Below are 104,389 nucleotides of genomic sequence, written 5' to 3' on the forward strand. Positions count from 1 at the left end.
TCCCTCCCCCCTCTCCCCCTCTCCCCTCTCCCCTCTCCCCCCTCCCCCTCTCCCCCCTCTCTTCCCCCCCTCTCCCCCTCCCTCTTCCCCCCTCTCCCCCTCCCTCTTCCCCCCTCTCCCCCTCCCTCTCTCCCTCTCTTCCCCCCTCTCCCCCCTCTCTTCCCCCTCTCCCCTCCCTCTTCCCCCTCTCCCCCTCCCTCTTCCCCCTCTCTTCCCCCTCTCTTCCCCCCTCTCCCCCTCCCTCTCCCCCCTCCCTCTCCCCCCTCTCTTCCCCCCTCTCCCCCTCCCTCTCCCTCTCTCCCCCCTCTCTTCCCCCCTCTTCCCCTCTCTCCCCCTCTCCCTCCCCCTCTCTCCCCCTCTCCCTCCCCCTCTCTCCCCCTCCCCCTCCCCCTCCCCCTCCCCCTCCCCCTCCCCCTCTCTCCCTCTCCCCCTCCCCCTCTCTCCCTCTCCCCCTCCCCCTCCCCCTCTCTCCCTCTCCCCCTCCCCCTCCCCCTCCCCCTCCCCCCCCTCCCCCTCCCCCTCCCCCTCCCCCCCCCTCCCCCTCCCCCTCCCCCTCCCCCTCCCCCTCCTCCCCCTCCCCCTCCCCCTCCCCCTCCCCCTCCTCCCCCCCCTCCTCCCCCCCTCCCCCTCCCCCCCCTCCCCCTCCCCCCCCTCCCCCTCCCCCCCCTCCCCCTCCCCCCCCTCCCCCTCCCCCCCCTCCCCCTCCCCCCCTCCCCCTCCCCCTCCCCCTCCCCCTCCCCCTCTCTCCCTCTGCTCGTTCACGCCGCCCTCAGGATGGCGCGTTCACGATTGCCGGCCGCCCGCCCGGATCCGGGGTCAGCGCGGCTCCGCGCCACTGGGGACAGCAGCCAGGGAGACTCGAGTAGGGACAGGGCGCCATGCTGCTGCTCGGGTGGGCTGCACCGCGCCTGCAGTTTGGGCAGGCAGCTGGCTGGGTCAGTGCCAGCCTCCGGCACCCTGGGGAGTCCCGAGCCCCGGGGTATGTTCGGACCGGCCTCCGGCGCCCTGGCGAGCCCACGGCCCGGTATGTTCGGACCGGCCTCCGGCCTCCTGGCGAGCCCGCGGCCCGACTGGCATCGGAGGACGATGGAGCTTCACAGCGGGCGTCCCTGTACGTTCATGTGAGTGTTGGGGAGGTGCTGCAGGTGTGATGTTCTCTTGTGAAGTTCGCTGGTGGTTGGCAGATCAACATACAGTGCGTTACTGTTGGTTTATGGAGCAGCGAGACAGGAGTGTACCCACAATATTCCCCCCTCCACCAAAATACAGGTACTCAAATGAAATCAGTCTGATGGTCTTTAGAAACTTTTATGGCAGTAATATCCTACCAAACTTTCCTTGTTAAACTGTATCCCAAAGATCTCAGTTCAGTATTTAGATGTTTCCTTTGCACCACACAGGAACTGCATTTAAACAACATATACTGCGCCTTCCCTTGACAAGTGCCTCCATACAGATGCCCCTTTCATACATATTAATTCTGAACAGCCAGTTATTCAACCTAGTATGTCCAGTACGTAATCGTGTAGGTACACTCCTGTGATGTGTCTCGGAGGCCGACATCGGAGTGTCTTTCTGAAGAGTGAACTTTCGCAAAGTGGCAGTCCTCGATGGTGTACCCGGTAAGGCCGTGAAAATTTGTGTCAAACAACTTGGGGGGCGGAGTTCAAAGATATTTTCAATCTCTCACTGCTGCAGTCGGAAGTTCTCACCTGCTTCAAAAGGGCAACAATTATATCAGTGCCGTTTGATCTTGGTTATACTCAACTGACTCAGCAAAGACCTGGACCCACTGCCAATATCGTCACAATAGGTCTATGGCGGACGCGATCTCATTGACTCTCCACGCAAACTTGGACACCTAGACAGTACAAATATCTATGTGAGGATGCTGTTTATTGACTATAACTCAGCATTTAACACTGTCATTCTGACTGTCCTGGTCTAAAAGCTGGAGAACCTGGGCCTTTGTACCTCCCTCTGCAACTCTATCCTTGATTTCCTACTCCGGCAGGAAGTAGAAAGACCACTATCTGTGCGGATTGGTAATAACAATCAACACTGGTGCACCTCAGGGGTGTGTGCTTAGCCCACTGCTCTACTCTCTACACCCATGACTGTGACTAGGCACAGCTGGAATGCCATCTATAAATTTGCCGATGATACAACCATTGTTGGCAGAATCTCAGATGGTGATGAGAGGGTGTACAGGAGCAAGATGTACCGGCCAGATGAGTGGTGTCACAGCAACAACCTCGCACTCAATATCATTAAGACCAACGAGCTGATTATGGACTTCAGAAAGGCAGTTCAAGGGAACACACACCAATCCTCATAGAGGGATCAGAGGTGGAGAGAGTGAGTAATTTCAAGTTCCTGAGTGTTAATATCTCTGAGGACGTAACCTGATCTCAACATGTTGAAAACAGCTATAAAGACGGCAAGACAGCAGCTATATTTCTTTGGAGTTTGATGAGATTTGATATGTCACCTAATAGAGTATTTTGATTGGCTGCATCACCATCTGTTATGAGCTGGTGGTGGGGTGGGGGGGGTTGCCACTGCACAGGATCGAAGTAAGCTGCAGAGAGTTGTAAAATTAGTAAGCTCAATCATGGATACTAGCCTCCATTGTATCCACCACATCTTCAAGGAGCAGTGCCTAAAAAGGTGGTGGCAATCATTAAGAACCCCAACCACCCAAGACATGACCTTTTCTCACCGTTACCATCAAGTAGGAGGTACAGAAGCCTGAAGGCACATACTCAGCGACTCAGGTCTAGCTTCTTCCCCTCTGCCATCTGATTCCTAAATGGACATTGAACCCTTGGACACTACCTCACTATATTATCGTGTATTGTATTGTACTGCTGCCACTAAGTTAAATTTCACAACATTTGGCAGAGATATTAAACCTGATTTGGATTCAGATTCCCTCCTTTTATACCCATCTCCCAAATGAGTTCCCAACATCTTTTGAATTTTATATAAGTGCCATCCTTTCATTTCCTTATCCCAACTTTGATGCCATGTTGACTGAACGTGCTTTCATTTCCCCCTAATGCAAAGGCACGACTACACTTATATCTTTAATTTTCAGTGATTGCTTGGTAAGAATGTCTGTCACCTTGTTTCCCTCAATCTCAATTTGGGCATGAGCCCATATGAAATGCATACACAGGCCTAAACCCCGTAGCCTCGTCAAATGTTGTCCAATCTCTTGAAGAGTGTCTGGACTATAATTTGGAGCACCTGTTTTAATGGATGTTAAGGGTGAGAATGAATCAGGGCACACTTCTTCAATCTATTCGAAGGCTAAAATGATAGCAACCATCTCAGTTGTGAATACTGATGCTTTGTCCGATAATCTTTTCTAAATAGTCACCTAGTCACCTGAATTTTGGAACATAAACAGAATTACCTCAATGAACTGTCACTGGATCTTGTTGATGTGTAAGAACCCATAATATCTGTTTTGCATAAATTGCTGAACTTCCTGTGCCACCGATAAACAATCACTCCTCAGCTTGATCTTTTCCTGAAGGCCCAAATCAACCACAGGCAAAGGGAAAAACCATGCAGGAGTGATAGAAAGGGGTACACTGGGACACGTTAAACAACCCAGGATTTGTGCCTATTTATTTCCTGTTGTCCATAACTGAAGACCTTATGAATACAGTGCTTCCAACACTCTACTAATGTTGCCAATATTGGATGACCAACTTTATGTCCTCTTATATTAACCCAGTAAAGCATCGCTAACTGTAAACTGCGTAGGTGTAAGGGTACTTCACCCATTTCTACCAGTAATGCTGAAATTGGGGATTATTTACGAGCAGCACAACATGATCTCAATGATTGAACTTGAACTTTATGTAGGAGCTCTAAGACCACTGGTGAGGCTGACCCATAGCCATCACATCGGTGATAAGAAACAGATCTGATCAAAGCAATATACAGTTGTTTAAGTAAATTCTATTCACACCCCAGTTACACCCAACCAACTAAGTACCTTTGCACGAAGGACTTTTTAACACTTCTCTAGAATTTTATTAACATGCACCTTCCATGTTAGCCTTGTCTCCATCCACATATCTAGAACTTTACCACTAACTCTCGTTTAACAGTTTTACCATTCAGCTCGAGATCAACTTTGTGTGTAATGTTCCTTTTAGAAAAACAAATAACTTGAATCTTTACAACAGAAAAGATAAACCCCCACTGACAAGCCCATTCCTTTAATTTCATTAATAGTTGCCTGCATTTTCCTAACTATATAATTTATATTCCTGCTTCTCTTCTGTACTGCATTATGATCAGCATTTAGCGATTTGGAAATGTCTGAGCCAATATTAAAAAGGAGTGGGCTACGTACACTCCCTTGTGGAGTCCCATTCCACATCTAATACTCCTTAGAGAATGTTGTTCCCAGCTTAATTTATATCTTCTTACCGCATAAAAAATCTCGAATCCATTTGAACATTCTACCACGTATACCCTTCTTTTCCACTTTAAGCATCAACCCTTGTGTCTGTAACATCATATGCTTTCTCCACATTAAAGGAAACTGCTTCCACTGATTCTTTATTAACTTGGGCCTTACGAATATCAGATTCCAAACTTAAGACCGAGTCCATGATCATTCTCCTTTACGAAATCCAGATTAGTACACAGCTAATTTTCCACTACTTTCCACAAAGCAAGGAAGCCTTGCTATAACCATTTGTTCCATCATCTTTCATCCATGTGAAATTAGCGAAATACTCCAAAACTGGAAGGATCTGATTGATCTTTACCAGGTTTCAATATAAGGATAATAACCTCTAATTTCTAGGAAGCAAGGAGTTGCCCTTCAATCCATACTGTATTAATAAATTCCAAAACCAGTATAAGTTCCAAATCTGATAACCATGTAAACATATTATAACAAATATATTCTTTCCCAGAAGTGTTGGTACGTGGCCAAGTGGTTAAGGTGTCAGTCTAGTGATCTGAATGTTGTGAGTTCGAGCCTCAGCTGAGGCAGCGTGTTGTGTCCTTGAGCAAGGCACTTAACCACACATTGCTCTGCGATGACACCGGTGCCAAGCTGTATGGGTCCTAGTGCCCTTCCCTTGGACAACATCAGTGGCGTGGAGAGGGGAGACTTGCAGCATGGGCAACTGCCAATCTTCCATACAACCTTGCCCAGGCCTGCGCCCTGGAAACCTTCCAAGGCGCACAAGACTAATAGATGCCTATATTTTCCCAAATGATGTCTGACCAGCACTATTAATAGCCCTTTTAAATTCAGACAATATAAATTCGCCATCCAAGCAGGTCAGGGCCTTGCCTTGCTACTGGTACCACGTAGCCCAGTACTACCCGTCTCGGGTCTGGTTGTCGGGGACTCAACCGGCACACCCCCGGTGCGCTTTGGTTAACCAGGGAGGGTGTGCAGGCACCCAGCAGGGCTAAAAACAAAACCTGTCAAAGGGCGGATGAACTCTTTGTGAGTCAATGGCCACCGACTGTCTGTGTGAGGAGTGGTATGCCACACAGCCTTTTGTTTCGCACCTTGTAAGGCATGAAATGCCTGCCGCCGGCCCCCTAGGCCTGAGTCGACGTAGTAGTAGCAGTATCCAAGCAGGAAATGGAACATTCTTTTTATCTCAGCAATCTAATGATTGTTTGCCAAAACTGTTTCCCTACAAAACCCCATCTCTAATATTTGCCAAAATATGTACACTGACATGTTCTTGATAGTAATTCTGCTTTTTCAGAGTCAGTAACTGCAACCTTCTCCCCACCATACAAAACCGGTAATGCATCAAGTTTTCTAACTCACCCATTTTCTGTATCACACCCCAAACTTCCCCGAACTGGATCTCTTTCCCAATGCTATCACTGTACGTTCGCCAATACATTTCCTTTGCCCTTCTCACTACTTTTCAAAATACAGCTTGAGCTCTTTTATGTTTTATGAAAGATGACTAGGAGTAACACTGCCTGAAAAAGGAAAGGTACGTTGCATTCGGAGTTTCTCCGGTTAGTGGACGATTTCCCTCCATGCCTCTCTGACGTGGTGGGGAACCGCGTACAAGACAAGTTATAGCAGTGGTTTGCCATTGCCTTCTGCTGGCTGAGTTTCCAAAGAGATCACCAGCGCATAACCCAGCACGGATGGAAAGCGTGCAGGGGAGCCGGCTGGATTTGAACTTGGGACCTTTCGTCTCGAAGTGTGACACTGATGTCACTATGCCACCAGCTGGGTCAACTTTCCTAAAATCTTTATTCTGCTCCTTCACCACTCCTTTACATTCATCTGTCCACCAGAGAACAGCCCTCCTTTTATTAACTCCCAACAATCTGGGAATTGATCTGTATCCGTCTCCACCACCATCGCCGGCAGCCCATTCCACGTACTCACCACTCTCTGCGTAAAAAAAAAACTTACCCCTGACATCGCTGTACCTACTCCCAATCACCTTAAAACTGTGTCTTCTCATGTTAGCCATTTTAGCCCTGGGAAAAAGCATCTGACGAGCCACACGATCAATACCTCTCATCATTTTATACACCCCTATCAGGTCACCTCTCATCCTTCGTTGCTCCAAGAAGAAAAGGCCAATATTTGAGGAAGGATATACTGGCTTTGGAGGCAGTGCAGAGGAGGTTCACCAGGTTGATTCCAGAGATGAAAGGGTTAACCTATGAGGAGAGATTGAGTCGCCTGGGACTATACTCTCTGGAATTCAGAAGAATGAGAGGGGATCTTATAGAAACATAAAAAATTTAGAAAGGGATAGATAAAATAGAAGTAGGAAAGTTGTTTCCATTGGTAGGTGAGACTAGAACTAGGGCACATTGCCTCAAGATTCTGGGGAGAAGATTTAGGACGGAGGTGAGGAGAAACTATTCTTCCCAGAGAGTGGTGAATCTGTGGAATTCTGTGCCCAGAGAAGCAGTTGAGATTCACTAAATATATTTAAGATACAGTTAGATAGATTTTTACATACCAGGGGAATTAAGGGTTATGGGGAAAAGGCGGGTAGATGGAGCTGAGTTAACGGACAGATCAGCCATGATCTTATTGAATGGCGGGGCAGGCTTGATGGACCGGATGGCCTACTCCTGCTCCTATTTCTTATGTTCTTATGTGCTACAGTTTAGTGTTATGAACCCACAGGTTTTGTTTACTGTGAACTGTTGCTTTAAGCGTCTGAGTGAGGCGAGATTATGACGTCAGTCACAGGCTGCTGCGAACTTAAACCCATATACAGAAAGCAGCCTTCTGTCGAAAGAGAGAGAGAGAGACTGGGGAAGCCGGTAGCTTCAGCTTGTCACAGCTGGGGCTTGGAGCTCGCTTATGCCCACAAGGGTGGGTTAAACGTCGACACACATTGCGCAACGAATGTGTGACTGTCACTTCGTACAATCCATAGGAGTGGATTTTGGGGTATCTTGTGGGACCACTTTTGTAGCCCTTGCCTGGGTATGTTGTGTGGTAACCACTGGAAGATGTGGTAACCACTGGAAGACGATATTCCTGTGACAGGTCACTTTTGGTGATAATTTGTATATGGATTTGGAACGACACATCAGACAAGACCTACGGCGACTGTTAACTCGTTTTACCAGCGGGGAACCTGTCGAATACTTCGAACTTATCTTTTCTCTATGTTTCACCTTGGATTACAAATATCTCTCTCCCATCATTTATTTCATGGATTACTGAACTTTCCTACTTTACCATCTCAAGACTCTAAACCTAGTTTCCCTAATCTCAATATTACATTTATACACATATCTGCACATAACGCTGTTAACTTTTGTTTATCTTGGTTAAGTTACTATATTATAAGTAGTTACTAATAAAGCTAGTGGTTTTAACATCAAAACCAGGCTCCATGTGTAAAATCTTTTGCTGTTGGTTCGTTTCTAAAACGTTACATTTCGTAACAATAGTAAATGACAATTAACCCAGAGTGAATCAGTTATAAGTGCATTTATTTTACATGAAGCAAGGGAAGACTATCACCACACAAAAGTTGGTGCTAGCTTCGAACAGCAGACAGCATAGGCACTCTAAGACACAAGTGCTCCTCAGTTCAAGGATGGTGCATTCTGTTCATCTGCTTAATGTATTTGGTGTTCTTAGAAACATAGAAAACTGACAGCACAATACAGGCCCTTCAGCCTACAAAGCTGTGCCAAACATGCCCTTACCTTAGAAATTACCAAGGGTTACCCATAGCCCTCTATTTTTCTAAGCTCCATGTACCTGTCCAGGAGTCTCTTAAAAGACCCTATTGTATCTGCCTCCACCACCATCTGACCTATATAGCTGTAACATTACCTCTCGGCTCCTAAACTCAATCCCATGATTGATGAAGGCCAATGCACCATATGTCGTCTTAACCACAGGGTCAACCTACGCAGCAGCTTTGAGCGTCCTATGGCCTCAGATCCCTCTGATCCTCCACACTGCCAAGAGTCTTGCCATTAATACTATATTCTGCTATCATATTTGACCTACCAAAATGAACCACTTCACACCTATCTGGGTTGAATTCCATCTGCCACTTCTCAGTCCAGTTATCAATGTCCCGCTGTAACCTCTGACAGCCCTCCACTTAATCCACAACCCAACCTTAGTGTCATCAGCAGATTTACTAACCCATCCTTCCACTTCCTCATCCAGGTCATTTATAAAAATCATGAAGAGAAATGGTCCTAAAACAGATCCCTGAGGCACACCACTGGTCACTGACCTCCATGCAGAATATGACCCATCTACAGCCACTCTTTGTCTTCTGTGGGCAAGCCAATTCTGGAACCACAAAGCAATGTCCCCTTGGATCCCATGCCTCTTACTTTCTCTATAAGCCTTGCATGGAGTACCTTATCAAATGCCTTGCTGAAATCCATATACACTACATCTACAGCTCTACCTTCATCAATGTGTTTAGTCACATCCTCAAAAAATCCAGTCAGGCCTGTAAGGCATGACCTGCCTTTGACAAAGCCACGCTGACTATTCCTAATCATATTATGCCTCTCCAAATGTTCATAAATCCTGCCTCTCAGGATCTTCTCCATCAGCTTACCAACCACTGAAGTAAGACTCATGGGTAATTTCCTGGGCTATTTCTACTCATCCGCAACCTTCCAATCCTCCGGAACCTCTCTCGTCCCCATTTGATGATGCAAAGATTATCGCCAGAGGCTCAGCAATCTCCTCCCTCACCTCCCACAGTAGCCTGGAGTGCATCTTGTCCGTTCCCGACGACTTATCCAACTTGATGCTTTCCAAAAGCTCCAGCACCTCCTCTTTCTTAATATCTACATGCTCAAGCTTTTCAGTCCACTGTAAGTCATTCCTATAATTACCAAGATCCTTTTCCGTGGTGAATATTGAAGCAAAGTACTCTTTAGGTACCTCTGCTATCTCCTCCAGTTCCATACACACTTCCACTGTCACACTTGATTGGTCCTATTCTCTCATGTCTTATCCTCTTGCTCTTCGCATACTTGTAGAATGCCTTGAGGTTTTCCTTAATCCTGTCTGCCAAGGCTTTCTTGTGGCCCCTTCTGGCCTCTCCTAATTTCATTCTTAAACTCATTCCTGTTAGCCTTATAATCTTCTGGATCTCTATGGTTACCTAGTTTTTTGAACCTTTCATAAGCTTTTCTTTTTTTCTTGACTAGATTTACAACAGCCTTTGTACACCACAGTTCCTGTACCCTACGATCCTTTCTCTGTCTCATTGGAACGTACCTACTCAGAATACCACACAAATATCCCCTGAACATTTGCCACATTTCTGCTGTACATTTCCCTGAGAATATCTGTTCCTAATTTATGCTTCCAAGTTCCTGCCTGATAGCGTCATATTTCCCCTTACTCCAATTAAAAGATGTCTCTGTTACTATTGGGTGGTCTATAAAAAACACCCAGTAGAGTTATTGACCCCTTCCTGTTCCTAACCTCCACCCACAGAGACTCCGTAGACAATCCCTCCATGACTTCCTTTTCTGCAGCCGTGACACTATCTCTGATCAACAGTGCCACACCCCCACCTCTTTTGCCTCCCTCCCTGTCCTTTCTGAAACATCTAAAGCCTGGCACTTGAAGTAACTGTCCCTGCCCCTGAGCCATCCAAGTCTCTGTAATGGCCACAACATTATAGCTCCAAGTACTGATCCATGCTTTAAACTCATCCGCTTTGTTCATAATAATACTCCTTGCATTAAAATAGACACATCTCAAACCATTGGTCTGAGCGCATCCCTTCTCTATCACCTGCATATTCTCCCTCACACACTGTCTCCAAGCTTTCTCTATTTGTGAGCCAACCACCTCTTCCCCAGTCTCTTCAATTCGGTTCCCACCCCCCAACAATTCTAGTTTAAACTCTCCCCAGTAGCCTTAGCAAACCTCCCCAAAAGGATATTGGTCCATTTGGGATTCAAGTGCAACCTGTCCTTTTTGTACAGGTCACATCTGCCCCAAAAGAGGTCCCAATGATCCAGAAATCTGAATCCCTGCCCCCTGCTCCAATCCCTCAGCCACACATTTATCCTCCATCTCACTCTATTCCAATACTCACTGTCACATGGCACAGGCAGTAATCCCAAGATCACTACCTTTGAGGTCCTGCTTCTCAACTTCCTTCCTAACTCCCTGTAGTCTATTTTCAGGGCCTCCTCCCTTTTCCTACCAATGTCATTGGTACCAATATGTACCACGACCTCTGGCTGTTCTTCTTCCCACTTTAGGATATTGTGTACACGATCAGAAACATACTGAACCCTGGCACCCGGGAGGCAAGCTACCATCCGTGTTTCTTTCCTGCATCAACAGAATCGCCTGTCTGAACCCCTAATTGTAGAGTCCCCTATCACTGCTGCCATTCTCTTCCTTTCCCTACCCTTCTGAGCCACAGGGCCAGAGGCATGGCCACTGTTGCTTCCCCCAAGTAGGTCATTCCCCCCCCCCACCAACAGTACTCAAGCAGGAGTACTTATTGTCAAGGGGGACAGTCACAGGGGTACTCTCTGGTTTCTGACTCTTGCCCTTCCCTCTCCTGACTGTTACCCATTTATCTGTCTCCCCAGGCCCTGGTGTGACTACCTGCCTATAGCTCCTCTCTGTCATCAATTCACTTTCCCTGACCAGACGAAGGTCATCAAGTTGCATCTCCAGTTCCCTAACATGGTTCCTAAGGAGCTGCAGCTCGACACACCAGGTGCAGATGTGGCCGTCCAGGAGACTGGTAGTCTCCAGGACTTCCCACATCTGACACCCAGTACAGAAAACCAGCCTCACAGACATACTTCCTGTCTGTATTCTACACAGGCAACCTTCCATGCCGAAGCCCCATTGAACCAAAGCCTTCTTACTCTGTCTCCCTCTCTACTCTGTCACCCGTTCTGTAATGCTGTCTCCTTTTAAACTCTTCTCACTGTTCTAACAGGCTGATGGCCACGCACTCACGCACTCTCACAGATCTCCCTCTCTACTATGTCACCCGTTCTGTAATGCTGTCTCCTTTTAAACTCTTCTCGCTGTTCTAACAGGCTGATGGCCACGCACTCACGCACTCACACAGATCTCCCTCTCTACTCTGTCACCCGTTCTGTAATGCTGTCTCCTTTTAAACTCTTCTCACTGTTCTAACAGGCTGATGGCCACGCACTCACGCAGATCTCCCTCTCTACTCTGTCACCCGTTCTGTAATGCTGTCTCCTTTTAAACTCTTCTCACTGTTCTAACAGGCTGATGGCCACACAGTCACGCACTCACTCACTCACTCACTCACGCACTCACGCAGTCAGTCGTGCCTCAATCAAACCGCTGAAGAAATAACACATCTGCTGGTCTACAGTTTGTCAACGACTCAGGTTGCATTGGCATTTTGTTGCAGACAAAAATGCCATTTTATTACTACAAGTACATTTCCGCACACACCCCATTTTCCTAATGCCTTAACAGTGATAGAGTTTCTCTTGTTCTTGCCACTCTTGAGGCTGTGCGTCCAGCACATCATCCTCAGCCACTTCCACCATCTCCAAAGGGATCCTACCACTAAACATAACTCTGCTCCTCCCTCTCTCCACTTTCCTTCGTGATTCCCTTGTCCATTTGTCCCTTCTCACTAATCTCCTTCCCAGCACTTATCCCTGCAGGTGGCCTAAATGTTCCACCTGCCCATTCGCCTCCTCTCTCGCCTCCACTCAGGGCCCCAAACAGTCCTTCCAGGTGAAGCAACACTTCACCTGTGAATCTGCTGGAGTCATCCATTGAGTCCGGTGCTCCCAATGCGGTCTCCTCTACATTGGTGAGACCTGTCGTTAATTGGGGGCCACTTCAGCAAGGACCTGTGCTCCATCCGCTAAAAGCAGAACTTCCCAGTGGCCAAACATTTTAATTACCATCCCCACTCCCGTTCTGACATGTTGGTCCTTGGCCTCCGTTGTGCTAAGACGAGGCCACTCTCAGGGTGGAGGAGCAACACCTTACATTCTGTCTGGGTAGCCTCCAACCTGATGGCATGAATATTAATTTCTCCCAGTTAATAAAAAAAAATCTCTTCTTCTATTCCCCACTCTGGCCCCTTGCATCTCTTGCCTTTTCTCACCTGCCTATCACCTCCCCCCAGTGCCCCTCCTCCCCTTTCTCCTATGGTCCACTCTCTTCTCTTACCAGATTCCTTCTTCTCCAGCCCTTTATTTTTCTCCAACCCACCAGGCTTCACCTATCACCTTCTAACTATTCTCCTTCCCCTCCCACACCTTTTCTTTCTGGTGTCTTCCCCCTTTTCAATCCTGAAGACTCAGCCCAAAACATCAACTATTCATTCATTTCCATAGATGCTGCCTGACCTGCTGAGTTCATCCAGCATTTTGTGTGTTTCTTTACATTTCTACATTCCCTCCTTTTTATCATTTCATGACAACACTACATTTAACCAAATACAGTAATTGAAATCTATACTTACATGTATATAAAGCAATTTCAAAGTACTCCCCAAAATTCCCTTTTTATCTATTAACTTCCATCTACCCATCCTTTCCTCTCCTTCATCTTGTTATTTCAAACAAAAAGGGAGGAAAAGATGGCGGCGTGACGCAGCGCGCAGCGGCCACTCCGGTGGTGATATCTGTTATCTGTCAAGTAGGGTGCCGTGCACAATCCTGATATGATGGAGACAGACGTGAGAGAACGGAGGAATATCTGGAGAAACTTCTGGAGTGCCTTCTTCGCTGCCGCTGCTACTGTGTGATCCAGAATCTCTGGAGGAGAAGGCCCCAAATCCTCGGCTTTGCCTATTGCCTGTTGCCGGGGCCGGGGTCGAAACGCTCGGCAGAGATGGCGCTCGGTGTCGGAGGGCTGGTCAGAGGCTCGAAGTTTTCGGACGGACTCAGAGTCGGCTGTGGTCGGGTGCTTCCAATGCATCAGCAGTTGTCGGCGCCTGGAGGTTTATGGCAGGGAGAGTTTCTCCCTTTTTTCGCCTGCTATCAGGGACTATCGGGAGTCGATCGGAACTTTGAGACTTTTTTTTTACCGTGCCCATGGTCTGCTCTTTATCAAATTATGGCATTGCTTTGCACTACTGTAACTGTATGTTATAATTATGTGGTCTTGTCAGTTTTAGTCTTTGGTTTGTCCTGTTTTTTTTTGTGATATCACTTTGGAGGAACACTGTATCATTTCTTAATGCATGCATTTCTAAATGACAACAAATGAGGACCGAGTGTCCTCATAATCTAAATCATAAAAGAATAACAGCCTTTATTATAATACCATCAGTTATGTCATAATACAGAATAGTTGCCCAGCATCGTCCCAGCACCCCGAATGGCCACCAGCCACCTCCTGAGTGTAAGAGTTGTGATATTGATCTCCCACCTTCTTAAACTCTTTTGTAGCTTCTGGGATGTGATTTGCCAAATTAGTTATATTTTCTGATTCGCCAGGTATGTAAGTACAGCATTCTTGTCCTATCAGGGCTGAGTGCCCTCCTTTTCTGATAGGATAAAATCCAAAGCCATTCTGTTCAGTAATGCTACTGTACGAACAGTCACCAGTTCTGCCAACAACTTGGTTAATGTTTGTTGGGTCTGATCAAAGGCATATGCAGTTTCATTTGCCATTTTCTTCAAAGCTGATGCCATATTAATTAGTTGCTGGGACAGTCTCACAGTGCGATATATGGAAAAGGCAATCATCCGGTATCTCTCAGCCTCTGTTCTGGATTTCTGGTGCTGCTGGTCCAGAGGGCGGTGAGGTAGTGACATCAAGTGTCGCTTCTGAGGCACTACATAGGCAAGATAACAGCAGCCTTTCCAGGACTACAGCTCTCTCCGCTTCCCTTCATACTCAGGGGCATACCCGGACACATACCTAGTAAGTGCTGTTCAGTGGACAGGGATTTGTCAGTTCCAAACATGTACCCTTAACTGCTCCCTGGATAGGGGCCCTTGTCCTTCATGTTACCCGATCAGCACCCTCGGCCACTGTGCCAGACAGCTTCATGTGGGGAATCTGGTCCTCTTACTTCTTGTGGCTGCACAATCACACTTAAAGGGGGAACCTACCATCCGTTTATGCACTTGGAATGACAGTCGGTGTCTGTCCCGTAACTATACAGAGTTTTCAGTTTGACTCACTCATCCGCTAGTTATTCCTGAATGTATACACCAAAACCCATTCGTTTTGAGTTAATGGAAACAGTCCAGAGCAGGATTCCTCCTTCACACTGGAATGGAATATGGGTAGAAATCCAACATGCCGAAACATTCAATCGTTGGTTGTATTCATAACTGAGTGAAAGGAAAGAGTTATGAGCAGGGGCATCCATTCCAACATCACCAGTATGAGCAGGATGATCGGTGTGGAGTTAAGGGATCTCATAGAAATATAGAAAACCTACAGCACAATACAGGCCCTTTGGTCCACAAAGTTGTGCCTCTCTTCTTGTAGGCTTACCTACATATTGTGTCAAGAAACCTTCCTGAACACACCTAACAAACTCCACCCCATCGAAACCCCTTGCTCTAGGGATGTTTACAAGTCATGTTTACATTGGCTTGGAAGTCTTTTGACAGTGCAAGGCGTGTATCCATGATGGTCTTTCTCTTACCTTGATAGCTGTATTAGTCACTAACAGTACCAGGAATGGTCCTTCAAACCGAGTTTGCAAACAATGTGTGGACAACGATGTTACCTCCAGGCTCGATGTCGTGACACTTAGTGTTGCCGTTCAGTTATTGTGCTTCCTTCACCTGTTGATGATGCTTGGTGATACTTTTGTCAAGAATACACAAGAGGCCAATGTGATTTCATCCGAATTATGTATGTCCATTTGCTTAACTTCTCGTGGTGCATCAAACAGCAGGCACAATGTCCGCCCCATTATGATTTTGTGTGGAGGGAGAGGGCAGTACAATCCAGTGGTCCTACTGGCTGTGGCCTTAATGGTCATAAGGACGAAAGATAATACTTGTTTCTATCTCAATCCAATTTCCTCACACATTTTATTAAGCTTGTTTTTAATTGTTCCATTCATCCTTTATACTAAGCCTGCTGACTGACAATGGTAGCTACAATGGAAATAGAAACATAGAAAACCTACAGAACAATACAGGCCTTTTGGTCCACAAAACTGTGCTGAACATGTCTTTATCTTAGAAATTACCTGGGGTTACCCATAGCCCTCTATTTTTCTAAGCTCCATGTGTCTATCCAGGAGTTTCTTAAAAGACCCTATCGTATCCGCCTCCACCACTGTCGCCGGCAGCCCATTCCACGCACTCACCACTCTCTGTGTAAAAAAGCTTACCCCTGACATCTCCTCTGTACCTACTTCCAAGCACCTTAAAACTGTGCCCTCTCGTGCTAGCCATTTCAGCCCTGGGAAAAAGCCACTAACTATCCACACGATCAATGCCTCTCATCATCTTGTACACCTCTATCAGGCCACCTCTCATCCTCTGTCACTCCGAGGAGAAAAGGCTGAGTTCACTCAGCCTATTCTCATAAGGCATGCTCCCCAATCCAGGCAACATCCTTGTAAATCTCCCTTGCACCCTTTCTACGGTTTCCACATCCTTCCTGTAGTGAGGCGACCAGAACTGAGCATAGTACTTAAAGTGAGGTCTGACCAGGGTCCTATATAGCTGCAACATTACCTCTCGGCTCCTAAACTCAATCCCACGATTGATGAAGGCCAATACACCGTATGCCGTCTTAACCACAGAGTCAACCTGCGCAGCAGCTTTGAGCGTCCTATGGACTCGGACCCCAGATCCCTCTGATCCTCCACACTGCCAGTCTCTATATCTGCTGTCATATATGACCTATCAAAATGAACCACTTCACATTTATCTGGGTTGAACTCCGTCTGCCACTTCTCAGCCCAGTTTTGCATCCTATCAATGTCCTGCTATAACCTCTGACAGCCCTCCACACTATCCACAACATCCCCAACCTTTCTGTCATCAGCAGATTTACTAACCCATCCCTCCACTTCCTCATCCAGGTCAATTATAAAAATCACGAAGAGTAGGGGTCCCAGAACAGATCCCTGAGGCACACCACTGGTCACCAACCTCCATGCAGAATATGACCCGTCTACAACCATTCTTTGCCTTCTGTGGGCAAGCCAGTTCTGGACCACAGAGCAATGTCCCCTTGGATCCCATGCTTCCTTACTTTCTCAATAAGCCTTTCATGGTGTACCTTATCAAATGCCTTGCTGAAATCCATATACCCTACATCTACTGTTCTACCTTCATCAATGTTTTTAGTCACATCCTCAAAAAATTCAATCAGGCTCGAAAGGCATAACCTGCCTTTCAGAAAGCCATGACTGTTCCTAATGATATTATACCTTTCCAAATGTTCATTACTCCTGCCTCTCAGGATCTTCTCCATCAACTTAACAACCACTGAAGTAAGACTCACTGGTGTATAATTTCCTGGGCTACCTCTACTCCCTTTCTTGAATAAGGGAACAACATCTGCAACCCTCCAATCCTCCGGAACCTCTCCTGTCCCTATTAATGATGCAAAGATCATCGCCAGAGGCTCAGCAATCTCCTCCCTCACCTCCCACAGTAGCCTGCGGTACATTTCATCTGGTCTCGGTGACTTATCCAACTTTATGCTTTTCAAAAGCTTCAACATATCCTCTCTCTTAATATCTACATGCTCAAGCTTTTCAGTCCGTTGTAAGTCATCCCTACAATTGCCAAGATCCTTTTGTGTAGTAAATACTGTATTCATTAAGTACCTCAAAATATGGGTCAATCTGTAAAGCATTACATAATAAGCTTTACAGTGGGACTATTGTTGCTGGATAGTTTCCAAGTGATCCCAAACCTTGGGATAATTTCCCAAAATAAACAGTTAGCCACTGTAACTGCATAATTCTTTCTACAAGGAAATGCTTCAACCCATTGTGAAAAAAATCAATAATGACCAATGCATACGAAGTTAGTTTTATAAAATCCATCTGTAAATGCATGAGCGGTTCATCAGAGAGTGGTGTGTATGAAATCCTTCCACCTTCACTAGTTTCCCTGGATTTCGTGAAATACATGACATGCACTGCTTGTGATGAATCACGGGATCACCATGTTTGATTTATATGGTCTCTCAATGCCCTCCAGGAACAGAGGCTACGCTGCCCTGTAGGGCAGTGGAGCATTTGGGTTGATGGTCACTTCATGTGGCTCAGCTATAAGCATCTTACCTGTTTTATTTGGTTGGCGGGCCCAATGTTGTCATGAGGCTTTGGAGAGTAAAGATTCCACATCAGCACTGAGCAACAACCCTCCTACAACTTCCTGTTCAAAGATTGCGATAAAAGAAAGCCCTTACCTCCTTCCAGTTGCCACAGGCTCCACCTAGCTGTTTCCATGACCTTCTGACAAGTCCATCTCAGACGTGTGGAGGGTGTTTAAAGATCAATTACACAGAGTAGAGGAAAGATTTGTTCCTGTTAGAAGGAAGGATGGGGATAGAAAGATAAGAGAACCTTGGATGTCCAGAGAGGTGATGAATATAGTCCAGAAGAAAAAGAAAAAGTACGTACAGCTTCGGAAGTTAGCATCAAACAAAGCCATGAGGAGTTTAAGGAAGTCAGAAAAGAAATAAAGAAAGGAATTAGGAAAGCCAGAAGAGAAACTAAAGGAGGGAATTAGGAAAGCCAGAAGGGGCCATGAAAAGTCCTTGGCAAATAGAATTAAGGTGAATCTTATGATTATGAAGACACGTAGTCCTCTTTTATTGTCATTTAGTAATGCTTGCATTAAAAAATGATACATTATTTCCTCTGGTGTGATATCACAAAACACAGGACAGACCAAAACTGAAAAAACTGACAAAACCACATAATTATACATATAGTTACAAACAGTGCAACAATACCATAACTTGATGAAGTCCGTGAGCACAGTAAAGTTCAAAGTCCCTCAAATGTCCCACATCTCACACAGACGGGAGAAGGAAGAAAAGCTCTCCCTGCCATGCCGACCACAATCCGTCTCTGAGTCATCCGAAAACTTCGAGCCTCTGATCAGCTCTCCAACACTGAGTACTGAGCGCCATCTCTGTCCGAACGATTCGACCTCCTTCGCGGTCGCCAAAAGCAGGCAAGGCCAGGGATTTTGAGGCCTACCCTCCGAAAGATTCCCGACCACACAGTAACGACAGCAACAAACGGGCGTTTCAGAAATTTCTCCAGATGTTCCTCTGTGCTTTCACGTCCATTCTCCCATCAAATCAGAATTGTCCACAGCCCCTATTTAACAGATACGATATCATTTAGGGCATCTTAGGGCATTCTATACATACATCAAGAGCAAGAGAATAACTAGGGAGAGGATAACTCAAGGATAAAGCAGGAGCATTTGCTTGGATGCAGAGAATGTGAGTCAGGTACTTAATACTTTTCTTCAGTATTTACCAAGGAAAAGTATATGGGAGACCAGGAGGTCAGTGCTGAGTGTCGGGGTGTTTAGAGATCACGGAGAAGGAAGTGTTGGGCCTCCTAATGAATATTGACGTAGGTAAGTTCCCAGGCCTGATGGGATTTATCCCAGGTTATTGAAGGAGGCAAGAGACGAGATTACTGGGGCCCTGTCCAGTAGTTTTTGTCTTCTCTCTAGGCACAGGCAAGGTCCCAGAGGATGAGGCACTGAGTTCAAAAGTCGAGGTTATGTTGCAATTTTATAAAACTGTTTAGGCCACATCTGGAGTAGAAACAGAAAACCTACAGCAGAATACAGGCCCTTCGGCCCACAATGCTGTGCTGAACATGTATTACTTTAGAAATTTACCTAGGGTTACCCATAGCCCTCTATTTTTCTAAGCTCCATGTACCTATCCAGGAGTCTCTTAAAAGACCCTGTCGTATCTGCCTCCACCACCATCGCCGGCAGCCCATTCCATACACTCACCACTCTCTGCTTAAAAAAAAACAACTTGCCCCTGACATCCCCTCTGTACCTACTTCCAGGCACCTTAAAACTATGCCCTCTCATGTTACCCATTTCAGCCCTGAGAAGAAGCCTCTGACTATCCACACGATTAATATCTCTCATTATCCTATACACATCTTATGTTCTATGTTTTGTCCTGGCATTCCTCGCAGACCCTTGATCATTGGTCCAAGGTCCTTTGCCGCCTTACTTCTAGAAACTGCTGGAGTTAGGTAGGGTTCCCTGTTTTTCCGACCTTGTATCGTCCCCTGAACCTTTTGGGGGCGTTGTGCTGCCGCTGTAATATCAGAATCGCCCACGTATGTTTCAAAGGTGTTAGAACAATTTCCTTATCGATATAGAGGTCCAATTTTTGATGCATAACTTGGTCATTTCCAGCACAGTGAAGATAACAGTACCACTTACCGAGCTGTACGTCTAAACAGAATCTAGAGCAATCACCTCGGCACTCTTTGGAGCCTTTTCTGGGGAAGGGGTGGCCTGTACAAGAGGGAGGGCACCAGTATCATGACTGGTGGTTTGCTGATGCTACTCAGGAGAGTTTAAATTAGTTTTGCAGGGGGGCTGGGAACTAGAGCTCCAGGTCTGTAAGGGAAAGATCAGGCCAGAAGGTAGATATCATGGAAAGTATTGAAAGGCAAAATCGAATTAACAGGTATGATGGGTAGGTACTAGCATGGGTAGCAGTGGCTGATTGGCAGGAAGTAAAGAGTGGGAATAAAGGGAGCCTGTTCTGGTTAGCTGCTGGTGACTAGTGGTGTTCCACAAGGGCCTGTGTTGGGACCGCTTCTTTTTACATTATATGTCTATGACTTGGATGACTCTGTTGCAAAGTTTTGGGACGATATGAAGGTAGGTGGAGGGGCAGGTAGTTTTGAGGAAGTAGGGAGGCTACAGGACTTAGTCAGCTTAGGAGAACAGGCAGAGAAGTGGCAGATGGAATACAGTGTTGGGATGTGTATGGTCATGCGCTTCGGTAGAAGAAATAAAAGCATGGACTATTTTCTAAATGGAGAGAAAATTCAAAAATCTGAGGTGCAAAGGTTCTTGAGCCCTACTATACAGGACTCCCTGAAGGTTAATTTGCAGGTTGAGTCTGTGGTGAGGAAGGTAAATGTGATGTCACCATGCATTTTAAGAGGACTAGAATATAAAATCAAGGATGTAATTTTGAGGCCTTATAAAGCACTGGTGAGGACTCACTTGGAGTATTGTGAATAGTTTGGGGCCCCTTTCTGAGAAGGATGTGCTGACACTGGAGAGGGTTCAAGGGCGATTTCACAAAATTGACTCGGATTGAATGACTTGTCAAATGAAGAGCATTTGATGGCTTTGGGCCTGTATTCACTAGTATTTAGAAAAATGAATTAAAACCTATCAAATGGTGAAAGGCCTTGATAGATTGGATGTGGAGAGGATGTTTCCTATGGTGGGAGAGTCTAAGACTAGAGGTCATAGCCTCAGAATAAAGGGGCATCCTTTTAGAATGGAGATGAGGTAGAATTTCTTTTGGTGAATTTGTGGAATTTGTTGCCATAGGCAGCTGCAGAGGTTGATAGATTGATAAACCCACCTGCAACCTACCAGCCTTCTCCCTCTCACCCTCCCCCCCACCTCCTTTGTACAGCCTCTGCCCCTTCCCTCTTCAGTCCTGACAAAGGGTTCCGGCCCGAAACGTCGACCGACCTTTTCCACGGATGCTGCCCGGCCTGCTGAGTTCCTCCAGCGTGTTGTGAGTGTTCCTATATCTTATGGCCCTATGGTCTTCTACTATTAAAATAGTATAGTCCACAATGGCTCTCTGGCTCACATTTTACACAGTAGATCTCTTGCACATCGTATATACATCCTGCAAAAGTAGAAAGGTATGGTATAAATCTTATGCTAACCTCCACTGTCTGATTTTGGGACATTAATAGGCTGACCCCCTATTCCGATTACATAAATGTTATCTTTACCAGTCCTTGGAGTCTGGTTGTCCTCTTTCACAATAGAATAGTTGGCCCCCGTGTCCATTTAGCCCATCTCGACAATTCTTGCACCGATCCCGTCCTATGATTATTAGACATATACCATGCTGGTGTCCCCATATTTGGGACAGGGAAGGGCTCTCCTTGTCCCATTATTACAAATTTCTATTCTCTCTTCCTCACAAAACTTACTGTATTTTCTCTTTCTTTGTCCATTACAGTGTCCTGTAGGGATTAAATTTATGAGCTCAATTTCCACAAATTTCATTCTTACTGGTGTGTTGCTAATGCCAGATTTTAGGTGTCCCTGCAACTCTTACCGTTCTAATTTAATCATTGATACCCAAGTGTTTCTGGTTGCCATGCTGAAAGCATTGGAATCAGGGAGCGAGAGATCCACTCAATGGACAGTAGCACAGATTGCAGTGTATAGAATGGGAGCAGAGCTGAACCCAGTATTTGCTGTTCACCTGGCGAGGCCACGCAGCAGAAAGCAAACTTACTGTGTGGTGATTACTCCTCCACCAGAGTCTCCCCGGGAACAGGTGGTTACCAGAGTCCCCCTTGGTCTGCTTCCGCACCTAAACATGGGACCTCAGTGGAACTCCAAGTTCTGTCGAGCACCTTTTCACTATATCGCATTAACTGAGGGTCGCTCAGTCATAAATGCATTTATTTTACTTGCAGTAAGGGAAGAGTAGCACAGCAGAGGAGCCAGTAATATAGGTTTCCCCCGCCATCCGAAGGTAGAGCGTTCCTATGAAACGGTTCGTAGGCCGAAATGTCGTAAAGCGAAGAAGCAATTACCATTTATTTATATGGGAAAAATTTGTGAGCGTTCGCAGACCCAAAAATAACCTACCAAATCATGCCAAATAACAGTAACATATAGTAAAAGCGGGAATGATATGAATACATAGCCTATATAAAGTAGAAATACTTTTCCACAATCATTGCCGCACTGTCCTCCATAGCAAAAATCTCACGCGAGCGCTATCGGCAGAAACACGGTGCAAGCTCTCTCTAGTAACCTTTAAGCTATGAAGCTGCCAAATCATACCAAATAACACGTAAAAATACACAGCCGATATAAAGTAGAAATAATGTATGTACAGTGTAGTATCACTTACCGGAATCGGGAAGACATCGAGCACACTGATGATGGTCTGTTAGACTGAGTCGTCAGAGGTTAGATTGGTGCAGTCGCCCCCACCCTCCGGGCAGCGACCCAAAGTATGCAGTGGTACAGCAGTAGCTGGAACACACTCAGCACATCTTTAAGGAAAAAGCCGAAACAAGCTAATTAATTAGGTGCCGCCCGGCACGTAAATGTCGGCCCAGATCAGAGGCGACGCAATCGGCAACCGTCTCTGATCTGGGCCGACATTTACGTGCCGGGTGGCACCTAACTAATTAGCTTGTTTATTTCAGCTTTTTTCTTAAAGATGTGCTGGGTGCGTTCCGGCCACCGCTGCATTCTTCGCCGATCGGTATCTGTCCGCGGCCTGGGGGTTGGAGTGGTGGGACACTGGGTGTCATCTCATCGTCGATCAGGGCAGGCAGGTCACCTTCTTCTATGTCTGCCTGCCTCGATGTCGAAGGTCGTGGTTCGTCGTCTGCTGTGGCTGATGTGGAAGGCTTGAAAAACGACAGTATGCTTGACTGCTTAGCCTCGCGCATATTTCTATCATACAGTTCTTTGTAAGCACTCAAACCATCCTGCAAATATGCCCTAAACCGACGTATCCTTTCAAAATTAAAGTTGTACTTTATCATTGCAGCGAAAATCTCACGCATTTGCTTCATGTTCAGTTCCTGGACGACTTCACTTTCGGTCCGTTCGCTACTGCATTCGGTTTCGATTGTTATCCTTTCCTCTTCCAATTGCATCAGCTCTTCATCTATCAGTTCTTGGTCATGGGATGCCAAAACCTCTTCAACATCATCTTCGTCAACTTCCACAAGCCAAACTCACTCTGTCCTTACTTCGTTCACCACGATCGAAATGCTTAATTATGTCTAGTTTTATGCTAAGTATAACACCTTTACGAGCTCTTTTAGGCTTTTCCGATACCTTAGAACTCATTTTGCTAACAGCTGCTCACAGGCATGTGTTTAAGCAATGCCGGCTAGAATGCAGTTCTGAATCTGGGGGAAAGTGGCTGCTCGGGGCGCGCGCTGCCTTTTATCGAGCTACTTTTTTTTGCGTGCTGATTTTTTATCGTGTGCTGCTTTTTTCATGCATTGCCTTTTCTCGTAACAGTGAAAACACCTGTTAGCGAAAACGGTACTAATGTAGGTCTTTCGTAACAGTGAGGTTTCATAAAGCGAGCGTTTGAAAAGCGGGGAACACCTGTAGCTTCAAAAAATCAGAAAGTTACTCCTTTATCCATAAGTGTGCCTCAGTTCAAGCACAGGGTACATTATGCTTGTCTGCTTAATCAGTATATTTGGCATTCTTCCATTTGCACATCTGCTGCTCTGCAATTTGTCAGGGATTCACCATTATGTTGCAGAGAACTCTGGTACAATACTGGTTCCATTTTCTACAGACAAAAATGCCATCTTCTTACTACAAGTAAAGTGCATCTTCACAGATTCCTTGGCTATTGGGTTGAGTACAGAGCACAAGGTATTATTACTCAACTCAACATCCTCCAAAACCAATAATCAGGAAATCTACATTCACTTAAATCATCAAATACATCCCATTTGTCTTTTTAAAATTCCATCTGCGGATATGAGAACCTTTCCTCTGTTGCCCATTGTACAGATAATGGGGAAATGATTGTTCCTCACCGTAGTATCATTAAACACTTCCCAGTTACACACACTTGCTATATCCAGTGGCCCAGTCAAATCGGGAACGAGAAAGGAGGCAACTCACAGGTTTGTGAGTAAGATTTAAAAAGGAATGTTCACAGGTTTTCGGTGTTCTTCCGGCAACCCAGTCAAGTCGGGAACAAGAAAGGAGACAATTAACTAATCCATGAGTGAGATTTAGAAAGAAATATTCATGGGCTTTTACTGTCTTCCGGCAGCCCAATCAAATTGCAATTTATTAGCAAGGGTAAATAAACAAGGCAGGGACAAGTGGTTTGGTCAATGTGTGAGTAGATAAGTGTTGGGAGTGAGGTGGCTTTGGCAAGAACAGGCTTAGATGAGGTAAGTATCTAGTAATTTTCTTCTTCATTCTTCCTCTGTCAGTACTCAGTAGGGTGGTCCCGGGGTCTCTGTTGTGTTCTTTATGAGATGTGGCAAACTTGGGAGACCTCCAGCCTTCTGGAAAACCACATCTGCACCAGGTGCACCAAGCTGTAGCTGAGCGACCTTCGGAGGTGGTGATCGATAAGGATTGCAGGGAGATGGTCACGCCTAAGCTGCAGGGGGCAGGTATCTGGGTAAGGAATGCCCATGGTGCCGTTACTCTATATAATAAGTATACCGCTTTGGATACTGTTGAGGAGGCAACCTACCATGGTGAAACCGCAGCGACTGGGTCTTTGGCGCTACGTCTAGAGCTGAGGGTCAGAAAGGAAGGGGGAGAAGAGGATGGCAGTAGTGATAGGGCATTCCATGGTGAGAGCAGTAGAACTGAGATTCTGTGAGTGCGATAGAGACAATCAGATGGTACGTTGCCTCCCGGGTGCTGGTGTCAGGGACCTCTTAGATGGGGTTCATGGCATTCTAAAGGCGGAGGGTGAGCAGCCAGAAGTCTTGGTACACATTGACACCAGTGACATGGGTAGAAAAGGGATGAGGTCCTGAAGGGAGAATTTGGGGAGCTAGGTAGAAAGCTGAAAAGCAGGACTTTCACGGTAGTAATGGAAGCTTGCTGCCTGTGCACCTGCCAGTGAGGGTCAGAATAGGATGATTTCGCAGATGAATGCATGGCTGAGGAACTGGTGCAGGGGGCAGGATTTCAGATGTCTGGATCATCTCTTCTGGGGAAGGTATAACTTGTACAAAAGGAACAGGTTACACCTGACTCCAAGGAGGACAAATATCCTTGTGGGCAGGTTTGCTAGAGCCGTGGGTGAGGGTTTAAGCTAATTTGACAGGGGTTGGGAACCAGAGTGATAGGGCTGAGGATAGGGTGGTTGGTATACAAGAACAGGCAGTGTGTAGTGAGACTGTCGGGAAGGACAGGCAGATGATAGGGCAAAGTTGTAGTCAATGGAATGAGTTGCATTTTAACAGGGGTACAAAATGGAAAAGGACGAATAAGGGACTGAAAGTGCTAAATTTGAATGCACGCAGTATAGAAAATAAGTAGGCAGAGATTGGCAGGAGTGACATGGTGGCTATCACTGACCTTGTAACAAAGGACAGGTAGGTAGGTAGAGGGGTTGGGGGTGGCTCTGTTGTTTAAAAAAAATCAAATCCTTGGAAAGAGATGATTTAGGATCAGATGTAGAATTGGTGTGAGTAGAGTTAAAGAACTGCAAAGGTAAAAAGGCCCTGATGGGAGTTGTATATAGGCTTCTGAACAGTAGCCAGGATGTGGGCTACAATTTATAACGGGAGATAGAAAATGCATGTCAAAACGGCAATGTTCAATAGTCATGGAGGATTTCAATATGCAAGTAGATTGGGAAAATCAGGCTGGTGTTGTTTTTGGATCCCAAGAGGGAGAATTTGTAGAATGCCTTTGAGATGGCTTTTTAGTGGGCCGGCTGGTGGCACAACGACATCAGTGCCGGACTATGGAACGGAGGTTCCGGGGTTCGAACCCAACCGGGTCCGCTCCCAAGTACATTTTCCATCCGCGCCGGGTTGAGTGTCGAGATCGCAACTCGACCTCGTAAAATAAAGGGAAAAATACTGCAAAATGTCTGTGTGAGGAGTGGCGCACTACACAGTCTCTCTCTCTCTCTCGCTCCGCGCCTTTTAAAGGCATGAAAAAGACATCGTCCCAGCAACATCATACACGCACAAACGCATGCACGCAGATGCACATGCATGCACGCACACGCCAAAAAAAAATGCTTTTCAGAGCATTTTGTGGTTGAGGCCACTAGGGGATCAGCTATTCTGGATTGGATGTTGTGTAATGAACCAAATTGATTAGGGAGCTTAAAGTAAAGGAACCCTTAGGAGACAGTGATCTTAATATGATTGAAATCACTCTGCAATTTGAGAGGGAGAAGCTAAAGTCTGATGTATCAGTATTACAGCGGAGTAAAGAGAATTACGGAGGCGTGAAAGAGGAGCTGGCCAAAGTTAATTGGAAGGGGACATTAGCAGGGATGACAGCAGAGCAGCAATAGCTGGAGTTTCTGGGAGCATTTCGAAAATCACGGGATAGATACATCCCAAAGAAGAACTATTCTCAAAGGAGGATGAGGCAACCCAACGTAAAAGTAAAAGAGAGGGCATATAATAAAGCAAGAATTAGAGGGAAATTAGAGGACTGGAAAGCTCTATAATGCTGAGGCTCTATAAGCTGCTGGTGATGCCTCACTTGGAGTATTGTGAGCAGTTTTGAGTCCCTCATTAGAGAAAAGATGTGCTGACATTGGAGAGAGTTCAAAGGAGGCTCATGAAAATGATTCTGTGATTGAAAGGCTTATCATATGAGGAGCATTTGGTGTCTCGAGTCCTCTACCCACTGGAATTTAGAAGAATGAGGGAAGACCTCATTGAAACCTCTCAAATATTAAATGTTTCCTATAGAGGGGGGAGTCTAGGACCATAGGGCATATACTCGGAACAGGTTGATAGATTCTTGATAAGTCAGGGTTGAAAGGTTAAGGGGAGAAGGCAGGAGAGTGGGTTTGAGAAGGAAATAGGATCAGCTAAGGACAAATGGCAGAACAGGCTCGATAAGCTGAATAGCTTATGGTCTTGTGTTCTAAGGTCTATAACAGAAACAGTGTTGTTAGATAGATTAATCTTGTACTCCTACCATCATTAAGTACACCAAACACTTTTCTTCCAAGTCTTCCACCACCATCCCATTCACATTTGTGTCACTACAACCCCATATAGTATTATGAGTGAGCGTTAAATTCCTACACCATATAACCTCATTTCTCTTATTTCCACCGACACTTCCCAATATATCAGGTGTTCACCTTTTGCAAGGGTTATAAAAATTTATTATCTATACTCTACTATTCTTTCCCCAAATTTCAACCACAATTGACTCATAGACAACCCCAATCTTTAAAACTGTTACGTGCTATCCCATTTTTGCCAAAGGCAGACCCATTTTCCAATCACTTTTATATTAACGTAACCATGTATCTAAAAACTTAGACAAGATTTCTGTACACATGTAAGTTTATTTGGTAAATCTTTAATAAATATCTTAAGCCTTTAACCATTAGCTAACAGGCTTCTCACATGCCATTGTAGGATTAGAGAAACCACTAACAGCCCTCCTTTGAAGTCTAAATATTATTTTATCTCTGGAAGTTTTTCTGCACCTGTTAATATTTTAATATTTTCTGTCCTACTTTCCTTCTTCCCACAGCTTTTAGCCCAAAACTTTCTCACATTGCTTACTATCTTCACAAAATACTAAGAGTGTCTTAAAGGTTTTGCACCCATAATACCTCCTCATGCTTTTTTTCAAATACTTAGTTAGTCTAATTGGATTGAAATCAGAAACAGGTCCACATTCAAGACTCAACAAAATCTTGCTTCCTTCCTTCTTTTATTTAAATCCTGTCTACTGCCTTCATCACTGGACAATAAGTCCTCAGTCAGCTGCTTATTTTCCCGTTTCCCAGAAATCTGCCATTCACCTTCCTCCATGTTACTGTCACCAAATACCACATTCTGTTCACAACCTCCATCTTTCCGTTGCTTCCTGCCTGAGAGAGAACTGCTGACAGCAGACTCAGTCCGTTGCTCCAACCACAATCAACAGCTCCTCCTCTCTTTGGTCAGGAGCCTGTGGCCACTTCCTGGTTAATTGGGACATGCAACTCCTGTTAAGGGTATGATTAACAGGAGAATGGGGGATGTTTGTGTGGTTAGGGTTTGTGATGTGTGGGTTGGGTTTAGGGTTTGTGAAGGGAGGTTGGGGAAAAGGATTTGTGGTGTGTGAGATTGAGGGCGGGGTTTTATATTGGGTTTTGGGATGGTGTTTGTGATGTGCATGGATGGGGTATAGTGGGGTGTTGGCAGTGAGGTTTGTGATGTGTGGGGTTCAAAATTATCTCCCCAATAATCTCTAACTTGTATCTCCATCTAACATAAATAGGCTGGACTCTTGAACCTGCTCTGTTTACACGGATGATATTAGCAGTATAAATTTATCATTTGCAATGTAGAAGAATTTAAATGCTCCTTAGTATACCTATCTAGGATGGAGAGAGACCTTGATTTTTCCCACTCCTTATGTTAAAGTACTTCCTGCCATCACCTCTGAAGGGTGCGCCTCATCCTTACACACAAAGGAATCAAACTCCCATCTCACTACACCCCTATACACAGTCTCCTGTCTTCACTCTAATGCAGGCCACTGAGTGTAGAGGTAGTATTAGTATTGTTAACCTTGGCTCTGACTTGTTCGCCAGACCTCAGGACCTCACGGAAATGTGACCCAATGTTTCTGAAGGAAGCTTGTCCTTTTATCAACTGAAACAATAGTGACTGCTCAGTTGGTGACCTTGATAAAGTGTGACCAGGACAACAGAGACCCAAGTGGAAGAATGTGTTTTAAAACGTAATTCACATTTCTGCTTTCCAGTGGCCATTCTGCAAGAGGAGGTGTACATATTGTAACTTCAATAAGTACATCTCTCTCAGCGTTGATCACACTGCCATGAGGAATGCTCTTGTACAGGAGACGGAAAGCCTACTGCGTGACAGCCAAGTGAAAGAGTAAGTTGAATACAAGACCTGATACCAGGCGGAATAGACTCGGAACAAAAGGAAGGGGAAGCTGGAAGTCTGGGAAAATGTACACGAGAGGGTATTACCGTGGTTCAATGAATGTTAGTAAGTTGATAAATTGCACAATATGGTAATCATGCCTCCATAGTACTGCCATCAATATAAACCTCTATATGGGCATCCTCGGCCACTTTCCCTCAGGACAAACAGTCCCTGGCTGTCCAGTCTCTCCTGACAGTTCAAGCCCTCTAGTCCCAACAACAGCCGTGTGAATACAGAGATACAGAAATAAACCCTTTGGCCTCTCAAGTCTGTGCTGACCATAAACCACCTATTTACACTAATCCTACTCTTCCTTGAATATTCTCAGTAGCTGACACAATGAAATCCAATGATTGATTAACTTCATTTTTTTAGATACTGACCTTTTGTTTTATAGTTCTCTGCTGATGGATAAATGATCATCTACTGTGTCAAGCCTTTTAAGGATTTTTTTGGTGTTAATGCGACTATCTTGCATTCATCTAGACAGTATAGATTCAGTCTACTTAATCTCTCTTCATGCAACACTATATTCTGTATTTTGATTTCTTTCTCAATGCAATTATACAATAATCTGTCTGGATGACACACAGAACCAAAGCTTTTCTCTACCTGTATCATAAATGACAGTAATAAATGAATTAAAACCCCAAGAATAAATCTGTTGAACTTTTTTGGTATACCAAAGGCAGGAGACCCAACCAGTTCCCCTCCACCACCACTCTCCTCCGTTTGGCAGAATTGGTCCTCACTCTCAATAATTTCTCTTTCAGCTCCTCCCACTTCCTTCAAATCAAAGGTGTAGCCATGAGCACTAGCATGGGTCTCAGCTATGCCTGCCTTTTTGTCAGCTACAATGGAACAGTCTTTGTTCCAAGCCTACACTGGTATCGCTCCCCAACTTTATCTACGCTACATTGACGACTGTATTGATGCTGCGTCCTGCACCCATGCTGAGCTCATCGATTTCATCAACTTTACTTCCAACTTCCACCCTGCCCTAAAATTTATCTGGTCCATTCAACACCTCCCCCCCCCCCCCCCCATTTCTCGACTCACTGTCTCTATCGCTGGAGACAGTTTATCTACTGTATCTTTTATAAACCCACTGACTCTCACAGCTACCTGGACTATACCATTTCCCACTCTGTCACTTGTAAAAATGCCATCCTCTTCTCTCAGTTCCACCATCTCCACCACATCGTCCAAGGATATACGGTGTATCAGAAAGATAGGTTAGTAGGCGGGGGGGGGGATGGTGTGGCCCTGTGTATAAGAAATAATGTTAACTCATTAGAAAAGGATGACATAAGATCGGAAGGTGTAGAGTCTCTATGGGTTGAGTTAAGAAATGACAAGGGCAAAAGGACCCTAATGGCAGTTGTATACAGTCCTCCAAACAGCAGCCAGGATGTGGATTACAAATTACAGCAGGAGATAGAAAAGGCGTGTCAGAAGGGAAATGTCATGATAATCGTTTGGGATTTTAACATGAGGGAAATCCAGGCCCATACTGTCCTCAACAGAGAGAATTTGTAGAATGGGCTTTTTAGAACAGCTTGTTGTTGAGCCCACTAGGCTGTGCTGGATTGGGTGTTGTGCAGTGATCTGGAGGTGATACAAAAGCTTAAGGTTAAGGAACCCTTGGGGAACAGTGATCACAGTATGATTGAGTTCACATTGAAATTTGAGAAGGAGAAACTAAATTCCAAGTCGGTATTTCAGTGGAATAAAGGAAATTACAATGGCATGAGACGGGAACTGGCCAAGGTTGACTGGAAAGGAACACTAGCGGGAAGGACAGCAGAGCAGCAATGGCTGGAGTTTCTGCAAAAATTGAGGGAAGACAGATGTATTCCAAATAAGAAATTTTTGAGTGGAAGAAGGACACTACAGTGGCTGACAAGTGAAGTCAGAGCCAAAGTAAAAGCAAAAGAGAGTGCATACAAGGAAGCCAAAGCTAGTGGGAAGATAGAGGCAAACACAAGAAAATCTGCAGATGCTGGAACTTCAAGCAACACACACAAAATGCTGGTGGAACGCAGCAGGCCAAGTAGCATCTATAGGAAGAAGTACAGTCAACGTTTTGGATCGAGACCCTTCATCAGGACTAACGGAAAAAACGGATAGAGTATTGGGAAGCTTTTAAAAACTTGCAGAAGGAAACTGAGAAGGTCATTAGGAAGAAAAAGATGAATTATGAAAGGAAGCTGGTGACTAATATCAAAGAAAATACTGAAAGCTTTTTTAAGTATATTAAAAGGTAAAAGAGAGTTGAGGGTAGATATAGGATCAATACAAAATGACGCTGGAGATATTGTAATGAGAGAAGCAGAGACGGCAGAGTTTTGAATGTGTGTTTTGCATCAGTCTTCACAGTGGAAGACATCTGCAGTATACCGGACATTCAAGCGTGTCGGGGAAGTGAAGAATGTGCAGTTAAAATTACCACTGAGAAGGTACTCAGGAAGTTTAATAGTCTGAGAGTGGATAAATCTCCTGGGCTTGATGGAATGCACCCTTGGGTTCTGAAGGGAGTAGCTGGAGAGATCAGAGGCATTAAAAATGATCTTTAAAGAATCGATAGATTCTGACATTGTACCGGATGACTGGAAAATTGCAAATGTTACTCCGCTATTTAAGAAGGGTGGGAGGCAGCAGAAAGGAAACTATAGACCTGTTAGCCTGACATCAGTGGTTGGGAAGTTGTTGGAATCGACTGTTAGGGATGAGATTATGGAGTACCTGGAGGCATGTGACAAGATAGGCCAAAGCCAGCATGGTTTGCTGAAAGGAAAATCCTGTCTGACTAATCTACTGCAGTTTTTTGAGGAAATTACAAGCAGGGTAGACAAAGGAGATGCAGCAGATGTGGTGTACTTGAATTTTCAGAAGGCCTTTGACAAGGTGCCGCACATAAGGCTGCTTAGCAAGGTAAGAGCCCATGGAATTACAGGGAAGTTACTAGCATGGGTGGGGCATTGGCTGATCGGCAGAAAGCACAGAGAGTAGGAATAAAGGGAATCTATTCTGGCTGGCTGCCGGTTACCAGTGGAGTTCCACAGAAGTCAGTGTTGGGACCACTGCTTTTTACAATGTATGTCAATGATTTGGACTATGGGATTAACGGATTTGTGGCTAAATTTGCCGATGATACAAAGGTAGATGGAGGAGTGGATAGTGTTGAGGAAACAGCCTACAGAGGGACTTAAACATGAGAAAACCTGCAGTTGCTGGAAATTCAAGCAGCACACACAAGATGCTGGTGGAACGCAGCAGGCCAGGCAGCATCTATAGGAAGAAGTACAGTCAACGTTTCAGGCCGAAACCCTTTGTCAGGACTAGAGTTCAGACTGAAGAGATGCAAAGGGACTTGGGAGTCCTTGTATAGGAAACCCTAAAGGTTAAACTTCAGGTTGAGTCAGTAGTGCAGAAGGCGAATGAAATGTTAGCATTCATTTCTAGAGGTATAGAATATAAGAGCAGGGATGTGATATTGAGGCTTTATAAGGCACTCGTGAGTATTGTGTGCAGTTTTGGGCTCCTTATTTTAGAAAGGATATACTGACATTGGAGAGGGTTCAGAGAAGGTTCACAGGGGTTATTCCAGGAATGAAACGGTTACTGTGTGAGGAGCATCTGGCAGCTCTTGGGCATGGCAAAGTTATTTCCCATGGTAGGGGAGTCTCGGACAAGAGAGCATGTCCTCAGGATTGAAAGACATCCATTTAGAACAGAGATGTGAGAAATTACTTTAGTCAGAGAGTGGTAAATCTGTGGAATTTGTTGCCACGAGCGGCTGTGGAGGCCAAGCCATTGGGTGCATTTAAGGCAGAGATAGATAGGTTCTTGATTAGCCAGGGCATCAAATGGTATGGAGAGAAAACAAGGAAGTGGGGATGACTGGAAGAATTGGATCAGCCCATGATTGAATGGCAGAGCAGACTCAATGGGCTGAATGGCCTGCTTCTGCTCCTATATCTTATGGTCTTATGTGTTCTCAGGATGAAGCTTTATATTCCAGAACTGAGGAGATGTTCTCCTCCCTCAAAGAAAGGGGCTTCCCTTCCTCCACCATCAACACTGCCCTCAACCGCATCTCCTTCATTTCCTGCACGTCTGCCCTCACCCCATCCTCCCGCCACCCTACCCAGAATAGGGTCCCTCTTGTCCACATCTACCACCCCACTAGCTTCTGCATTCAACACATAATTTTTTGCAACTTCTGTCATCTCCAACAGGAACTCAACATCCCCCCCCCCCAACTTTCTGCTTTTTTACAGTATTGCTCCCTACCCGACTCCCTTGTCCATTTGTCCCTCCCCACTGATCTCCCTCCTGGTACTTATCCTTGCCAGCAGAACAAATGCCATACCTGACCCTACTACGTCTCCTTCCTCACTACCATTCAGGGCCCCAAACAATCCTCCCAGGTGAGGCGACACTTCATCTGTGAGTCTGTTGTGGTCATCTATTGTATCTGTCCTCCTGACTTGGCCTCCTGCATATTGGTGAGACCCAATGTAGATTGGGAGACCACTTCATTGAACACCTATGCTGCTTCTCCCAGTGGCCACGCATTTCAATTCTACTTCCCTTTCCCATTCCGACATGTCAGTCCATGTCCTCCTCTGCTGTTACATTGAGACCACACTCAGTTTGGAGGAGCAATACCTTGTATTCCATCTGGGTATCTCCAACTTGATGACATGAATATGAATTTCTCGAACTTCTGGTAATTGCCCTCCCTTCCCCTTTCCATTTCCCTTTCTCACCTTATCTCCTTACCCGCCCATCACCTCCAACTGGTACTCCACCCTTTCCCTTACTTCCATGGCCTTCTGTATTCTCCTATCAGATTCCACCTTCTCCATCTCTTTATCTCTTTCACTATTGACTTCCCAGCTCTTTATTTCACCCCTCCCCTCTCCCCCTCTCCCGGTTTCACCTATCACCTACCACCTTGTACTTCTTCCTCCCCTCCCCCACCTTCTTGCCCTGACCTCATCTTTTTCCAGTTTCGATGAAGAGTCTCGGCCCCAAATGTCGACAGTTTGCTTTTCTTCATAGATGCTACTTGGCCTGCTGAGTTCTCCAGCATTTTGTGTTGTGTCGCTTGAATTTCCGGTGTCTGCAGATTTTCTCACACTTGTGCTATGTTTCTGCATTTATAGCATCAGCACTACCTTTTACACCGGGTTCTTTATGTGCCATCAACATTTCCATCGAGACAACCAACCTTTAAAGTGTTGTTTTAAAAGCTTCGTGACCAGCTTCTTAGCTACCTCCTCTGACTTGTTTTTTAACATTGGTCCAATGACACGCACACTTCCTCCAGTTACAATGGAAACCCATTGATTGAGGTCGTCTTTAACATGTGGATCCTTACCATGCTTTCGTTTTTGGAATGTTCCCTGTTCTTCACAATAATGCCTATTCTTCTTGTATTCTTATTTTACTGATGTATCAAGTGTGCAGTTGGAGATTTTGGTGTTCCAGTTGTCCCTGCCAGCTGGCAATGAGTGGTATTAAGCAAATGGCTTTTAATTTGGGCCAATAGGGTAATTTTTTTTTGGCTAATGTCAAATTATTTTTGTGACATCTTGGCAAGGGTCTGAATTTTTTTCAAGTCAAAATTAAAAAATGATCAAAACTCGCTGCTTTTGAATTGGCATCCATTGGCCAAAATGGATAACATAACACAAGCAAATGCAGCTGACACTATTTAAAAACTGTTAGCTCTAAGCACAGTGTAGCATCTAATGGCCATACATGTGCACATGACTGACCCTAGTTAGAAACTGTTTACAGCAATCCTCTGTCCCAATTAAGTAGCATAGTGTCCCAAATAAACAAAGGGAATCCCAGCTACTCTCTCGATTAGTTTTAGTTCTTTAAGAGCGGCTGCCCTAATTAACTGATGGTGCAATTAACCAGAATCCTTTGTATATTCTTCCATAGAAAATGAGATCAGACTTATTCAGAGAATCCAAATGTGGTCTCACAGAGTTTCTGTATGATTACAGTGTCTTTCCTTCATGTGTCCCATTTCGTCATAGGCCCTATGTTTTTGAAAAGCGTTGGCAAGTAATATCATCTGTTACCTTGCTTTATATCCTTGGTCTCCTTGTTTTCTTCACAGTTACACAGCTAATAGACCCACAGGACCAGAGACCTGATAATGATTGACCTCAGAAGTAGCCTATGTGGCGGTTGCAAGCCATCCCTATAACTGCATGGGTTTCATCCCGCGTCACAAATTGTCCACTGTAGAACCTCCCTAGTGTGTCACTGAGTGCTCGAATCCAGGGAGGAGTTGAAGAAAATGTGATGAGAGTGAAAAAAGCTGTATTCTTTTAAGTGGGTGGTTGTTGGTCAGCGCAGACTCAGCAGGCTGAAGGGCCTCTCTCTGTGCCATATTTCTCTATGACTCTATCTCAATTTAAGGATTCTTAAACTCCCAGTAAGGTCTGCTTCCTTGCTCTTTAACCTACTCCAATCCTATAACTGCCTGTGTTATGTGTCTCTAATTCTGCAAACTGAGCATTTGTGAAGCTCCTCAGTCTATCATAGAGAGCCGACTTTACAGCTGCCCTGGCCTTGAGCATCTTGACCTCTCTTGTGCTTCTTTTCAAACAATGCTACAAAGGAACTAGTTCAGTGATCATGCTGATTCTTGATATCTTTTTATGTACCTTAATAGAAAGGCACTAGTTTTAATTAGCAAGTTTCATGTCATTGGGACTGGTTTAAGAATGTGTGTGGAGGGGGTGGGCTTGCAGTACTGGCAGTCCCAGGAGGGAATATGTGTTGATCAGTGATATGGTAGTGTTTGTAGCCATGTGGCATTGGGGTGTATAGGGAACCTGACTGGAAAATCTGGCCAACATCTAGGGATTCAGCTGGCAGCACTGTCACACTCACTATGGTTTGCTTTCAGGATCACTTCGGTGTTCTTTGGTGGTGGAACGCCAAGCCTAGCCAAGCCATCCACCATTGCCAGCATCTTAGAAACTGTTGCCAAGGTGACACATACCTGTCACAACATGGAAGTCAGCTTGGAGGCCAATCCTACATCAGTCTCATTGTCCAAGCTTGCTGAGTTTAAGGAGGCTGGAGTGAATAGGATCTCCCTTGGGATCCAGGTAAGGTGTGTGGCTGAATATCGACAGGGAGAATATGGACCTCAGATTTCCATTTTTCTTTTTCCTAAAGTTGCTAAGTTTTGAATCAAGGTTGTCTGGACCCTACAAGTAGTTTAATAGGGCAAGAAGCTAAGAACCATTCCCTGCCACTCTCCTGCTGCTTTCAGGTCATACCATGTTTTATTCATAATCATGTATCAAGAAAAGTGCTCATTAGTTTGGGCTGAGTGGTTAGAGGTAGCAGAGCACATAGAAGGCTGGGAATTTCAGGAAGTCACCTCCATAATAAATGGGTGACTAATCGGTCTGAATGGGGAGTATTGCTGCGAAGCTGAGGGTGACAGCAATTCAGGAAAGGGTGGTTTACACCACAGCCATGGGCTGGTGGGGTGAAGTAGAGAATCATTATATAAGGCCACTAGAAATAGTAGAAATTACAGAGGTTACAAGGAATCTTGTAGATAAGTGCCCAAATGTACCTCAGCTAGTGCCTTGCCTGCCTTGAGCCAAGGGGCTGAATATTTTACGTAGAGAATGGGAATAGTCATATGTCCTGATCTGTGACAGGAAGGGAAGGGTTTCAGAAGTTACAGAGGGAATTAAAGAGCTAAAATTAAAAGTATGCTCCAGTGCCCGCACATAATGATTATCAGAGCATTGAGATAAGATGTGTTAAGAGTAGTGGAGAATGGAAGGCTCCATTCAGAATAGACCAAGCACTGTAGCAGGGCAGTCAACACCGAAAGGTTAACTTGTGAAGCAGGATGTGAAGTTACTTGAAGAGAGGAGTACCAACCAGACCAGAGAACAAGAACGCAACAGGGATCAGGAGAGGACAGAAATAGGCGAGGTGTCAGACAGCAGGAAAATCCAAGGCAGTCTTTGATATGAAAATGAATAAATGCATGAATGCATGCCAGTGAGGTTATGGAGGAGCAGCACGTGGGACAATATAATGGCAATAACAGATATTTGGCATGAATTGAACTATAGGAAGTTTTCAAAGAGGAAATAGTTTAGGCAGACAGTGGACACATTCCATTGAAAGGGAAGAGATCCAAATTTGGAGCTCCCTGGATGAGTAAAATTGCAGAAATTAAAGTGAAACAAATAATTCCTGTGACACTTGTAAGAGATGAAAATTACAGTGAATTTATTAGTAAAAAATAAGAGGGGCTAAAAGAAGGTAGAAAAAATAAATGAATGACGAACATAAGAAAGTTTGCACCAAGGTAATCAAGCTAATCAATCCCTTCTGCCTGTATATGATCCATATCCCTCCATTCTCTGCATATTCATCTGCCTGTCTGGAGCCTGTAATGCCACCACCACTACTACCACTCCTAACAGTGCATTACAGGCACCCTCCATGCTTAAGCACAAAAGAGTACCAGAGAATGAAGGTGCATTTGGGATCAGGACAGGAGAGAAAAGGGTGAGGCTCTCTTCTAATAACTCCATAAACAAACATATGAAAATAGATGAACCCCTAAGAGCAAAAGAGCCAATCAGGACCGAGGCAAGTGAACGGGGGGGGGGGGGTGCTATATAAACGTGAGCACTCCCAGAGAGAAATTGCACACTGAGGATGTCACCCCAACTGGTGATGAAACATCTGCAAGCTAATACCGCAACATCAAACGGCTCAACCCAAACCACCATACTGTCTAAAAACTTGCCTTGCATATCTTCTTTAAAGTTTCCCCCTCTCATCTTAAATGTATACCTTCTAGTATTAGACATTTTGACCTTTGAGAAAAGGTACTGGCTGTCAACTTTTATCTATGCCTGTCATAATTTTATAAACTTCTTTCTGGTCTCCTGTCAGCCTCCATCACTCCAGAGAAAACAACCCTAATTTGTCTATCCTTACCTTATAGCACATACCTTCTGTCCGGACAGCAACCTGGTAAACCTCTTTTGCATCCTCTACAAAGCTTCCTATAAGGGGGTGACTAGAATTGAATACAGTACTTCTAGACACAGCCTAACCAGAGTTTTATAAACTTGCAACAAAACTTTCTGACTTACTAAATTAAACTCCATCTCCCATTGTGCACCCATATCTGAAACTAATCTGCATCTCATATACTGTATCCTTTGATAATCTTATATGCTATCCATAATTCCACCAATCTTTGTGTCATCTGCAAACTTACTAACCCACCCAGCCACATTTTCACTCATTTAAATATATCACACACAGCAGAAGAGCTAGTACAGATCCTTGGGGAATACCATCAGTCATGGACTTCCAGCAGAATAAGACCCATCAAACAATTCTTTCTGCATCCAAAACGACCATATCGTGATGGATCCCATGCATCTTAATCCTCTTGATGAGCCTACAAAACTCATTCAGACAACATACATAAATAACAACATAAATTAATTTGTCCTCATTTGAAGCATTGGAATTAATTCTGGGCATAGTACTATAGAAAATATATCAGTGGATTTTATACAAAAACTGCTTATATCTTTTTAACTGCTTTTCGAAGTACAGTAGGTTATTTCTGGCAGTAGGTTCTAACTTTATTGGGGTAGTGCATTCAAAATAGATCAATAAATGTTTGAATAAGTCAGGAATCAATGGACATGGGTAGTGCAGTAAGAGGTGTTGATAACATGTTATATGTTAGAGAAAACTTAAAGAGCCAGAGGGCCTACTGCTCCTATTTCTTATGCTGCAACTATCCTGTCCACCAGTTCTCTGTCTTATTCTGTATTCTTGGCCAATTAATCACAGGCTTTACGTAACGATGACTTGAAAATCCTGGGACGAGATCACACAGTCCGGGAAGCCATTTGGAGTCTGGAAGAAGCCAGGAATCTTTACCTTGGTCGCACATCTGTTGACATAATCTTTGGACGCCCAGGACAGAGCTTGGAGTTGTGGGAGAAAGAACTGGAGGAGATTCTAACTCTCTGTGACCTTCATGTGTCTCTTTATCAGTTGACATTGGAAAGAGGGACGGCCCTTTACAAACAGGTCCAAGAGAAGGTTCTGAGAATGCCTGAACAACAATTGGTGGCAGAGATGTACAATGTAGCAAGGAATATTCTGGAAAAGGCAGGATTCCATCAATACGAAGTGTCAAATTTTGCTAAAAATGTAAGAGAATTTGGATGTTAGCATGTTTGGAGTGGAGTGGAGTGTTCAACACTTGTGACTGTGTCCAGTCAGTGAACTGACAGGATGTAACTCCCAGCTGTGGGCTGTAAGAATCTGTCTGTGCAGATGGACCAAGTCACAGTGTACGTTGTCTGACTTTGTGTTAATGTCAGTTGGAGAGATTCCAAATGGAATGCATGGAGCGTTTAATTTCTCCTTCCCTCCATTGATGCTGCCTGACCTGCTGAGGTCTTCCAGCACTTTCTGTGTGTTGCACTGGAACTGGAGGCTTTATTGTAATGCCTCCACAATGCTCGCACCCATTTGTGTGTTTGATGTTACTGTGGCTCAGCATGTTGATGGCTAACTGTAAATGCTGCTTCATTTCCCTTGTCTTATTTATCAGTGGCTTTGACCTGTACAACTGCAGGCCTTGTCCTGCCAACCCATCATCTTCATTCTGAATTGCAGCTCCTCTTGTCTAGCTCAACCTTTGTTCATAGATCAGAGGGGCTCGGACCACACTGGAGCTGCTTTGACACACTGGTCCCTGCATGGAAGGATTTATAGACCAATGTATGTACACAGTAACTGATATCATGAAAACCAAGGCAGTGAGTGTGTCGATGGCTGAAATGTGTGCGCAGGCTTTGATGATTTAAGGAAAGTTGAAGATTAATTTGGTAATTAACTTGGCTAAGAGATGGCTTTATTGAGTAATTTTTTACTGGGCTGCACAAGAGGAGAGATTGAACACTCAGTGATGGAAGTTAGGGAAGGAAGCTGTAGGCTACTCTCTCAAATTACTGTGTATCCACATGCAGGAGATCGTTTAAATGTAAGATAGAGGAGGTATTGAAAAGGCTGAAGGGAGTAATTAGCTGATTAGCTCAAAGTACTGTAGGAGTGAGGCTACCAAACCAAAATCATGGCACCTTTAACCTGTGCTATACACTGCATTAGCTTATCTCACCTTGAGCAATGTTGGAATGCTGAGATGTTTTCATTAGCCTCAGTATGAGAAAAGATGTTATTGGAGAACAACTTGTTCCCCTGGAACTTTCCTACCAGAGGCTGGAGGGGAGGGGAGGGGAGTAGGTTAAAAACAGGAGCTCATCATTCAGCTCCTCCAGCACGCTGGCTGTCCCAATGTTCATGGTTAGAAGTTGTAAATTTAAGATGACGAAGGAAATGGGGAAAAAGGAGAGTTTATATTAATGCAGTAAGTTGTAACCTAAAATTAATTGAAAGGATGATTGAAGCAGATTGAATAGCACCTGTCAGAAAGCTAGGGCATGATTTAATAACTGGAATGTGAGACTAGGAGCCAGAAAAGATAGAAAAGCTGTGAAATTAAGAATGCACTATTTATATTGCAATGTCATTTAGCTATCTTTGTATTTTATCGAGATGAAAATCTATCAACACTTTGAAGTGGATCAGCGTCTCTCTTTAGTAGCCTGGTCTATTCCATTTCCTGGTACTTGATGAGCTTCTCCAGTGTGGTCTGCTTATTTTGCAGGGAGCTGTGTGCCTCCATAACCTGGGATATTGGAGAGGAATGCAGTACCTCGGGGTAGGCCCAGGTGAGTTCTCACTATTTCAACGTTATGTTCCCAGTCCTTTACACCACCGGCACTTGCAATGAATAGAGGTCTGCAGGTCTGCCTCACTACATCTGGACTGATACAAGAAAAAAACTTAGCCTGAGCTCTCACTAGAAAGGAGTAGAAAGTACAGGGAAGTCAAGGAGGCAATTTAGAAAAGGAAGGAAGAGAGGAAGGTGGCAGTGGGGTCCTCGTTATACAGGGCACTCACATATAATCCTAACAGAGACAGATCTGAAAATTACTCTGCTATTGAGAAAGCCAATTTTAATGGAAATTCTCCCCTGAAGAAATTTTAGAAGCATGGCATCATCAGAAAGTCTTGTACAGAAACTTGGTACGGGCTGTGGTACCTACTAGGATATACCATCATATCAGAACATGTCTATTTCAGCTGTACCAAAACAGGTATCAACAATTGAAGGACTTGTTGATACTTAATCAGTGCCTCTTCTTTCCATCAGTCAGGCTGCAAAACAATATCAAAATCAAACTTCGATGCAAGAAAATCACTGTCAAATATCTCAAGAATCTCACAAAGGTAGCAGTTCTCAGTCCGTACTTGGTAGTCAACCTGACAACTTTCAACCTACAGGAACCACAGAGTGGTTCAGACAGATCTATGATGAAACCTTGCAAAATGATGGTCAGGTTCCACCTTAACACCACCTCTCAGTAAAGGAAGGTGTTAGTGATGAAATTCACCACCAACTCTTGCTCATCATCATAGCACTTGGCTCTCTGAGGCAATGTTTGGTTGAAGATCATGGCTATATACCCATTATTTACCAATCCTTTAAATTTCAGAAACATGGACTACATACCCAAGACACCTCTAGGCACTGAGAATACCTCCAATTATACTGCTCAAAATTCTTTAAATCCCCTGGCGTGATCAGTGAGACAACATCAGCAATCTCCCCCAGATCGTTGAGCCTCTAGTTATTTAGTCAGCTAATAAGAATATAAGAAATCAGATTAGATCACCTAGCTCTTCAAACATATGCCACCATTCACCAAGATCATGCCTGATCTTCTCTGTCATTGACTTTCCCAGAATCATCTGTATGTTTTTAGATTCTCCCAAAGTTCAGATTTTGAATGAACCAAAGAATTGACCCCCGCCCCTCCCCAGATTGGGCATTCTTGAGGTTTACTACCCTCAAAATGTAGAAATTCTTCTTACCTCAGTCCGAAATAGCCTATGTCTTAATCCTTAACTGAACTCTCCTCCTACCTCACACACTCACTCCCAGTCCTAGACTTCTCAGCCAAGGAACCTATTAAGCCTTTTAAGAATTTAGTATATTTCAAGAACTTCTCTCATTCTAAACTCTAGAAACTACAGACCCCCTTCCATTCAATCTCTTGTCAAACCCACCACTTCTGGAACTAGCCCAATAAATCTTTGTTCCTCTCCCTCTATGGTAAATACATTCTTTCTTAATTTGAGTTCATGCATTGAGAGCACAAAAGCCGAGCATAAATGGCAGAAGGAACAGACCTTAAAATCTACAGACATTGATTGGACCCAAATCATTCTCGACGTCGAGGAACATTGTAAGTGGAGAGGTTCTCAATGAGACATGTTTTTGTTGGGTTAGTGTATAGTGAGACGTGTACTGTATGAATGATTAGTGTTGGTGAAATGTAATGTATATAGTAAGAGGGAGCAATGTATATTAGTCTGGGCAATGTTGGGCAACACCTGTGTGGGAGGGAGGACAGTGACAGGTGAGACCTGTGTAGATAGGAGACAGTGATAGATGAGACCGGGGTGTAGACAGGAGGACAGTGGTAGGTGAGGTAAGTGTTGTTTTTGTTTTTGTTTCTAGGTGCCCATGGCCGGTTTGTACCAAGGGGTGACGGTAAAACACACAGAGAGGCAAGGATACAGACTCTGGAGCCAGATCACTGGCTCAGGGAGGTGAGACAGTTTGGTCATGGAACCAGGAAGAGGGTACCGCAAAGTGAGTTGGACATGTACGTAAATCAGTTTGATTTTGCTTTTGATGATTATATACTAGAAATAATGTTAATTAGTTATTGACAACATTGTCTTGGAGATGGGGTTCACAGCAAATAGTGAGTTTGGCTCTGTACTGGCTCATTGTAGAATCCCATTTCCCCACAATTTTCTCATAGCCCAACAAACTATTTCCCCCTTCCTAACTGCAAAGCCTGAGTGATTCTGTTTCCACCACAAACGGTTCGACGACAGGTGCTCTTCATAAAACAGAAATGCATCGCCTCTGATCTGGGCCGACAATTATGTGTCGGGCGGCACCTAATTAATTAGCATGTTTATTTTGGCTTTTTTCTTAGAGATGTGCTGTGTGTCTCCCAGCTACTGCTGCATTCTCCGTGAATTGGTATCTGTCCACGGCCTGGGGGTTGGGGTGGTGGGACACTGGGGTGTCATCTCGTCGTCTGTTTCCATTAGAGCAGGCAGCTCATCTTATATCACTGCCCGCCTCGATGTCGAAGGTTGAGGTTCGTCGTCTGCTGTGGCCGATGTGGAAGGTTTGCTTGACTGCTGAGCCTCGCGCATTTTTCTATCATACAATTCTTTGTAAGGCCTCAAACCATCCTGCAAATATCCCCTAAACCAACGTATCCTTTCAAAATTAAAGTCGTACTTTATCATTACTCATTCGGTTTCAATTGTTATCCTTTCCTCTTCTGATTGCATCATCTCTTCGTCTATCAGTTCTTGGTCATGGGATGCCAAAACCTCTTCAACACCATCTTCGTCAGCTTCCACAAGCCAAACTCACTTAGTCCTTACTTCGTTCACTATGATCAAAATGCTTAATTATGTCTAGTTTTACGCTAAGTGTAACACCCTTACGAGCTCTTTCAGGCTTTTCCGACACCATAGAACTCATCTTGCAAACGACTGCTCACAGGCACGTGTTTAAGCAATGTCGGCGAGAATGCAGTTCCAAATCCGGGGGAGAGCGGCTGCTCGGGGCACGCTGCCTGTTATCGTGCGCTGATTTTTTTCGTGCACTGCTTTTTTCGTAACAGTGAAAACGCCTTCTGTTAGTGAAAGCAGGTTACTAATGTAGGTCTTTCGTAACAGTGAGGTTTCGTAAAGCGAACGTTCGAAAAGCGGAGGACACCTGTAGTCCAAGTCCGTGAGTCCATGAATGTTGCAGCAGTCTGCGGTCAAATACAGTACAGCTGTCTTCTGCCGAGTGAGCGCTGGGGGATGGCACCCTGGCTCCATCATGGACACCGCACCATACCACTCGCAGCACTCTGGTTAAGCACCCTCCCCCCAGGACCCTCCACTGCTTGAGGACTAGTCCTCACTGTGACCAAGGCCATGAGGCTCCCGTGTTCACCAATAAACTAATAACTTGGACTTTAACAATGCCCAACTGGGTCTTGTGATCAAAAGAAAAGTGACCAAGACGATCGCTCGCTGTTAGATGGCACACCCCCTTTGCATACCAACCCCTCTCTGTCGCAGGCAGCATCATAATCCACACCAAATCTAGCTCCTTCAGTCTCTCTGCCAACAAGCAACTTGCTTATGGGGTAGATCTGCAATAACTTAAATTCTTAATGTTCAGTAGGGACTTGCGATTGTAAAAAATACATTTAAGATGATAATAACATCCTCGGTTGACCCCATAGAGGCTGTTGCATCCAAGCAAGCTGCCATTGTACTAGAATCTTACTCTGAGGGCAAAGACTGCAGTCTTCTCTTTTAAACCTCATAACTGAAATCTGTCATCACCAAAGCCATTCTAGTGAATCCCTTCCACTCTTTGGGGATATTTACATCCTCCTAAAATGTAGAACATAGAGGAGTACCCCACTGGAACAGGCCATTTGGCCCACAGTGTTGTGCTGAAAAAGCTAAAAAAAAATCAAAAACACCCATACACTAATCCCTCCTACCTACACCATGTCCATGTCCCTCCAAAAACCTCTAAACCTCTACCAGCATACCAGGCAGCACATTGCAGGCACCCATCACTCTCGGAGTAAAAAAACTTATCATAGAACATAGTACAGCACAGTACAGGCCCTTCGGCCCACAATGTTGTGCCGACCCTCAAACCCTGCCTCCCATATAAGCCCCCACCTTAGATTCCTCCATATACCTGTCTAGTAGTCCCTTAAACTTCACTAGTGTATCTGCCTCCACCACTGACTCAGGCACCAACCACTCTCTGAGTAAAAAACCTTCCTCTAATATCCCCCTTGAACTTCCCACCCCTTACCTTAAAGCCATGTCCTCTTGTATTGAGCAGTGGTGCCCTGGGGAAGAGGCGCTGGCTATCCACTCTATCTATTTCTCTTATTGTCTTGTACACCTTTATCATGTCTCCTCTTATCCTCCTTCTCTCCAAAGAGTAAAGCCCTAGCTCCCTTAATCTCTGATCATAATCCATACTTTCTAAACCAGGCAACATCCTGGTAAATCTCCTCTGTACCCTTTCCAATGCTTCCACATCCTTCCTATAGTGAGGTGACCAGATATGGACACAGTACTCCAAGAGTGGCCTAACCAGAGTTTTATAGAGCTGCATCATTACATCACGACTCTTAAACTCTATCCCTCGACTTATGAAAGCTAACACCCCATAAACTTTCTTAACTACCCTATCCACCTGTGAGGCAACTTTCAGGGATCTGTGCACATGTACCCCGAGATCCCCTGCTCCTCCACACTACCAAGTATCCTGCTATTTACTTTGTACTCTGCCTTGGAGTTTGTCCTTCCAAAGTGTACCACCTCACACTTCTCTGGGTTGAACTCCATCTGCCACTTCTCAGCCCACTTCTGCATCCTGTCAATGTCTCTCTGCAATCATTGACAATCCTCTACACAATCTACAACACCACCAACCTTTGTGTCGTATGCAAACTTGCCAACCCACCCTTCTACCCCCACATCCAGGTCGTTAATAAAAATCACGAAAAGTAGAGGTCCCAGAACATAGAAAAACATAGAAAACATAGAAAATAGGTGCAGGAGTAGGCCATTCGGCCCTTCGAGCCTGCACCGCCATTTATTATGATCATGGCTGATCATCCAACTCAGAACCCTGCACCAGCCTTCCCTCCATACCCTCTGATCCCCCTAGCCACAAGGGCCATATCTAACTCTCTCTTAAATATAGCCAATGAACTGGCCTCAACTGTGGCAGAGAATTCCACAGATTCACCACTCTCTGTGTGAAGAAGTTTTTCCTAATCTCAGTCCTAAAAGGCTTCGCCTTTATCCTCAAACCGTGACCCCTCGTTCTGGACTTACCCAACATCGGGAACAATCTTCCTGCATCTAGCCTGTCCAATCCCTTTAGGATTTTATACGTTTCAATCAGATCCCCCCTCAATCTTCTAAATTCCAACGAGTACAAGCCTAGTTCATCCAGTCTTTCTTCATATGAAAGTCCTGCCATCCCAGGAATCAATCTGGTGAACCTTCTTTGTACTCCCTCTATGGCAAGGATGTCTTTCCTCAGATTAGGGGACCAAAACTGCACACAATACTCCAGGTGTGGTCTCACCAAGGCCTTGTACAACCGCAATAGTACCTCCCTGCTCCTGTACTCAAATCCTCTTGCTATAAATGCCAGCATACCATTCGCCTTTTTCACCGCCTGCTGTACCTGCATGCCCACTTTCAATGACTGGTGTATAATGACACCCAGGTCTCATTGCACCTCCCCTTTTCCTAATCGGCCACCATTCAGATAATAATCTGTTTTTCTACTTTTGCCACCAAAGTGGATAACTTCACATTTATCCACATTAAATTGCATCTGCCATGAATTTGCCCACTCACCCAACCTATCCAAGTCACCCTGCATCCTCTTAGCATCCTCCTCACAGCTAACACTGCCGCCCAGCTTCGTGTCATCCGCAAACTTGGAGATGCTGCATTTAATTCCCTCATCCAAGTCATTAATATATATTGTAAACAACTGGGGTCCCAGCACTGAGCCTTGCGGTACCCCACTAGTCACTGCCTGCCATTCTGAAAAGGTCCCGTTTATTCCCACTCTTTGCTTCCTGTCTGCCAACCAATTCTCTATCCACATCAATACCATACCCCCAATACCGTGTGCTTTAAGTTTGCCCACTAATCTCCTGTGTGGGACCTTATCAAAAGCCTTTTGAAAATCCAAATATACCACATCCACTGGTTCTCCCCTATCCACTCTACTAGTTACATCCTCAAAAAATTCTATGAGATTCGTCAGACATGATTTTCCTTTCACAAATCCATGCTGACTTTGTCCGATGATTTCACCACTTTCCAAATGTGCTGTTATCACATCTTTGATAACTGACTCCAGCATTTTCCACACCACCGACGTTAGGCTAACCGGTCTATAATTCCCCGGTTTCTCTCTCCCTCCTTTTTTAAAAAGTGGAGTTACATTAGCCACCCTCCAATCCTCAGGAACCAGTCCAGAATCTAACGAGTTTTGAAAAATTATCACTAATGCATCCACTATTTCTTGGGCTACTTCCTTAAGCACTCTGGGATGCAGACCATCTGGCCCTGGGGATTTATCTGCCTTTAATCCCTTCAATTTACCTAACACCACTTCCCTACTAACATGTATTTCGCTCAGTTCCTCCATCTCACTGGACCCTCTGTCCCCTACTATTTCCAGAAGATTATTTATGTCCTCCTTAGTGAAGACAGAACCAAAGTAATTATTCAATTGGTCTGCCATGTCCTTGCTCCCCATAATCAATTCACCTGTTTCTGTCTGTAGGGGATCTACATTTGTCTTTACCAGTCTTTTCCTTTTTACATATCTATAAAAACTTTTACAGATCCTTGTGGGACACCACTAGTCACAATCCTCCAATCTGAATGTACTCCCTCCACCACGACCCTCTGCCTTCTGCAGGCAAGCCAATTCTGAATCCACCTGGCCAAACTTCTCTGGATCCCATGCCTCCTAACTTTCTGAATAAGCCTACCGTGTGGAACCTTGTCAAATGCCTTACTAAAATCTATGTAGATCACATCTACTACACTACCCTCATCTATATACCTGGTCACCTGCTCAAAGAACTCTATCAGGCTTGTTAGACACGATCTGCCCTTCACAAAGCCATGCTGACTGTCCCTGATCAGACCATGATTCTCTAAATGCCCAGAGATCCTATCTCTAAGAATCTTTTCCAACAGCTTTCCCACCTCAGACGTAAGGCTCACTGGTCTATAATTACCCGGACTATCCCTACTACCTTTTTTGAACAAGGGAACAACATTCGCCTCCCTCCAATCCTCCGGTACCATTCCCGTGGACAACGAGGACATAAAGATCCTAGCCAGAGGCTCAGCAATCTCTTCTCTCGCCTCGTGGAGCAGCCTGGGGAATTATCCTTCACATCCCCCTTGTACCTTGCACCTACCCCCCTCACCTGGTATTAGACATTTCAACCATGAGAAACAGATACTCTCTGTCTAGTCTGTCTGTGCCTCTCATAATCTTGTAAACCTCTATCAGATCTCCCCTCTGCCTCCAACACTCCAGAAGAAATACCCAAGTTTATCCAGCCTCTGATGGTAGCACATGCCCTCTAAACCAGGCAGCATCGTGGCAAATCTCTTCTGCGCCCTCTCCAAAGCTTCAATATCCTTCCTATAGTGAGGCGACCAGAATTGTACGCAGTGCTCCAGATGTGGCCTAACCAGAGTTTCAACACAACCTCCTGACTTTTGAACTCAGTGCCTCAACTAATAAAAGCAAGTACTTTGTATTCCATAAGCCGCCTTAACCGCCAAACCAACCTGTCTAGCCACTTTGAAGGAGCTATGAGCTTGGATCCCAAGATCTCTCTGTTCAGCAACACTATGAAGGGCCTTGCCCTTAACAATGTACTGTCTCCTTGCATTTGCCCTACTGAGGTGCAACACCTCACATTTATCTGGGTTAAACTCCATCTGCCATTTCTCAGCCCATATCTGCAACCGATCTATATCGTGCTGTATTCTTTGCCAGTCTTCTACACTACCCAGAACTCCACAAATCTTGGTACCATCCACAACTTACTAACCCACCCATACACGTTTTCATCCAGATCATTTATATACATCACACACAGCAGAGGTCCCAGCACAGATCCCTGTTTAACTCCGCTAACTACAGACCTCCAGCTCAAATAAGTTCCTTCAACCACTATCCTCGGCCTTCTTTGCGCAAGCCAGTTCTGAATCCAAACAGCCTATTGCACTCTGGAAACAACAGGAATTCTGCAGATGCTGGAAATTCAAGCAACACACATCAAAGTTGCTGGTGAACGCAGCAGGCTTCCTACAGATGCTGCTTGGCCTGCTGAGTTCACCAGCAACCTTGATGTGAATTGCACTCTGGATCCCATGCATCTTAATCTTCTGGTTTAGCCAGAATTGGACACAATACTTTACTTGTTTGAAATGTGTGGCTTTGGTTATGCATCCTAGCATCCTCTCTTTATGTGAGTGATTTAAGTGCATACACAGCCTGGCTTCTGCCACTGAATATCCTTTAAAACTGTTCTATTTAGTATGTGTTGTGTAATTTTGTTCTTTCAGTCCTTGTATCCCTTGGTACTTTGTATTGGATTCTGTAATATCGTTGCAATGTTACACTAAGCTGCAATGTTTGTCGCTCTTCCAAGATTTGTATCATTGGGAAATTTTGTCCTGCTCATCCTGCTCATACCATGAAAAAGAATGAAAAAACAGTTTTCCCACCTCTGCTCTCTGACAAAAAAAAACTCAGTTTTAGAAGGCATTAGGATAAGCTTCCACAATTTAATACAGCAGTATTAAGTGAATAATCCTTCGATTTTTTTCAATTACTGGAATTATCCTACATCTTTGTTGGATTTATTTCCTGCTTTGATGCAACTACCAAGCCACTCCTTGTAATAGACATTTAAATCTCCAATTCAAAGTCTTTTTGTCTTTGTTATTATTTTTTTCAACTACTGCTCAATTCTAGTACTGATTATTTGGGTAGTAATCAGGAAGAAGTTGCCTTGCCTGTATTAGACCTGATCAGACTTCATGGAGCATGGGGTTAATGTTGACAACTCCCAGGGATAATGCTTTCTGCCAGTATTCCACTGAATGGTCTCTTCTAATGAATAAAACATCACAACGTTTCTAGGCATTGTGGTGGAAGAGTATGGAAAGTTGGCTGCATATCCCTGGAAGCATTTCCTGGAATTTCCTCATTTGGCCACATTTGAAAATATTTTCCTGTTACATAATGAACAAAACCAGCTTTTACTTGGCCTGAGAGTGTTTGATGTGGCGGATCAAAAAAAGTTTCACTCTGTAAATAACCTGTGCCCTACTTTCCTTTGGACTGCTAAGATGGTGGCATGTTCAATTGCAGTGGGTTCTATGGGGCCAACCGAAGGTGTTATTGTCCTTTTTAAACATTTTTTACAATCACAAGATCCTGCTGGACATTAACAATGTAAAGTACTGCAGGTCTACCCCTCAGTGAGTTACTCATTGGCAGAGAAATGGAAGAAGCTGGACTTGGTGTGGATCGTACTGCTGCCTGCATCAGAGAGACATCAGACGAGTCAGTATGCAAAGGCGGTGTGCAGTTTAGCAGCGAGTGATCTTCTTAATCACTGTTCTTGGGATCACAGCACCCTGTTGGACACTGTTAATGTGGAATGCTGCAAGTCGGATTCACTGATTTATTGGTGATTGTCAGGAGAGCTCCACTTTCTCAGACACAGTGTGGTGCGGCATCCAAGCTGGAGTCCGTGCTTCCTCCTAGTGTTCACTCGGCAGAAGACAAGCTATATTGTGTTAAGCTAGAAGACTGCAGACTGCTGCAACATTCATGGGCCCCAGGGTCTTGGACTATAGTTTTTTGTGTGACTGTATTTTAGTGTTATCTTATGTGTTTACTGTCTTTTATGTGCCTTGTGCTGTGTGTACTGTTGGTACTGCGTTTTGCACTTTGGCCCCAGAGTAATGCTTCATTTGGTATTCCTGAATGGTTAAGTGACAATTAAACTTGAATTTACTGATCTAAGCTGATAGTACGTGATGGTTCAGTGTAATGAAACTTTATTTTGTATCTGACCTATGCTTAGTTTGATGGGGCAATGTAAACAGCAGTTTATTCTGCATCTAACCTCCTACTCTGTAATATTTGATGGGACATGGTAAATGAAACTGGGATTATTTGATGGATTTATGTAGAACAGTTTTTTTTTCAATAGTTTACCCTGCTATCACAGATCAGGGACTGGTAAATCATGTTGTCTGAAGTCGAAGGGATTCTGTTCCAGATATTGAAATCTTTACTGAGTTTAAAGACAAATGAACGTGTTTTTTTTGTTGTGTAGCTTGGAGGAAGTGCTGGTGCTAGGACTCCGAATGAATGGGGGACTTACCCATCAGGTAATTAGCATAAGAAACCTTAAATCTGATTTTTGTGACTCACATCCACAGTGGAATGAAAGCATCACTACAACACTCCAGTCAGAAAGCTTTGAAATCTCAACCAGTACAGGGTGATTGGTTCAACTTACTCCCTATAATCACTGTATCCATTCAGCCCATTATATGAATGGTAGCTCCCTGCAGAACACTAAGACCATGAGGCTGATTTGAGCTGAAGTTGGCCATTCAGCCCGTCATGTCAGCATGCTTTCCCCAAGGGAAAATCTTGCCTGACATCTGCTGGAATTCTTTGAAGAAGTAACAGACAGGATAGACAAAGGAGAGTCGGTGGATGTTGTGTACTTGGATTTTCAGAAGGCCTTTGACAAGGTGCCACACATGAAGCCGCTTAACAAGCTGTGAGCCCATGGAATTACAGGAGAGATTCTGACATGGATAAAGCAGTGGCTGATTGGGAATAAAGGGAGCAAAGGACTTCGATTAGGAGAGTGGGCAAAGAAGTGGCAGGTGAATACCGTGTTGGGAAGTGTATGGTCATGCAGTATGGTAGAGGAAATGAAAGGGTTGACTATTTCCTAAATGGAGGGAGAATACAAAAAAAACAGGTGCAAAGGGACTTGGGAGTCCTTGTGCAGGATTCCCTAAAAGTTAATTTGCAGGTGGATTCTGTGGTGAGGAAGGCAAATGCAATGTTAGCGTTCATTTCAAGAAGACTAGTGTATAAAAGCAGCAATATAATGTTGAAACTTAATAAAGCACTGGTATGGCCCCACTTGGAGTATTGTGAGCAGGTTTGAGCTCCTTATCTTAGAAAGGATGTGCCGAAACTGGAGAGCGTTCAAAGGTGGTTCACGGAAATATTTGCAGGATTGAATGGCTTGTCATATGAAGTGTGTCTGCTGGCTCTGGGCCTGAGTTCACTAGAATTCAGAGGAATGAGGGGTGACCTCATTGAAACCTATCGAATGGTGAAAGGCCTTGATAGAGTGGATGTGGAGAGGATGTTTCCTATGGCGGGAATGTCTAAGACCAGTGGACAAATACTCAGGATAGAGGGGTGTCCGTTTAGAATGGAGATGAGAAATTTCTTTAGCCAGAGGGTGGTGAATCTGTGGATTCTGTGGTTTTGGGCCGAGACCCTTCGTCAGGACTAACTGAAAGAAGAGATAGTAAGAGATTGGACAGGGCATGAAGGGATAGGGGGAGAAGGTAGGAGAGTGGGACTGAGAGAGAAGTCAGATCAGCCATGATGAAATGGCAGAGCAGGCTCGATGGGCCAAATGGCCTAATTCTGCTCCTATGTCTTATGGTCTTTCTATATAATAAGCCCAAAACTGCTCACGATACTCCCAAGTGAGGACTCACCAATAGCTTTTAAACCCTCAGCATTATATTCTTGTTTTTATATTCTAGTCTCCTAGAAAGCAATTCCTTCTTCACCACCGACTCAGCCTGAAAATTAACCTTTAGGGAATCCTGCATGACAATTCCCAAGTCCCTTTGCACTTCAGATTTTGGAATTTTCTCCATTTAGAAAATAGTCCACGCTTTTATTCCTTCTAACAAAGTGCATGACCATACACTTCTCAACACTGTATTCCGCCTGAAACTTCTTTGCCCGTTCTCCTAATCTGTCTAAATCCTTCTGCAGCCTCTCTGCTTCCTCACCACTATCTGTCCTTCCACTCTCTTCATATTGTCACAAACATGGCTACAAAGCCATCCAAATCATTGACATATAATATAAAAAGAATTGCCCCAATACCAATACCAACCCCTGTGGAATACCACTAGTCACAGGCAGCCTTGATCTGTTTCTTCCCACTCTTTGCCTCCTGCAAATTAGTCAATGCTCTATCCATGCTATGTCTTTCAAGTAGTACCATGTGCTCTTAACTTGCCAAGCAGCCTTATGCGTGGGACCTTATCAAGGCCTTTTGAAAATCCAAGTACACAACGTCCATTGATTCTCCTTTGTCTATCGTGCTTGTTATTTTCTCAAAGAATTCCAACAGATTTGTCAGGCAAGGTTTTCCCTTAAGGAAACCATGCTGACTTTGGCACATTTTATCATGTTCCTCCAAGTACCCTGAAACCTCATCCTTAACAATCAACTCTAACACCTTCCCAATCACTGAGGTCAGACTAACTGGCCTATAATTTCTTATCTTCTGCTTCCCTCTCTTCTTGAACAGTGAAGTGCCATTTGCAATTTTCCAATCCTTTGGACACGTTCCAGAATCTAGTGATTCTTTAACTATCATTACTAATGCCTCTACAACATCTTTAGCTACTTCTTTCAGAACCCTACAGTGGATGCTGTCTTGTCCAGCTGCTTATTTACCTTCAGGCCATTCAGCTTCCCAAATTACCTTCTCCTTAGTAATAGCAACTGTCTCACTTCTGCCTCTTGACACTCTCGAACATCCAGTCTCTTTCACATTGAAGACTGATGCAAATACTTATTCAGTTCGCCCATTTCCTTGTCCCCCATTATTACTTCTCCAGCATGATGTCCAGTGGTCTGATATCTGCTCTCGTCTGTCTTTTACTCTTTGTATACCTGAAAAATCTTTTGGTATCCCCTTTGATATTGGCTAGCTAACCTTAATATTTCACCTTTTTGTTCCATATGGGCGTTTTATTTACCTTCTGTTGGTGTTTAAAAGGTTCCCAATCCTCTAATTTCCCATTAATTTTTGGTCTCTTTTGCTTTTATGTGGGCTTTGACTTGCCCTGTCAGTCTCAGTGGTGTCATTCTGCCTTTGGATACTACTACTACTTTGGGATCTATCTATCCTGCACCTTCTGAATTGCACCGAGAACCTCCAACCGGACATGGCAGATCAATTGAATAATTACTTTGGTTCTGTCTTCACTAAGGAGGACATAAATAATCTTCCAGAAATAGTAGGGGACAGAGGGTCCAGTGAGATGGAGGAACTGAGCGAAATACATGTTAGTAGGGAAGTGGTGTTAGGTAAATTGAAGGGATTGAAGGCAGATAAATCCCCAGGGCCAGATGGTCTGCATCCCAGGGTGCTTAAGGAAGTAGCCCAAGAAATAGTGGATGCATTAGTGATAATTTTTCAAAACTCGTTAGATTTGGACTGGTTCCTGAGGATTGGAGGGTGGCTAATGTAACTCCACTTTTTAAAAAAGGAGGGAGAGAGAAACCAGGGAATTATAGACCGGTTAGCCTAATGTCGGTGGTGTGGAAAATGCTGGAGTCAGTTATCAAAGATGTGATAACAGCACATATGGAAAGTGGTGAAATGATCGGACAAAGTCAGCATGGATTTGTGAAAGGAAAATCATGTCTGACGAATCTCATAGAATTTTTTGAGGATGTAACTAGTAGAGTGGATAGGGGAGAACCAGTGGATGTGGTATATTTGGATTTTCAGAAGGCTTTTGACAAGGTCCCACACAGGAGATTAGTGTGCAAACTTAAAGCACACGGTATTGGGGGTAAGGTATTGGTGTGGGTGGAGAGTTGGTTAGCAGACAGGAAGCAAAGAGTGGGAATAAACGGGACCTTTTCAGAATGGCAGGCGGTGACTAGTGGGGTACCGCAAGGCTCAGTGCTGGGACCCCAGTTGTTTACAATATATATTAATGATTTGGATGAGGGAATTAAATGCAGCATCTACAAGTTTGCAGATGACACGAAGCTGGGTGGCAGTGTTAGCTGTGAGGAGGATGCTAAGAGGATGCAGGGTGACTTGGATAGGTTGGGTGAGTGGGCAAATTCATGGCAGATGCAATTTAATGTGGATAAATGTGAAGTTATCCACTTTGGTGGCAAAAATAGGAAAACAGATTATTATCTGAATGGTGGCCGATTAGGAAAAGGGGAGGTGCAACGTGACCTGGATGTCATTATACACCAGTCATTGAAAGTGGGCATGCAGGTACAGCAGGCGGTGAAAAAGGCGAATGGTATGCTGGCATTTATAGCGAGAGGATTTGAGTACAGGAGCAGGGAGGTACTACTGCAGTTGTACAAGGCCTTGGTGAGACCACACCTGGAGTATTGTGTGCAGTTTTGGTCCCCTAATCTGAGGAAAGACATCCTTGCCATAGAGGGAGTACAAAGAAGGTTCACCAGATTGATTCCTGGGATGGCAGGACTTTCATATGAAGAAAGAATGGATGAACTGGGCTTGTACTCGTTGGAATTTAGAAGATTGAGGGGGGATCTGATTGAAACGTATAAGATCCTAAAGGGATTGGACAGGCTAGATGCAGGAAGATTGTTCCCGATGTTGGGGAAGTCCAGAACGAGGGGTCACAGTTTGAGGATAGAGGGGAAGCCTTTTAGGACCGAGATTAGGAAAAACTTCTTCACACAGAGAGTGGTGAATCTGTGGAATTCTCTGCCACAGGAAACAGTTGAGTCCAGTTCATTGGCTATATTTAAGAGGGAGTTAGATATGGCCCTTGTGGCTATGGGGGTCAGGGGGTATGGAGGGAAGGCTGGGGCGGTGTTCTGAGTTGGATGATCAGCCATGATCATAATAAATGGCGGTGCAGGCTCGAAGGGCCGAATGGCCTACTCCTGCACCTATTTTCTATGTTTCTATGTAACCTTGTGTCTCCTTTCAGTCAACTTTGCCCAGCTCGTTTCTCGTGCCTCTGTAATTCCATTTAGTCCGCATAATACTGATACATCTGACTCTAGCTTCTTCCTCTCAAGTTGCAGGGTGAATTCTATCAGTATGATCACTGCCTCCTAAGGGTTCCTAATCAAATCCAGTTCATTACACAACACTCAATCCAGAATAGCCAATCCCTTGGTGGCTTCAAACACAAAATGCTCTAAAGCTATCTCGTAGGCATTCTACAAATTCCCTCTCTTGGGATCCAAAAAGAACATTCACTTGGTTTTCCCAATCGACCTGCATATTGGAATCATCCATGACCAATGTAACATTGCCCTTTTGACATGCATTTTCTATCCGCCATTGTAATTTGTAGCCCACATTGTGGTTACTCTTTGGAGATCTGTATATAACTCCTATCAGGGTCTTTTTACATTTGCAGTTCTTTAACTCTACCCACAACAATTCTACATTTTCTGATCCTATGTCACCTCTTTCTAAGGATTTAATTTTTTTTTTTAACCAATGCCACGCCCTCTGCCTGCCTGCCTGTCCTTTCAGTACAATGTGTTTTCTTGGATGTTAAGCTCTCAAATATAATCTCCTTTCAGCCACTGGTCAGTGATGCCCCCACAACATCATACCTGTCAATCTCTAACTACGCTGCAAGATCATCTACCTTATTTTGTACACTGTGTGCATTCAAATATAAAACCTTCAGTCCAGTGTTCAATCACCCTTGTCAATTTTGTCCCCCTGTTACACTGCGACTCATTCCACTGACCACAATTTTGCCCTAACATCTGCCTGTCCTTCCTGACAGTCTTACTACACACTGCCTGTGCTTGTATGCAATTCTCAGCCCTATCACTCAATTTCCCATCCACCTGCCAAATTAGTTTAAACCCTCCACAACAGTTCTCGCACACCTGCTTGCAAGAATATCGGACCCCGTGGGTTCATGTATAACCCGTAATACCTTCCCCAGAAGAGATCCCAGTAATCCATAAATCAGAACTCCTGCCCCCTGCACTAGTTCCTCAGCCGTGCATTCATCTGCTAAATCATCCTATTCTTACTCCACTGGCACGTGAAGCACACAGCAATCCAGAGATTGCTCGACCTAGCTGCCTAAATTCACTCTTCAGGACTCCTCTTTTTCCCTACAACTCTATCAGTCCCGTTTCCACTTATTTTCCTTATAATCCTACAACTTATTCTTTCTCCCATATCCACTAGTTCCCCCTGCCCCCTTAGGTCCTACTGTACCGACATTGATGTAATTCACAACAGCTAATTAATCTACTGCACGTCCTTGGGATACAAAGTGAAAACCCACAGTCACAGGGAAGACGTGCAGGCTCCACAGAGACAGCAGCTGGGGTCAGAATTGAACACAAGTTGTTGAAGGTGTGAGTTAGCGGAGTAACTGTTCTGCCCTAAGCCTGTAAGTGTGGTGGCAGTGATCCACAGATACAGACCCTGTTCACATTAAGTACAAACATAGAAACATACAGCACAGTCTTTTGTACTTTTTTTTTTGCAAAAGCTACACAATTAATTTCAGTCCCTTGTACATTTTCTTTGTAAATGTTTGCTTTTCGAGTATACATTAAGTTCCCCTTTGAAAGTTGCTGTTAAATCGATTTCAAGTTTATTGTAATTGGCATACGTACCCAGGGTATAGAGGCCATGAAAATTAACCTCATATAGCAACAGCATAGTACACAGTATACATAAATTACATAACTTTAAATTAACATAAACCATACATAGCTTGCACAACAAAATAAACAAAAATACATAATGACATATGTGCATATCGAGGAAAAAATAGTCTAAAGTTGAATTAGGGTCTTTTAGATTAGTTCCTGATGGTGGTGGGGAAGAAGCCGTTGTTGAACTTTTAAGTCTTCAGACTGCTGGACTTCCTGCCTGTTGGCAGCCAATGTGCAGAGGGATTGACCTGGATAGTGGGGGTCCTTAATGCTGGCATGTCTCCACCTTGAGACATTGCCTCATGTAGTTGTCCTCAGTGCTGGGGAGAGCTGTTCCTGTAATCAAACTGGCTGTCCACCAGTCTCTGCGGCCATCTCCACTATAACTTCCAGAGAGTACCTTTAAGATTATAACGTATAGCAATTTTTAAAAATTCACACCCATCATTTTTATTCTTAACTAGTCACTTAAAAGAATCTGTCACTGCCGTTTTCTCCCCATCTAGTTAACCTTCCTGAATGAAAACAACTTGGATGAGTGTTCTCCCTTTTTCAGCATCTATTCAGCTCCCAGTTTGAAAGCTAAAATATAATTGAGACAACACCAATGGTTTACGAAGTTCTAACATAAAATAAGTGAACATTCCAAATGTGGTTAAGGATCCATTTTTTGGAATTCTAGGGAGAGAAGGGATTGAGAATTATTTTTTTTTGGACGGGGGGTGACCTTGTGTTGTGCCTGGAGGAGCAGTGGAGCCTGATTCACCTGCCCGTCCCAGGGTTGGGTTAATGTGTAACTGCTGGAATTGAGATATGGGGAGAGACTGAGTCCTGTGGAAGAGTCTCAGCCTGAAACGTCGACTGTACTTTTCTCCATAGATGCTGCCTGGCTTGTTGAGTTCCTCTAGCATTTTGTGTGTGTTGCTATGGAGAGTAAACACATGGAGACAAATAGGTCGATAGAAGTGGTAAAGGTGGGGGATAAACAGTTGAAGGGTATGTTTAGGTGAGGATGCAAGCTTCAGTTTTTAGAAGTTACCTTGTTCCATGGGCTTGCCTCCCTACTGTCCTTCAGGCTTCCAGGATCAGTGCAGGACACATGCACATTACTGATAAGCTGTTGTGCTTTAGGCTGTCTGAATCCAAGGTCTGAATTCTTTCCCTAAACTTCTCTACTTCTTTCTAAAGGAGGTTTTTTACAACCCAATTTAGATATTGTATAAATTTTCCTTGCTAACATTCTGATTAATTGCACGTTGGCCTTGTACACCAATTTGAATGTGCAGTAATGTAAAAAGCTGCAGAGAATAGTGGACTGTGCCCAATACACCACAGACACATCGCTCCCCTCTCCACCATCAGCAGTATTTACAAAAGACACTTCTTCAAGAAGGCAGCATCCGTTATCAAAGTTCCCCACCATCAGGACCGTGCCATCTCTTTGCAACCACCATTAGGCAGGAGATACAGGAGCCTAGAGTCCCACAGCCACTCAGTTCTTAAACCACTACCGGTTTTAGCAGCACGGTCAAAGCAGTTAGTGCAGTGCTATTACAGCATCAGCGACCTCGGTTCAGTTGTCTGGAGGTTCTACCTGTGATTGTGCACATTTCCTCCAGGTGCTCTGGTTTCCACTCACATTCCAGAAGCACACGAGTAAGGACAGGTGTAAATGGCTGATGCAGGTTCATTGGGACAGAAGGGCCCGTTACACTAAATAAATAAATACAGTAAAACCCTGATCACCACTACAGTTCAGCAATCTGATCAGCTTGCACTAAAATTGACCTTTTCTTTTATTCAATTTGTGATTTTTTTCCTCTTGTAAATATTGTGCATAATTTTTGTTTAAATATTTTTTTCTTGTGAGTTCTGTTTATATTCTGATGCACTGTGCCTGTGATACTGCTACAAGTAGGTTTTTCATTGCACTGGTATAAGCATGTACTTGAGCATGTAACAGTAAATAGTTTTGACTTTGCCTTTTGGAGCACTGTGACAGTATGCTACACTAAAACCACGATGTCTTGCAATTTGTCGGGAGGAAGTGAGATGAAGATTTCAGGGGAACGGTGGACAGAAGGACTGATGAGGAGGTGAGCTGAAGATTTCAGGGGAACGGTGGACAGAAGGACTGACGAGGAGGTGAGGTGAAGATTTCAGGGGAACGGTGGACAGAAGGACTGATGAGGAGGTGAGCTGAAGATTTCAGGGGAACGGTGGACAGAAGGACTGACGAGGAGGTGAGGTGAAGACTTCAGGGGAACGGTGGACAGAGGACTGACAGGGAAAGTGAGGTGAAGATTTCAGGGGAACAGTGGACAGAAGTGGAGAAGGTGAGATGAAGATTTCAGGGGAACGGTGGACAGAAGGACTGATGGAGGAGGTGAGGTGAAGATTTCAGGGGAACGGTGGACAGAAGGACTGATGGGGGAGGTGATGTGAAGATTTCAGGGGAATGGTGGACAGAAGGACTGACGAGGAGGTGAGGTGAAGATTTCGGGAACGGTGGACAGAAGGACTGATGAGGAGGTGAGCTGAAGATTTCAGGGGAACGGTGGACAGAAGGACTGACGAGGAGGTGAGGTGAAGATTTCGGGAACGGTGGACAGAAGGACTGATGAGGAGGTGAGCTGAAGATTTCAGGGGAACGGTGGACAGAAGGACTGACGAGGAGGTGAGGTGAAGACTTCAGGGGAACGGTGGACAGAGGACTGACAGGGAAAGTGAGGTGAAGATTTCAGGGGAACAGTGGACAGAAGTGGAGAAGGTGAGATGAAGATTTCAGGGGAACGGTGGACAGAAGGACTGATGGAGGAGGTGAGGTGAAGATTTCAGGGGAACGGTGGACAGAAGGACTGATGGGGGAGGTGATGTGAAGATTTCAGGGGAATGGTGGACAGAAGGACTGATGAGGAGGTGAGGTGAAGATTTCGGGAACGGTGGACAGAAGGACTGATGAGGAGGTGAGGTGAAGAATTCAGGGGAACGGTGGACAGAAGGACTGATGGGGGAAGTGAGGTGAAGACTTCAGGGGAACGGTGGACAGAAGGACTGATGGGGGAAGTGAGTGGAAGATTTCAGGGGAATGGTGGACAGAAGGACTGATGAGGTGCGGTGAAGATTTCAGGGGAACGGTGGACAGAAGGACTGATGGGGGAAGTGAGATGAACATTTCAGGGGAATGGTGGACTGATGAGGAGGTGAGGTGAAGATTTCAGGGGAACGGTGGACAGAAGGACTGATGGGGGAGGTGAGGTGAGGATTTCAGGGGAACGGTGGACAGAAGGACTGATGGGGGAAGTGAGGTGAATATTTCTGGGGAACGATGGACAGAAGGACTGATGAGGAGGTGAGATGAAGATTTCAATGGGAACGGTGAACAGAAGGACTGATGGGGGAAGTGAGGTGAAGATTTCAGGGGAACGTTGGACAGAAGGACTGACGGAGGAGCTGAGGTGAAGATTTCAGGGGAACAGTGGACAGAAGGACTGATGAGCAGGTGAGATGAAGATTTCAGGGGAACGGTGGACAAAAGGACTGACGGAGAAGGTGAGGTGAAGATTTCAGGAGAACGATGGACAGGACTGACGGGGGAATTGAGGTGAAAATTTCAGGGGAACGGTGGACAGAAGTGGAGAAGGTGAGCGGAAGATTTCAGGGGAATGGTGGACAGAAGGACTGACGGGGGAGGTGAGGTCAAGATTTCAGGGGAACGGACAGAAGGACTGACAGGGAAGGTGAGGTGAAGATTTCAGGGGAATGGTGGACAGAAGGACTGATGAGGAGGTGAGGTGAAGATTTTGGGAACGGTGGACAGAAGGACTGTTGGGGGAAGTGAGGTGAAGTTTTCAGGGGAACGGTGGACAGCAGGACTGATGGGGATGTGAGGTGAAGATTTCAGTGGAACGGTGGACTGATGAGGAGGTGAGGTAAAGATTTCAGGGGAACGGTAGACAGAAGGACTGATGGGGGAGGTGAGGTGAAGATTTCTGGGGAACGGTGGACAGAAGGACTGATGGGGGAAGTGAGGTGAAGACTTCAGGGGAACGGTGGACAGAAGGACTGATGGGGGAAGTGAGTAGAAGATTTCAGGGGAATGGTGGACAGAAGGACTGATGAGGTGCGGTGAAGATTACAGGGGAACGGTGGACAGAAGGACTGATGGAGGAGGGGAGGTGGAGATTTTGAGAACGGTGGACAGAAGGACTGATGAGGAGGTGAGGTGAAGATTTCAGGGGAACGGTGGACTGATGAGGAGAGGTGAAGATTTCAGGGGAACGGTGGACAGAAGGACTGACGGAGGAGCTGAGGTGAAGATTTCAGGGGAACAGTGTACAGAAGGACTGATGGGGGAAGTGAGTGGAAGATTTCAGGGGAACGGTGGTCAGAAGGACTGATGGGGGAAGTGAGGTGAAGATTTCAGGGGAACGGTGGACTGATGAGGAGGTGAGGTGAAGATTTCAGGGGAATGGTGGACAGAAGGACTGATGGGGGAAGTGAGATGAAGATTTCAGGCGAACTGTGGTCAGAAGGACTGATGAGGAGGTGCGGTGAAGATTTCAGGGGAACTGTGGACAGAAGGACTGATGGGGGAGGTGAGGTGAAGAATTCAGGGGTACAGTGGACTGATGAGGTGAGGTGAAGATTTCAGGGGAACGGTGGACAGAAGGACTGATGAGGAGGTGAGCTGAAGGTTTCAGGGGAACGGTGGACAGAAGTGGAGAAGGTGAGATGAAGATTTCAGGGGAACGGTGGACAGAAGGACTGATGGAGGAGGTGAGGTGAAGATTTCAGGGGAACGGTGGACAGAAGGACTGATGGGGGAGGTGATGTGAAGATTTCAGGGGAATGGTGGACAGAAGGACTGACGAGGAGGTGAGGTGAAGATTTCGGGAACGGTGGACAGAAGGACTGATGAGGAGATGAGCTGAAGATTTCAGGGGAACGGTGGACAGAAGGACTGACGAGGAGGTGAGGTGAAGATTTCAGGGGAACGGTGGACAGAGGACTGACAGGGAAAGTGAGGTGAAGATTTCAGGGGAACAGTGGACAGAAGTGGAGAAGGTGAGATGAAGATTTCAGGGGAACGGTGGACAGAAGGACTGATGGAGGAGGTGAGGTGAAGATTTCAGGGGAACGGTGGACAGAAGGAATGATGGGGGAGGTGATGTGAAGATTTCAGGGGAATGGTGGACAGAAGGACTGATGAGGAGGTGAGGTGAAGATTTCGGGAACGGTGGACAGAAGGACTGATGAGGAGGTGAGGTGAAGAATTCAGGGGAACGGTGGACAGAAGGACTGATGGGGGAAGTGAGGTGAAGACTTCAGGGGAACGGTGGACAGAAGGACTGATGGGGGAAGTGAGTGGAAGATTTCAGGGGAATGGTGGACAGAAGGACTGATAAGGTGCGGTGAAGATTTCAGGGGAACGGTGGACAGAAGGACTGATGGGGGAAGTGAGATGAAGATTTCAGGGGAACGTTGGACAGAAGGACTGACGGAGGAGCTGAGGTGAAGATTTCAGGGGAACGGTGGACAGAAGGACTGATGAGCAGGTGAGATGAAGATTTCAGGGGAACGGTGGACAAAAGGACTGACGGAGAAGGTGAGGTGAAGATTTCAGGAGAACGATGGACAGGACTGACGGGGGAATTGAGGTGAAAATTTCAGGGGAACGGTGGACAGAAGTGGAGAAGGTGAGCTGAAGATTTCAGGGGAATAGTGGACAGAAGGACTGACGGGGGAGGTGAGGTCAAGATTTCAAGGGAACGGACAGAAGGACTGACAGGGAAGGTGATGTGAAGATTTCAGGGGAACGGTGGACTGATGAGGAGAGGTGAAGATTTCAGGGGAACGGTGGACTGAAGGATTGATGGGGGAGGTGAGGTGAAGATTTCAGGGGAAAGGTGGACAGAAGGACTGATGGGGGAAGTGAGGTGAAGATTTCAGGGGAACGGTGGACAGAAGGACTGATGGGGGAAGTGAGATGAAGATTTCAGGGGAATGGTGGACTGATGAGGAGGTGAGGTGAAGATTTCAGGGGAACGGTGGACAGAAGGACTGATGGGGGATGTGAGGTGAAGATTTCAGGGGAACGGTGGACAGAAGGAGTGATGAGCAGGTGAGGTGAAGATTTCAGGGGAACGGTGGACAGAAGGACTGATGGGGGAGCTGAGGTGAAGATTTCAGGGGAACAGTGTACAGAAGGACTGATGGGGGAAGTGAGTGGAAGATTTCAGGGGAACGGTGGTCAGAAGTACTGATGGGGGAAGTGAGGTGAAGATTTCAGGGGAACGGTGGACTGATGAGGAGGTGAGGTGAAGATTTCAGGGGAATGGTGGACAGAAGGACTGATGGGGGAAGTGAGATGAAGATTTCAGGCGAACTGTGGTCAGAAGGACTGATGAGGAGGTGCGGTGAAGATTTCAGGGGAACTGTGGACAGAAGGACTGATGGGGGAGGTGAGGTGAAGATTTCAGGGGAACGGTGGACAGAAGGATTGATGGGGGAGGTGAGGTGAAGAATTCAGGGGTACAGTGGACTGATGAGGTGAGGTGAAGATTTCAGGGGAATGGTGGACAGAAGGACTGATGAGGAGGTGAGCTGAAGATTTCAGGGGAATGGTGGACAGAAGGACTGACGAGGAGGTGAGGTGAAGATTTCAGGGGAACGGTGGACAGAAGGACTGATGAGGAGGTGAGCTGAAGATTTCAGGGGAACGGTGGACAGAAGGACTGACGAGGAGGTGAGGTGAAGATTTCAGGGGAACGGTGGACAGAAGGAAGGATGAGGATGTGAGGTGAAGATTTCTGGGGAACGGTGCACAGAAGGACTGACGGAGAAGCTGAGGTGAAGATTTCAGGGGATGGGTGGACAGGACTGATGGGGGAAGTGAGGTGAAAATTTCAGGGGAACGGTGGACAGAAGTGGAGAAGGTGAGGTGAAGATTTCAGGGGAGCGGTGGACTGTTGAGGTGATGTGAAGATATCAGGGGAACGGTGGACAGAACGACTGATGGGGGAAGTGAGGTGAAGATTTCAGGGGAACGGTGGACAGAAGGACTGATGAGGAGGTGAGGTGAAGATTTCAGGGGAACGGTGGACAGAAGGCCTGACGGAGGAGCTGAGGTGAAGATTTCAGGGGAATGGTGGACAGAAGGACTGATGGGGGAGGTGAGGTGAAGATTTCAGGGGAACAGTGGACTGATGAGGTGAGGTGAAGATTTCAGGGGAACGGTGGACAGAAGGACCGATGAGGAGGTGAGGTGAAGGTTTCAGGGAAACGGTGGACAGAAGGACTGATGGGGGAGGTGAGGTGAAGATTTCAGGGGAACGGTGGACAGAAGGACTGATGGAGGAGCTGAGGTGAAGATTTCACGGGAACGGTGGACAGAAGGACTGATAGGGGAAGTGAGGTGAAGATTTCAGGGGAACGGTGGACAGAAGGACTGATGGGGGAGGTGAGGTGAAGATATCAATGGGAACGGTGAACAGAAGGACTGATAGGGGAAGTGAGGTGAAGATTTCAGGGGAACGGTGGACAGAAGGACTGACGGAGGAGCTGAGGTGAAGATTTCAGGGGAACGGTGGACAGATGGACTGATGAGCAGGTGAGATGAAGATTTCAGGGGAACGGTGGACAGAAGAACTGACGGAGAAGGTGAGGTGAAGATTTCAGAAGAACAATGGACAGGACTGACGGGGGAAGTGAGGTGAAAATTTCAGGGGAACGGTGGGCAGAAGTGGATAAGGTGAACTGAAGATTTCAGAGGAACGGTGGACAGAAGGACTGACGGGGGAGGTGAGGTCAAGATTTCAGGGGAACGGACAGAAGGACTGACAGGGAAGGTGAGGTGAAGATTTCAGGGGAATGGTGGACAGCAGGACTGATGGGGGACGTGAGGTGAAGATTTCAGGTGAACGGTGGACAGAAGGACTGATGGGGAAAGTGAGGTGAAGATTTCAGTGGAACGGTGGACTGATGAGGTGAGGTGAAGATTTCAGGGGAACGGTGGACAGAAGGACTGATGGGGGAAGTGAGGTGAAGATTTCAGGGGAACGGTGGACAGAAGGACTGATGAGGTGAAGTGAAGATTTCAGGGGAACGCTAGACAGAAGGACTGATGCGGGAAGTGAGGTGTAGATTTCAGGGGAACGGTGGACTGATGAGGAGGTGAAGTGAAGGTTTCAGGGGAACGGTGCACAGAAGGACTGATGGGAAAGTGAGATGAAGATTTCAGGGGAACGGTGGACTGATGAGGAGGTGAGGTGAAGATTTCAGGGGAATGGTGGACAGAAGGACTGATGCGGGAGGTGAGGTGAAGATTTCAGGGGAACGGTGGACAAAAGGACTGATGGTGGAAGTGAGGTGAAGACTTCAGGGGAACGGTGGACAGAAGGACTGATGGGGAAGATTTCAGGGGTACAGTGGTCAGAAGGACTGATGGGGGAAGTGAGGTGAAGATTTCAGGGGAACGGTGGACTGATGAGGAGGTGAGGTGAAGATTTCAGGGGAATGGTGGACAGAATGACTGATGAGGATTGAGGTGAAGATTTCAGGGGAACTGTGGACAGACGGACTGATGAGGAGGTGAGGTGAAGATTTCAGGGGAACGGTGGACAGAAGGACTGATGAGGAGGTGAGGTGAAGATTTCAGGGGACCGGTGGACAGAAGGACTGACGGAAAAGCTGAGGTGAAGATTTCAGGGGAAGGGTGGACAGGACTGATGGGGGAAGTGAGGTGAAAATTTCAGGGGAACGCTGGACAGAAGTGGAGAAGGTGAGGTGAAGATTTCAGGGGAGCGGTGGACTATGGAGGTGATGTGAAGATATCAGGGGAACGGTGGACAGAAGGACTGATGGGGGAAGTGAGGTGAAGATTTCAGGGGAACGGTGGACAGAACGACTAATGAGGAGGTGAGGTGAAGATTTCAGGGGAATGGTGGACAGAAGGACTGATGAGGGAGGTGAGCTGAAGATTTCAGGGGAACAGTGGACTGATGAGGTGAGGTGAAGATTTCAGGGGAACGGTGGACAGAAGGACTTACGGGGGAGGTGAGGTGAAGGTTTCAGGGGAACGGTGGACAGAAGGACTGATGGGGGAGGTGATGTGAAGAATTCAGGGGAACAGTGGACTGATGAGGAGGTGAGGTGAAGATTTCAGGGTAACGGTGGACAGAAGGACTGATGAGGTGAGGTGAAGATTTCAGGGGAACGTTGGACAGAAGGACTGATGGGGGAGGTGAGGTGAAGATTTCAGGGGAACGGTGGACAGAAGGACTGATGGGGGAGGTGAGGTGAAGATTTCAGGGGAATGGTGGACAGAAGGACTGATGGGGGAGGGGAGGTGAGTTGAAGATTTCAGGGGAACGGTGGACAGAAGGACTGTTGGGGGAAGTGAGATGAAGGTTTCAGGGGAATGGTGGACTGATGAGGAGGTGAGGTGAAGATTTCAGGGGAACGGTGGACAGAAGGACTGATGGGGAGGTGAGGTGAAGATTTCAGGGGAACGGTGGACAGAAGGACTGATGAGGAGGTGAGGTGAAGATTTCAGGGGAACGTTAGACAGAAGGACTGATGGGGGAAGTGAGGTGTAGATTTCAGGGGAACGGTGGACTGATGAGGAGGTGAAGTGAAGGTTTCAGGGAAACGGTGCACAGAAGGACTGATGGGAAAGTGAGATGAAGATTTCAGGGGAATGGTGGACTGATGAGGAGGTGAGGTGAAGATTACAGGGGAATGGTGGACAGAAGGACTGATGGGGGAGGTGAGGTGAAGATTTCAGGGGAACGGTGGAGAAAAGGACTGATGGGGAAGTGAGGTGAATACTGCAGGGGAACGGTGGACAGAAGGACTGATGGGGAAGATTTCAGGGGAACGGTGGACTGATGAGGAGGTGAGGTGAAGATTTCAGGGGAATGGTGGACAGAAGGACTGATGAGGAGGTGAGGTGAAGATTTCAGGGGAACTGTGGACAGAAGGACTGATGAGGAGGTGAGGTGAAGATTTCAGGGGAAGGGTGGACAGGACTGATGGGGGAAGTGAGGTGAAAATTTCAGGGGAACGCTGGACACAAGTGGATAAAGTGAGCTGAAGATTTCAGAGGAACGGTGGACAGAAGGACTGACGGGGGAGGTGAGGTCAAGATTTCAGGGGAACGGACAGAAGGACTGACGGAAGGTGAGGTGAAGATTTCAGGGGAATGGTGGACAGCAGGACCGATGGGGGACGTGAGGTGAAGTTTTCAGGGGAACGGTGGACAGCAGGACTGATGGGGGACGTGAGGTGAAGATTTCAGGTGAACGGTGGACAGAAGGACTGATGGGGAAAGTGAGGTGAAGATTTCAGTGGAACGGTGGACTGATGAGGTGAGGTGAAGATTTCAGGGGAACGGTGGACAGAACGACTGATGGGGGAAGTGAGGTGAAGATTTCAGGGGAACGGTGGACAGAAGGACTGATGAGGTGAAGTGAAGATTTCAGGGGAACGCTAGACAGAAGGACTGATGGGGGAAGTGAGGTGTAGATTTCAGGGGAACGGTGGACTGATGAGGAGGTGAAGTGAAGGTTTCAGGGGAACGGTGCACAGAAGGACTGATGGGAAAGTGAGATGAAGATTTCAGGGGAACGGTGGACTGATGAGGAGGTGAGGTGAAGATTTCAGGGGAATGGTGGACAGAAGGACTGATGCGGGAGGTGAGGTGAAGATTTCAGGGGAACGGTGGACAAAAGGACTGATGGTGGAAGTGAGGTGAAGACTTCAGGGGAACGGTGGACAGAAGGACTGATGGGGAAGATTTCAGGGGTACGGTGGTCAGAAGGACTGATGGGGGAAGTGAGGTGAAGATTTCAGGGGAACGGTGGACTGATGAGGAGGTGAGGTGAAGATTTCAAGGGAATGGTGGACAGAAGGACTGATGGGGGAAGTGAGATGAAGATTTCAGGCGAACTGTGGTCAGAAGGACTGATGAGGAGGTGCGGTGAAGATTTCAGGGGAACTGTGGACAGAAGGACTGATGGGGGAGGTGAGGTGAAGAATTCAGGGGTACAGTGGACTGATGAGGTGAGGTGAAGATTTCAGGGGAACGGTGGACAGAAGGACTGATGAGGTGAGCTGAAGATTTCAGGGGAACGGTGGACAGAAGGACTGATGAGGTGAGCTGAAGATTTCAGGGGAACGGTGGACAGAAGGACTGACGAGGAGGTGAGGTGAAGACTTCAGGGGAACGGTGGACAAAGGACTGACATGGAAAGTGAGATGAAGATTTCAGGGGAACGGTGGACAGAAGGACTGATGGAGGAGGTGAGGTGAAGATTTCAGGGGAACGGTGGACAGAAGGACTGACATGGAAAGTGAGATGAAGATTTCGGGAACGGTGGACAGAAGGACTGATGAGGAGGTGAGCTGAAGATTTCAGGGGAACGGTGGACAGAAGGACTGATGAGCAGGTGAGATGAAGATTTCAGGGGAACGGTGGACAAAAGGACTGACGGAGAAGGTGAGGTGAAGATTTCAGGAGAACGATGGACAGGACTGACGGGGGAATTGAGGTGAAAATTTCAGGGGAACGGTGGACAGAAGTGGAGAAGGTGAGCTGAAGATTTCAGGGGAATAGTGGACAGAAGGACTGATGAGGTGAGGTGAAGATTTCAGGGGAACGGTGGACTGATGAGGAGAGGTGAAGATTTCAGGGGAACGGTGGACTGAAGGATTGATGGGGGAGGTGAGGTGAAGATTTCAGGGGAAAGGTGGACAGAAAGACTGATGGGGGAAGTGAGGTGAAGATTTCAGGGGAACGGTGGACAGAAGGACTGATGGGGGAAGTGAGATGAAGATTTCAGGGGAATGGTGGACTGATGAGGAGGTGAGGTGAAGATTTCAGGGGAACGGTGGACAGAAGGAGTGATGAGCAGGTGAGGTGAAGATTTCAGGGGAACGGTGGACAGAAGGACTGATGGGGGAGGTCATTGGAAGATTTCAGCGGAACGGTGGACAGAAGGACTGATGGAGGAGCTGAGGTGAAGATTTCTGGGGAACAGTGTACAGAAGGACTGATGGGGGAAGTGAGTGGAAGATTTCAGGGGAACGGTGGTCAGAAGGACTGATGAGGAGGTGCGGTGAAGATTTCAGGGGAACTGTGGACAGAAGGACTGATGGGGGAGGTGAGGTGAAGATTTCAGGGGAACGGTGGACAGAAGGACTGATGGGGGAAGTGAGGTGAAGATTTCAGGGGAACCGTGGACAGAAGGCCTGACGGAGGAGCTCATGTGAAGATTTCAGGGGAATGGTGGACAGGAGGATTGATGGGGGAGGTGAGGTGAAGAATTCAGGGGTACAGTGGACTGATGAGGTGAGGTGAAGATTTCAGGGGAACGGTGGACAGAAGGACTGATGAGGAGGTGAGCTGAAGTTTTCAGGGGAACGGTGGACAGAAGGACTGACGAGGAGGTGAGGTGAAGATTTCAGGGGAACGGTGGACAGAAGGCCTGACGGAGGAGCTGAGGTGAAGATTTCAGGGGAACGGTGGACAGAAGGACTGATGGGGGAAGTGAGGTGAAGATTTCAGGGGAACCGTGGACAGAAGGCCTGACGGAGGAGCTCATGTGAAGATTTCAGGGGAATGGTGGACAGAAGGATTGATGGGGGAGGTGAGGTGAAGATTTCAGGGGAACGGTGGACAGAAGGACTGATGAGGAGGTGAGCTGAAGATTTCAGGGGAACGGTGGACAGAAGGACTGACGAGGAGGTGAGGTGAAGATTTCAGGGGGACGGTGGACAGAAGGAAGGATGAGGATGTGAGGTGAAGATTTCTGGGGAACGGTGCACAGAAGGACTGACGGAGAAGCTGAGGTGAAGATTTCAGGGGATGGGTGGACAGGACTGATGGGGGAAGTGAGGTGAAAATTTCAGGGGAACAGTGGACAGAAGTGGAGAAGGGGAGGTGAAGATTTCAGGGGAGCGGTGGACTGTTGAGGTGATGTGAAGATATCAGGGGAACGGTGGACAGAACGACTGATGGGGGAAGTGAGGTGTAGATTTCAGGGGAACGGTGGACTGATGAGGAGGTGAAGTGAAGGTTTCAGGGGAACGGTGCACAGAAGGACTGATGGGAAAGTGAGATGAAGATTTCAGGGGAACGGTGGACTGATGAGGAGGTGAGGTGAAGATTTCAGGAGAACGGTGGACAAAAGGACTGATGGTGGAAGTGAGGTGAAGACTTCAGGGGAACGGTGGACAGAAGGACTGATGGGGAAGATTTCAGGGGTACGGTGGTCAGAAGGACTGATGGGGGAGGTGAGGTGAAGAATTCAGGGGTACAGTGGACTGATGAGGTGAGGTGAAGATTTCAGGGGAACGGTGGACAGAAGGACTGATGAGGAGGTGAGCTGAAGATTTCAGGGGAACGGTGGACAGAAGGACTGACGAGGAGGTGAGGTGAAGATTTCAGGGGAACGGTGGACAGAAGGACTGATGAGGAGGTGAGCTGAAGATTTCAGGGGAACGGTGGACAGAAGGACTGACGAGGAGGTGAGGTGAAGACTTCAGGGGAACGGTGGACAAAGGACTGACATGGAAAGTGAGGTGAAGATTTCAGGGGAACAGTGGACAGAAGTGGAGAAGGTGAGATGAAGATTTCAGGGGAACGGTGGACAGAAGGACTGATGGAGGAGGTGAGGTGAAGATTTCAGGGGAACGGTGGACAGAAGGACTGATGGGGGAGGTGATGTGAAGATTTCAGGGGAATGGTGGACAGAAGGACTGACGAGGAGGTGAGGTGAAGATTTCGGGAACGGTGGACAGAAGGACTGATGAGGAGGTGAGCTGAAGATTTCAGGGGAACGGTGGACAGAAGGACTGACGAGGAGGTGAGGTGAAGATTTCGGGAACGGTGGACAGAAGGACTGATGAGGAGGTGAGCTGAAGATTTCAGGGGAACGGTGGACAGAAGGACTGACGAGGAGGTGAGGTGAAGACTTCAGGGGAACGGTGGACAGAGGACTGACAGGGAAAGTGAGGTGAAGATTTCAGGGGAACTGTGGACAGAAGTGGAGAAGGTGAGATGAAGATTTCAGGGGAACGGTGGACAGAAGGACTGGTGGAGGAGGTGAGGTGAAGATTTCAGGGGAACGGTGGACAGAAGGACTGATGGGGGAGGTGATGTGAAGATTTCAGGGGAATGGTGGACAGAAGGACTGATGAGGAGGTGAGGTGAAGATTTCGGGAACGGTGGACAGAAGGACTGATGAGGAGGTGAGGTGAAGAATTCAGGGGAACGGTGGACAGAAGGACTGATGGGGGAAGTGAGGTGAAGACTTCAGGGGAACGGTGGACAGAAGGACTGATGGGGGAAGTGAGTGGAAGATTTCAGGGGAATGGTGGACAGAAGGACTGATAAGGTGCGGTGAAGATTTCAGGGGAACGGTGGACAGAAGGACTGATGGGGGAAGTGAGATGAAGATTTCAGGGGAACGTTGGACAGAAGGACTGACGGAGGAGCTGAGGTGAAGATTTCAGGGGAACGGTGGACAGAAGGACTGATGAGCAGGTGAGATGAAGATTTCAGGGGAACGGTGGACAAAAGGACTGACGGAGAAGGTGAGGTGAAGATTTCAGGAGAACGATGGACAGGACTGACGGGGGAATTGAGGTGAAAATTTCAGGGGAACGGTGGACAGAAGTGGAGAAGGTGAGCTGAAGATTTCAGGGGAATAGTGGACAGAAGGACTGATGAGGTGAGGTGAAGATTTCAGGGGAACGGTGGATTGATGAGGAGAGGTGAAGATTTCAGGGGAACGGTGGACTGAAGGATTGATGGGGGAGGTGAGGTGAAGATTTCAGGGGAAAGGTGGACAGAAAGACTGATGGGGGAAGTGAGGTGAAGATTTCAGGGGAACGGTGGACAGAAGGACTGATGGGGGAAGTGAGATGAAGATTTCAGGGGAATGGTGGACTGATGAGGAGGTGAGGTGAAGATTTCAGGGGAACGGTGGACAGAAGGACTGATGGGGGATGTGAGGTGAAGATTTCAGGGGAACGGTGGACAGAAGGAGTGATGAGCAGGTGAGGTGAAGATTTCAGGGGAACGGTGGACAGAAGGACTGATGGGGGAGGTCATTGGAAGATTTCAGCGGAACGGTGGACAGAAGGACTGATGGAGGAGCTGAGGTGAAGATTTCTGGGGAACAGTGTACAGAAGGACTGATGGGGGAAGTGAGTGGAAGATTTCAGGGGAACGGTGGTCAGAAGGACTGATGGGGGAAGTGAGGTGAAGATTTCAGGGGAACGGTGGACTGATGAGGAGGTGAGGTGAAGATTTCAGGGGAATGGTGGACAGAAGGACTGATGGGGGAAGTGAGATGAAGATTTCAGGCGAACTGGTCAGAAGGACTGATGAGGTGGTGCGGTGAAGATTTCAGGGGAACTGTGGACAGAAGGACTGATGGGGGAGGTGAGGTGAAGATTTCAGGGGAACGGTGGACAGAAGGACTGATGGGGGAAGTGAGGTGAAGATTTCAGGGGAACCGTGGACAGAAGGCCTGACGGAGGAGCTCATGTGAAGATTTCAGGGGAATGGTGGACAGAAGGATTGATGGGGGAGGTGAGGTGAAGAATTCAGGGGTACAGTGGACTGATGAGGTGAGGTGAAGATTTCAGGGGAACGGTGGACAGAAGGACTGATGAGGAGGTGAGCTGAAGTTTTCATGGGAACGGTGGACAGAAGGACTGACGAGGAGGTGAGGTGAAGATTTCAGGGGAACGGTGGACAGAAGGACTGATGAGGTGAGCTGAAGATTTCAGGGGAACGGTGGACAGAAGGACTGACGAGGAGGTGAGGTGAAGATTTCAGGGGAACGGTGGACAGAAGGAAGGATGAGGATGTGAGGTGAAGATTTCTGGGGAACGGTGCACAGAAGGACTGACGGAGAAGCTGAGGTGAAGATTTCAGGGGATGGGTGGACAGGACTGATGGGGGAAGTGAGGTGAAAATTTCAGGGGAACGGTGGACAGAAGTGGAGAAGGGGAGGTGAAGATTTCAGGGGAGCGGTGGACTCTTGAGGTGATGTGAAGATATCAGGGGAACAGTGGACAGAACGACTGATGGGGGAAGTGAGGTGAAGATTTCAGGGGAACGGTGGACAGAAGGACTGATGAGGAGGTGAGGTGAAGATTTCAGGGGAACGGTGGACAGAAGGCCTGACGGAGGAGCTGAGGTGAAGATTTCAGGGGAATGGTGGATAGAAGGACTGATGTGGGAGGTGAGGTGAAGATTTCAGGGGAACAGTGGACTGATGAGGTGAGGTGAAGATTTCAGGGCAACGGTGGACAGAAGGACCGATGAGGAGGTGAGGTGAAGGTTTCAGGGAAACGGTGGACAGAAGGACTGGTGGGGGAGGTGAGGTGAAGGTTTCAGGGGAACGGTGGACAGAAGGACTGATGGAGGAGCTGAGGTGAAGATTTCACGGGAACGGTGGACAGAAGGACTGATGGGGGAAGTGTGGTGAAGATTTCAGGGGAACGGTGGACAGAAGGACTGATGGGGGAAGTGAGATGAAGATTTCAGGGGAATGGTGGACTGATGAGGAGGTGAAGTGAAGATTTCAGGGGAACGGTGGACAGAAGGACTGATGAGGAGGTGAGGTGAAGATATCAATGGGAACGGTGAACAGAAGGACTGATAGGGGAAGTGAGGTGAAGATTTCAGGGGAACGGTGGACAGAAGGACTGACGGAGGAGCTGAGGTGAAGATTTCAGGGGAACGGTGGACAGATGGACTGATGAGCAGGTGAGATGAAGATTTCAGGGGAACGGTGGACAGAAGGACTGACGGAGAAGGTGAGGTGAAGATTTCAGAAGAACAATGGACAGGACTGACGGGGGAAGTGAGGTGAAAATTTCAGGGGAACGGTGGGCAGAAGTGGATAAGGTGAGCTGAAGATTTCAGAGGAACGGTGGACAGAAGGACTGACGGGGGAGGTGAGGTCAAGATTTCAGGGGAACGGACAGAAGGACTGACAGGGAAGGTGAGCTGAAGATTTCAGGGGAATGGTGGACAGCAGGACCGATGGGGGAAGTGAGGTGAAGTTTTCAGGGGAACGGTGGACAGCAGGACTGATGGGGGACGTGAGGTGAAGATTTCAGGTGAACGGTGGACAGAAGGACTGATGGGGAAAGTGAGGTGAAGATTTCAGTGGAACGGTGGACTGATGAGGTGAGGTGAAGATTTCAGGGGAACGGTGGACAGAAGGACTGATGGGGGAAGTGAGGTGAAGATTTCAGGGGAATGGTGGACAGAAGGACTGATGAGGTGAAGTGAAGATTTCAGGGGAACGCTAGACAGAAGGACTGATGGGGGAAGTGAGGTGTAGATTTTAGTGGAACGGTGGACTGATGAGGAGGTGAAGTGAAGGTTTCAGGGGAACGGTGCACAGAAGGACTGATGGGAAAGTGAGATGAAGATTTCAGGGGAACGGTGGACTGATGAGGAGGTGAGGTGAAGATTTCAGGGGAATGGTGGACAGAAGGACTGATGCGGGAGGTGAGGTGAAGATTTCAGGGGAACGGTGGACAAAAGGACTGATGGTGGAAGTGAGGTGAAGACTTCAGGGGAACGGTGGACAGAAGGACTGATGGGGAAGATTTCAGGGGTACGGTGGTCAGAAGGACTGATGGGGGAAGTGAGGTGAAGATTTCAGGGGAACGGTGGACTGATGAGGAGGTGAAGTGAAGATTTCAGGGGAATGGTGGACAGAATGACTGATGAGGATTGAGGTGAAGATTTCAGGGGAACTGTGGACAGACGGACTGATGAGGAGGTGAGGTGAAGATTTCAGGGGAACGGTGGACAGGGGGACTGATGAGGTGAGGTGAAGATTTCAGGGGAACGGTGGACAGAAGGACTGATGAGGAGGTGAGGTGAAGATTTCAGGGGACCGGTGGACAGAAGGACTGACGGAAAAGCTGAGGTGAAGATTTCAGGGGAAGGGTGGACAGGACTGATGGGGGAAGTGAGGTGAAAATTTCAGGGGAACGCTGGACAGAAGTGGAGAAGGTGAGGTGAAGATTTCAGGGGAGCGGTGGACTATGGAGGTGATGTGAAGATATCAGGGGAACGGTGGACAGAAGGACTGATGGGGGAAGTGAGGTGAAGATTTCAGGGGAACAGTGGACTGATGAGGTGAGGTGAAGATTTCAGGGGAACGGTGGACCAAAGGACTTACGGGGGAGGTGAGGTGAAGGTTTCAGGGGAACGGTGGACAGAAGGACTGATGGGGGAGGGGAGGTGAGTTGAAGATTTCAGGGGAACGGTGGACAGAAGGACTGATGGGGGAAGTGAGATGAAGGTTTCAGGGGAATGGTGGACTGATGAGGAGGTGAGGTGAAGATTTCAGGGGAACGGTGGACAGAAGGACTGATGGGGAGGTGAGGTGAAGATTTCAGGGGAACGGTGGACAGAAGGACTGATGAGGTGAGGTGAAGATTTCAGGGGAACGTTAGACAGAAGGACTGATGGGGGAAGTGAGGTGTAGATTTCAGGGGAACGGTGGACTGATGAGGAGGTGAAGTGAAGGTTTCAGGGAAACGGTGCACAGAAGGACTGATGGGAAAGTGAGATGAAGATTTCAGGGGAATGGTGAACTGATGAGGAGGTGAGGTGAAGATTACAGGGGAATGGTGGACAGAAGGACTGATGGGGGAGGTGAGGTGAAGATTTCAGGGGAACGGTGGAGAAAAGGACTGATGGGGGAAGTGAGGTGAATACTGCAGGGGAACGGTGGACAGAAGGACTGATGGGGAAGATTTCAGGGGAACGGTGGACTGATGAGGAGGTGAGGTGACGATTTCAGGGGAATGGTGGACAGAAGGACTGATGGGGGAAGTGAGATGAAGATTTCAGGCGAACTGTGGTCAGAAGGACTGATGAGGAGGTGCGGTGAAGATTTCAGGGGAACTGTGGACAGAAGGACTGATGGGGGAGGTGAGGTGAAGATTTCAGGGGAACGGTGGACAGAAGGCCTGACGGAGGAGCTGAGGTGAAGATTTCAGGGGAATGGTGGATAGAAGGACTGATGGGGGAGGTGAGGTGAAGATTTCAGGGGAACAGTGGACTGATGAGGTGAGGTGAAGATTTCAGGGGAACGGTGGACAGAAGGACCGATGAGGAGGTGAGGTGAAGGTTTCAGGGAAACGGTGGACAGAAGGACTGATGGGGGAGGTGAGGTGAAGATTTCAGGGGAACGGTGGACAGAAGGACTGATGGAGGAGCTGAGGTGAAGATTTCACGGGAACGGTGGACAGAAGGACTGATGGGGGAAGTGTGGTGAAGATTTCAGGGGAACGGTGGACAGAAGGACTGATGGGGGAAGTGAGATGAAGATTTCAGGGGAATGATGGACTGATGAGGAGGTGAAGTGAAGATTTCAGGGGAACGGTGGACAGAAGGACTGATGAGGAGGTGAGGTGAAGATATCAATGGGAACGGTGAACAGAAGGACTGATAGGGGAAGTGAGGTGAAGATTTCAGGGGAACGGTGGACAGAAGGACTGACGGAGGAGCTGAGGTGAAGATTTCAGGGGAACGGTGGACAGAAGGACTGATGAGGAGGTGAGGTGAAGATATCAATGGGAACGGTGAACAGAAGGACTGATAGGGGAAGTGAGGTGAAGATTTCAGGGGAACGGTGGACAGAAGGACTGACGGAGGAGCTGAGGTGAAGATTTCAGGGGAACGGTGGACAGATGGACTGATGAGCAGGTGAGATGAAGATTTCAGGGGAACGGTGGACAGAAGGACTGACGGAGAAGGTGAGGTGAAGATTTCAGAAGAACAATGGACAGGACTGACGGGGGAAGTGAGGTGAAAATTTCAGGGGAACGGTTGGCAGAAGTGGATAAGGTGAGCTGAAGATTTCAGAGGAACGGTGGACAGAAGGACTGACGGGGGAGGTGAGGTCAAGATTTCAGGGGAACGGACAGAAGGACTGACAGGGAAGGTGAGCTGAAGATTTCAGGGGAATGGTGGACAGCAGGACCGATGGGGGAAGTGAGGTGAAGTTTTCAGGGGAACGGTGGACTGATGAGGTGAGGTGAAGATTTCAGGGGAACGGTGGACAGAAGGACCGATGAGGAGGTGAGGTGAAGGTTTCAGGGAAACGGTGGACAGAAGGACTGATGGGGGAGGTGAGGTGAAGATTTCAGGGGAACGGTGGACAGAAGGACTGATGGAGGAGCTGAGGTGAAGATTTCACGGGAACGGTGGACAGAAGGACTGATGGGGGAAGTGTGGTGAAGATTTCAGGGGAACGGTGGACAGAAGGACTGATGGGGGAAGTGAGATGAAGATTTCAGGGGAATGGTGGACTGATGAGGAGGTGAAGTGAAGATTTCAGGGGAACGGTGGACAGAAGGACTGATGAGGAGGTGAGGTGAAGATATCAATGGGAACGGTGAACAGAAGGACTGATAGGGGAAGTGAGGTGAAGATTTCAGGGGAACGGTGGACAGAAGGACTGACGGAGGAGCTGAGGTGAAGATTTCAGGGGAACGGTGGACAGATGGACTGATGAGCAGGTGAGATGAAGATTTCAGGGGAACGGTGGACAGAAGGACTGACGGAGAAGGTGAGGTGAAGATTTCAGAAGAACAATGGACAGGACTGACGGGCGAAGTGAGGTGAAAATTTCAGGGGAACGGTGGGCAGAAGTGGATAAGGTGAGCTGAAGATTTCAGAGGAACGGTGGACAGAAGGACTGACGGGGGAGGTGAGGTCAAGATTTCAGGGGAACGGACAGAAGGACTGACAGGGAAGGTGAGCTGAAGATTTCAGGGGAATGGTGGACAGCAGGACCGATGGGGGAAGTGAGGTGAAGTTTTCAGGGGAACGGTGGACAGCAGGACTGATGGGGGACGTGAGGTGAAGATTTCAGGTGAACGGTGGACAGAAGGACTGATGGGGAAAGTGAGGTGAAGATTTCAGTGGAACGGTGGACTGATGAGGTGAGGTGAAGATTTCAGGGGAACGGTGGACAGAAGGACTGATGGGGGAAGTGAGGTGAAGATTTCAGGGGAACGGTGGACAGAAGGACTGATGAGGTAAAGTGAAGATTTCAGGGGAACGGTGGACTGATGAGGAGGTGAAGTGAAGATTTCAGGGGAATGGTGGACAGAATGACTGATGAGGATTGAGGTGAAGATTTCAGGGGAACTGTGGACAGACGGACTGATGAGGAGGTGAGGTGAAGATTTCAGGGGAACGGTGGACAGAAGGACTGATGAGGAGGTGAGGTGAAGATTTCAGGGGACCGGTGGACAGAAGGACTGACGGAAAAGCTGAGGTGAAGATTTCAGGGGAAGGGTGGACAGGACTGATGGGGGAAGTGAGGTGAAAATTTCAGGGGAACGCTGGAGAGAAGTGGAGAAGGTGAGGTGAAGATTTCAGGGGAGCGGTGGACTATGGAGGTGATGTGAAGATATCGGGAACGGTGGACAGAAGGACTGATGGGGGAAGTGAGGTGAAGATTTCAGGGGAACGGTGGACAGAACGACTAATGAGGAGGTGAGGTGAAGATTTCAGGGGAATGGTGGACAGAAGGGCTGATGAGGGAGGTGAGCTGAAGATTTCAGGGGAACAGTGGACTGATGAGGTGAGGTGAAGATTTCAGGGGAACGGTGGACAGAACGACTTACGGGGGAGGTGAGGTGAAGATTTCAGGGGAACGGTGGACAGAAGGACTGATGGGGGAGGTGAGGTGAAGATTTCAGGGGAACGGTGGACAGAAGGACTGATGGGGGAGGTGAGGTGAAGATTTCAGGGGAATGGTGGACAGAAGGACTGATGGGGGAGGGGAGGTGAGTTGAAGATTTCAGGGGAACGGTGGACAGAAGGACTGATGGGGGAAGTGAGATGAAGGTTTCAGGGGAATGGTGGACTGATGAGGAGGTGAGGTGAAGATTTCAGGGGAACGGTGGACAGAAGGACTGATGGGGAGGTGAGGTGAAGATTTCAGGGGAACGGTGGACAGAAGGACTGATGAGGAGGTGAGGTGAAGATTTCAGGGGAACGTTAGACAGAAGGACTGATGGGGGAAGTGAGGTGTAGATTTCAGGGGAACGGTGGACTGATGAGGAGGTGAAGTGAAGGTTTCAGGGAAGGTGCACAGAAGGACTGATGGGAAAGTGAGATGAAGATTTCAGGGGAATGGTGGACTGATGAGGAGGTGAGGTGAAGATTACAGGGGAATTGTGGACAGAAGGACTGATGGGGGAGGTGAGGTGAAGATTTCAGGGGAACGGTGGAGAAAAGGACTGATGGGGGAAGTGAGGTGAATACTGCAGGGGAACGGTGGACAGAAGGACTGATGGGGAAGATTTCAGGGGAACGGTGGACTGATGAGGAGGTGAGGTGACGATTTCAGGGGAATGGTGGACAGAAGGACTGATGGGGGAAGTGAGATGAAGATTTCAGGCGAACTGTGGTCAGAAGGACTGATGAGGAGGTGCGGTGAAGATTTCAGGGGAACTGTGGACAGAAGGACTGATGGGGGAGGTGAGGTGAAGATTTCAGGGGAACGGTGGACAGATGGACTGATGAGCAGGTGAGATGAAGATTTCAGGGGAACGGTGGACAGAAGGACTGACGGAGAAGGTGAGGTGAAGATTTCAGAAGAACAATGGACAGGACTGACGGGGGAAGTGAGGTGAAAATTTCAGGGGAACGGTGGGCAGAAGTGGATAAGGTGAGCTGAAGATTTCAGAGGAACGGTGGACAGAAGGACTGACGGGGGAGGTGAGGTCAAGATTTCAGGGGAACGGACAGAAGGACTGACAGGGAAGGTGAGCTGAAGATTTCAGGGGAATGGTGGACAGCAGGACCGATGGGGGAAGTGAGGTGAAGTTTTCAGGGGAACGGTGGACAGCAGGACTGATGGGGGACGTGAGGTGAAGATTTCAGGTGAACGGTGGACAGAAGGACTGATGGGGAAAGTGAGGTGAAGATTTCAGTGGAACGGTGGACTGATGAGGTGAGGTGAAGATTTCAGGGGAACGGTGGACAGAAGGACTGATGGGGGAAGTGAGGTGAAGATTTCAGGGGAACGGTGGACAGAAGGACTGATGAGGTGAAGTGAAGATTTCAGGGGAACGCTAGACAGAAGGACTGATGGGGGAAGTGAGGTGTAGATTTCAGTGGAACGGTGGACTGATGAGGAGGTGAAGTGAAGGTTTCAGGGGAACGGTGCACAGAAGGACTGATGGGAAAGTGAGATGAAGATTTCAGGGGAACGGTGGACTGATGAGGAGGTGAGGTGAAGATTTCAGGGGAATGGTGGACAGAAGGACTGATGGGGGAGGTGAGGTGAAGATTTCAGGGGAACGGTGGAGAAAAGGACTGATGGGGGAAGTGAGGTGAATACTGCAGGGGAACGGTGGACAGAAGGACTGATGGGGAAGATTTCAGGGGAACGGTGGACTGATGAGGAGGTGAGGTGACGATTTCAGGGGAATGGTGGACAGAAGGACTGATGGGGGAAGTGAGATGAAGATTTCAGGCGAACTGTGGTCAGAAGGACTGATGAGGAGGTGCGGTGAAGATTTCAGGGGAACTGTGGACAGAAGGACTGATGGAAAAGCTGAGGTGAAGATTTCAGGGGAACGGTGGACAGAAGGCCTGACGGAGGAGCTGAGGTGAAGATTTCAGGGGAATGGTGGATAGAAGGACTGATGGGGGAGGTGAGGTGAAGATTTCAGGGGAACAGTGGACTGATGAGGTGAGGTGAAGATTTCAGGGCAACGGTGGACAGAAGGACCGATGAGGAGGTGAGGTGAAGGTTTCAGGGAAACGGTGGACAGAAGGACTGGTGGGGGAGGTGAGGTGAAGGTTTCAGGGGAACGGTGGACAGAAGGACTGATGGAGGAGCTGAGGTGAAGATTTCACGGGAACGGTGGACAGAAGGACTGATGGGGGAAGTGTGGTGAAGATTTCAGGGGAACGGTGGACAGAAGGACTGATGGGGGAAGTGAGATGAAGATTTCAGGGGAATGGTGGACTGATGAGGAGGTGAAGTGAAGATTTCAGGGGAACGGTGGACAGAAGGACTGATGAGGAGGTGAGGTGAAGATATCAATGGGAACGGTGAACAGAAGGACTGATAGGGGAAGTGAGGTGAAGATTTCAGGGGAACGGTGGACAGAAGGACTGATGGGGGAAGTGAGGTGAAGATTTCAGGGGAACGGTGGACAGAAGGACTGATGAGGTGAAGTGAAGATTTCAGGGGAACGGTGGACTGATGAGGAGGTGAAGTGAAGATTTCAGGGGAATGGTGGACAGAATGACTGATGAGGATTGAGGTGAAGATTTCAGGGGAACTGTGGACAGACGGACTGATGAGGAGGTGAGGTGAAGATTTCAGGGGAACGGTGGACAGAAGGACTGATGAGGAGGTGAGGTGAAGATTTCAGGGGACCGGTGGACAGAAGGACTGACGGAAAAGCTGAGGTGAAGATTTCAGGGGAAGGGTGGACAGGACTGATGGGGGAAGTGAGGTGAAAATTTCAGGGGAACGCTGGAGAGAAGTGGAGAAGGTGAGGTGAAGATTTCAGGGGAGCGGTGGACTATGGAGGTGATGTGAAGATATCAGGGGAACGGTGGACAGAAGGACTGATGGGGGAAGTGAGGTGAAGATTTCAGGGGAACGGTGGACAGAACGACTAATGAGGAGGTGAGGTGAAGATTTCAGGGGAATGGTGGACAGAAGGACTGATGAGGGAGGTGAGCTGAAGATTTCAGGGGAACGGTGGACAGAAGGACTTACGGGGGAGGTGAGGTGAAGGTTTCAGGGGAACGGTGGACAGAAGGACTGATGGGGGAGGTGATGTGAAGAATTCAGGGGAACAGTGGACTGATGAGGAGGTGAGGTGAAGATTTCAGGGTAACGGTGGACCGAAGGACTGATGAGGTGAGGTGAAGATTTCAGGGGAACGGTGGACAGAAGGACTGATGGGGGAGGTGAGGTGAAGATTTCAGGGGAATGGTGGACAGAAGGACTGATGGGGGAGGGGACGTGAGGTGAAGATTTCAGGTGAACGGTGGACAGAAGGACTGATGGGGAAAGTGAGGTGAAGATTTCAGTGGAACGGTGGACTGATGAGGTGAGGTGAAGATTTCAGGGGAACGGTGGACAGAAGGACTGATGGGGGAAGTGAGGTGAAGATTTCAGGGGAACGGTGGACAGAAGGACTGATGAGGTGAAGTGAAGATTTCAGGGGAACGGTGGACTGATGAGGAGGTGAAGTGAAGATTTCAGGGGAATGGTGGACAGAATGACTGATGAGGATTGAGGTGAAGATTTCAGGGGAACTGTGGACAGACGGACTGATGAGGAGGTGAGGTGAAGATTTCAGGGGAACGGTGGACAGAAGGACTGATGAGGAGGTGAGGTGAAGATTTCAGGGGACCGGTGGACAGAAGGACTGACGGAAAAGCTGAGGTGAAGATTTCAGGGGAAGGGTGGACAGGACTGATGGGGGAAGTGAGGTGAAAATTTCAGGGGAACGCTGGAGAGAAGTGGAGAAGGTGAGGTGAAGATTTCAGGGGAGCGGTGGACTATGGAGGTGATGTGAAGATATCAGGGGAACGGTGGACAGAAGGACTGATGGGGGAAGTGAGGTGAAGATTTCAGGGGAACGGTGGACAGAACGACTAATGAGGAGGTGAGGTGAAGATTTCAGGGGAATGGTGGACAGAAGGACTGATGAGGGAGGTGAGCTGAAGATTTCAGGGGAACGGTGGACAGAAGGACTTACGGGGGAGGTGAGGTGAAGGTTTCAGGGGAACGGTGGACAGAAGGACTGATGGGGGAGGTGATGTGAAGAATTCAGGGGAACAGTGGACTGATGAGGAGGTGAGGTGAAGATTTCAGGGTAACGGTGGACCGAAGGACTGATGAGGTGAGGTGAAGATTTCAGGGGAACGGTGGACAGAAGGACTGATGGGGGAGGTGAGGTGAAGATTTCAGGGGAATGGTGGACAGAAGGACTGATGGGGGAGGGGAGGTGAGTTGAAGATTTCAGGGGAACGGTGGACAGAAGGACTGATGGGGGAAGTGAGATGAAGGTTTCAGGGGAATGGTGGACTGATGAGGAGGTGAGGTGAAGATTTCAGGGGAACGGTGGACAGAAGGACTGATGGGGAGGTGAGGTGAAGATTTCAGGGGAACGGTGGACAGAAGGACTGATGAGGAGGTGAGGTGAAGATTTCAGGGGAACGTTAGACAGAAGGACTGATGGGGGAAGTGAGGTGTAGATTTCAGGGGAACGGTGGACTGATGAGGAGGTGAAGTGAAGGTTTCAGGGAAGGTGCACAGAAGGACTGATGGGAAAGTGAGATGAAGATTTCAGGGGAATGGTGGACTGATGAGGAGGTGAGGTGAAGATTACAGGGGAGCGGTGGACTATGGAGGTGATGTGAAGATTTCAGGGGAACGGTGGACAGAAGGACTGATGGGGGAAGTGAGGTGAAGATTACAGGGGAATGGTGGACAGAAGGACTGATGGGGGAGGTGAGGTGAAGATTTCAGGGGAACGGTGGAGAAAAGGACTGATGGGGGAAGTGAGGTGAATACTGCAGGGGAACGGTGGACAGAAGGACTGATGGGGAAGATTTCAGGGGAACGGTGGACTGATGAGGAGGTGAGGTGACGATTTCAGGGGAATGGTGGACAGAAGGACTGATGGGGGAAGTGAGATGAAGATTTCAGGCGAACTGTGGTCAGAAGGACTGATGAGGAGGTGCGGTGAAGATTTCAGGGGAACTGTGGACAGAAGGACTGATGGGGGAGGTGAGGTGAAGATTTCAGGGGAACGGTGGACAGAAGGACTGATGGGGGAAGTGAGGTGAAGATTTCAGGGGAACGGTGGACAGAAGGCCTGACGGAGGAGCTCATGTGAAGATTTCAGGGGAATGGTGGACAGAAGGATTGATGGGGGAGGTGAGGTGAAGAATTCAGGGGTACAGTGGACTGATGAGGTGAGGTGAAGATTTCAGGGGAACGGTGGACAGAAGGACTGATGAGGAGGTGAGCTGAAGATTTCAGGGGAATGGTGGACAGAAGGACTGACGAGGAGGTGAGGTGAAGATTTCAGGGGAACGGTGGACAGAAGGACTGATGAGGAGGTGAGCTGAAGATTTCAGGGGAACGGTGGACAGAAGGACTGACGAGGAGGTGAGGTGAAGATTTCAGGGGAACGGTGGACAGAAGGAAGGATGAGGATGTGAGGTGAAGATTTCTGGGGAACGGTGCACAGAAGGACTGACGGAGAAGCTGAGGTGAAGATTTCAGGGGATGGGTGGACAGGACTGATGGGGGAAGTGAGGTGAAAATTTCAGGGGAACGGTGGACAGAAGTGGAGAAGGTGAGGTGAAGATTTCAGGGGAGCGGTGGACTGTTGAGGTGATGTGAAGATATCAGGGGAACGGTGGACAGAACGACTGATGGGGGAAGTGAGGTGAAGATTTCAGGGGAACGGTGGACAGAAGGACTGATGAGGAGGTGAGGTGAAGATTTCAGGGGAACGGTGGACAGAAGGCCTGACGGAGGAGCTGAGGTGAAGATTTCAGGGGAATGGTGGATAGAAGGACTGATGGGGGAGGTGAGGTGAAGATTTCAGGGGAACAGTGGACTGATGAGGTGAGGTGAAGATTTCAGGGGAACGGTGGACAGAAGGACCGATGAGGAGGTGAGGTGAAGGTTTCAGGGAAACGGTGGACAGAAGGACTGATGGGGGAGGTGAGGTGAAGATTTCAGGGGACCGGTGGACAGAAGGACTGACGGAAAAGCTGAGGTGAAGATTTCAGGGGAAGGGTGGACAGGACTGATGGGGGAAGTGAGGTGAAAATTTCAGGGGAACGTTGGACAGAAGTGGAGAAGGTGAGGTGAAGATTTCAGGGGAGCGGTGGACTATGGAGGTGATGTGAAGATATCAGGGGAACGGTGGACAGAAGGACTGATGGGGGAAGTGAGGTGAAGATTTCAGGGGAACGGTGGACAGAACGACTAATGAGGAGGTGAGGTGAAGATTTCAGGGGAATGGTGGACAGAAGGACTGATGAGGGAGGTGAGCTGAAGATTTCAGGGGAACAGTGGACTGATGAGGTGAGGTGAAGATTTCAGGGGAACGGTGGACAGAAGGACTTACGGGGGAGGTGAGGTGAAGGTTTCAGGGGAACGGTGGACAGCAGGACTGATGGGGGACGTGAGGTGAAGATTTCAGGTGAACGGTGGACAGAAGGACTGATGGGGAAAGTGAGGTGAAGATTTCAGTGGAACGGTGGACTGATGAGGTGAGGTGAAGATTTCAGGGGAACGGTGGACAGAAGGACTGATGGGCGAAGTGAGGTGAAGATTTCAGGGGAACGGTGGACAGAAGGACTGATGAGGTGAATTGAAGATTTCAGGGGAACGGTGGACTGATGAGGAGGTGAGGTGAAGATTTCAGGGGAATGGTGGACAGAATGACTGATGAGGAGGTGAGGTGAAGATTTCAGGGGACCGGTGGACAGAAGGACTGACGGAAAAGCTGAGGTGAAGATTTCAGGGGAAGGGTGGACAGGACTGATGGGGGAAGTGAGGTGAAAATTTCAGGGGAACGCTGGAGAGAAGTGGAGAAGGTGAGGTGAAGATTTCAGGGGAGCGGTGGACTATGGAGGTGATGTGAAGATATCAGAGGAACGGTGGACAGAAGGACTGATGGGGGAAGTGAGGTGAAGATTTCAGGGGAACGGTGGACAGAACGACTAATGAGGAGGTGAGGTGAAGATTTCAGGGGAATGGTGGACAGAAGGACTGATGAGGGAGGTGAGCTGAAGATTTCAGGGGAACAGTGGACTGATGAGGTGAGGTGAAGATTTCAGGGGAACGGTGGACAGAAGGACTTACGGGGGAGGTGAGGTGAAGGTTTCAGGGGAACGGTGGACAGAAGGACTGATGGGGGAGGTGATGTGAAGAATTCAGGGGAACAGTGGACTGATGAGGAGGTGAGGTGAAGATTTCAGGGTAACGGTGGACAGAAGGACTGATGGGGGAGGTGAGGTGAAGATTTCAGGGGAACGGTGGACAGAAGTGGAGAAGGTGAGGTGAAGATTTCAGGGGAGCGGTGGACTGTTGAGGTGATGTGAAGATATCAGGGGAACGGTGGACAGAAGGACTGATGAGGAGGTGAGGTGAAGATTTCAGGGGAACGGTGGACAGAAGGCCTGACGGAGGAGGTGAGGTCAAGATTTCAGGGGAACGGACAGAAGGACTGACAGGGAAGGTGAGCTGAAGATTTCAGGGGAATGGTGGACAGCAGGACCGATGGGGGAAGTGAGGTGAAGTTTTCAGGGGAACGGTGGACAGCAGGACTGATGGGGGACGTGAGGTGAAGATTTCAGGTGAACGGTGGACAGAAGGACTGATGGGGAAAGTGAGGTGAAGATTTCAGTGGAACGGTGGACTGATGAGGTGAGGTGAAGATTTCAGGGGAACGGTGGACAGAAGGACTGATGGGGGAAGTGAGGTGAAGATTTCAGGGGAACGGTGGACAGAAGGACTGATGAGGTGAAGTGAAGATTTCAGGGGGACGGTGGACTGATGAGGAGGTGAAGTGAAGATTTCAGGGGAATGGTGGACAGAATGACTGATGAGGATTGAGGTGAAGATTTCAGGGGAACTGTGGACAGACGGACTGATGAGGAGGTGAGGTGAAGATTTCAGGGGAACGGTGGACAGAAGGACTGATGAGGAGGTGAGGTGAAGATTTCAGGGGACCGGTGGACAGAAGGACTGACGGAAAAGCTGAGGTGAAGATTTCAGGGGAAGGGTGGACAGGACTGATGGGGGAAGTGAGGTGAAAATTTCAGGGGAACGCTGGAGAGAAGTGGAGAAGGTGAGGTGAAGATTTCAGGGGAGCGGTGGACTATGGAGGTGATGTGAAGATATCAGGGGAACGGTGGACAGAAGGACTGATGGGGGAAGTGAGGTGAAGATTTCAGGGGAACGGTGGACAGAACGACTAATGAGGAGGTGAGGTGAAGATTTCAGGGGAATGGTGGACAGAAGGACTGATGAGGGAGGTGAGCTGAAGATTTCAGGGGAACAGTGGACTGATGAGGTGAGGTGAAGATTTCAGGGGAACGGTGGACAGAAGGACTTACGGGGGAGGTGAGGTGAAGGTTTCAGGGGAACGGTGGACAGAAGGACTGATGGGGGAGGTGATGTGAAGAATTCAGGGGAACAGTGGACTGATGAGGAGGTGAGGTGAAGATTTCAGGGTAACGGTGGACCGAAGGACTGATGAGGTGAGGTGAAGATTTCAGGGGAACGGTGGACAGAAGGACTGATGGGGGAGGTGAGGTGAAGATTTCAGGGGAATGGTGGACAGAAGGACTGATGGGGGAGGGGAGGTGAGTTGAAGATTTCAGGGGAACGGTGGAGAGAAGTGGAGAAGGTGAGGTTAAGATTTCAGGGGAGCGGTGGACTATGGAGGTGATGTGAAGATATCAGGGGAACGGTGGACAGAAGGACTGATGGGGGAAGTGAGGTGAAGATTTCAGGGGAACGGTGGACAGAACGACTAATGAGGAGGTGAGGTGAAGATTTCAGGGGAATGGTGGACAGAAGGACTGATGAGGGAGGTGAGCTGAAGATTTCAGGGGAACGGTGGACAGAAGGACTTACGGGGGAGGTGAGGTGAAGGTTTCAGGGGAACGGTGGACAGAAGGACTGATGGGGGAGGTGATGTGAAGAATTCAGGGGAACAGTGGACTGATGAGGAGGTGAGGTGAAGATTTCAGGGTAACGGTGGACCGAAGGACTGATGAGGTGAGGTGAAGATTTCAGGGGAACGGTGGACAGAAGGACTGATGGGGGAGGTGAGGTGAAGATTTCAGGGGAATGGTGGACAGAAGGACTGATGGGGGAGGGGAGGTGAGTTGAAGATTTCAGGGGAACGGTGGACAGAAGGACTGATGGGGGAAGTGAGATGAAGGTTTCAGGGGAATGGTGGACTGATGAGGAGGTGAGGTGAAGATTTCAGGGGAACGGTGGACAGAAGGACTGATGGGGAGGTGAGGTGAAGATTTCAGGGGAACGGTGGACAGAAGGACTGATGAGGAGGTGAGGTGAAGATTTCAGGGGAACGTTAGACAGAAGGACTGATGGGGGAAGTGAGGTGTAGATTTCAGGGGAACGGTGGACTGATGAGGAGGTGAAGTGAAGGTTTCAGGGAAGGTGCACTGAAGGACTGATGGGAAAGTGAGATGAAGATTTCAGGGGAATGGTGGACTGATGAGGAGGTGAGGTGAAGATTACAGGGGAACGGTGGAGGAAAGGACTGATGGGGGAAGTGAGGTGAATACTGCAGGGGAACGGTGGACAGAAGGACTGATGGGGAAGATTTCAGGGGAACGGTGGACTGATGAGGAGGTGAGGTGACGATTTCAGGGGAATGGTGGACAGAAGGACTGATGGGGGAAGTGAGATGAAGATTTCAGGCGAACTGTGGTCAGAAGGACTGATGAGGAGGTGCGGTGAAGATTTCAGGGGAACTGTGGACAGAAGGACTGATGGGGGAGGTGAGGTGAAGATTTCAGGGGAACGGTGGACAGAAGGACTTACGGGGGAGGTGAGGTGAAGGTTTCAGGGGAACGGTGGACAGAAGGACTGATGGGGGAGGTGATGTGAAGAATTCAGGGGAACAGTGGACTGATGAGGAGGTGAGGTGAAGATTTCAGGGTAACGGTGGACCGAAGGACTGATGAGGTGAGGTGAAGATTTCAGGGGAACGGTGGACAGAAGGACTGATGGGGGAGGTGAGGTGAAGATTTCAGGGGAACGGTGGACAGAAGGACTGATGGGGGAGGTGAGGTGAAGATTTCAGGGGAACGTTAGACAGAAGGACTGATGGGGGAAGTGAGGTGTAGATTTCAGGGGAACGGTGGACTGATGAGGAGGTGAAGTGAAGTTTTCAGGGAAGGTGCACAGAAGGACTGATGGGAAAGTGAGATGAAGATTTCAGGGGAATGGTGGACTGATGAGGTGGTGAGGTGAAGATTACAGGGGAACGGTGGAGGAAAGGACTGATGGGGGAAGTGAGGTGAATACTGCAGGGGAACGGTGGACAGAAGGACTGATGGGGAAGATTTCAGGGGAACGGTGGACTGATGAGGAGGTGAGGTGACGATTTCAGGGGAATGGTGGACAGAAGGACTGATGGGGGAAGTGAGATGAAGATTTCAGGCGAACTGTGGTCAGAAGGACTGATGAGGAGGTGCGGTGAAGATTTCAGGGGAACTGTGGACAGAAGGACTGATGGGGGAGGTGAGGTGAAGATTTCAGGGGAACGGTGGACAGAAGGACTGATGGGGGAAGTGAGGTGAAGATTTCAGGGGAACCGTGGACAGAAGGCCTGACGGAGGAGCTCATGTGAAGATTTCAGGGGAATGGTGGACAGAAGGATTGATGGGGGAGGTGAGGTGAAGAATTCAGGGGTACAGTGGACTGATGAGGTGAGGTGAAGATTTCAGGGGAACGGTGGACAGAAGGACTGATGAGGAGGTGAGCTGAAGATTTCAGGGGAACGGTGGACAGAAGGACTGACGAGGAGGTGAGGTGAAGATTTCAGGGGAACGGTGGACAGAAGGACTGATGAGGAGGTGAGCTGAAGATTTCAGGGGAACGGTGCACAGAAGGACTGACGGAGAAGCTGAGGTGAAGATTTCAGGGGATGGGTGGACAGGACTGATGGGGGAAGTGAGGTGAAAATTTCAGGGGAACGGTGGACAGAAGTGGAGAAGGTGAGGTGAAGATTTCAGGGGAGCGGTGGACTGTTGAGGTGATGTGAAGATATCAGGGGAACGGTGGACAGAACGACTGATGGGGGAAGTGAGGTGAAGATTTCAGGGGAACGGTGGACAGAAGGACTGATGAGGAGGTGAGGTGAAGATTTCAGGGGAACGGTGGACAGAAGGCCTGACGGAGGAGCTGAGGTGAAGATTTCAGGGGAATGGTGGATAGAAGGACTGATGGGGGAGGTGAGGTGAAGATTTCAGGGGAACAGTGGACTGATGAGGTGAGGTGAAGATTTCAGGGGAACGGTGGACAGAAGGATCGATGAGGAGGTGAGGTGAAGATTTCAGGGGACCGGTGGACAGAAGGACTGACGGAAAAGCTGAGGTGAAGATTTCAGGGGAAGGGTGGACAGGACTGATGGGGGAAGTGAGGTGAAAATTTCAGGGGAACGCTGGACAGAAGTGGAGAAGGTGAGGTGAAGATTTCAGGGGAGCGGTGGACTATGGAGGTGATGTGAAGATATCAGGGGAACGGTGGACAGAAGGGCTGATGGGGGAAGTGAGGTGAAGATTTCAGGGGAACGGTGGACAGAACGACTAATGAGGAGGTGAGGTGAAGATTTCAGGGGAATGGTGGACAGGAGGACTGATGAGGGAGGTGAGCTGAAGATTTCAGGGGAACAGTGGACTGATGAGGTGAGGTGAAGATTTCAGGGGAACGGTGGACAGAAGGACTTACGGGGGAGGTGAGGTGAAGGTTTCAGGGGAACGGTGGACAGCAGGACTGATGGGGGACGTGAGGTGAAGATTTCAGGTGAACGGTGGACAGAAGGACTGATGGGGAAAGTGAGGTGAAGATTTCAGTGGAACGGTGGACTGATGAGGTGAGGTGAAGATTTCAGGGGAACGGTGGACAGAAGGACTGATGGGGGAAGTGAGGTGAAGATTACAGGGGAATGGTGGACAGAAGGACTGATGGGGGAGGTGAGGTGAAGATTTCAGGGGAACGGTGGAGAAAAGGACTGATGGGGGAAGTGAGGTGAATACTGCAGGGGAACGGTGGACAGAAGGACTGATGGGGAAGATTTCAGGGGAACGGTGGACTGATGAGGAGGTGAGGTGACGATTTCAGGGGAATGGTGGACAGAAGGACTGATGGGGGAAGTGAGATGAAGATTTCAGGCGAACTGTGGTCAGAAGGACTGATGAGGAGGTGCGGTGAAGATTTCAGGGGAACTGTGGACAGAAGGACTGATGGGGGAGGTGAGGTGAAGATTTCAGGGGAACGGTGGACAGAAGGACTGATGGGGGAAGTGAGGTGAAGATTTCAGGGGAACCGTGGACAGAAGGCCTGACGGAGGAGCTCATGTGAAGATTTCAGGGGAATGGTGGACAGAAGGATTGATGGGGGAGGTGAGGTGAAGAATTCAGGGGTACAGTGGACTGATGAGGTGAGGTGAAGATTTCAGGGGAACGGTGGACAGAAGGACTGATGAGGAGGTGAGCTGAAGATTTCAGGGGAACGGTGGACAGAAGGACTGACGAGGAGGTGAGGTGAAGATTTCAGGGGAACGGTGGACAGAAGGACTGATGAGGAGGTGAGCTGAAGATTTCAGGGGAACGGTGGACAGAAGGACTGACGAGGAGGTGAGGTGAAGATTTCAGGGGAACGGTGGACAGAAGGAAGGATGAGGATGTGAGGTGAAGATTTCTGGGGAACGGTGCACAGAAGGACTGACGGAGAAGCTGAGGTGAAGATTTCAGGGGATGGGTGGACAGGACTGATGGGGGAAGTGAGGTGAAAATTTCAGGGGAACGGTGGACAGAAGTGGAGAAGGTGAGGTGAAGATTTCAGGGGAGCGGTGGACTGTTGAGGTGATGTGAAGATATCAGGGGAACGGTGGACAGAAGGACTGATGGGCGAAGTGAGGTGAAGATTTCAGGGGAACGGTGGACAGAAGGACTGATGAGGAGGTGAGGTGAAGATTTCAGGGGAACGGTGGACAGAAGGCCTGACGGAGGAGCTGAGGTGAAGATTTCAGGGGAATGGTGGATAGAAGGACTGATGGGGGAGGTGAGGTGAAGATTTCAGGGGAACAGTGGACTGATGAGGTGAGGTGAAGATTTCAGGGGAACGGTGGACAGAAGGACCGATGAGGAGGTGAGGTGAAGGTTTCAGGGAAACGGTGGACAGAAGGACTGATGGGGGAGGTGAGGTGAAGATTTCAGGGGACCGGTGGACAGAAGGACTGACGGAAAAGCTGAGGTGAAGATTTCAGGGGAAGGGTGGACAGGACTGATGGGGGAAGTGAGGTGAAAATTTCAGGGGAACGTTGGACAGAAGTGGAGAAGGTGAGGTGAAGATTTCAGGGGAGCGGTGGACTATGGAGGTGATGTGAAGATATCAGGGGAACGGTGGACAGAAGGACTGATGGGGGAAGTGAGGTGAAGATTTCAGGGGAACGGTGGACAGAACGACTAATGAGGAGGTGAGGTGAAGATTTCAGGGGAATGGTGGACAGAAGGACTGATGAGGGAGGTGAGCTGAAGATTTCAGGGGAACAGTGGACTGATGAGGTGAGGTGAAGATTTCAGGGGAACGGTGGACAGAAGGACTTACGGGGGAGGTGAGGTGAAGGTTTCAGGGGAACGGTGGACAGGACTGATGGGGGAAGTGAGGTGAAAATTTCAGGGGAACGCTGGACAGAAGTGGAGAAGGTGAGGTGAAGATTTCAGGGGAGCGGTGGACTATGGAGGTGATGTGAAGATATCAGGGGAACGGTGGACAGAAGGACTGATGGGGGAAGTGAGGTGAAGATTTCAGGGGAACGGTGGACAGAACGACTAATGAGGAGGTGAGGTGAAGATTTCAGGGGAATGGTGGACAGAAGGACTGATGAGGGAGGTGAGCTGAAGATTTCAGGGGAACAGTGGACTGATGAGGTGAGGTGAAGATTTCAGGGGAACGGTGGACAGAAGGACTTACGGGGGAGGTGAGGTGAAGGTTTCAGGGGAACGGTGGACAGCAGGACTGATGGGGGACGTGAGGTGAAGATTTCAGGTGAACGGTGGACAGAAGGACTGATGGGGAAAGTGAGGTGAAGATTTCAGTGGAACGGTGGACTGATGAGGTGAGGTGAAGATTTCAGGGGAACGGTGGACAGAAGGACTGATGGGCGAAGTGAGGTGAAGATTTCAGGGGAACGGTGGACAGAAGGACTGATGAGGTGAATTGAAGATTTCAGGGGAATGGTGGACTGATGAGGAGGTGAGGTGAAGATTTCAGGGGAATGGTGGACAGAATGACTGATGAGGAGGTGAGGTGAAGATTTCAGGGGACCGGTGGACAGAAGGACTGACGGAAAAGCTGAGGTGAAGATTTCAGGGGAAGGGTGGACAGGACTGATGGGGGAAGTGAGGTGAAAATTTCAGGGGAACGCTGGAGAGAAGTGGAGAAGGTGAGGTGAAGATTTCAGGGGAGCGGTGGACTATGGAGGTGATGTGAAGATATCAGGGGAACGGTGGACAGAAGGACTGATGGGGGAAGTGAGGTGAAGATTTCAGGGGAACGGTGGACAGAACGACTAATGAGGAGGTGAGGTGAAGATTTCAGGGGAATGGTGGACAGAAGGACTGATGAGGGAGGTGAGCTGAAGATTTCAGGGGAACAGTGGACTGATGAGGTGAGGTGAAGATTTCAGGGGAACGGTGGACAGAAGGACTTACGGGGGAGGTGAGGTGAAGGTTTCAGGGGAACGGTGGACAGAAGGACTGATGGGGGAGGTGATGTGAAGAATTCAGGGGAACAGTGGACTGATGAGGAGGTGAGGTGAAGATTTCAGGGTAACGGTGGACCGAAGGACTGATGAGGTGAGGTGAAGATTTCAGGGGAACGGTGGACAGAAGGACTGATGGGGGAGGTGAGGTGAAGATTTCAGGGGAACGGTGGACAGAAGGACTGATGGGGGAGGTGAGGTGAAGATTTCAGGGGAATGGTGGACAGAAGGACTGATGGGGGAGGGGAGGTGAGTTGAAGATTTCAGGGGAACGGTGGACAGAAGGACTGATGGGGGAAGTGAGATGAAGGTTTCAGGGGAATGGTGGACTGATGAGGAGGTGAGGTGAAGATTTCAGGGGAACGGTGGACAGAAGGACTGATGGGGAGGTGAGGTGAAGATTTCAGGGGAACGGTGGACAGAAGGACTGATGAGGAGGTGAGGTGAAGATTTCAGGGGAACGTTAGACAGAAGGACTGATGGGGGAAGTGAGGTGTAGATTTCAGGGGAACGGTGGACTGATGAGGAGGTGAAGTGAAGGTTTCAGGGAAGGTGCACAGAAGGACTGATGGGAAAGTGAGATGAAGATTTCAGGGGAATGGTGGACTGATCAGGAGGTGAGGTGAAGATTACAGGGGAATGGTGGACAGTCGGACTGATGGGGGAGGTGAGGTGAAGATTTCAGGGGAACGGTGGAGAAAAGGACTGATGGGGGAAGTGAGGTGAATACTGCAGGGGAACGGTGGACAGAAGGACTGATGGGGAAGATTTCAGGGGAACGGTGGACTGATGAGGAGGTGAGGTGACGATTTCAGGGGAATGGTGGACAGAAGGACTGATGGGGGAAGTGAGATGAAGATTTCAGGGGAACTGTGGTCAGAAGGACTGATGGGGGAGGTGAGGTGAAGATTTCAGGGGAACGGTGGACAGAAGGACTGATGGGGGAAGTGAGGTGAAGATTTCAGGGGAACCGTGGACAGAAGGCCTGACGGAGGAGCTCATGTGAAGATTTCAGGGGAATGGTGGACAGAAGGATTGATGGGGGAGGTGAGGTGAAAAATTCAGGGGTACAGTGGACTGATGAGGTGAGGTGAAGATTTCAGGGGAACGGTGGACAGAAGGACTGATGAGGAGGTGAGCTGCAGATTTCAGGGGAACGGTGGACAGAAGGACTGACGAGGAGGTGAGGTGAAGATTTCAGGGGAACGGTGGACAGAAGGACTGATGAGGAGGTGAGCTGAAGATTTCAGGGGAACGGTGGACAGAAGGACTGACGAGGAGGTGAGGTGAAGATTTCAGGGGAACGGTGGACAGAAGGAAGGATGAGGATGTGAGGTGAAGATTTCTGGGGAACGGTGCACAGAAGGACTGACGGAGAAGCTGAGGTGAAGATTTCAGGGGATGGGTGGACAGGACTGATGGGGGAAGTGAGGTGAAAATTTCAGGGGAACGGTGGACAGAAGTGGAGAAGGTGAGGTGAAGATTTCAGGGGAGCGGTGGACTGTTGAGGTGATGTGAAGATATCAGGGGAACGGTGGACAGAACGACTGATGGGGGAAGTGAGGTGAAGATTTCAGGGGAACGGTGGACAGAAGGACTGATGAGGAGGTGAGGTGAAGATTTCAGGGGAACGGTGGACAGAAGGCCTGACGGAGGAGCTGAGGTGAAGATTTCAGGGGAATGGTGGATAGAAGGACTGATGGGGGAGGTGAGGTGAAGATTTCAGGGGAACAGTGGACTGATGAGCTGAGGTGAAGATTTCAGGGGAACGGTGGACAGAAGGACCGATGAGGAGGTGAGGTGAAGGTTTCAGGGAAACGGTGGACAGAAGGACTGATGGGGGAGGTGAGGTGAAGATTTCAGGGGACCGGTGGACAGAAGGACTGACGGAAAAGCTGAGGTGAAGATTTCAGGGGAAGGGTGGACAGGACTGATGGGGGAAGTGAGGTGAAAATTTCAGGGGAACGCTGGACAGAAGTGGAGAAGGTGAGGTGAAGATTTCAGGGGAGCGGTGGACTATGGAGGTGATGTGAAGATATCAGGGGAACGGTGGACAGAAGGACTGATGGGGGAAGTGAGGTGAAGATTTCAGGGGAACGGTGGACAGAAGGACTGATGGGGGAGGTGATGTGAAGAATTCAGGGGAACAGTGGACTGATGAGGAGGTGAGGTGAAGATTTCAGGGTAACGGTGGACAGAAGGACTGATGAGGTGAGGTGAAGATTTCAGGGGAACGGTGGACAGAAGGACTGATGGGGGAGGTGAGGTGAAGATTTCAGGGGAACGGTGGACAGAAGGTCTGATGGGGGAGGTGAGGTGAAGATTTCAGGGGAATGGTGGACAGAAGGACTGATGGGGGAGGGGAGGTGAGTTGAAGATTTCTGGGGAACGGTGGACAGAAGGACTGATGGGGGAAGTGAGATGAAGGTTTCAGGGGAAGGGTGGACAGGACTGATGGGGGAAGTGAGGTGAAAATTTCAGGGGAACGGTGAACAGAAGTGGAGAAGGTGAGGTGAAGATTTCAGGGGAACGGTGGACAGAAGGACTGACGGGGGAGGTGAGGTCAAGATTTCAGGGGAACGGACAGAAGGACTGACAGGGGAGGTGAGGTGAAAATTTCAGGAGAATGGTGGACAGCAGGACTGATGGGGGAAATGAGGTTAAGTTTTCAGGGGAACGGTGGACAGGAGTACTGATGGGGGAAGTGAGGTGAAGATTTCAGGGGAACGGTGGACAGAAGGACTGATGAGGAGGTGAGCTGAAGATTTCAGGGGAACGGTGGACAGAAGGACTGACGAGGAGGTGAGGTGAAGACTTCAGGGGAACGGTGGACAGAGGACTGACAGGGAAAGTGAGGTGAAGATTTCAGGGGAACAGTGGACAGAAGTGGAGAAGGTGAGGTGAAGATTTCAGGGGAACGGTGGACAGAAGGACTGATGGAGGAGGTGAGGTGAAGATTTCAGGGGAACGGTGGACAGAAGGACTGATGGGGGAGGTGATGTGAAGATTTCAGGGGAATGGTGGACAGCAGGACTGATGAGGAGGTGAGGTGAAGATTTCGGGAACGGTGGACAGAAGGACTGATGAGGTGAGGTGAAGAATTCAGGGGAACGGTGGACAGAAGGACTGATGTGGGAAGTGAGGTGAAGACTTCAGGGGAACGGTGGACAGAAGGACTGATGGGGGAAGTGAGGTGAAGATTTCAGGGGAACGGTGGACTGATGAGGTGAGGTGAAGATTTCAGGGGAATGGTGGGCAGAAGGACTGATGGGGGAAGTGAGATGAAGATTTCAGGCGAACTGTGGACAGAAGGACTGATGAGGAGGTGAGGTGAAGATTTCAGGGGAACTGTGGACAGAAGGACTGATGGGGGAGGTGAGGTGAAGAATTCAGGGGTGCAGTGGACTGATGAGGTGAGGTGAAGATTTCAGGGGAATGGTGGATAGAAGGACTGATGGGGGAAGTGAGGTGAAGATTTCAGGGGAACGGTGGACAGAAGGACTGATGAGGAGGTGAGGTGAAGATTTCAGGGGAACGGTGGACAGAAGGCCTGACGGAGGAGGTGAGGTGAAGATTTCAGGGGAACGGTGGACAGAAGGACTGATGGGGGAAGTGAGATGAAGATTTCAGGGGAATGGTGGACTGATGAGGAGGTGAAGTGAAGATTTCAGGGGAACGGTGGACAGAAGGACTGATGAGGAGGTGAGGTGAAGATATCAATGGGAACGGTCGACAGAAGTGGATAAGGTGAGCTGAAGATTTCAGGGGAACGGTGGACAGAAGGACTGACGGGGGAGGTGAGGTCAAGATTTCAGGGGAACGGACAGAAGGACTGACAGGGGAGGTGAGGTGAAAATTTCAGGAGAATGGTGGACAGCAGGACTGATGGGGGAAATGAGGTTAAGTTTTCAGGGGAACGGTGGACAGCAGGACTGATGGGGGATGTGAGGTGAAGATTTCAGGTGAACGGTGGACAGAAGGATTGATGGGGGAAGTGAGGTGAAGATTTCAGTGGAACGGTGGACTGATGAGGTGAGGTGAAGATTTCAGGGGAACGGTGGACAGGAGGACTGATGGGGGAAGTGAGGTGAAGATTTCAGGGGAACGGTGGACAGAAGGACTGATGAGGAGGTGAGGTGAAGATTTCAGCGGAACGCTAGACAGAAGGACTGGTGGGGGAAGTGAGGTGTAGATTTCAGGGGAACGGTGGACTGATGAGGAGGTGAAGTGAAGGTTTCAGGGGAACGGTGCACAGAAGGACTGATAGGAAAGTGAGATGAAGATTTCAGGGGAACGGTGGACTGATGAGGAGGTGAGGTGAATATTTCAGGGGAATGGTGGCAGAAGGACTGATGCGGGAGGTGAGGTGAAGATTTCAGGGGAACGGTGGACAAAAGGACTGATGGTGGAAGTGAGGTGCAGACTTCAGGGGAACGGTGGACAGAAGGACTGATGAGGAAGATTTCAGGGGAACGGTGATCAGAAGAACTGATCGGGGAAGTGAGGTGAAGATTTCAGGGGAACGGTGGACTGATGAGGAGGTGAGGTGAAGATTTCAGGGGAATGGTGGACAGAAGGACTGATGGGGGAAGTGAGATGAAGATTTCAGGCGAACGGTGGACAGAATGACTGATGAGGTGAGGTGAAGATTTCAGGGGAACTGTGGACAGAAGGACTGATGGGGGAGATGAGGTGAAGATTTCAGGGGAATGGTGGACAGAAGGACTGATGGGGGAGGTGAGGTGAACATTTCAGGGGAACGGTGGACAGAAGGTCTTATGGGGGAAGTGAGGTGAAGACTTCAGGGGAACGGTGGACAGAAGGACTGATGGGGGAAGTGAAGTGAAGATTTCAGGGGAACGGTGGATTGATGAGGAGGTGAGGTGAAGATTTAAGGGGAACAGTGGACAGAATGGCTGATGGGAGAGGTGAGGTGAAACTTTCAGGGGAACGGTGGACAGAAGGACTTATGGGGGAAGTGAGGTGAAGATTTCAGGGGAACGGTGGATTGATGAGGAGGTGAGGTGACGATTTCAGGGGAACGGTGGACAGATGGACTGATGGGGGAGGTGAGGTGAAGATTTCAGGGGAACGGTGGACAGAATGTCTGATGAAGGAAGTGAGGTGAAGATTCCAGGGGATTGTGGACAGAATGTCTGATGGGGGAAATGAGGTGAAGATTTCAGGGGAACAGTGGACAGAAGGACTGGTGGAGGAGCTGAGGTGAAGATTTCACAGGAACTGTGGACAGAAGGACTCATGGGTGAGGTGAGGTGAAGATTTCACGGGAACAGTGGACAGAAGGACTGATGAAGGTGAGGTGAAGATTTCAGGGGAACGGTGGACAGAAGGACTGGTGGAGGAGCTGTGGTGAAGGTTTCACAGGAACGTTGGACAGAAGGACTGATGGAGGAGGTGAGGTGAAGATTTCACGGGAACAGTGGACAGAAGGACTGATGGGGGTGAGGTGAAGATTTCAGGGGAACAGTGGACAGATGGACTGGTGGAGGAGCTGAGGTGAAGGTTTCACAGGAACGGTGGACAGATGGACTGATGGGGGAGCTGAGTTGAAGATTTCAGTGGAACGGTGGACAGAAGGACTGATGGGGGAGGTGAGGTGAAGATTTCAGGGGAACGGTGGTCTGATGAGGAGGTGAAGTGAAGATTTCACGGGAACGCTGGTACGAAGGACTGATGAGGAGGTGAGGTGAAGATTTCAGGGGAACGGGGGACAGAAGGACTGATGGAGGAGCTGAGGTAAAGATTTCAGGGGAACGGTGGACAGAAGGACTGATGGAGGAGCTGAGGTGAAGATTTCACGGGAACGGTGGACAGAAGGACTGATGGGGGAGGTGAGGTGAAGATTTTAGGGGAACGGTGGACAGAAGGACTGGTGGAGGAGCTGAGGTGAATGTTTCACGGGAACGGTGGACAGGAGGACTGATGGGGGAAGTGAGGTGAAGATTTCAGGGGAACGGTGGACGGAAGGACTGATGGGGGAGGTGAGGTGAAGATTTCAGGGTAACGGTGGACAGAAGGACTGATGGAGGTGAGGTGAAGATTTCAGGGGAACGGTGGACAGAAGGACTGGTGGAGGAGCTGAGGTGAAGGTTTCACTGGAACGGTGGACAGAAGGACTGATGGGGGAGCTGAGGTGAAGATTTCACTGGAACGGTGGACAGAAGGACTGATGGGGGAAGTGAGGTGAAGGTTTCAGGGGAACGGTGGACAGAAGGACTGATGGGTGAGGTGAGGTGAAGATTTCAGGGGAACGGTGGACAGAAGGACTGATGGAGGAAGTGAGGTGAAGTTTTCAGGGGAACAGTGGACTGATGAGGAGGTGAGGTGAAGATTTCAGGGGAACGGTGGACAGAAGGACTGATGGGGGAGGTGGGAGAGGGAAGAAATCAAAAAGCAGAAAAGCTGGAAGAATGCTAAAGAGTAAACGTTCTTGTCCTGTAAAGTAACTGGTTTCCCCTTCCGCAGATGTTGCTTGACTGGGTGATTGCTTCCAGCATTGCTGTTCTTGTTTCAAATTTCAGCATCTGCAGTTTTAGTTATTTTCTGACTGATGAGGTGGGTTATTTGTCTTCTGCTTTGAGTCTTTTGGAAAATGTTGTGTTTGTAGCAGTGGCAGCAGCATTCACCTGTATTCAGCCTGAAGGAAGCAATGAGCGAATCCCCTGAAGTGCAGCAGTACCTGCAGGAGGAGTTGCTTATTCTGGATGACAGGTAATAGCTCTGAAAATGTGTTCTTCTTTAAACTTGTTTTGCTCCCTGCCCCTTGTGTAAGAAGATTTTTTGTCAGGCAGCAAAGATTGAAATTTAGATTACAGCACAGAAGCAGTCCACTCAAGTGTTTATCCTTCATTTCAACTTGCCTGATTGGTTGATTTTCCCTCATTTGTAGATTATTCAGTTTTGTTTTAAATGCATTTTACTTTTAGTTTTGAATCCAACAGAAAATCTTCCCTTAGGGCAGGGTGGTGAGAGCATTCATTGGAAACAGGAACAATTTTAAATAGTCTTTTAAACAGTAGCCAATTTGGAGCAAATGGCTGCTGAAGGGTCCTCCACTTCAGGGACGGAGGTTCACATCCAGCCACAGATGGAGAGTAAGTCTGCCCCATCCATCACGTGTCATCACCCATTCTTCATGATAGTGTAACAGCTGAAGTAGGGTGTGAGCAAAGTGACTTGGCATTTGATCTAGAGGTACACCTTCCTGTTTGTCTCAGGCTAAATACTTGTTTCCCATCTTTCTCCAGGGGTTTACGATGTTCATGGGAAGGCCTGGCTTTACTTGACAGCCTGCTACCCACTCTTCTGAGCCAGTTGCAACATTCCTACTGGAACTCGGCTTCTCGCTGCCTTTGACTCATTCCTTCCTTAGACTCACTGGAAGTTCAAGTTTATTATCAGTCAACTGTATACGTGTATGTGTTCGTCCATCATCGACGTCAATGAGGGCCTTGACACCACTATGATGTTGAGAGTATGCGGGCAGTGGGCAAATCAGCCCTCTTGTGCTTTTTGATCTCCTCACTTGAGATTCAATTTCACGCAACCCTGCCACTTTGATCTGGCCCACACCTTCATTAACCAGGTCCAACACTTGCCTTTCTTGGAGCTTGCTCCTCCTGACAAAGGTAATCGGGTTTGTGGGGGTGCGGCCAGGGTTAATCGGGGTGTGCCTAGGGTTTGTGGGGGTGTGTACCCCCTTGGACGTTAGGATTAGGTTTGAGTGTTGGGCTGGTGGATGTGTGACTGGGAGAGGTAAGGCTGCGGAGTTTTGAGTGGTGAGATACGAGGTGCTATGGCGCATGGGCTCGTGTGGTGATGCCACGTGAGTCTGGCCCATGCCTTTCATTATCGTGGTCCGACACCACTTGGTTCAGTGAACCGGGTGTGCACTGGGACATGCCATTCGTTATGCATCATAATGGTGCATCAGAAATACAAGGTGGTAGGTGATAGTTGAAACCTGGGGTGGGGGAGGTGGGGGGAAGTAAAGAGTTGGGAAGTCGATTGGTGAAAGATAATGGGCTGGAGAAGGGAGAGGGTAGAAGGCCATGGGAGAAAGGGAAGGGGGAGGAGCACTAGAGGGAGGTGATGGGCAGGCAAGGAGACAGTACCATGGGAAGATGGTGTCGAAGAAGCTTATGAGAGGAAAAAGACCAAGTACTCTGAACTGGCAACTGAAGCTGCCCAGGATGGCTGGAAGACCAAGATTTTCCTTGTAGAAGTGGGATGCAGGGGATTCATTGCTACACTTACGACCAGTCTATTGAAGAAGATGGGGGTGAGGGGTCACTCCCTCCAGCAAGCAGTCAAGTACTTGTCAAATGCAGCAGAAGAAAGCAGCAATTGGATTTGGATTAAAAGGAAAGACAACAACTGGGCTGCAAGACAGGAGGGTATGAATCTGAGTGGGGTGTATCTGGGACGCCAGGTAGCACCGTTGAGCCCTCTGGAGACGTTGTGGGCTTATCAACAAAACGTCACAGAAGGAGGGTGCCCACCTGATGACCTCGATGACGTACCTACCCTCCCTCCTTGTCACCACTCCAAACCCACTGCCAGCATCGAGAGTGCCGACTTACCATAGGGATTGAAACATCAAGTCCTAGCAGCTCTACATATATAGGCTGTGTATTTATCATATCATTCCTGCTTTTACTGTGTTACTATTATTTTAGGTTTTATGTGTTATTTGGAATGATTTGGTAGGTTATTTTTTGGGTCTGGGAACGCTCAAAAAAATTTCCCATATAAATTAATGGTAATTGCTTCTTCACTACGCCATTTCGGCACGAAAGGTTTCATAGAAACACTCTACCTTAGCGGGGGAAATACAGGACAAGGGCGGTCCCATATGGGACAAACCAATTTAGCCCAATATATGGGATGTCCCGGTAAATACGGGACAGTTGGCATCCCTATGTTCAAGTTCAAGAGTGCGTGACAGGGAATGAGAAAAGGTGCAGCTGACTCATATCATTTCCTCGCGGACCGGTAGCACCCTATTGATATCAATGGATCTGGGGTTGAGAGAGTGAAGTTCCTTGGCATACACATTACAGAGGATCTCATGTGATCTGTACATACCGGCTGTGTAGTGAAAAAGGCACAACAGCGCCTCTTTCACCTCAGGTGGTTGAGGAAGTTTGGTTTTGGCCCCCAAGTCATAAAAACTTTCTACAGGGGCACAACTGAGAGCATCCTGACTGGCTGCATCACTGCCTGGTATGGGAACTGTACCTCCCTCAATCGCAGGACTCTGCAGAGAGTGGTGTGGACAGCCCAGTACATCTGTAGATGTGAACTTCCCACTGTTCAGAACATTTACAAAGACAGGTGTGTAAAAAGGGCCTGAAGGATCACTGGGGACCCGAGTCACCCCAACCACAAACTGTTCCAGTTGCTACCATCCAGGAAATGGTACCTCAGCATAAAAGCCAGGATCAACAGGCCCCGGGACAGCTTCTTCCACCAGGCCATCAGACTGATTAATTCATGCTGATACCATTGTATTTCTATTTTATATTGACTGTCGTGTTGTACATACTATTTATTGTAAGTTACACATTCCACATTTAGATGGAGACATAAAAAAGATTTTTACTCATGTATATGAAGGATGTAAGTAATAAAGTCAAGTCAATTCAATTAATTGGTCATTGTGAATTGTCCTGTGATTAGTTTCGGGTTGAACCAGGTTTGTCCGGGATTGCTGGGGTGGTGTGGCTTGAAGGGCTGCTAGGGCCTACTGTGTCACTAAAATAAAATAAAAACCACCCTACCAGAGGTGGTCAATGGCTTGTCACTACCACAGCATTCACAC

General features: G+C 47.8%; 1 protein-coding gene across 4 annotated transcripts; it reads left to right on the plus strand.

The window, feature by feature from the left end:
- Positions 1–852: 852 nt before the first annotated feature.
- rsad1 (radical S-adenosyl methionine domain containing 1) lies at positions 853–102,556 on the plus strand. 4 transcript variants are annotated; one of them, XM_072242174.1, is made up of 9 exons: positions 853–1,121; positions 29,164–29,297; positions 36,292–36,496; positions 39,246–39,611; positions 41,134–41,197; positions 43,054–43,201; positions 51,569–51,623; positions 101,174–101,277; positions 101,814–102,556. In XM_072242174.1, the coding sequence occupies exons 1-9, from the start codon at positions 879–881 to the stop codon at positions 101,920–101,922; spliced, it is 1,428 nt and encodes a 475-aa protein (XP_072098275.1). In that variant the 5' UTR covers positions 853–878; the 3' UTR covers positions 101,923–102,556. The 4 variants fall into 4 exon arrangements, with proteins under 4 accessions (XP_072098275.1, XP_072098276.1, XP_072098278.1 ...); XM_072242175.1 differs by having other exon boundaries at positions 101,177–101,277; XM_072242177.1 differs by lacking the exons at positions 101,174–101,277; positions 101,814–102,556 and adding an exon at positions 59,997–60,062.
- The last annotated feature ends 1,833 nt before the right edge of the window (positions 102,557–104,389 follow it).

The sequence above is a fragment of the Mobula birostris genome, chromosome 24 (genome assembly GCF_030028105.1).
Source record: "Mobula birostris isolate sMobBir1 chromosome 24, sMobBir1.hap1, whole genome shotgun sequence".
In the NCBI taxonomy this organism is placed as follows: Eukaryota; Metazoa; Chordata; class Chondrichthyes; order Myliobatiformes; family Myliobatidae; genus Mobula; species Mobula birostris.

Excerpts from the sequence above, each read along its gene's own strand:
- rsad1 (XM_072242174.1), top strand. The coding sequence starts at position 879 with ATGCTGCTGCTCGGGTGGGCTGCACCGCGCCTGCAGTTTGGGCAGGCA. Across the intron at positions 36,497-39,245 it reads GGATCTCCCTTGGGATCCAG|GCTTTACGTAACGATGACTT; the intron begins GTAAGGTGTGTG and ends AATTAATCACAG. Across the intron at positions 51,624-101,173 it reads ATGGGGGACTTACCCATCAG|CAGTGGCAGCAGCATTCACC; the intron begins GTAATTAGCATA and ends TTGTGTTTGTAG.